Source organism: Schistocerca serialis, chromosome 2 (assembly GCF_023864345.2).
Source record: "Schistocerca serialis cubense isolate TAMUIC-IGC-003099 chromosome 2, iqSchSeri2.2, whole genome shotgun sequence".
In the NCBI taxonomy this organism is placed as follows: domain Eukaryota; kingdom Metazoa; phylum Arthropoda; class Insecta; order Orthoptera; family Acrididae; genus Schistocerca; species Schistocerca serialis.
In genome coordinates, this window is record NC_064639.1 from 825850198 (window position 1) to 825994376 (window position 144179).

A 144179-nucleotide genomic window follows, 5' to 3' on the forward strand; every position below is an offset into this window, starting at 1 on the left:
ACGGGGCAGGCATCAGCAGAGCAATCCCTATGTTGTCAGAGGGCTACAACCAACAGGGTACATGGCGGCCCCACCACAACAAACTGGCTACCATGCTGGATATCAGGTGCAAAGAAGTCCATGGTGGTCGTCGGCGCAGAAAGTGACACTGAATAGTGCATGGTCGAAACTGCACCCAGGAATGTATTCTCACCCAAGAGACGGAGAATGAGCAGGACTGCAATGCCACGATGAGAAAGGGGGCTAAAGATCTCAACACACTATGGACACGATGCACCATTTAAGGCACCCTTCTCCAATTGGCTCACTCTTCGGAAAAATTTTGAAGAACGGAGGTCAAACCCTACAGGGGACCAACACGTAAAGGCCGAAACGTATGAGACTCCTTTTAGTCACCTCTTACGACAGGCAGGAATACCACGGGCCTATTCTTACCCTCGGACCGGCAGGGGTGAATCATACTCTGCAATAAATTTCAGACACATCAGGTAATTTCTATTTTTCACATAACCAAACATTTCTCCGTCTCCACAAAATACTAAACCACAAGAAACATAGTTTCTTAACTACAGAAACAATTCTTTTTAGCACATTACTCCAACACACAACTTCATGTTCATGCTCAGTGAGCAACCATCTGTCAATTCTATTCATCTCATTTCCCCCGTTTTTCAGTTTCAACAAGCAGTCTCTGTGAGAGGTAGAATTTTCATGTTCAACTGCTCGTATTCTAACATGGCTCCAATCAGTGAAACCAGATGTTGCAAACTGAGATGTACCACAGAATACTTTACAACATGCACAGAAAAATGATCTTTGGGCAGGAGAATATGCAAGATATTCATGGTTGATAGTTTCCCCTTTCACCAAAATCCAATGAAACAATTTTTTGCCATAAAATCACTGAGATTAGTTGGTATATTATCATGAGGACATAGAAAAATCAGCAGTTTTTTTATTAATACCAATTTTAACCAAATAACACAGTGCGACCAGTGTTTTCCCAATGAAATGGGTCATTACTGTGAACACGATAAACTTCTGCTTTACAGCATGTAGATGCTTGACATCCTTCCGGAACTCTGAAAGTTAGAAGTTCTGCATTTTGTGTACCATTTAGACCTCTAATTTCACCTGTGTTTCTAGAGCTACACTGTTCATTGTTACTGTTTTGAACCGCACCTCCAGCTGAATGTTGGAGTCACACAGCTCACTTTTACTTTTATAATTAAGATATGAGTCCAACTGACATATAATTTAAAATCAAGATGTCCTGTGCAGTTCCACATGCTGCATGCGGCTAAATACACCCCCACATACATGGACTCGGGGATGAGAAACTGATTAGGTGTATTCATAGAAACACGAGAAGGGAACAAACAGAAGATCCAAATTTGAAATTAGATAAGCAAAATTACAACTCAAATAACAACACAGAATTAAAACAGTATTGTACCACACATCAGGGATTATTATTTAGGAGGAAAACCTTACACAAACACAAGTGGAAATTGTGGAGAAATTAACTGTTATCTTCTTGAAAGTTATGGACACTGCGGCACCAGAAAAATTGAAGGAAGACTCAAAAAACAGAAATATTTAATGAATTGTGGCAATGATTTAAAAAAAAAAACATTGGAAGGGTGTGATACATAAAGGATGAAAACCACTGGTGTACAATCTAAATGTCTAATGCATTCAGTTGTTCCTAATGAACCAAAAGAGTCAATTGCTGTGGGTTTACTGGGCTCTCTTCTAACATCTAAATGATGCTGTAGACCATTTTTGGTAGTTTTTATACATGCCTTGATGGCAAATAATAATACCTCCATTGGGGATGCACTCTTCACTCGATCTCTTGTGTGAGGTAAGGCTGCAAGTAATGAGAATAATGGACAGGGGACACTAAGTATGCAATATGCAGCATATGGAAATTTGGGTTGAAAACAACCTGTGCTGATGTTCAAAGAGGTTAAGGCAAGAAATCTGGATTCGAGTCTCGGTCTGGCACAATTTTCTCTCGTCTCCACTGGATTTATTTCAATGCCTGACTGCAGCTAATCTCAGAATTCCTCTTTCATCATATTTTTGTAGTGTTACACACTTTTTCCAAACACGTAAAACTTTATTTCATAAAAAGAGCCAACACACAAAAATATGAGTGGATTACTTTTCCAATGTGGTAGTACCAAAGTCTCTTTTGTCAGACAATGGACCTCAATTTACTTCTGAAAGCTTTATCTTTAAGCAATGCATGGGATGCATAAAATTAACCATATTAAAATCACTGCGCATTTTCCACAAGGGAATATGAGTGAAAGAGTCAAGGAGGAAGTCAGTAGATTGTGCAGGACATACTGTGGTAAAAAAACACACTGCTTGGGCCACTCACATACACAGTTTTGAGAATTAATGTACTATGGAATAAATCTACTGGATATTCTCCCTGTGAATTTATGTTTGGGCAGAAACCTACTGTGGCGCCGATGAGGTCGACACCAGCATCGATCTGAGTATCGTCTTTGAACTAAGCTAAACATTATCTTTGTGCAGTTCCACCATATCAGTTCTGTGTAAGCCTTTGATGTGTTCAGGTGAATAAACGAACTACTGCAAAATGGGAGTGTTGTTTGGTGTAACCGACCCGAACTTCCTCCTCACTGGTGACCCCGAGTTGTAACACCTTCTGTTTTCGCTGTTTTACTGTGTCTGCAACCTCCGCGTCGGTTATTTTAGCATGTATTACAATGACACAGCATTCGAACAATGACTTTGGCCCAACGCCTAATGCTGGATTTTGTGATCGACATGCATCGTGTTGGGGGCGATGTACACCTGCCAGGACTGTAACACGATGCCTCTCGCTCGACGATTATGCTGATTTCACTGGATGTTTTTGATCCTGCAACAATAAGTGAGGTTAGGAGTGTGCATGACTCTGGCTATCAAACGCCTTTGTTCCCACCACATGTGCCCTCCCTCATTGACTGTGCAGTTACCTCTTACGGATCTCCGTGCAGTGTGGGACCAATGCCGATTTCTGCAGATGCTTCGTTGGACAACCTACCACTGCCAAGACAACGATTTGCCATGCCGCAATCTGTTCAGTACCATGCAGGTACCTGCCACGTGGCCAGAACTGCTTCGTTCACAGGTCCACCTACTCAGCATCCGACCACGCCCGTGCCTGCCTCAGTTCAGCATCAGCACTTGCCTTCCTACTTCGATACCTCAGCCTGCAACTGGAACAATAACTTGTTATCTGTTCCTGACCTCCACCTCCATCCCACTGCTACGTCTCAGTGTTTTGTGCCACGACATTCACCTTATCCGCACACCGTTTTGAGTGGAGTGACTATGAACAGCAAACTTTCACACATTCCGTCCCATGTTCGACATCATTTCCCACACTGTGCTTCTGGACAGCCCGCACCTCAACAGCCTCCCTACACAGGTGGCCCTGGCTCTGCTCCTATGTTGAGCTTTCTGCGTACTAACACACGTTCTCAAACTTTGAACTTTTTCTCACCTGTCACCCACGCGCCGGCTCCAGTCGAGCTTTTGCTACCGTTCTCGGCACATCTCGGTGCCTCATCCGCATCGGTCTTTCACGACTCGTCAATTCGAACGCACCTGCAATGTTTTGAGCTTTCGCAACTGCAATCGACACATTATGGTGTCTCACCCGCGTTGGCCTTCCGCTTCGCAACAGATCGCGCTCAACCACAATGTGTCACCTTCACGCTGCCTCCTGAACAGCTGTTGTTGCCACATCCCCTGGAGGCACACTCTCCTGGAATACTACAACAACAACAGCTCATTTGAGGCAGTGCCCCGACGAACTCAACTCAACCTGTTCTTCTGAACATTCTACAACACTTACCGACGCTGTCGCCGTTTAATCCTGACAAAGCTACAACCTGGTTCAAAATTGCGGACGAAGTGTTCGACCATTACAAATTTGACGAATCAACTAGATTTCGGTGCCTCATCACCCACCTGCACGACCAGGACGACTTGATTGCTGACCTGGTCGACGCCCCGGACTCATCAACCCGGTACGCTCTAGCCAAAGAGACAGTTCTATGTCAGCTGGCACGCTCAACTGAGGCAGCAATACAGCAAGTGCTCCATGTCGAGCAACTAGGCAATGACAAACCTTCCCAGCTCTGGAGACAACTACGTGCCCTGGTCAGCGCCGATCTATTCTCTGACGTAGCTCTCCTCGCCATCTGGTCAGATAGCTATCTCCTCACTTCCGCTTTGCTCTGGCTCAAATGCCTCCTGAACTTGTCGAGCAAAGAATGATGATTACTGACAAGCTACACGATGCATCACTGCTCCACATCGCCAGCCACTGCCTGCCTGACAAGTCTCAGGTTCAGGCTCATCGCCCTGCAGCCGGACACGGCCGGAGCCATACTGTGCCGACCGCTCCACTCACTACGGGAAGCAGTAAACAAGCAACTGGGACGTCACCAGCTCTTCCCGTGGTCACGCCCCCTCCTGCAACAGAACCTGCTGCGGCCACCAAACCTCAGCCACCACCACTGGCAACGAACTTTCCACAGGAAATGCAACCGCACTACCCATACTGTTACTTCCACACATGATTTGGTGAGGCGGCACGGAACTGCAGACCACCCTGCTACTTCCCAAACGCCAATTGCAGGTAGGTTCGGGTGCCGCCTCCTGCGCACAACATGACAGGCACCCCCCAGTGCTCCATTCTGTCCAGGAACGACTTTACATTAAAGACATTTCGTCGGGATACCTTTTCCTAGTGGACACAGCCGCCGATGTTTCACTGCTGTCCACGTCCTTAGCGTTGTCGAACATCCACCCTCATCATACTTCACTGCAAGCCATGAATTCAACTAAACTACAATGCTCAGGTTCAACTTCACACGTCGTCTTATTTTCTGCAAACTGCAAACTTGAGTGGACTTTTTTAGTGTGCGAAATTGACGAACCTATACTAGGCATTGACTTCTTGCGATACCACAAACTTTCAACAGACCTAGTGTGAAACACCGTGTTTTACCATCCGTCCAAGACTCACTTCCCCTGTGCTCCATCGAGCAACCCTCGCCCCATGACACGTAGGTCCGGGCTCATCTCATCCGTACATTCTTGTCTCTGTCGACGACCTTACAAGAAATCACGCATAAGTGCCTTGTCGCTCACCTATGTAAGGAAAACTTCAAGCTCTCCCTCTGGCTCCACGAAACACAGCTCCAGCTCTTCGATGCAGCAAAGGAATTACAGACACTACAGCAAGGACAAAGCAAGGTCAGTAAGTGCGTCGAATCTGCTTGCAATCCCAGCAATCGAGCCTCCGTGTGTTTACCTCCCGCTAACCCTCGCAACTGTGCTATCAAGACTGCCATAACATGTACTGACAGCTCCGCAGGGCCACACCCTCCTGACACGGCAGTGTTTGACACTAAGCCGGGCACAAGTGCGAATGTCCGACGAGTGTCACATGTTCCCGAACTGACGGCTCCTACCCCACCCCTCGCAGACAGCACCTCAAACTATGCAACTTCGGCTCCTGCGTGCCGCCATGTGACCGCCACTGACAACACAAACAGTGCACTCGCACCTAGCGCTTCGCCCGCGACCGTGCTACCACAGGCCACAACCTCGGACAATGGACTCACTACCGGCTCACCTGACCTTGGTGCCACTGCCTCGGGCCGGCGGCCATCTTGTCGCGGTGACTCCTGGGACACTTTGCCACCTCGGCTCCCGTCAGATCCGTCGAGTGGCTCTGCACACCACGACCACGCCTAGCCCACCACATATTGTAAACAAACCGCCTCCCGCACCGCTGCCAACATTTCCATCATCACCAACGGCACGGTTCACAAACTTCGCCTCACGCCAGGTTCCCCGATCTCCAGTAAACCACGTTGACTTTGTCCCAAGCGCCTCTCCGACCTTAAAAAGCAGATTTCTGAACTACTAAGCTCCGGCGTCATTGAACCCTCTGCCAGTAGCTGGTCTATGCCCATACATATGACACCCAAGAAAGACAGGTCCTGACGCATGTGCGGAGACTACCGTCAACTAAACACAGAAACAATTATGGACACCTTCCCCATACCCAACATTGCCGACTTTACCAGTTCCCCTGCAGGTGCGACCATGTTCTCTGTCACTGATTGCAAACGGGCCTACCACCAGATCGCCAAGGCACCTGAAAACATCGAGAAGACAGCAATCACCACCCCGATCAGGTTATTTCAGTTTCGATTCATGCCCTTCAGTCTGAAAAACGCAACCCAGACCTGGCAACGCTTCATCAAGGAAGTGCTATTCGACCTAAAATTCTGCTTTGCATATCTTGATGACATTCTTGTGTTCAGCTCCTCCATCGAGGACAACATTCGACGTGTGCAAACTGTTATGAACACACTTGCGGTTGCAGGCACCAAGACCAACCAGCACAAATTGCAGCTACATCAACCCGCTGTCACTTTTCTTGGTTTTTGCGTCTCTGCTGACAGCATTTCACCGCCCCCTGAGAAAGTACAAACAATACTAAACCTACCCAGACGTGTCATTCAAAGAGCTCCGGCGCTTCCTGGGGACGGTTAATTATTATCGCCGACATCTACCTCGGGCTGCAGAGATTCAGACTCCACTGACAGGTGCTTTGGCAGGCACCCACACTTCTGGATCTCGGCCCATTCCATGGACTCCTGCCATGACTGACTCTTTCACTGCCCTCAAAAATCTTCTTGCTAAGGCCTGCACCGCCGCACATCCTCATCCCAATGCGCAGCTTTTCATCACCACAGACGCGAGCGATACTGCCATCGGCGCTGTCCTTAGCCAGACAATCGACGGCCAGACTTCGCCTCTGTAAGTTCTTCTCACGCAAGCTCACCAATGCACAATAGAAATATTCAGTGTTTGAAAGGGAGTTGCTTGTGGTCTACGAAGCGATCAAGCATTTTACGACTGACATTGAGGGACGCCCATTCTATGTTTTAACAGAGCAGAAACCCCTGGCTGCAGCCATTACAAACCCGCCAGCTGACCCACCTCCTCGTTGCTTCAGATACATGGACTTCATATCTCAATTCACCACCGATGTCAGACACATAAAGGGTGCTGAAAATATAGTTGCTGATTTCCTTTCATGAGTCGACGCCGTTCATTCGCTGTTAGACCTCTCTGAACTGTCTAACCTCCAACCCGCCAACGAGGAAAAACAAAACCTGATTTCAGAGACTACTTCTCTACACACTTCATTCGCACCACCTTCCCTGGCATTTCTGGTGAGATCTGGTGCGACAACAGTACGAGCACGTTACGCTCCCTCATCCCAACCATGTGCCGTCGAGCTGTCTTCAACGCACTGCATAATTTAGCCCACCCCGGTGTTCATGCATCCACCCGCCTCGTTGCGAAGCGCTTTGTGTGGAGAAATGTCAACTAGGACTGCCAGCGTCACGTGCCAATGCTGCAAAGTACACAAGCAGACTTCATCCCCCTCAGCGCCTTTTCGATCCCTCCTGGGCATTTCCAGCATATTCATATTGACATTGTAGACCCTCTCCCCCCCTCTAACAGCTTTCGTTATGTTCTCTCGTCTATCGACCGAACAACTCGCCCCAATATTACGGCAGAAACTGTTGCTCGAGCTTTCGTCGAGTCATGTGTATCGCATTTCGGATGTCCAGCTATCATCGCGACTGACTAGGGCAGACAATTTGAGTCAGCCCTGTTCAACGAGATTTGTAACATTTGCGGCATCCGAAGCATCCATACCACAGAATATTACCCGCAAAGTAACAGGCTAGTTGAGAGCTGGCACCGCACTTTCAAGGCGGCTCTTCGATGCCACGACTCTCTATGGACGGAGGCCCTTCCCCTTGTGCTACTCGGCATTTATGCGATCTATAAGGAAGACTTCAAAGGCACAATAGCCGAGTTCGTATATGGCCAGAACATTGTTCTCCCTGGCAAACTCATGAGCCCTTCTGCTTCTCCCCCTCAGTCTGACTTACCTTCCTTCATGGACCGCGTCAGACACCATGTGGGGCGGCGAGTGAGTTTGTAAAAATAACCTACTGTATATATGCTTGCAAGTTGAATCAGTTTCTGGCTTTTAGAATGTTGTTAATGCTGTCTTTCACCATTCTCAACACTGGCTCTCTATTTACTTTTTGGCACCCAGAAAGTGATTTAATAAAACATGGAACCAGTAATAGAGATCCTAGTGCCCACTTCATTTGAGATACAATTATAGCTGCAACTTATAGCTCTGAGGAATTAGGAGATTGTCCGGGATTTATAATCAAAAACGGTTTTCCAAAATAGTTGAGTATATTCTGAAATTCACTGATAAAAAACACAAGTATCCCTACATCCTAACTAACAGAGCAGTTCAGAGTCTAATGCGCTGATGCAACTATAAATGTCCGAATTAAATGTTAAAAAGAATGCTCGCCATAATTTGATGAAAATACTTCATCAAACGCCACGCTAAATATTTGGTAGAATGTCTGTCCCGCGACGGCACGTGAAAATACGACAATACGCAAACTGAAGCTAGATAATGAAAATCATTCCAGAATTAACACTTCACATAAAATGTTTTCATGGTTCCGCGTATCTCTAGTAACTCAATACGGCACCCGAGGCTGTTTGTAGCAGTGACACTGATGCGACGCGGCTCCCGACACAGATGGCGTGTCATTCAGCGTCTGGAGAGAACTGGGGCCTTTTTTCCTCACGCAGCGTTCTTATATATAAACCCGCGGTGCGGACAGCGAAGGGAACGCCTGATCTTTTCGGCTCTCTCGACTAGCCGCTGGGCTAGTAACGCACCACTTCAAGTTACATAATAATTTATAGCTTCTTTTGCTGATGGCCGAAGAAGCTCTTAACTTAAACGTGCATTCAGCACGCAGGTAAGTATTGATAATAAAATTTTGACGTGGCTAAGTTAAGTATTCTGGGCGAGAGAATTAATTAAATTACACTGTACGCAGTAGATGAGCTCTGAACTGGCCCTCTTGAGATCCGCTATCGCTATAATTTTATAGGTATTCAAAAGAAACTTTTCACATCTTCATAGTCATAGCGGACCTCCAACCTATTTAAATCTAAACATCCTAGCCTTATTTATTAGCCTACTTAATCTATCTTGCTTCCTTCAGTTTTGAGATGAAAACCAGAAAATCATGAATTTCCACTAAAATCTTAATTTGTGAAATCCAAAGTACTATTTTTATTAAATCATTATGAAAGATGAATCTAAATATAAATTTTGAAGTCTCTAGCTCTTTTCTGTTGCGCCAATGATTTTTTTCAGAAAAACGTCCAAATTTCGAAAATGACTTAAGTTATCGAACTGATATTCAACACACATTAATTTAGTATTATTCCTGACATGCTAGAAAAGTTTTAGGTCATTTGCTTGATTTTTAAGGTATTGCGCAACATTTATGACGTCAGAGCTAGTTACAGCAGACTGGCTGGCACACAATGGAAACTGATGTGAATTTACAACAGCGTGAATAGGCTGCTTCCCTACATCACCCTCTACTTAAATTTTTTGTTAATGAATGAAAAAAATTTAATTACAAAAAGGGAAGCAAGAGTACAGTTTAACTCCCTATGAAAATCAAAATTGAAATATAAACATGTAGAAACCTTAAAAAAAAACTGATTACCTACATTAATTATTTAAATTGTGGGCATGTTCACTGCCTTTTAAACAATGTCATTACTCAAAATTTTAAGCAAAGTCAATGAAATATTTTGGCATACATATTGCCTTAGACAAACACATACAAATTGAAAAATTATGAAAATCTTAAATCCATTAAATACATGAAATACATTTTTACATACACAAATTCAAAGAAAATAACATGACACATAAACAGATGATTATCTCTTAGCAGTCTTTTCTAAACCTGAAAGAAAAGTTCACCAGTAATTTTTACACACGTGGTTGTAGCCGCTTTGGCTGGCGTCCTACACTTCCATTCACAAGGGTAGAGGAGGGGAAGTTGCTATGGTGTGCGTCCTTCACGTTCTCTCTAAATTACATGGGGGAAAGGGGAGGGGTCACTGTGAGTTGTGTCCAAGTCACTCCACGCTTTCACGCAGCAACCAGGCTGCCATTATCTGGTTTGTCCTGTAGAACAAACAAAAAGAGTGCCTCAGACTCTGTTCACTTAATATCTAAGGGTGGGTCACAATGAAATGGGGATATATACATTTTATCCTTTGTTATTTTGCTGGAACAAAGTTAACAGAACTTTTTCAATTTTACTCTCGTGGTTACTTAATTGTCATAAAATCGGTAAACAAATCTCTCAAAACGCCGTTAGTTACGTACTAGAGAAAATTTTATGCTCAAGGCATATAATCATAAATCCTATTTAATCTGAATTTATTATTTCTGGGCCGGAACACTGAACCAATGCTCGGTACATTCCTGACACATTTGTATTTTAAGCACTTAACTGACTCATCTTTGATTACCTTTTTCTTAGAGATAGTATGAGTATGATTAGTGGTTGTTTTCTCAGCTTCTTTGTACATGTGAGTAACTTTTGGTAATAGTACAGTTGTGAGTGTTCAAAACACACTACGTTTAGTTGACTACTAAATCCACTTATTGGTCCTCTGCTGTTGTCAGTTCCACATCTGCAATTAGGTACTTACTTACTTTGAAGTGTATTTATGCTGAGCTAAAATAATGTTTCACGTCTGTCAGTATGGTATTTATTTATTTTGCTAGTGTATGTACTTATTTAACACTCACTATTAATATTTAAAGCATAGGACAGCATATTTATTTCATATCCATAGTGTACTGCAACTGATTAGTTTGCTCACGTGGCAATCCATTTCCACTCGATCGGACGCTGAAACCTCAGGTAGTCTCTCTCAGACCTACCACTAATGTGCATCAAGTAATTATGGATGAGCGTAATACTAAATTCCTTAAACCTATAGGACACCATGAGCTGCTCTGTCTCATCTAACATAAGGGTACCTATGGTCGCATTCACGCCTCCAACTCATAACCTCAATACGTGTAGGTGTATCCTGTCACACACTACACTAAAATAATGGCCAGCTCCAACCTTATAAATACTTCAGGGACGTGTCCTTCACGTCTCAACCACAAACACTGCTCAATTCTATTACACTGCCTTTCCTTGCTACACCAGGTGAGTTTATCCTTACAACTTATCTGCATATTTTTCATAACACTAAGCACTCTCTTTTATTATTAATTAGTTAGCTCTACAGCATACAACAGGTTTCACTACCACTTCAGATCCTGCTTGTACATGAATTCATATATCTTTTTAAATTACTGTTGGTGGACCATTTCCAATAAAACAACACTTTGTAGTTACTATATTACCTGGGTTCTATACATACTTGTTACTCCAATACATTTTATCTTAATTACGTCATACTTCTCTATTGTTTGTCACTATTAGGTTTGTCACATTAGGTATTTTTCTTCACTAATCGGTAGATAGAATGGTTACATAACTCAGGGCTTGATAGCCATGACAGAAAATTTTCATGTCTGGAAAGAAGAGGTCGAAATTTTTGTGAATAGGAAAGATGAAGAATGAGTGAGACCTGAAATGGAAAGAAGATCTCACACAGCTGGGACTGCACAGCTGCCACACTGTGTAGAGATTACAGAACAACCTCCTCCCTACAGCATTCATTCACTACCTTTGACCACGCCACGTCGATCTGAAAATACTTTATGATGCCTTTTTAGAACCTGTCTCAGTTCTTCCTTCTGATTAGCTGCAATTTTATCGATTTCCTGCAATTTACCTTCTATTTTGTCTAAAATAATTGCTTCTTCTTCTTCTTCTGTGTGTAGCTTACTTGTACTAAGATTAACATCCTCGTCCCAATACCTCTTATTTTTCAGAACTCTTATAGGCAGCTCCCAAGTTCCATCATCAGTCACTACATGCTTATCACTAAAAGGTACTATAATTACTCCGGTTATTGGCAAGACCATTTTCAACTGGCTTCCTTCAAAGTCAACAACACTCTGATATTTTGACAAGAAATCTATGCCAATTAAAACCTCAATACTGAGATTGTTTACAATTAAACATGGATGATCAATTAAATTACCATTAATGTTAAAGGGCAGCAAAGCTTCTTGCTTTACCATTTTTGACACCTTGCCAGTAGCACCAATTATTCTTAGTCCTGATACCCTCATTACTGTAAGCTTGTTTTTACCAGGTAATGCATCAAAGAAGGACTGAGATATCGCACTCACCTCACTTCCACTGTCTAAGAGACAACGTACATTGATACCCAACATATTCACTATTATTATAGGGTGGCTTATTCTAGGTTGTACAGGTGGTTCCTCACATTCATCTAGTAGTTCCTTTTGGATTTGTCTCCAACTAAAGTGATCAACATCTGTCTTCATTACATTTAGGTCAGTGTGTAGGGGTTTCCTGAATTATATTTTCAGCTGCCTTTCCCAGTCGGTCTATTAATTTCAAATCGAAACACCGCACGACTTCATTACATTTAGTTTGCTGAACATGACCCAAATTACTGTAGTCTGGGCGATTCTGCGCCTCCAGACCGGGCATAACACTAGTTACAGCTAAACAACTTCCACCATTATCGTCGGTTTCCTTCTCAAGTGACAACTGGTCACAGCTACTGGGTTCATCGACCCTCAACAGCCTACCCTCTACATTCTCACTTATCTCCTGTCCTAAATCTATTAGTACATTATCCACATTCTGCACAGGCACTTTAGATAAGAGCACATCATCCTCATCGTAAATATAAGCATGAATTTCTTCTGCTTCTTCACCTGTCAATTCAGTATTTTGTAGCTCGTCCCTATCGTTACACTGCTGCGCCTTCTCTTTCTCTTCCCACTTAGAAAGCGTCTCTAACACGGTATCTATCAAATACTGTGAGTGATCTAATATTTCTGTTGTATCCTTAGATGCTACTGACATTTCATCCACCTGTTCAGTTTGAGTATTTTGATCTGTCTTACCAATTCCCTTAACTACTGGCATAGGAAAAGTAACCGCCTGGTGAGCGCCAGTGTCCTCATAGACGGGAACTAGTTTTCCTGCCTCGGCCTACTGCTGTTTCCTTTAGTTTCATTATAGTTGGCTGGCATAGCCTTACTTTCCGTACTGTTGTTTACATGCATATTTCTGTTTGGAACAAAATTATTATCCCTTGGATGCCATTGTTGGTTCTGATAATTATTTCCCCAATTCCTACCTCTCTTAGGATGGCGAACACCTACTGTTCTGATGTTTACATTGCCATTTTGCTCGTTCCTAAAATTACTATTATTGTTATTGGCATTTCAGTTATTACGTGCTTGCTCCTCATTGGCAGCAACACGTTCTACACGTTCCAAATACTCAATGAAACGATCCAGATTGTCTCTAGAGGCTGATATAATTCTAGTTTGCCAATACCATGGCAGTTTGGCTTCAAGACCTAGTATAATCATTTCTGGTTTTAGCTTTTCCGCCAAATGTGACAAACGTGAAATCCATGACCTAGCAAACTCTTTAATTGATTCCTTGCCTGCATTGAAGCGTTTCCCACTCCAAAATTCTCTCAACACTTCATTTTGCTTATTGCTAGACCAATACTCATTAATAAAAGCTGTTTTAAATTCTGCTAATGTTTTACACTTTAACATAACATCAGCTGACCAACGCATGGCATCACCTGCTAAATGGCTTCTAATAAACGAGATTTTCTCTCGTTCAGACCAAGTTGGTGGAATCACATCTTCAAAATCGTTCCAGAAATCTAGCGGGTGGATATTTTTATCTGGATCGAACCGCAAGAACTGCCGACACCCGATAAAAGCGGCGTTTGCAGCTACAACTTGTTGTATATTACCATTACCAGAAGTTACTGAAGCTATTTTACTCTCAATGTTAGCAATGTTAGTACTTATATTTTCTACTTTCATTTCAACATTATCTACTCTTTGCACAATATGAGTAGTGTCAGTTTTGATTGCTTCTACTTCTGCTTGACATATGTTCACTTTTATATTAACATCTTTAAATCTATCTGAGCACAGTTCAGACTCCGCCTCGATCTTTTCTGTTAACTTGTGCTCCAGCTTCGCATCTTCCATTTGGAAGTCTTTGCGAACCTCAGCAACTTCGGATTTAACTGTTTTATACATTTCAGAAAACTGTTGAGCAACCTTTTTCTTAATATCCTCATGATTGTAATCAATTTTACAATTCAAACTGTCTAGATCCTCTTTCAACTTATTGCAACCAGCCTTGAAAGTATCGTCCATTACCTCCAATTGTTTATTAAAATTAGTTTGGCTGGCCATAATCTCATACTTTAGTTCAGCATTACTGCTTTTGACCTCAGTTATTTCAGACTTTAATTCAGCATTGCTGGCAGCTATTGCTTGTAATATAACATTTAAATCAACAGCCCCAGCATCTTTGGGTTGATCACGAGCTGGCTTTTTATCACACCCAGGTGACGAAAAACTAGCTCCAATACTAGAATCATCAAAACTACATGAAACTTCTGATTGATTAGTCATATCCAACTGCTCCTTCTTAAACTCTACCATCTCTGATGACTGTTTCATTTTTAATTCATCAGAGAAACTATCATCCCATAAATTTACAATTTCTACTTTCCGCTTTACTACAGGGGTCTCTATTATTGAATCATTGCCCCTTCCCACACTACTGTCAGGAGACAATACTTCATTTTTCACTTTAACATTACTACTTTCATGCATATTTACACTTGAACCGTTGTCTGGATTTACAGTTCCTTCAACAGACATGGGTTCTGATATAAGTTTAACTTCAGTTTCTTTTGGCGGTTCCATCGCCGACAGTCTTTTAGTGCAGGTTAGTAAAATTTTTAACAGCTTTCCACTTAACTTAGTTCCTTCTGCACGACGTATGGCGTTGCCGGCTCGGCGTACCAGGATTCCTGATGCGACGTGGCACGTTGAACTGCAGACGGCTCTCCGACGGCTGTTGTGTGTATGCGTGGCCCGCAATTTCAGGCGCTGCGCCGGCTGCTCCAGCGGACGACTGCGGTGAGGCGAAACTGGCTTCTCGCGATGCCGGCAGCACCGCTAGACTCAGTGCCAGCTCCGTCAATCCAGATGCGTTGTTAATCCAATTGCGTCGTCCACATACACACGTAACACTTTCACTGTTTTATACTCAGTTGCGTGTCGCATTTCACTCGCAAATCCGAATAGTTAAAAATCACTTTCACTTAGTTGATTTCCCGGCCGATGCACCATATGTGGGGCGGCGAGTGAGTTTGTAAAAATAACCTACTGTATATATGCTTGCAAGTTGAATCAGTTTCTGGCTTTTAGAATGTTGTTAATGCTATCTTTCGCCGTTCTCAACACTGGCTCTCTATTTACTTTTTGGCACCCAGAAAGTGATTTAATAAAACATGGAACCAGTAATAGAGATCCTAGTGCCCACTTCATTTGAGATACAATTATAGCTGCAACTTATAGCTCTGAGGAATTAGGAGATTGTCCGGGATTTCTAATCAAAAACGGTTTTCCAAAATAGTTGAGTATATTCTGAAATTCACTGATAAAAAACACAAGTATCCCTACATCCTAACTAACAGAGCAGTTCAGAGTCTAATGCGCTGATGCAACTATAAATGTCCGAATTAAATGTTAAAAAGAATGCTCGCCATAATTTGATGAAAATACTTCATCAAACGCCACGCTAAATATTTGGTAGAATGTCTGTCCCGCGACGGCACGTGAAAATACGACAATACGCAAACTGAAGCTAGATAATGAAAATCATTCCAGAATTAACACTTCACATAAAATGTTTTCATGGTTCCGCGTATCTCTAGTAACTTAATACGGCACCCGAGGCTGTTTGTAGCAGTGACACTGATGCGACGCGGCTCCCGACACAGATGGCGTGTCATTCAGCGTCTGGAGAGAACTGGGGCCTTTTTTCCTCACGCAGCGTTCTTATATATAAACCCGCGGTGCGGACGGCGAAGGGAACGCCTGATCTTTTCGGCTCTCTCGACTAGCCGCTGGGCTAGTAACGCACCACTTCAAGTTACATAATAATTTATAGCTTCTTTTGCTGATGGCCGAAGAAGCTCTTAACTTAAACGTGCATTCAGCACGCAGGTAAGTATTGATAATAAAATTTTGACGTGGCTAAGTTAAGTATTCTGGGCGAGAGAATTAATTAAATTACACTGTACGCAGTAGATGAGCTCTGAACTGGCCCTCTTGAGATCCGCTATCGCTATAATTTTATAGGTATTCAAAAGAAACTTTTCACATCTTCATAGTCATAGCGGACCTCCAACCTATTTAAATCTAAACATCCTAGCCTTATTTATTAGCCTACTTAATCTATCTTGCTTCCTTCAGTTTTGAGATGAAAACCAGAAAATCATGAATTTCCACTAAAATCTTAATTTGTGAAATCCAAAGTACTATTTTTATTAAATCATTATGAAAGATGAATCTAAATATAAATTTTGAAGTCTCTAGCTCTTTTCTGTTGCGCCAATGATTTTTTTCAGAAAAACGTCCAAATTTCGAAAATGACTTAAGTTATCGAACTGATATTCAACACACATTAATTTAGTATTATTCCTGACATGCTAGAAAAGTTTTAGGTCATTTGCTTGATTTTTAAGGTATTGCGCAACATTTATGACGTCAGAGCTAGTTACAGCAGACTGGCTGGCACACAATGGAAACTGATGTGAATTTACAACAGCGTGAGTAGGCTGCTTCCCTACAACCACTTCATCAACCTCCACATCCCGCCAGCCATTCCTGCCCTAAGGTTCACGTCCTGAAATCTCTGGACAATTGCAAATACGTCATGCTCCAAGATGACACTGTCCGTGCTCCCCTCCAACCTCCATATACCGGCCCATACCGAGTTCTCCGGCACTCAGCCAACACCTATGACATCCAGATAAAAGATTCAGCTGTCACAGTCTCTCTCAACACTCTTAAGCCTGCTCATGTCGAACCCACTTCTACCCCCCTTCAGGCCACGACCACGCCAATCACTGTCGTGGCTCACGATGCTCCGACCACTCCCTCCACGTCGGACTTACACACTCGGTCGAGTGACGTCCAGCTCCAATCATCGAACTCTTCTCCGACCTCGCCCTCTACTCCGGTCTCACGCACTCCATCGAGTGATCACATCCTCCCCACATTGAGCTTACCTATGATCACGCCCTCGCCGCTGGGCCCTTCACCGGTCCCTTCGACCTCTCCCCCGTCGCCTGCCTCACCCTGTCGAGGTTTCTCACGGCCCCTCATCTTAAACGTGCCCTCACTCGAGGTGTTTGTGCCTGTCCTCCGGGACATAATCCATGACATCTCTATAATATTACGCGATGATACACTGTTCGTCGTCTGTTTCCCTTCATCTGGTGCTCATGACACAACCTCCGCCATTCCCTGCCACCTGGTGAAATGTGTTCCCCTCTCACCTGACGTCGACCTGGACATGCTTCGTGTGTTCGCCATGCCCACAGGAGACATCGTCATTGTCGCTCCATTTCTCCCGCAAACCGCCGGCCTACCTGATGCCGCATGACCAGCACAACGCCCGGCTTGCTTCAACGACTTCCCGGTTCGGTGGCCAAACCTTCCTTCACGACATCTACCCACACAACTCCCTGCCGACACTGTTGATCTGACCGTGGTCCGGCTCTCGCGGACCACCCCTGCCGATGCCATAGTCACCCCCACCCCCACCCACCAGCCTCCCAAGAGTACTCCATACAGGGGGGGGGGGGGGGGGGCGGGAGGACTATGAGGCGCTGATGAGGTCAACACCAGCATCGATCTGAGTATCGTCTTTGAACTAAGCTAAACATTATCTTTGCGCAGTTCCACATGTCAGTTCTGTGTTAGCCTTTGATGTGTTCAGGTGAATAAATTAACTACCGCAAAATGAGAGTGTTGTTTGGTGTAACCGACCCGAACTTCCTCCTCACTACTATCATTATTGGGGAAGAGGTGGAGTTTCCTATATTGGGGGAAATTATCACGGATGAAAAGATAAGGGCAGCTAAAGAAATGATGATGAAAAAGGTCAAGGAAAGGAAGAGGAGAGACAAACTATGTCCAACCTACCCAGTTCAATTACGAGGGATTAGTATTTATGAAGATTAAGGATAAATCCAGTAAGGTAACTGAAGAGAGAACAAAATATGGCATGTGTTTCTTGGTCCATTCAAACCAGTTCAAAGTAGCTAGAATTACTCATGATGCTTTTGAACTAAATCTAATGAAATATTTGTTTTGTAAAGAGAATTGGAGACATTTTTAGTGATAAGTAAAGTAATTAGGTGTTTCCATTTTTCCTTCCTGATACACCTTTGTCCTGTACTGGGTTCTAAGTCATCGTGCCCTAAATTTTTCTATCCTGGGGTCTATCCTATTTTGGTTACATCTCTCGAGTGACTAGGGTTCAGTCTCCAAACAGGGTTATGACCTGAGTTCTTGGTTTTACACACTTCTTACAGTTACTGCACTTGGAACATCTTCCATGCTCTGGTTTCATTAACAAAAAGAGAGTAGAGATAAAGTTTTGAATGAAATATTCTTATACACAAGGGATACCATGAACTGCCTGACATGAGTTAAATGACAATAATTGCAATTTTGTTTTCAAAGAAGTTGTAGAACTTTCTCTGAATAAAATTGGTTGAAATTAAGAGAGAGGTTCCAGTACCATAACTGGACTGATTATGTAATATATACAGAGCCTTAGTATTAAGTGATAACTTGCAGAATGAAATTTTCTTTTAAGAAAAGCACTTTTTTGCAGGTAATGTTCTCACTGATTGCTGAGCATGACAATGACGATGAACATTGGAAATAAAACTCACCACCTGGACAATGCTGAGCTGTGAATAGAAGTGCATGCCTGTAATCCACTAGTTTACTCATGGAGTATAGTGAGTCAAAAGTTTGAAATTACTGTTATAGCACATTTTTATAAAAACCTATAAACCTTTGCTTCTAATGTATATACTTACATAAAAATACTGTATAAAATGTATGAGTATCAACAATGTAGGAAAAGACAGATGGCTACTTACCATAAAGAAGACATGTTAAGTTGCAGAAATACATAGTTAGAAGACACTTACATGAAGCTTTCAGCCACAGCATACATCAGTAAAAGAGGAACACACACTATTTGTACACACAAGCAAGCACACCTCATGCACATATGACTGCTAACTCCAGCATGTCGGGCCAGAATGCATGCAAGCAGCAATCTGAAGCAGGCGAGGAAGGGGAAGGGACTGTAGTGTACAGGTGGGGAGAAAGACGAATGCTGTCTCGTGGAAAGTGCAGGAAGTGGAATGCCAACAGGCACAGTGTCACAAGGTTGTGGGGCAAGGAGGTGGGGAAAGAAGGAGAAGAGTGGGCAAAAAACAGGCAGATGGGCTGGTAAAGGGTGGCAAATAAATAGGGTGGAAGATTACAATGTGGATGAGATGATCGGACAGAAGAGGTAGAAACTTTAGGGCAGAGGGTGTGGGGACAGTATGTTACCATAGCTTGAGGCCAGGATTATTACAGGAGTGGGGAATGTGTTGTAAGTATAACTCCCATCTGCACAGTTCAGAAAAGCTGGTGGTGGAGGGAAGAATCCAGATGACTCAGGTAGTGAATCAGCCACTGAACTCAAGTGTGTTATTTTCAGCTGCATGTTGTGATACACAGTGGTCTACTTTGCTCTTGGCCACAGTTTGGTGAGGGCCATTCATCCATGTGGGCAACTGATTGGTAGTCATACCAATATAAAAACCTGTGCAATGAGTGCATCAGAGCTGATAAATGACATGGCTGCTTTCACAGGTGGTCCGGACTCTGATGGGATAGGATAAAGCTTTGACAAGATTGGGACAGAAAGTGCTGGGTGAGTCGACTGGGCAGGTTTTGCACCTGGGTCTTCCCCAGGGATATGATCCTTGAGGTAAGGAGTTGGGATTGGGAGTGGCACTGGGACGAACTAGGATGTTGTTGAGGTTGGGTGGGTGACGGAACACCACTTTAGGAGGGGTGGGAAGTAACTCAGGTAGGTTGTCCCTCATTTCTGGGCATGATGATAGGTAATGAAAGCCCTGGTGAAGGATGTGGTTCAGTTGTTCCAGTCTGGGGTGGTACCGTGTGACAAAGGGGATACCCCATTTTGGATGGTTCTCGGGGTGGTGGGAGGATTGGAAGTGTGAGTGGAAATGCCACAGACGATCTGTTTGCAGACTAGGTCTCATGGATAGTGCCTGTGTGTGAAGGCCTTTTGTGATACCCTCAGCATACTGAGTAAGGGAGTTTTGTCAGTGCAGATTCGCTGTCCTCATGTAGTCAGGCTAAATAGGATGGATTTTTTTGTGTACAAGGGACGACACCTGTCAAAATGCAGGTACTGTCGGTGGTCGGTGGGATTAATGTGGACAGAGGTGTGGATGGAGCCATCAGAGAGGAAGAGGTCAGCATCTAGGAAGGTGGCATGCTGGGTTGAGGAGGACCATGTGAAGCGGATGGGAGAGAGGTGTTGAGATTGTGAAGGAATGAAGATAGGGTGTCTAGAGACCAAGATGAAGCTTTCATCAATAAACCTGAACCAGGCTATAGGTTTGGTGTTTAGGGAGGCTACGAAGGTCTGCGAAATGGTTAAGTATTGCAGATAAGACTATTACACTATTCTATTGCGCGCGCGCACACACACACACACACACACACACACACACACACACACACATAGTATGTTGCAACGGCAATGAGACTCACAGAGACGCCCAGAAGTGCCTCACGCAGAGAGCATCCCAGGGTGCCCCTACAACATCAAGAAAAATTGCTTCTCGGCTCTTGGCAAAATCAATGTGAAGTCTTTTTTTTTTTTTCTCAGAGGAGATAAGGAAAGGATAAGTACTTTATTTCAATTTCTATAATAACATGTCATATCACCAACAACCTTGATGTTGCTGCAATTAAGAGCTTCTTTAGCCATACGGACACAGACTCTTGACTCATTTATTTTGAGATGATGGCTCGTACCAAGAACCAACAGCATTGTAGACATATAATAAGATGCACCTATGTCTCTATTGTAGATGTCACAAATCTGAAATGTCTGGTGCGCAATAATCTCTCGACTGTTAAAAGTCTCAAGACCAGCTACAGTGTCTATTTTAGTGCCACGTGCTACAGCCACTGTAATTTAACCATTACCATGTCAATTAGCGCCTGCATTTGTAAGCGTGAAATTCAATATGCACCTGCAAAAAGACTAAAGGGCTATGCAAAATCACTTGGGCATCTACTTCATTCTTCATACTAATAGCAATATTAACAATAGCTTTATTATTACTGTAAGGCATGAATGTCTTCTCCTCCTATAATAACGCGGCATCACTAATCTGTTGCACTAGTCATTTGGCAGGCCGAGAAGCGATTCTTCTTGGCGTTGTAGCTCTCATGGGCACCCTGTGAGGCACCTCTGGGCATCTCTGAGTCTCACTGCCACTGCAACATACTTTGATATATAAGTTCCATAGAAGAATGTAATATGCTTATCTGCGATACTTAAGAAAGTGTGTTAAAGAAGGAGCCTAGCAGGCAGAGCTCCCAGTTATTACTTGAGCTCTGCCGGGCTAAAAGTTGCTTCTGGTAGGGTGTATAAGCCGCACTGTGGTTAGATAAGGAAGTGCTATATAAGTGACGTTTCTCTTAAGACTGCATCAGTCGTCGAGCAGCCGCTCTTAAAGCAGCAGTGACACAGATTAGTGACGCTGCGTTATTAAAGGAGAAGGTGTTCACACCTTGAAGTACATAAAGCTATTGATAATATTGCTATCTGTACGAAGAATGGAGTAGGTGCCCAAGTGATTTTGCCTGGCCCTTCAGTCTTTTGCGGATGCGTATTGAATTTCACACTTACAAATGCAGCTAGGTGGTCCATAAAAAGGTTGGCATATGAGGGTGCCATGCAGATGGCCATGGCTGTGCCACAGATTTGTTTATATACCTTCCCTTCAAAGGAGAAATAGTTGTGGGCTAGGATAAAGTTAGTAAGGTATATGAGGAATGAGGTAGCGGGTTTGGAGTAATTTGCAATAGCAGTAAGACTATGGGCATGAGGGATGTTGGAGCATTGGGAGGTGGAGTCAACAATGACAAGTGGGAATTCGAGAGGTAAAGGGGTTGGTGAATGAAATGGTTGGTGTCTTTGACGTGGGAGGCTAGATTATGGGCATTTGGTTGGAGGTGTTCGTTAATGAGTGTGGAAATTCTTTCAGGGGGGGCACAGTAACCAGCCGCAATGCGGTGTGTAGGATTGCTGGGTTTGTGATTTTGGGGAGCATGTAGAAGGTGGGTGTGCGGGTTGTCATAGAGGTGAGGAGAGAAATAGATTCTTGGGAGATGTTCTGGGAAGGGCCTAAAGCTTTAAGCAGGGACTGGAGGTTGTGTTGGACTTCTGAGATGGGGTCACTCTGGCGGAGTTTATAGGTGGAGGAGTTAGATAATTGGCGGAGGCCTTCTGTCATGTAGTCACTGCAATTCATAACAACAGCGGTGGAATCTTTGTCTGCAGGTAGAATGATTAAATCATGATTTGTTTTGAGATTGTGTGTGGCTGTTCTTTCTTATCTTGTCCTTATCCCAGCCTCAACCTACGGTAATGTTCTGTCCCCACACCGTCCACCAATCAGTTTCCACCTCGTATTACCATCTTCTCCCCATTTTCATCTCCTACCGTCTATTTACCGCCCTCTGCCAATGCATCTGCCCATCTTTCCCTGCTCCTCTCCTATTTTCCCCACCTTCCTGCCCCGTAATTTCCTGATGCTTCACTTGTTAGCCTTCTAATTCCTGCACTCTGCACCAGACAGCATTCGTCTCGCTCTCCATCCATGCACTACTATCCCTTCCTCTTCCTTGCCCCCTGCTAGCATCTCATGTGATGGATGCGTTCTGGCCCCAGGTGCTGGAGTTGGTGGTCATGTGTGCATGAGGTGTGCTTGCTTGTGTGTATCAGAGGTGTGTGTTTCTCTTTTACCAAAGAAGGCTGTGGCCGAAAGCTTTATGTGAGTGTCTTTTAATTGTGCCTGTCTGCAACTTAACATGTCTTCCTTATAAGTCACAATCTGTGTTTTTCTGCTTTGTTGATATTGCATTGTTTGACTTTCCTGAACAGCTTTCTTCCATTCTACAGTTCTGTGATATTTTCCTTTGTTACACTCCTCAACAGAATTACTCTTCTCAATATCTGTTCTCCCTCTCCTTTCCTATGTTTATTCACCACCTTCCATATTGCATGTACTTCCAAGCCACACTGTATCAATGATCGTGCATGCACAACACAGACTTCGTTGACTATGCGGGCTGTTGATGCTGCTAGCAGCACACACACACACACACACACACACACACACACACACACCCTCGTCATTCCTCTTGGGTAAGTCTTTCCACTCCCGGGATTGGAATGACTCCTTACCCTCTCCCTTAAAACCCACATCCTTTCGTCTTTCCCTCTCCTTCCCTCTTTCCTGATGAGGCAACAGTTTGTTGTGAAAGCTTGAATTTTGTGTGTATGTTTGTGTGTCTATCGACCTGCCAGTGCTTTCGTTTGGTAAGTCATATCATCTTTGTTTTTAGATATATTTTTATATATTTGTACGTATTTTTGCATATCTGAGTGTGTTTCTGCATGTCTTTACACATTTTTTATACAATTTTACACATATTTTCAGTTATCCAGCTCCTCTCACAACTATCAACACTTATTTTGCCCATTTCTGCATCATTCCCATTTCCTTTACACCATTCCTGTACCAAAGGACCCTTACTCTGTCTTCCTGCACCAGATCGAAAAGTATCCCTTTCCCTGGTTAAAACCTCGACCCACATCCTGTTTCTCAAATGCTGCCTCCACCATGGAATCCCTGCAAACAGAGTAACCGTAAAGATTCCTTTCTCAGGATCCCACCCCTCCTTTCACATGACATACACCTTTCCAGATTCCTCCAATACCTGACCCTCACAAACTGGTACTGCAAAAACACATTTCCATGGCACAGGCATCCCAGAACCATCGTGCTCCCTCCACAAGATACTACTACTCTGCAATCCCTACTACATAAATCACATCTCTGAAATTGAATCCCTTGCTCTCCAGCAACTGGAGGAGCAATCCAGATACCACCTCCATAAGTTGTCCGACCTACCATACCTTTTCAACTTGTCACCTCCTCCAAAACTCCCCCACCAAATCAAGTGCCAAAGCACTCCCGTAACACTGTCGTTAACCTTCGCATCAAAACATTCAACTCCACAGAAGTTTCAGTTCTATCCAAAGGCTTCACCTCTAGCCCTACACCCAAATTTAACCATGCTGGACATGTCAAAGACCTACTCTCCTTCTCACGATCCCTGCAACGTAAGCACTTCTTTACTGTCAATCCCTCCAACAAAAATCACCCTCATTCTAACAATGGACCCTGCCTCTTCCAGTTCATACCACCATCCAACCACGATCCTCCCCCCCCCTTGCATCTAACCACACACTAGTCACCTTCCGGGAATTCCTTGCCTCGAACGTTGCCTCACCATCCTTCCCCAGGTCCCCTCCTCAGAACACCAACATTTCAGGAGAAGAAAGAACAGTCATATACAACCTCAAAACAAATCCTGACCTAATTATCTACCTGCAAAGGTCCCCCCACTGCTGTTATGAAATGCGATGACTACCTGGCAGAAGGCCTCTGCCAATTATCTGACTCCTCCACTTATATCTGCCAGAGTGATCCTATCCAATATCTGATTAAAGGCTCCCCCCTCGCCCACCCAACCTCAACATCCTAGTCCATCCCTATGTCACTCCAAATCCCAACACCTTACCATAAGGATCGTATCCCTGTGCAAGCCAGGTGCAAAACCTGCCCAATCCAACCACCCAGCACTTCCTATTCCAGACATGTAAAAGATTTATCCTGCCCCATCGGGGGCCAGGCCACCAGTGAAAGTAGCCACGTCATTTACCAGCTCTCCTGCAATCACTGCACAGGTTTTTATATTGGTATTACTACCAACCAGTTGTCCAGGCAGATGAACGACCACCAGAAAACTGTGGCCAAGAGCAAAGTAGACCACCCTGTGGCACAACATGCAGCTGAATATAACACATTTGAGTTCAATGGCTGTTTCAGTACCTGAGCCATCTAGATCCTTCCCTCCACCACCAGATTTCCTGAACTGCACAGACGGTAGTTATCCTAACAACACATTCTCTGCTACCATAATTATCACGACCGCAACTTACAGTAACATACTATCCTCACATCCTCCACCTAACAGTTTCCAACCCCTCTATCCTATCACCTCCTCCACATTTTCATATCTCACCCTGTTTATTTGCTATTCCAGATTGCTGCTTGCATCCCACAGGATAGCTGCATGCCGGCCCAAGGTAATGGAGTTGGCAGTCGTGTGCATGAGATGTGCTTGCTTGTGTGTATGAATGGTGTGCGTTTCTCTTTTACTGATGAAGGCTGTGGACGAAAGCTTTATGTAAGTGTCTTTTAATTGTGCCCATCGGCAACTTAACATGTCTTCTTTATGGTATGTAGCAAACTGTCTTTTCCTACATTGTTGTTTATATAAAATGTATATATTTTATAGCTTCTCAATGACCAGTTTTTGTATATATTTCATTTGCAAGCCTAATACTGTGAATTCATGGTTAATGAAAATGTTACATTTTTTGTTTGTGATTTATATTTAAATGTCTTAACATTGGATTATGTTGTCAGTTATTTAGTAATACATTTCTATATGATCCAATGTGGTGGTTGTGTGGCACAGCAAAGTGCATTCTCCCACTTGTTATGTTTTTCTACTCCCGTAAATAGACATTTTTGTTAACATTTAACTTATTTTCTATACTTTTATCTGCTGATTTGGTACTGCTTACAAGAAAATATCAATATCATATTTGGACTTAATTTCTCTTGAATTTAATTTTTCAGGTTATCCTTTTGGTTCTTCTGTTTACATTGATGTAATTAGTTTTCATTATGGCACTCATAATTTGAAAATATAATTAACTGATGTCAGTATTACAGTTCGCACCTATGAGTTAATCAGTATATTTGAGAAAGATGACCCACTTTCCTGGAAAGTATTTTGCATACATTATAATGAACATCAAACCACCAGTCTGTTATTTTCCATTGCAGATTTTGTCATAGCTATTGCTATATTCCAAACTATGACTACATACTTATTTCACTTTAATTTTTCTATGCAAAGTGATATACAGGTCTGATTAATCAACTCATCAGTTGACAATTTCATGTGATTTAAACTTATTTGCAACACAGCGCTTACACTTGTATATGAGGAGAGCCACTTTGTGGAAGAATAATAGTGTCAACATATTCTTCTAAATTTCTAACCAGCAGTATTTTCTACAAGCCAAAAATTACATTTGTTTTTGTAGTTCATCCAAAATAGTAAAATCCAGCCTAAGCAATTTTCAAAGCATAACATAGTTCATGAAATAACATTTCATTCTTATGCCCATCTTTAAGCAGTCAGACATCAAGTAAAATTGGCAGTTCGTGGTTTGGAATCTCACAAGTAGGATCTATGTTGAGTGTCCTCACAGTGTTGACTAACACCACTACTCTGCACATCCTGTACACAAAAAAAGTGCACAGATATCCATAAAACCTTTCAAGCAGTTTCTATATATCAGATGAATGAACATTTTAACTGCACTGTGTTGCAGGTAACAAGAAAGTGTGTGATTTCACTGCCATTGGAGCAAGTTATTGTTTGACATTGTGATTCTCATTGTGGACTGACTAAACTGAACTGCCACAGTTTGTTTTTCTCTGATAAATTACTACAATAGTGCTCAAGTGTAAACTATGACTTTTTCACCTAAATCTGAACTATTTCTTGTGCCTAAGATAGATAATTAATGCTGTACCAAGGCTAAACACCTGCAGCATCAGCAACCAATGTCACATCAGTGCTTTGAAGATGCTGAACAGACAGGTGACAGTTTTCCAGAAGACAGACAGCCATGCTCCAACTGTGCACCAGGAGGCGAGCCAAGTGCTGCTAGAGGCTGTGGACCACATGCTCTTATTCTCTTCCACAAGTCATGTGATCAAAAACAGGCCCGGCTGAGAAGTATTTAGAGCAGTGATCGGGACAGACCAGACGTGTTCACTTTGAAATAGTTTTCTTGGCCAGGTGCCAATTCTGCAAGGATTCCATCACACAGGATTTCACAGAAGAGCTGCCTCCATGGCATCGCTGCCGTTCAAGTCTGACTTCGGGACCCGTGGGCTGCTAGCTGTGGACTTGCTACCAAGGAGAGTCTATGGAAATCAAGTCAGGAATGGTACAACTTTCCCCACTGTTCCTGATTAGGTGGCCATGAGAACAGCCTTCATCCACAGTACTTTTCCCCACATCTCACATTTCCAGAAAATACTAACACCCTTTAAAACTTCTGAACTGCCCACCCATTGCATTTGTCATTACATGAACATTTAGGAAACATAACAAAATGACTGCCATCTCACTTTAAAGTAGTCTGAATTCAGAGATGTAGCATGCAGTGTCTGCATACAAATTTTGTGTGTAGAGTCCATGTCTAATTATTTATCACTGCACATAAAAGTTACATCATTTCACACAAAAGATGATTAAACTTTCCTCCTCCAGTTTTATGAGGATGTATTCTGCACCTGTCACGGCATCATATTAACAACACTTCATTTATATATAAATTTCTTCTTGTGGCATCCATATTTAGTATGCAATATGTCTATATGTTTTGTCAGTCAATAAAAAGCATTCCAACTTTCAACAAATTTCAAACATGTGGCACAGGTTCCAATAAACGTCTTTCATGTTTCAATTTCACACCGGTGTAACAGCCACAGCATAAGAACTTCATTGATGAGTGATGTGTGGTTTACCTGTTTAATTGCTTTAGATCAAGAAACAGTCTTTATACTGTTCCTATACTGAAAGACTAAAGTCTCATTGAAATCCACTTTTAGTTCAGACACTAACAGTTTAGGTAACTTATCTCCAACCCAAATATTTATTTTAACACTGCAATGCTTTACTAGGCATAGTCCTATTGAAGATGGGATGCCCTTCCCTTCGCCAAGCCACTAAAATGAATTTACCCAGTTAGTTACATAGAGACTTACAGTTTAAAGTGGGCTCCAATGCACAGTGTGACCTGGTTCTTTTTTGCATGTACACTCCTGGAAATGGAAAAAAGAACACATTGACACCGGTGTGTCAGACCCACCATACTTGCTCTGGACACTGCGAGAGGGCTGTACAAGCAATGATCACACGCATGGCACAGCGGACACACCAGGAACCGCAGTGTTGGCCGTCGAATGGCGCTAGCTGCGCAGCATTTGTGCACCGCCGCCGTCAGTGTCAGCCAGTTTGCCGTGGCATACGGAGCTCCATCGCAGTCTTTAACACTGGTAGCATGCCGCGACAGCGTGGACGTGAACCGTATGTGCAGTTGACGGACTTTGAGCGAGGGCGTATAGTGGGCATGCAGGAGGCCGGGTGGACGTACCGCCGAATTGCTCAACACGTGGGGCGTGTGGTCTCCACAGTACATCGATGTTGTCGCCAGTGGTCGGCGGAAGGTGCACGTGCCCGTCGACCTGAGACCGGACCGCAGCGACGCACGGATGCACGCCAAGACCGTAGGATCCTACGCAGTGCCGTAGGGGACCGCACCGCCACTTCCCAGCAAATTAGGGACACTGTTGCTCCTGGGGTATCGGCGAGGACCATTCGCAACCGTCTCCATGAAGCTGGGCTACGGTCCCGCACACCGTTAGGTCGTCTTCCGCTCACGCCCCAACGTCGTGCAGCCCGCCTCCAGTGGTGTCGCGACAGGCGTGACTGGAGGGACAAATGGAGACGTGTCGTCTTCAGCGATGAGAGTCGCTTCTGCCTTGGTGCCAATGATGGTCGTATGCGTGTTTGGCGCCGTGCAGGTGAGCGCCACAATCAGGACTGCATACGACCGAGGCACACAGGGCCAACACCCGGCATCATGGTGTGGGGGGCGATCTCCTACACTGGCCGTACACCACTGGTGATCGTCGAGGGGACACTGAATAGTGCACGGTACATCCAAACCATCATCGAACCCATCGTTCTACCATTCCTAGACCGGCAAGGGAACTTGCTGTTCCAACAAGACAATGCACGTCCGCATGTATCCCGTGCCACCCAACGTGCTCTAGAAGGTGTAAGTCAACTACCCTGGCCAGCAAGATCTCCGGATCTGTCCCCCATTGAGCATGTTTGGGACTGGATGAAGCGTCGTCTCACGCGGTCTGCACGTCCAGCACGAATGCTGGTCCAACTGAGGTGCCAGGTGGAAATGGCATGGCAAGCCGTTCCACAGGACTACATCCAGCATCTCTACGATCGTCTCCATGGGAGAATAGCAGCCTGCATTGCTGCGAAAGGTGGATATACACTGTACTAGTGCCGACATTGTGCATGCTCTGTTGCCTGTGTCTATGTGCCTGTGGTTCTGTCAGTGTGATCATGTGATGTATCTGACCCCAGGAATGTGTCAATAAAGTTTCCCCTTCCTGGGACAATGAATTCACGGTGTTCTTATTTCAATTTCCAGGAGTGTATAAATCATGTCAGAGATGAAAGAAGTGAGAAGTAACAGTAAAAATTCTACAACATATCAAAGTGTGAACATTCAGGTTCATAGTGTGCGCACAGGTCGCATCATCAACAGTTTATACCAAAAACAAACTTCTGGGTATCTTGAACCATAAGATCCTTATTTAATATGAATAATTGTTTTCACATACCAGAAAATTCCTATACAATTTAGTTACCGTATTTACTTGAATCTAAGCCGCACCTGAAGAATGAGACTCGAAATAAGGAAAAAAAAAAATTCCCGAATCTAAGCCGCACCAGAAATTTGAGACTCGAAATTCAAGGGGAGAGTAAAGCTTTATGCCACACCTCCAAATCGAAACAAAGTTGGTCCATTGTAATAATGAGACACAATTTAGGTCGAATGAATGACGATACAGCTACAGTAGTTTGGTTCGAGTCGTAAGCTTAGCAGTTAAGCTTTACCAGGTAGCCATTGCTATGCGTCAGGCGCTCCGTCCGTATTTATACGGGTACCCTTCCTTTTTCGCGTGCTTCGTCTGGTTTGAATCGATTGCTTATTTTGCTTTGATCTGATAAGTGCTGTTTTCTTTGTTATAGGTGTCTGCGTCACTCTAAGCTGAAAATGCATTACTGTACTGTGTCACGCATTGTTTGTCGCATTCTGATAGTGCGTGTTTACGGCCTGTCGCCGCTCGCGGCATAGCTTGCTTTTGTGCGCGCTACTGCCGCTTACAATTCAAAAAAAAGAGAGAGTAATCGTCTCACTAGCGAAACAATGGCAAGAGACTGCTATTTGTTGTTACTTACACTGCTGCTTTCTTTGATAATGATCAACAAGAACCAAATAATAGACTGCGTATGGTAGAACATGTTCTGAACGAAAGTTAGGCGAAAATGTTTCTCCGTTTGAAAATCTTTGCGGCCGGTTCTTTAGCACATCAAATTCTGCACAGAAATTAGTCATCTTAGAATTAAAAATCTAGTCAGTTGCCGTGCTTCATTTCTGACTGTATCACTATTAGGCATAAGAATAATACGAATATAAACATGACACGATATGTATATTCTTCCGCGTTTGCTGTTGTCTCACTCTAGTTTCGTAGTTTATTAGGCAGGCAGGATTTAAATGAGATAGCAGCAAACACGAAAGAATACATGGCAAAATGTTTATATTCGTATTATTCTTATGGTGAAGAGAATACTGCATGTGATTCACATTTCATCAGGTTCCTGTTAGCAACCATCTCTTCTCACAGGTAGGAAAAAATTCAGAAAGTAGAGTTGGCCATATTGACAAACATCCCAAACAGTCTTGCATGTCGGATTTTCGTAGTACATTGAAATTCTGCTACATTCGAAGATGAACAATACGGAATTTGTACTTACTTCGTTGGATAATGTATGAAAATGCAGTGGTCGAAACTCGGGGCGGAGAACAAAAAGCTCGTCTTCCACCTTTTTTTTTAATTTATTTACTGACGCGGAGGTTCTGGCGCCAGTATTTATCTTTGTGCCTACGAAGCATGCCTGTGTAGCGCTACATATATTTGACGGCAGAAGTTAGTTGTGGCGGCACCTACCAACATTTTTCATAACTTCCACTTGCTTTGCACTCGATTCTAAGCCGCAGGGGGCTTTTTGGATTACGAAAACCGGAAAAAAAGTGCGGCTTAGATTCGAGTAAATACGGTATATAAAAACATAAACTTATGAACTTGCCTACGATACAAAGCTGTGGTTTACTCACACAAAGATTGGCAAGTCCCTTGAACATTTTTATGTGATCCTGGTACTTCCTTTTTTTCTCCTCAGAATATGATAGTGGTATTGAATTTACAAAGGCAAGCATTAGAAAATTTTTTCCTCACAAATTTTATTACAAAAATAATAAAATACATTTTCCTTGCAACATGACAATAGTCATGGCTGCTATATTGTACACACTTGCACTGGCATGTTACAAAAATATCCTCTGTCACATTAGATGTGACATGAATATCACATATTTGGTGTTTCTAGAAAGTAATGAAACTTTCCCATGAAATGGTAAAACTGCAACATAATAGTGCAATAGAAATAGTCTCACAACTTCCTAAGAAAACTTCACATAGTGTATCACAGAACATACAACTCATAGGATAAAATATAGATACTTGAGAGCAACACTGTCCCTATCATATCCACATGCATAGATACTAAGTGGAACATCATTTGCTACCTGCTGACAAAATAAGTTACTACCTGCATGCATTTCCTGCAACACTTTCAGGAAGCTCTCCTGACACTGCACTACTGCTACCAAGAGCAATGAGACTGAGTGTTTCACATTTCTCAAACTGCATATGAATAACACAGATAACATTTATTTAAAAGTACCAATAATCAAAATCTCGCAATAGTGACCCAGGTCCTACTATTGAGCTAAGTAAATTATGGATGAAAGTTTAAATGTTTGAACTAATATGGTACTGAATAATGAAGACCTAAAAAAAGCGCTTGGTATTAATATTTTTATCTTTCCTTGAAAACAATATAAGTGTTGTCATAAAATCAATCTACACACCTACACCATCACAACTGCACAAAGAGAACCATGTTTGTGCATAGTGTGCTGGACAAACAATATACAATTTTTTAAAAATGAAGCAGTTGACAGGCTGAAGGTCAGCTTGAACATTTTAGTCTTTTTCAAAAACCAGTTCTAAAAGAGGTGTTTACTCCTCATCAAATCTGTTCAAGCAGACCAATGTCAACAGTCAAGTAATGGAAAAAATTTAGCTATTAAAAATGTTAAAAAGGGTACCAGCCACTGCAATGTGATATCATCAACTATCTGATAGTATGCTTAACATACCTAATATTAAGTCCTACTGACAAATCTTATGGGAATTATGAACTACTAAAGATGCTTGTGGATGTTTGGCATTGGTCAACCACTGTCTGCTACTTTTGTTGTGGAATTAGTTGATAAGTACAAGTAAATACACAGGACAAACTAAACAATGGATTTCAAAGTCCAAATGTGTACCAGCATCTCATAAGTCACCACATGTTTCAGAACAATTTTCCCTCCTTCATCTTATGATGAAGAAGTGAAACCTTCAAAAGATCACTTGTACATGCCAAATCCAGTTATAACCTCCAGATGTACCTCAAGCTCACCATTATAAACATTGGTATGATGCTTTAACACAGTGAGGAACTGGACAAAATGAAATGTAAAAGGGACTCATTAATCAAATAGTGCTTATGATAATGACTCCACTCCTGAATTAACAATGAAAGAATAATTTGACTAGAATACTAAAACACCTGTAAAGACATACTCTGTTAAAAAGGCCAAATATTTTTAAATAATAAAGTTTCTGAAAACTGATTTGCCTGGTAGAAGTTGCTTATAAATTACACAAGACACTCAGAAAAAAGATGAAGTACAAGGATGCAGAGGAACAGATTAATTACAGAACAAAATCTGCAATTAATTCCAAATTATTACTTCACATAATTAGCTAAAGAACTAATCACTTTAAATACTGTTTGAAAAAGGTCAAAAGAAACTAACCTTTTCAAATTAGAGTTAAGCATGTTAAGCTTACTGTGTGTCATTTTGGTCATAAAATACAAGGATTACACATTCATTTACACTTAACAATCTGAGGACAATGCTTTTTAACAATTGATTTTTCTTTCTAATAATAATATTTGCATAGGGAATCTGCAGAAGGTATTATACCAACAGTTTTTGTCCTCTGCAAAAAATTTGTACTTGGAAATTACATTTATTTGTAGTAAAACCAATGAACACTGAGTTTTCATACTGGTCCCTGCACAAATGTGCCATTATCTCCAATGTCTGTGGGGAAAAAAAGGAGTTGGAAAATAGTATAAGAATTTCTCTCCTCCTCAACGTATCATCTGTCACTGTTAGCTCCGCAATTTTTTCACTGGCCCTTGCGGAGAAGTGTTGGATCTGCTGCGCTGTCTTGTTTGGGAAAGGCTAGATGGATGCAAGAATGTCCCAGATGGTTGACTGCTGCTGTTGCTGCCTGCCCCTCTGCTCTGTAAACCAGAAGGACCAGGTTGTGACAATGAGAACTGTCTGGACCGCAAAGATGAATTTGTTGCTGTCTGGGACAAAGGTGGCGATGTATCAGACTGGGTTGAGGATTGTGAAGAAGTGAATAGTTCACTTCCCCCACGATTCCTTTGCATCCACATATGTTCTTGCTGCATAACAGCTTCATACTGGGTATTCCACACTTGTATGTTAGAGTTTCCATAAACCTACAACATTAAACAGCACTATTTAATGTGAATATGTAACTTACGAAATGAGTTTTTGGTTACTTACTAATATTCTAACATTTTAACAGTTATTAATTATCACATTGATTACATACCACAAAAGCATATCATGAAATACTGTTACTGGTAAGGATGCCACAATAGATATAGCAATACCACTGAGATGAATGGGAGCAACAATATATATGCAAGTAAGGGGACATAGGATCACTTCATTTGTGATCTGGCATACTTTTCATATAGACCAAAGTGCAGAGAAACAATAAGTGGCACTTGTAACAATCAAGGCATGCGCACCCATTGACACTTTTCTTTTTTGATTTTACAAAGGTGACTACTCAGACCAGTGCACATGTATGAACGCGTGCAAGTGAACAGCATTGCCATCTAGTGCTGGCAGTATTGTGGCTGTAATTGGCAATGTTTTCCCAATCTTCCAACAATTAATACCTTAGTGTAGTTTCTTTTTTAAATGTCTAAGAGCTAACCATGTATAGTGTACAGCTAAGAAAGCACAGCACTGGTGCCATATCCAATGAGAAAGACTTAAAGTTTTTGAAATACTTGAATATTTTTGTAACTGTTACAACTTTTTACAAATATTTGCATATTAGTCACATTTGTGAGTGTTTATATACAACAGAGATGGCTGGCTTGAAGAGGCTGACACAGCACAGGCTGTGCAAGAAGACAAGGTCACAGTCATTCCATATTTCTTGCTAAAAGTGCCTATCAAGTTAAGTATTGTATTGCTGATCCAAACCAGAACTCTCAGTGTGTTATTTCTACTGATTATTGCCAACTGCTCAGAGATGATGTCATTTATTACACACCGAACTGTTCTGCCAGCTGTAGTCAACTTTTGGTGTTGCACATTTTACAATTTCTGAAACTGTGCCATTTAATTATGTATAAAAGTTATGCATTTCATTACCTGGCAATCTGAACCTACTATTAAACTAAATTGGAAAGAATTATACCAAAAAATTAGAATCACGATATTAGCAGAAAATGAAACTGACAGTGCAATGATTATAATTCACAGGAATTAAACTTCCTTGACTGCTCAACACAGAGGTAAAATCAACAAATCAAAAATTCTGATACAAAAGTATGAAAATGCTACCAAATATGTCTGACCACGTTTCATTCCAACCCGAAATGCAAATTTTTTAAAACATTAATGTCAATTGAAAATATTAAGTTCCCTTTGGAAAACACCGGTGATGGGCAATGTTTCTTAATGAAATAAAATACAATAATAATATTAGAGAAAGAAAATTGCTACCCACCATATGGTGGAGATGCTGAGTTGCGATAGGCACAACAAAAAGATTCACACTTGTGGTTTCAGTTGTCTGAGATTGCATTTGTGTGTGTGTGTGTGTGTGTGTGTGTGTGTGTGTGTGTTGCTGAAAAAGGCCTTAATGGCTGAAAGTTATAATTGTGCGAATCTTTTGTTGTGCCTATCGCAACTCAACATCTCCGCTGTATGGCGAGTAGCAACTTTCCTTCTCTAGTATTTTTACATTTTTACATTCCATCCGGATTTTCCATTGTTTGAAATAAAATACAGACATTTGAGCAAATTGTGTTTATTTAAGTCTTCAAGAGCAATTACAGGAATTTTTAACTTTTGAAACAAACATTAAATTCAAATTATTTGAATAGCCACGTAAAATGAGTAATGCATTAGAACAATATTTAATACATTAACTCTCAAGAGGTAGCCTGTGGCCGCAGCAGCATCTCACGCTTGACACCATGGTCTGGCCTAGCTGTGAAACATCCATCGCTATGGGAGTGGCAGTCAATGTGTTAACACTTTGGACACCAAGCCTTAGCATAACTTGGGTCACAACTTTGTGTTAAAAAGACTGCACCCGATTACGAGTTGGGCCGCCATTTTCTCAAAGCATGAGCCAGCGATCACTTGAAAACTGGACTCAGCCTTCTGCTGCCAATCTCTGGACGTATTTCAAACGAAAATTAGTGAACATAACAGCTGCTATTGCAAATGGCTGAACCAATATGATCACACTGACATGTACTTTCAAAGTTCTGTATAATTCTGCAATAAATGTCACATCTGTTAAGTGAGCAAGACACCTGGAAAGCTCAAGAGGAAGAAATTACCCAGTAACTCACCTTGCACACTTTTCTTGGGAGGATAAATACACTTTCTGTCCTCATGATTTTAACATTTGTGGTCTATCAAAGAACTAAAGTAAATATGAAAATAAATCTTGCTACTTGTATTACTGTTGGCGATACATCAATCACATACATGCCAGTAAGGCTTTAAATAACAGCATAAATACCAGTTTCCTAGGTCTGACATTGTTCTAAGTAGCCAGTCTCCAAAATGTTAAAGAATATACATGTTTCTTCTACGTTTTTGGCCACTGTTTTTTAAAAATAAAAATAAAAATGTTTTCTATAATAGGTACAGGAATAGAGAAAGATCATTCGTTCATTCCATTTCTCAGTTTTGAAAGTATGTTTGCGGAGCACTAAATTCCAAAGGTTTTGAGTGATTTCCAATCAGTCCAGTTCTCTCTTAGTAATTAATTTAACTTTTACATCTGGCAATGCTTTGCATCTGTAAAAAAAGTCAAGTAACAGTAAGATCCAGATTCCACTATTACTGAGTAAGTGACCTGACAGGCTGGGTTAATGCAAGAGTACCTATGCCACATTTATTAGGACCATGCCTAGTAAAGCACTGTGATGTTCAAAACACCTGATATAAATTAAAAATATCTGGAACACTGAATGTTTAGTTGTGAATTTGATGCAATGGTGTTGAATACAAGATCTCTAAGTGGAACTGTAACTACAAATCTCAGTGTATAAATGAAAGCACAATATAGCATATGTTCCACAGGATTAATTAAAAATTGTTTTTGGAGGAGCTCCTCCTTGAGCAAACCCAATTCTTTTCTTTCTTCTATTACTCAGACTTGTTTCGTTGCACTTTCAGTATCATCAGTCGGCTTTTATTTTCCTTCTATTAAACAGGAAAAATGTTATTTAATACTTGTAGACATACAGATTTCAGTTTTTAAGGAAATATTTACAAACTTGAAAAACAGACTAAGTTTTACACACACACACACACACACACACACACACACACACACACACACACACACACACCTCGTTACCATATTCTGTGATTTCCATAAAGAACTTAATATAGAAAAGTTGTTTACTTCAAAATTTTTATTGTCTGGGAAAGTTGCGGTTAGGTCTAACATTCATTAATTCCATATAGAAAATCATTTGTTAATGTGTAAGTTTGTGTCTGTGTTTACTATACATTTCACCTACTTATTCTGGTTTTGCTATTATATTCACTGTGAAAAACTGCACTACGCAGCTTTCAATGGCATGTTCACAAACTACAAAACAAGATGGCGGGTAGTGGAACAACTGAATGTGTTCTAGCTGGGAGTTTGGATTCCTTGTGAGGTGTATCTTGTTTGTGTGTGTGTGTGTGTGTGTGAACATACACACATGATGTAAGAGTGTACTTAGTTTCAATTGTTTATATTTATTAGCAACAAAAACAGCATAAGGTAGCGTTTTCCTTGACATAATCGTTATTTCTGAACAGACTATTTAACTTTGAGAAAAATTATGAAAAGCAATAGACATCTGAGGAAATTTACACATAAACTGATGTGAATATATGTGTAAAACATTAAATTCGTAATTTATGTTGCAGAAGTTTGGCTCACGTCAAAGCGAGTGCTTAAATAGGGACAGCCGTCTTGCACTGAACACTTTGTTTGGACTTGTAATACTGATACGTCACTAGTGAATACTCTGAAATATCTTACACATGTGGACTTCACTACTTTGTGTTATGCAAACTAGTCTGAACTCTCAAATTTTAACACAATAATTTACAAGTGATCTGTAATCGAATATACCTAGTTTGCAGTTGTGAAACTTCAAATTTAAACTTGTACTAAATGGACTTCACTTTCTTTCTGAGACTTTTCCAGGACTTTACGCAATACATAATGTGAGATACTGCTCAATCAAAGTGTGATCGAGAATTTGGACCACGACCTAATCCCTGGCATGAGTGCCATAGCAGTCAGCCAGTCTGGCACACTTTCCCGCACCGCCATGACATACTTTCTGACTGTTAGGAGTGGAAAGGGGGAAACTATGAACACACCACATTTAAATTACAATGTAGTTGCACTGTATCTGACTGGGTTTTCTATCTCAAATTTCTCAATAATACTGATCAAAAACCAAACAAATTTTCAGTATTACTCAACTATTTTTGGCGTGCTGAGGAGATACTATGATTTTTATCTGGTACAAACTGCCGGCATACACAAAGACACAGACAATTTCACAGATTTTTACACTCACGTTGCCATGTAATTGTGACTTATTTAGATCCATAATCGACATCAATCAAGGGTAGCGTATTTGACTAGTATTCAAAAAATCCTGTGTCCTGGGTTCGAACACCACCACTGCTTAAATTCTGAATAAAAATCATCAGCAGTGGTGGCTGAAGACTTCTGGCACAAGAGTCACCCCCTTTTGCCAATGTTCTTGTCATAGAGGGCGGAGGAGCGGACAGAGGCTCAGGGCACTCTATTGTCCTAGGGGTGGGAAATCTGATCAGCAATGACCAACGGCATGAGAATGAAGAAGGCAATGGACACCAATGCATTAACCTCTAACTGCTCTAGTGGGGTCCTGGAGAACCCCAGGCGATATGAATACAATACACAGTACGTGAACGGAACAACAGCTAGCTAGCGCCTGTGTTCTTGGCAGTCCTCAGTGAAGTGATGCCGTGTAACGCAGAGCATCGGATGTGGTGCTTCCGGTAATATTTTGTGAGATAAAGAGAAAGAGGTCTCAGAATACCCCACCAGAGTATTAACATAAAATTGTTTTTCATTATCTCAATTAGTGTTTTACGCAACTGGACTCAGAGTACTCCGAAAAGAGCAAAATTTCGATAACATCATCAATTTTTAAGGTTATGTGAGTATGTATGCATTATTTTTCAGAATGGTACAATCGAAGTCATTAACAGATGACAAGCTGGAAAGACTAGTGAATGATCCTGCGTTTTTGCAATCTGATGAGGAGAGCACAGAAGATTAGGATGAATTTACACTACGTGATCATGATTCCACCTCTGAAGTTACATCAGAAAGTAGTTGTGAAGAATCAAATGAAGTGGCATGTATTAGGCCTTCCGCCGAGAAATATTTTTTTTGAAAAAAAAGCAGTGCTACAAATGGTCAAAAGAAGCTCCTCCTACATCTCGTGACCATGCCACAATACAGTCAGTCACCTTCCAGCTGCTAGACGTGAAGCAAAAATGCTTGATTCAACCGACATATTATCTGCTTGGGAATTGTTTATTACTGAAGATTTATTACAACTAATAGTCACCAATACAAAAGTCAAGATACATGACATGTCAATCAAATACAGAGCTCCTCAATCAGCATTCACAAAGCCGCTAGATGTAATAGAGCTGAGAGCATTTCTAGGTCTGCTTTATTTATCTGGAGTAATGAAATCTACTCACGAAAATGTTATTGGACTTTTCGCTAATGATGGAACTGGTTGTGATGTGTTTCGAGCCACTATGAATGTTCATAGATTTTTATTCATTTTGTCTTGTTTGTGTTTCAATTGTACTACTACATGAGATGCTAGGAAGGCTGGTGACAGACTTGCAGCTATTAGAGATGTCTGGGAACTCTTTATAGACAAATGTGAAAAGTATTATACTCCAGGAGCAAACATGCCAATCAATGAAATGTTAGTACTCTTTCGTGGTAGGTGCAAATTTTGCACGTATATGCCTAAGAAGCCAGCCATATATGGCCTCAAAGTTACGTTCCTTTGTGATTCACAAACATTCTATTTAGGCAATGCAGTTGTCTACACAGGCAAAGGGACAAATAAAAGTATCTTATCAATTCCAACACAGGATGTTTTGAAATTAATAACATCAATTGAGGAAAGCAATAGAAATGTGACAGTACATAATTGGTTCATGTCACTTGAACTCTGTGACCAACTGGAAGCCAAAAAGTTGACTGTCTTATGCACTCTAATGCTAAATAAACTGCAGATCCCAGAAGAATTCAAACCATAAAGAAAGCGCCCAGTAGAATCAGCATTATTTGGGCACAATGAAGGAAAGACAATTTGTTCTTATGTTCCTCGGAATGGTCGAGTGTTGTGTTGCTTCCATCTATGCACTATGATCATAAAAAACCTGAAATGATCATTGATTACGATGCCACAAAAGGAGGAATGGACACACTGGACCAAATGTGCGCCAACTATTCAGTATCACGGCGAACACGCAGACAGCCAGTGTCTGCATTTTATGCCATTTTAAACATAGTAGGAGTCAATGCTGCTGTTTTACTTCAGTACACCAAACAACTTGATCAAACGGATGATTTAAAAAGGAAGAGAGTTGCTACAGAGGCTTGGAATGGATTTAGTAAAATCCCATATACAACATCAAGATGTCCTACCCCTTTCTCGTGAACTGAGAGATGATGTTAAACTTGGTGGTACTCCTCTTGCCTCAACATCTCACAGCCAGAACCCACGAGAAAAGCAAGATGCTACATGTGTGCATGAAATGCACACAAGAAAACCAAAATAGCGTGTGAAAAATGCTCAAAACATGTTTCAGTGTGCAAAAATTGTTTGTAATCACATCTCAAATGCATAAAAATGTTTATAATATTCAGTGATAAAAGTGCAATTCAAAATAAAATTTCTTTAAATTACAGTTTTGTTTGACTTATTGGGATACTCTGAGACCCCACTATGGTATTAGCGTATAAGCATTTCACTAGAGTAGTTAAGGGTTAAAGACACAATGTGTATCGATACTACAAGTGGCCTGTAACTAAGAAAGTGTCAAGATGACTTCTCCATTGGCAAAAGATTCTGGACTAGTCCCTCCATTCAGATTTGTGGGAATGGACTGCAAAGGGAGAGGTGACCAAATCAAAAGCAGCAGAAAATGGTATAGCAGGAGTAGGATTTGTTATGAATACGAAGGTAGAGCAGAGAGTGAGTTACTGTAAAGAGTTCAGTGATAGGGCTGTTCTCATTAGATTCGGCAGCAATCCAACAGACAAAAATGTTACAAGTGTACACGGCAACATTGCAAGCATAAGCTGAGGAGATCAATAAAGTGTATGAAGATGTTGAATGGACAATTCAGTATGTAAAAGGAGATGAAAATCTAATAGCTATGATGGTTGGAATGTGGTTGTAGAGGAAAGAAAATAAGAAAGAATTAAGGGGGAATATGGGCTTGGTAGTAGGAATGAAAGAAGGAAACGACTAATGAGTTTTGGAATAAATTTCACTAAAGCCCGCGTCACCTATGATGGCGCTTAAGCACATAGAGGCAGAGCGGGAAGGAAGCGTGGGGGATGAGAACTGCGCATGTGCGGCAGCAGAGAGTGGCCAAATAAAGTCCATGCTGCCGAACTGCATTGCTGCAGACAACTTTCAGGCTTGTTTGCCTATGGTACATTGTATTATACATTCAAATACATGAGAGGAATAATAAATATCAAGAACAATTTCAATCAATCGTCATGAGAGAAATATTAATTCACATCTTGATGAAGTTGCGTCTACTGCACCACAGATTTACTTCACTTGACATCGGGAGGCGAGAACAGCTGACACAGCTTTGTGAAGTACAATTTCTCTCAAAATGACAATTGTCTAACAACAAGTTCATTGAAACTGCTTGCAATGATTACCATTCATTGTGATTTGAACTGCATTATGGGTAAAAATTAAATACACAACAAAATTAACTTCAAGCACAAACCAAAATCATTATATTTGCTTGACAATTGCTTCTACTCAATAAAATTTTTAAAAATGTGTAAGGGGTAAGTGTGTGTGTGTGTGTGTGTGTGTGTGTGTGTGTGTGTGTTTGACTGTAGTTAAGTGCAATCGCTGTGTGTAGAAAAGAATTACTGGTAGAGAAGATTCATGTAAAAGACAATCGTAAAAACTGTCAGTAAGATGTCATACTTTTCACTGTTAACACGTTCGATATTACTGTGAGAGACCGCATTTATAATCCACTGAAGAAGCAAATATTTATCAATCATCTGAAAATAACTCCAGGGAAGGCTGACCGATAACATCGAAAACCACTGATATCTCGACAAGTAACAGTTACTGTCATTTTAGGGCCTTATCCAGTTCGTGTCTTGAAAATTACAGACGTTTACATGTGAAAATATCGGACTTTTGACATATTTATCCAGCTGCATTCTCGCATGTTGTTAGAGCATACAACATGGTTGGAAGAAGCTTAACCTCTCCTTTGGCAATATGTTGAACATTATAGCCTGCATAATTCAAAGGATACAAATTCCTAATCAAAAAGGCTAGGAAGGTCTCATTATTGTGTACACAACTGTTATGTTGACAAACACATTTTTTAAACCATGAGTCTTTAAAACTAAGAAATATCATTATTTTCTCCAAAGTTTGTACTGTAATACCATTGTCACGTCTATTTGAGTCTGTTTCTGAACAATCTGATTGTAAATATACGATGATAGATTCAAAGCTTACATCCATCATCACTTCCTTGTCAAATTCTTCTTTATGAAGCTTTAGAGCATGCCGCACAGACAGTGCGCACGCTGCAAGTGAAACGTTGTCTATTGACTCACTGTCTATTGTCTCATGCACAAGTGATTCACTGTGCGTTATCTTGAATGGTTTCTCTCTCACACACACATAACCTTAAAACCCTTTGCCCAAATGAATTCTATGGGGCTACACTGACAATGACATGCAAAACTGTGAGACCCCATTCAAGCGCAAGGAAGTCAAATGTGTGTGTTCCATCACATGACTTGTATAAATTAACAAGATGCAGGAGATCGGCATGAGTCTGGTTTAAATGGTGCTTAATATTTGTATTTTTAAGCCGGGGAAAAATATCTGCTTTTCTGGTGTTTGTACTTGATGTTTTCTCTATAACAGTTGAATTATAATTGGCAATGACCGACTTCAAAGCAAAGTATGACAAGAATTGTGAATCACGTCACGAAAATGACAGCATTCATTTCCAAATGGTAATCACTGCTGTTTTTCTTACACGTAAATACAAGTTTATTCCCATAAACAAAACCAGAAGAGGAGACAGCATTCAGAATAATTATCCAAGAAACTATTCCTACGAGTACTTTAAACTGCCAGTACCATCACTCATTTTCCAGCAGATCATTGAATGATTCTAACTGAGCCATGCTGAACTAACTCCTCCTCTTGTGTTGTGAATCTTTATACGGGAAATAGTTTGTGCAGCACCTATGTCATTTCTTTGAACTAAAACCTCTCTTCTTAACATATCTGGAACCAATCTCTCTTAAAATTCTTTACATTGACGAAGCTGCGTAACTGTAACACATTTTTGTGATGTCGCGCATTTATCATTCACATGAAGCACTTTAAAACAATGTTGTTAAAACCATCAATTTGTGTGACAGGTTCCTTGTGATTTTGATGCTTTCCAGGCAATACGAAACCAACTTATTCTACAGTTCTCACAGTCTGACACTTTTGTTTACGACTCTTTTTACAGTTCTTTTGCCTACACCACATGTTGTCATGAAGTACGGCAACAATGCAGCATGGAGGAGCAACATTCTCACTCTTTAGCTGTAACTCTTTGCTAGCCGCCCGGAAAGAGATTGAATATTATTGGCTGCCAGTGGCTAGTGGAGGGGGATGCGCAGAACAGCTGAAAATTGGGGCACCTTCTTACATGACGCGAACTCTAGTAATAGCGAATACCTTGTTCGAGAATATTAAGAGGAGGATGTGTTCTTGGAAAACACCACGAGATACAGGATGATTACAGTTAGATTACATTTCAGTCAGGCAGAGATTCCGAAATCAGATACTGAACTGCAAGGCATATCAAGAAGCAAACATAAACTCAGATCCCAATTTAGTAATGATGAAGAATAGACTGAAGTTTAAGAGACTGGTCAGTAGGAATCAAACTGCAAAAGAGTGGGATACGGAAGTGCAAAGGAATGAAGAGATACGCTCGAAGTTCTCCGAGTTATACATACTGTGATACTTGATAATTCAGTAAGCAGTTTAGCTGAAGAGGACATCTCTAAAAACAACAATAACTAAAGTTGGAAAGACAAACATAGGTAAGTGCGACGGAACCACGAGTAACAGAAGAAATACTTCTCTTTATTGCTGAAAGGAGGAAGTACAAAAATGTTAAGGGAAATTCAGGAATACAGAAATAAAAGTCATTCAAGAATGAATGAATATGACATGTAGGGAAGCTACAGTGAAATGGTTGCAGGAAAAATGTGAAGAAATAGAGAAAGAAATCATTGTCAGAAGGACTGACTCAGCGTACAGGAAAGTCTAAACAATCTTTGGTGAAATTAGAAGCAAGGACAGTAACATTAAGAGGGCAATGGGAATGCCACTGTTAAATGCGGGGCAGAGAGCGGACAAGTGAAAAGAGTACATTGAAGGCCTCTGTGAGGATGAGGAGGACTTGTCTGATACACGATAAAAGAAATAGGAGTCGACAGGGAAGAGAGAGGGAATTCGGTATTAGAATCAGAATTTAAAAGTGCTTTGGATGACTTAATATCAAATAAGGCAGAAGTGATAGGTAAAATTCCACCAGAATTTGTAGCATTACTGGGGAAGAAACAGATAATATTCCATCAGAATTTCTAGAATCACTGGGGAAAGTGACAACAAAATGGACACCCATGTTGATGTGTAGAATGTATGAGACTGGCGATATACCACCAGACCGTCAGACAAACATCAATACAATTCTGAAGATAGCAAGAACTGACAAGTGTGAGAATTATCACACTATCAGACGTTTGACAACGTAAAATGATGCACAATGTTCAAAATTCAGAGACAAAAAGAGGTAAGCTATTGGGAAAGACAAGTAATATACAATACATACAATAACAAAGAGGGAACAATATGGAAGAGGCCATACCTATGCAATTTGATACAATTGAAATCTCACCCACTTCTCCCTCTGAAATTAGGAAAATAATAAACTTGCTTAAAAGCAAAAACTCACATGGAATTGATGGCATTTCCAACAAAATACTAAAAGCTTGTTCTCAACAGATAAGTGAGATTCTCAGCCACCTGTGTAATAGCTCTCTGGAACAGGGCATTTTCCCTGATAGACTGAAATATGCTATTGTTATACCTTTGCATAAAAAGGGGGATAGATCTGATGTCAACAATTACCGTCCAATCTCCCTTCTAACAGCTTTATCCAAAATTTTTGAGAAAGTAATGTATTCAAGAGTAGCTTCACATATCTGTAAAAATGAAGTACTAACAAAATGTCAGTTTGGTTTCCAGAAAAGTTTTTCAACAGAAAATGGCATATATGCTTTCACCAGTCAAATTTTGAATGATCTGAATAACCGAACACCACCCATTGGGATTTTTTGTGATCTCTCAAAGGCTTTTGATTGTGTAAATCATTAAATTCTGCTAGACAAGCTCAAGTATTGTGGCATGAGTGGGACAGTGCACAAATGGTTTAATTCGTACCTAACTGGAAGAGTGCAGAAAGTTGAAATACGTAGTTCTCGTAACATGCAAAGATCAGCACATTCCTCAAACTGGGGAACTATCAAGAATGGGGTTCCACAAGGGTCAGTCTTGGGTCCTTTGTTGTTCTTATTATATATTAATGACTTGCCATTCTATATTCATGAAGAGGCAAAGTTAGTTCTCTTTGCTGATGATACAAGTATAGTAATCACACCTGACAAACAAGAATTAACTGATGAAATTGTCAATACTATCTTTCAGAAAATTACTAAGTGGTTCCTTGTAAACGGACTCTCACTGAATTTTGATAAGACACAGTACATACAGTTCCGTACAGGGAACGGTATGACGCCATTAATAAATATAGACCTTAATCAGAAGCATATAGCTAAGGTAGAATATTCCTAATTTTTAGGTATGTCCATTGATGAGAGATTAAATTGGAAGAAACACATTGATGATCTGCTGAAACGTTTGAGTTCAGCTACTTATGCAATAAGGGTCATTGCAAATTTTGGTGATAAACATCTTAGTAAATTAGCTTACTACGCCTATTTTCACTCATTGCTTTCATATGGCATCATATTTTGGGGGAATTCATCACTGAGGAATAAAGTATTTATTGCACAAAAGCGTGTAATCAGAATAATAGCTGGAGTCCACCCAAGATCATCCTGCAGACATTTATTTAAGGATCTAGGGATATTCACAGTAGCTTCTCAGTATATATACTCTCTTATGAAATTTGTTATTAACAACCAAACCCAATTCAAAAGTAATAGCAGTGTGCATAACTACAATACTAGGAGAAAGGATGATCTTCACTATTCAAGATTAAATCTAACTTTGGCACAGAAAGGGGTGAATTATACTGGCACTAAAGTCTTTGGTCACTTACCAAATAGTATCAAAAGTCTGACAGATAACCAACAAGTATTTAAGAAGAAATTAAAAGAATTTCTGAATGACAACTCCTTCTACTCCATAGAGGAATTTTTAGATATAAATTAAGAAAAAAAAGAAAAGAATATTTAAAAAATAAAAATAAATAAAAATAAAAAATAAAGAAAAACAAAAAACACAAAAAATAAAGTTGTTATATTAACTTAAGTATGTTGTTAAATTAACCTAATTATGTCATGTATTAGAAAATTCGACTCGTTCCACATCATTACGAAATATCGTATTCACGATCCATGGAACTAGTATTAATCTAATCTAATCTAATCTAATCTACTGGAAGATCAAGAACAAAGTGCTCGGATTAAAAAGGGTGTAAGACAGGGATGTAATCTTTTACCGCTAGTGTTCGAACCATACACTGAAGAAGCTATGGCGAAAATATAAGACAGGTTCAAGAGTGGGATTAAAACTCAAGGTGAAAGGATATCAATGATTAGAGTCTCAGGTGACATTGCTATTGTCAATGACAGTGAAGAAGAATTACAGGATATATTGAATGGACTGAACAGTCTAATGAGTACAGAATATACACTGAGAGTAATTCAAAGAAAGATGAAAGTAATGAGGAGCAACAGAAATGAAAAAAACATGAAATTTAATCTCAGACTTGGTGATAATGAAGCAGGTGAAGTCAAGGACTTCTGCTACCTAGGCAGCTTTTGCTGGATGGAGCAAGGACAGCATAAAAAGGAGACTGGCATTAGTAAAAAGGGCCTTCCTCGCCAAAAGAAGTCTACTAATATCAAACATAGGCTGTAATTTGAGGAAGAAATTTCAAAGAATATGGACAGTGGGGAAAGCGGGATGGAAGAGAATCAAAGGACAGAAGAGAATCAAAGCATTTAAGATGTGATGCTACAGACAAATGGTGAAAAACAGACAGACTGATAAGGTAAGGAATGAGGACGACCTCCACAGAATCAGCAAAGAAAGGAATACATGCAAAACAACACAGAAAAAAAGATGGACAGGAAGATAGGACATCTGTTGAGATATCAAGGAATAACTTCCACTGCACTAGGGGGAGCGGTAGAGAATAGAAACTTCTGCAACCTCGTTACAGACACATGCAAACCCTACACGAGGAAATCAACTTGATGGCCTGAACAGTTGTAATGTTAAAGGAATTTGTCTCTAAAATGGGAATTACCTTCCAGATTAATCAGTTACATCTGCACTTGCACAGGAGCACTTTCAAGAGAAACTGCAACTGGTCTTGAAAACACCCCGAAAACCGATGTAAGGTTGACAATGTCCTCAAAGTACTTGAACGTCTCTCGGGCATGTTTTTTCCGTACCAGAACATCCAAGAATGGTAGCTGCCTGTTTTTCTCCACCTCCACGGTGAACTGAATTTGGGGAAGGATAGAGTTCAGATGTTGAAATCCGGCTGCACGAGAAACTTATTAACAAGGACAATGGATTTCAACTCAGCCAAGTGTGGATTCCAGCAATAAAAGTTCTGCAGGAGCAGCGGAAACGGGGCACCACACCCGCCAAAGGCGGCATGCGTACTAACGCCCATCAGTCACCTCGTCAGCACGAGCTACCCCCACCACCAAGGCCTGCACATCCCTCGGTCCATACGCAGAGTCAGTGGAGGGGAGAGGTAACAGGTATATATACCACACCACCCGCCGGCCTAGGATGTCAGTCAACAGGAGTAACCTGATGATGATGGCACGTTATGCCGTCAAAAATTCATTCTACAACAACCAGTCAACCCGGCTGCATGCCAGAGAGACCTTCAAGCATCTCATTTGCCGGGAAAATATAAGAACACACGTCCTCAAAGTATTTAGGAAACTATCCTTTTAATTATTTTAAGGCCACAATGAATTCTTCAAACTTTGTGTTTTCTTCAACACCAGTGAGCTTAGGAACTGGACTGTGTTTATCAGAATGTGCCACTTGCAAATGCAATTTTTCTTTTAACTGCATCCCCATTGAATGAACAAGAAGTTGTTTTTCACCTTGCAATATCTTACTGTGGGCAGTATGCAGTCAAATCTACTTAAAATGTGAGGTCTGCAATCCGTTCCGAATGTTCTAATTTTCATATCTGCAGTTCTTTTAAAATTCAACAACAGCAGGTGTAAAATTTGAAAATCATTCCAGGCAAGCACCTCGACTTTGCAGTAATATATAAAGTCTCTACAATCTTTATTCAGTTCCATTGAAAATGGTTGCAACTGACAATGGAATAATGTATGTGACTACAGAAATTTTACCATCCATACCACCAATTTCTTCACATGCTCCATGTCTGCAAATTTACCACAAAGTGCTTCTTGATGACAGAACAATGAATCCCATCTGTCGATCATTTTAAGATGTTGTTCTTTAATTGCCGATTAAACCTTTCAACTCTTTCTGGATTGTAGTCTAATATCATTTCATAGCAACTCTGCATTACCCATCGTCTGTGCGATAACATACAGGGTGAACATGAATACAACCAACAAACTGCAGGCACCCCTGACTGGAAACAGAGGAAAAAATGTCTTATGAGCATGTGTAATCATACAAATACCTAAAAAGGGCTTGAAATGCTGTGTAATGTGGTTGCGTGTGAGGGTACTTGTTTTTACATAGCAGTGTTGCCTCTTGACTGTTCCCATCTGCTTGGCCGTAAACGAACACCATCTCAGCTTGTTCCCAACATGATTACCAGACCATTCTGCTGCTTTCAATATGCTGTGTCAGTCACACATCCTGCAATACATAAGGAACACACAGCACGTGGTCAGAGGAAATGTCATTCATCAGCGTCATCTACCATGGCAACAATGCATTTTCGAACCCATTTCCATAGGAGCTTTCTTTCTCCATTTCCAGTCATGAATCTGGCCCTGCAGTTTGTCAGCTTTGTTAACGTTCACCCTGTATACTGAGAGAATTTTCATCCCTCTCTTCTGTCATTTCCATTAATTTTTAAAAGCTTGTGACAGTAGATCGCTACACTGCCTCTTTTTGTGCAAATAGCCACTGAACGCTGAACGTCCTTCATAGCATGAACAAACAGCGAAGGCTAAATAGTGCTGACACCACGAGTCTGCCAAAGTGAAGAGAACAGCACTGACCGAAAATGCCACGCCACAATACTCAATGACAAGTCGTGTTGTTCTGGGTACTTCCAAGAAGAGCCAAGGAAAACTGAGAAAGCCCAAGCCTTGGGCCTACGTGCGGTCTGCACACCCTGCACGGGTGAAGTTTGGCAAGCCATGGCCGGCCCTGATATAACCTCTCACTCAGATATTCACTAATTCAATTATAAAATAATTATTAACCTGTGATAAGTGTAACAGTAAACTGAATAAACCCATTTTTGTTAAATCTTCAAAACACTTGTGCGTAGTGAGCATTATTTTTCAACGCAAATTCCTGCCTGCACTTATTTGAACTTTGTGACTACTTTTTTTTTTAGGTATATGACAAACACATTGGTTGGCCTATATACTTTAGCATAAGCAACTCTTAGGAATCCAACCACACATTCAGAGGTCCTCCGAATAGTGACTTTAACCTGAATTACTATTTATTATTCATGAAGCTGCTAGTAGGGGTTATGGGCTTAAAGTTATAGAACAATTATTTTGTGGAATCAACTAATTGGCCAGACAGACACTTTTTCTTATTCAACTTTGATGCCATCTACAACAATTTTATTCAAATTTACTGCTATACACAACACTTTGATTGCTTACAAAATCCTACCCACATCACCCAAAGTAGTTTCAGCCATCCACCCTACCAAAATAATATCCTTTTCCTTCGCTATTCCAATCCTACTCCCAATCCTGCATCCGATGGGCCATTCCCTTGTGGTTGGTCCAGGTGCAAGACCTGTCCCATGGTCCCATGCACCCACCCACCCACCCACCCACCCACCCACCCACCACATCCCTATAGTCCAGTCACAGATATTTCCTACACAGTAAAAGGACGAACCACATATGAAAACAGCCAGGTTATATATCAGCTTCGCTGCAATTATTGCACAGCATTCTATGTGGGCATAACAATTAACAATTATCCAATCGTGAATGGCCACTTCCAAACTTGACCATCCAGTCACCGTACATGCTACAAACCACAACACAAAGGACTGCTTCACCAGGCAGGCAATTTAGATACTTCATTCCAGCACAAGTTTCTCTGAACTATGCAGGTGGGAATCATCTCTCTAGCACTTTTGCACTACGCCTGGCCTAAACCACCCCCTGCCTCATCTTACCTTTTCCCATCTGACCCCCCTTCCCACTCCCATGTGCCCCCCCCCCCCCATGTGCCACTGAATCATCTGATGTTACTCTGATGTGTGAAATGCTGCACGTGTGGAACACTGGTCCGATGTAAGAGAGGGCCTGATGGCCCTAATCTGATCAGGTTAAATAAATAAATAAATAAATAAAAAGACTTGCCTCTGTCCCAACACCCCCTCCTCACCACTGTTAACCTAGGCAACTACTTCCAATAACTGAACATCAATAATTGCCATGACTGCAGGAGTATGCATTTGGTCGTCTGTGTGGTTATACGTATTTGTGTGTGAGATTTTACTAGAAAAGGAGCAAGAGTTCACGAGCTAAATGAATACTGCTTCCTGTTACATTTATCTACAGTCCACACAACAGTCCGATATAGGAGAGTGGTAGCTTCTCCCTTATTTTCCTTGCTGATTGCTTGCAAACCTTGACATCTGACAATGGTTATTGCATTGTTTTCATGTCTTCTATTACTTCATGTAGATTAGGATGACTTAAGTTAAATGAAATGTGTTCTGAAAACTATATTTTTTGACTTGTTTGGATAAACAGTAACACACAGACTAAGTGAATGCAGGAAACTCACACCATCCTCAAACTGGCTGGTAGACCGACTTAAAGGGGCACTCATCACATGTTCAATATTTAATATGCACTACTATGGTGTCAATATATTGCATGAAAGTGCAAGACCAAGAACACTGCAATATTATGGCTCCATATTTGTGCCCAGAACACATCTGCCTTCATAGCGAACATGTCAGCAAACGAACGTATTGCAACTGCAATCACTACATGCTGCAGAAACACAAATAAGGGAAAGCGCTGACTGGCAAAAAAGTGGAACTGGAATGTGTTCTACATACTGTCATACTAACATGCTAAAAGAACTTGCAGAATAACTGGATGACTATTGGAATTTGTTAAGGATGAACAAGGAATGTTTCAACTGATTAGTGAACACTGTTACACCTTACATGAACAGAAAATATACTGGTCATATACTCATAGGATTTTACTTTCCACAAGGCTGGAAGTGATCTATAAATATGAAAAGAATAATATACTTTATGGTAAAGGGTAGATAGATTGTGCTGTTATGTATTTCTGCAACAAATAATTCAAGTTTTCGGAACAAACAAATAAGCAGTTGCAATGTTGTTTCCCTGGAGTTATACATTTTTGTGGAGTGTTTCTACAGCTAATTACTGAACAAGTATAAAATATGTAAACATACAACCCAACTGAATGCACTTCAACAGATGGTTCGTTACATCTGTCTTTCCTGATCTATTCATATTCACATGATGTCACTATCAGTCGTTTACAAGTGTGTGTGTCACAAAACGTCAGCAGCAAATGCTGTGTACTGCGCAATATTACTCTTACACAATAAAATATATTGAGTGAGTGCCAATATTTTTAATGCTCTGCAGTCTCCTTCAATATATTGCACAAACTGTAACTGTTAATACCTCTCTCAGTCAGTCAATATTATTGTACAATAAATCTTGAGTGTGTGAGGGGCCCCTTAACAGCCTGCGAACAAACCAAATGTTTCTTGTCTCCCCAGCTTTATATATTATTATGCAACCATGTCAACTGGACTATAGCATTTGTAGCCCTATTAATGCATATTGTGATGTGCTGCAACCCATAAAGTATGAGAACTTCCCCGTTCCTGGACAGTACATTCTTTTGAACTTGGAATTTTGCTGTTTTTCCTCTGTTCTTGACTGTTGCTTATGACTCCATAGCTCTATAGATGTAGACACACGCATTACAGCACGGCTATTGTTCTTGAACCAACAATAGCTCTCCCATGTAAAATGAATGAACACTCAGCAATTGTCACAGTTTTCCTTTGTTCACAGAAATTGGTGAACTACAATTAGACTAAGTTGTGCAGAGGGGCGGGGAGAGGGGGAATATCCTTATGCAAATTGGGTACAGACGTCTGGCAGGCGTACTGGAGTAATATTCGTGTTGTGCTGGAAACTGACACTAAAATCTACATGACCCAGTGTCCGACAAGTTTTTTTTTTTTTCTGCAACTCAGTAAGAACTATACAAGGAAGTGACACAGGAGAGGTCAGAAGCACTATTGTGAAGGCTCATATATACCTCTGGAGCAGTCATAAACTACTGCCATACAGACAAACTGGCATAATTTTTTGTGAATAGCATGACAATCAAATAAACTCAATGTGTACAGTGACTGCTAAAGCCTATTTCCTGCAGACCTCAAAACTGCTAGATCTGTGGTTTAGTAGACTCACAGACTATCATTACCAGAAATACGTGAATTTTGGAATGAATAAAAATTAGATATCGTCATATTACAAAAGGGGCAAGTGCCCCTCCCTCTCAATGCCCCCCCCCCTCCCCCACCTTTTCCTTGTGAGCACCTGTAGTTTTAATATTCTAACACTAATGGTTGCTTTTTATTTCAAAATATTAATACTGTTTCTGCAATTGTTGGTTTCTATATCAGCTAAATTTTTATTAGTATAAATAGAATGATATTACACTGTTAGTCGTTAAAACGGCATTGCCAGGAAGGACAAGAAATAAAAAAATTAGCTATCGTGCATATACAGCATAGTAGGAAGAATATATGACTCAATCTGTTGGTGATCTGCAGCTTTACAGTGCGTGCAATTTCATGGGAAGAGCTGCCACCCAGTTAGATAGCGAACTGAAATGAACTTCTATTACAGATTCAGGTAAATCATTCCACATTGCTTCAACTCTATGCCCAAATTCATAAATTGTAGATGTTTTCAATGGGTGAGATGATAAAAGTATATGCTGGTCACGACAATAGTTGGACACCACCTGCATGGAAATAAGTCAGAAGAGCTCAGGCTACATGTGGTCCTTTTTATCTTGAAAGGTATCATGGAGACCTTGAAGATAGGGTAGTCACTGGCTTTAATGCTGTAATGGCTGCTGTCCATATTACCAGCTACTTGAATCAGAGTTGATTTATTCAAATGTTCACCTTAAAGTTTAACCACCATCTTGTACATCACATAATCTTCACGATTGTTTCCTGTTTATTATGATTTCAGTTGGTGGTCCTTGTAGATCACCATTGCAAGCTGCACCAAGTCTACAAATTTCCTCCTTATCTGTATGCAAGATAGAATATAAAGAATCTTTTTGAGATTCAAACCTTAGTCAGAAGGACTAAACAGAAACTAAGAGACAGAGTCACAAAAAACTCCTGTTAGGTTCTATTTTAACACACTGTGAATGAAACATTCCTCTTTAAGGAGCACTACACTTCTAGCAAGTCTATTGGATTTCACTAATCATCATGTGCTTTATGCTTGTCAAAATAAGTTACCTAACCACATTCTGAGTATCCATCCCTTTACTGCACATGCCAAACCAGTAAACAAAAATTTTCATTATTTTCTTAAAAGTACTTTTTGATACTTATTTTCAAGTAAAATTTTGGATGTAGATTTTACAGAAAGTTAACTATGATTAAGGGGGAAAAAAAGTTACTTGATGAAAGGCAGATCAGATCACTTATTTGTAAGACAGCAGTTTATCTACTAAACAGTTGCTGAAACAGGAACAACTGGAGAAAGTTTGACAACACAAATTAGAGAAATGTGGTGAATTTACAAGATTCAGCTATTTTTATTTCTGTTTTCATTTTGTTTGTGTTTCAGCAATAATAGATTTTGTTGAAATGTTATGTGAACATTCACACATGTCCCCAATGAACATTGGTAAAATTTAACATTCTTAGAAACGATACCGACTAAGATAGTCACTTGTTTGACTCCATGCACGACTTCGCAAAGAGTGAACGTGAGTTTATGGCAATCTTGAGCTGTTATACCTCAGACAATATTTTGTTGAAAGAAATGAAATATGATTTTTTGTACAACTTTGTGTGTTTTCTTAAGAATAATAACTAAAAGAAATTTTACAAGCCACTTTCAGCCAGAAAATTTTAGGCAAAATCATATGAATAAATTTCTGGGTGTAGGTTCTTATATCTCAGAGAAAAAGTATGATGAACATGAAACTTGGCATGTGGTAAGCTAACAACACAAGGTTCTCAAATACAAAGTTTCAGTTATGTACTGCTTTATGGTACTGAACAAATTAAGTGCAAAGTTGAAGATTTCGTAAAAGGCTAACAAAATATGCAGTATTTATGAACCAATTTAGCAAAAAACTATAACTTTCCAAATTGGGCTAACTGGAAAGGATTTGGTTTTAACCACAAAAAAGTGCATTTGATTATCCAATGTGGGGTAAAAATGCTACATAATTTGAACCAAAGTAAGACGTAAAAATTGTGGTGCAACAAAAATGTAAACTTCAGATTCTTAAACCACTTAGAATAAATGCTTGCTGAACATGTAAATTAATAGACACTAGGTGGGTAGCACAAGGATTTGGAATACAAAATCTCATTCACCTACTGTTTTCCAACAATCTACAAATTTGTCAAAATGATGATGATTTTTGTGAAAATGGGCAAATAAGGTATATTTCACACTTCTTTTACAAATAGCATTTTCTGTTAAAAGCTTCAAAAATGTTTTAGCAACCCCCCCCCCCCCCTGAACGGTGGGATTAATTGCCAAAGGGCCAACAATATACGATGTACAGTAGCCAGAAAAATCGCACTGCAAATAATGTTTTAACTTTGGCTTCTTATATCTCATTTATTAAAGGCGTGATAAACCTGAAACTTTGGACACAAGGTTCTCTAATATGAAATGTCATTCACGTATTGCTTTATAAATTTCTACACAATGAGTTCACACTTGTTTTTCATAAAAATTATAAAAATAGATCACATTCACTCTATTTTTTGAAAATTTGTTTTCCACAACTGATTTCAAACTAATCACAGTGGGAATGAGCATGTTTTCAAGAATTTATAATATCGCATTCAATTTTCCAATATGTGCAAACAAAGACCTGAAACAATGGACAAATCTGAGGGAGTGTACCAGGGCAACAGTGTACATACATTGCAGTAAATTGTTCTCTGTATTTTGTTGCACAAGGTTTTCACTTTTAAAATGACAAGTAATACCTCACTATACTGCTTAGGTCCATGGTAACATTGACACTATCAGTTCAAGAACATGAACCAGCAACTCCATACGGGTAACGCTGGATAGCTGGGCAATGCCAGCTATGGGTGGATTTCTTATAATTCTACATACATACTCTACATGCCTTCACACAGTGTATGACACAAAGTATCCTGTGCCACTACTAGTGTTTTCCTTTCCTGTTCCACTCACAAACAGAATGAGGGAAAATAACTATATCTATGTCTATGTACAAGCCATTATCTCTCGTCTTATACCTTCATGGTTGTTACATGTTCCTTGAAAAGAACCCCGACTTCCCTCCAAGGATTACCATTCAAGTTCTCACAACATCTCTGTAATACTTGCATATTGTTTGAATCCATTGGCAACACATAGAGCAACTCATCTCTGGATTGCTTCAAATAATTTAACAGTACTCAGGAACGGGTCACATTAGTGTCCCATATGCTGTCTCCTTAATAGATAAACCACACTTTTCTAAAATTCTCCCAATAAACCGATGTCAGCCATTTGCCTTCCCTAATACAATCACTACGTGCCTGTTCCACTTCCACTTCCCAAGCCTGCAATCTGGTTTCTTAATTTAGGTTCCAAAGCCTTGTGATGATACCAGTCTGCTTACAAAGCCATCTGCTAATACATTTTCTCTGATTCTCAGATCTGACGGTATACCTCACATAGGCAGCAAGTAAAAGGAAATATCAATTTTTATTTCAAACTCCTCAGCATTTTTGTTTACATTTTTTGAAATTTCTGAGCCACTTTCTGGAGTTGGTTTTCTTTAAACTGATACTGTCAGCCAGATTATGATACTGAAGGAGCTAGAGCATAGAAATGAGGTGGTGTTTTGGTACCCAACAAGTATCCTATCTTCCGGGCCAGTAAAATGAGAATGTGTAAATTTCATCAGTGCATCATTTTGTTGCGTTGATATGTCAATAATGTTGCCAATCCAGCATTCGTTTCCAATACACAGGCAATGTAATGGCCAGGTAACAACTCCGTCAATTCCAGACTTAGCATGTCTGCACTGAATACTCTGGCAACAAAATTTGTGTCCCTAGAAACTTTGCTGATATAAACTGAGGTTGAATCAACTGGCTGAAATTCATGAAGCTTTTTTGTACCTCCAACTGTGCTGCTTTCTCATCATCTGTCTTCTTGAAACTTTTTGCTCTCTTCAATTTAAAGTCTGTCAATTTTCAAATAAATGCATGTACAGATATTATATCATGTTGCAAGTGATCTGAAATAATGTAACAACTAACAGTTCACAACATGCCCCCACTGACAACAAAATATGCAGCTTGCAAATTTCCCCAACGAAATCCCTGAGCAGCATTTTGGACAACAAGCAACTAACTTTCAGCAAAGTCCAACAGAGCAATCAACTCATTTTCTCTTAAGTCACACTTCAACAACTTCAAATATTGATTGGTGTTTTTGCTATTAATGGTGACTAGTCAACTTCCAAAATTTGATGGTAAGTTTTTCAATGATGTTTTCAACCATTAATACACTTGTTACCAATGTCTCATGGTCAGTGTGAACACACTGTTTGATTTCTATTGATCCTTCCCGATCCCAGTCATTAAACATTTTTTTCCAAGTGTGCTTATCCACCAGGATAATTCTCCCATCTTTGTAACACACAATCCTTCGAATTCACACTACATATGGTCTTTCTGTCAGTTGTTTTTAGTCATATTTGATATTAGCATCTTGGTGCATGAGCTTCACATTCTGGTGTATAGTGCAGATGCAAACAGAATGTGTACCAGAACCACCAATGGTGCGGAGCACATGGGTCGGAGGTCACAAAATTTTGAAAAGCCAACTTCAGCTCCAAATTTATTATGGTACACTGCGAATAGCTCCTTCAGATTAAGCAACAGCAATCACTTTTGTATCTTTATTTGGAACCATTTAGCTGAAATGACACACTATCTTTTTTACCTGGACGTATCCTGCCGAATTCATCGTCTTCATAAAAGTCTTCAACTCTATTGATGACCAATTGTGCCAGGGTTTTGCCAACTTTAACATGTATACCACATGCTATTTCACCAGAGCTTTGCCAACTTTCGCATGTATACCACAAGTGAAAGATGGCAAAGATTAAAGTTCATAGAGTTGTAAACATTTAGGAAGACAAAGAATTCAGTAGGATGTGTTCAGGTAAAAAAGAAAATGTCTCAGTTTGGTTAAATGTTTCCAAATACAGATACAAAAGTGTTTGCTTTTGTTTAATCTGAAAGCTGTTTGTACCATACTGTACTAAACAGCATAAAAGCCATTCTCCTTTTTTCGTGTTGATTTGAAATGTGCTCTGCAATGCCAAAATTTGCTACTATTTCCTGTACTGACCAACTTTTTGGGACCACAGTCTGTAGCACTAGTTCTCTTGGCTTGTTGGATGTATCAGTTTCCTTTCTTAGTTCTTCAATGAGACCAACATAATCTTTATGTAAGTGGCAACATCCTTTTCAAATTGGCTTTGTTGCCCCTCTCACGCAGAAAATCAGCATACATGATTTTGTCCGTAATCAGATTCTTCACGTATTCAATTTTCCTTTTTATATACTTAGGTCTATCTCTAGCAGTTAACCTCAGACTTTTCAGTGGAGAAGTGCCTATAGTACTCAAACCATGGACCAACACAATATAGTGAGATATTACTTGTCAATGCACAAATGAAAAAAATACATGCAACTAAACACAGTCAACAGGTTGTTGAAATGTAGCCCATTGTTGTGGAATATTCCCTAAAATTCATCTGTCATTTTCAGGTATTGGTAGTGCACATTGGAAAATTGAATGTGATTTTCTGCATTCTTAAAAATATACTCTTTCCAATGGCGATTAGTTTCAAATCAGTTACGAAAAACAGATTTTCTACAAGTAGACTGGATGTGACCCTTTTTTGTAATTTTTACAGAAATAAAGTTTGAACTGGTTTTATAGAACATGGAAAGCAGTGTGTGAATTATATTTTACAGTGGAAAACCTAATATTGTTAAGTTGTTTTGTATATGTTTATCACACATTTAATCAACAGGACAGAAGAAGCTGAAATTAAAACTTCATTCACAGCATAATCTTTCCAGCTGCTTTGCCTCAGTTTATGTAGCATTGTAAGTCCAGTTTGGAAATTAAATCCTTCTGGAGGGGTGAGGAACCTCAAACACATTTTTTGAATGAGACTGGGTTTGAAGCCTGAACAGGAAATGATATTTATAAAAGAAGTGTCAAATATACTCTATTTTCCCCTTTCAACAAAAATTGTCATCTTATCGACAATTTGTAGACTATTAGAAAGTAGCATGTGAATGAACTTTTGTACTCGACTTGCTTGTGCTTCTGACCTATTTGTATTAAGTTTACTTTTTTTGCCACAATTTTCACACTCTCAAATTACCTAACATTGTTGGCCCGCACTGGAGAATCTAACACACATAAATCAGGTAAAAAATACCACCTTTTTTATCTTTTTATGGAATCTTGAACTCTGCACTTAATTTATTCAGTACTGTACAGTGGTACATAAATGAAACTTAATATTTGAGAGCCTTATGTTGTTAGGTTACTACAGGCCAAGTTTCAAGCCTGTCAGGCCTTTAATCCCTGAGACATAAGATGTCCAACTTTGAAAATTTTTTCGAAGATTTTGACTAAAATTTTGTAGCTAAATAAGGCTTGTAAAAAATCTTTTCATTCACGTTCGTTCTGTCCAAAGTTGCACATAGAGTCAAAAAAGTGACTATATCTTGGTCAGTAGTCTTGCTTTGATGAATGTTAAACTTCACCAATGTTCACTGGAGACATGAGTAAATATTCACATAAAATACCATCGAATCCATGATGGTCAAGCAGGAAAATGTTCCGAAATTAGACGATATGACTTGGAATGCTCCATGTACCTGTCTCAACAACTGATAAGTAGGCAGCCCTGTCTCGGATTATGTTTTAAAAAAGTTTGCTACATAAATAAAGTTTTTATAAACAAAATATACCACATACAGAGCTCATGAATTCCAAGAGGCCACGATATGAAACTTCTAACTCTGCCCGCTTTCCAAGAGCAAATTCATGCTTTGGAGGATCTGTATTTGGAACAATTCTATATTCCAGATACAGTTGTCGAATAAAATCCTGGTGGATAGAAACAGGAACACATACAGTTAATGACTAAAAAGAATTAATAATCAAAAATGAATATACAAAACGTAAAAAACAAGATTAACATTCAGAATACAAGAGCTTAATTGTTACAAACTTGTATTGGGAGCAAGAAGGAAAAGGAACACTGTTGAGGCTTTACTGGCAGTACCTTAAGGGCAAAATCTGAGAAACAGAGAGAGAGAGAGAGAGAGAGAGAGAGAGAGAGAGAGAGAGAGAGAGAGAGAGAGAGAGGGGGGGGGGGGGAGGGGGGATAAGAAGAAGAGAACGTGGGAGTTACAGTAGAGTGTGTTAGCTAATAGCTGACACTGAAACAGCAGAGAGTTCAATAAGCAGCAAGTTACGACCAAACTAAAACATAATACCTGTGCAAACTAGAATAGCCCAGTCAAAGAAGACCCAAAAAAGATCGAAAGGGGAAAAAAATCTGTGTAGTTATTGTGATAGAAGGTAGTGCCATGAAGAACTTATTAAAAAAACTGACTGGTGGGATACAAACATGGGTACGAGTAGTTCAATGGTCACATTTGATGTTTTTCTTTAATAACTAATGCCACTACTCCTAGCAAAAATGTTTCCTAGTACAAAATGAAACTTTTTTCTCTGGGAGTAATAGCTTCTGCATTGCAGAGGATGGAAAAATCACAGATTATCAAAAATATTGCTTTAATGATATGGAATTATTTGTTATAGTTAAATGAAATGGGCTGAGAACAAATATTAAATGTGGAACCACAGCTAAGTGCCGTAGAACCTTATTAAGGGATAAATTGTATTCTGTGGGTCACCTGTTTGTGGTTTTGCATTTCCCTCTATCATAGGTTTATAAACTGAAGAGTGAGCAGCAAGGAGGAGGAGGAGGAGGAGGAGGAGATTAGTGTTTAACGTCCCGTCGACAACGAAGTCATTAGAGGCGGGGTGCAAGCTCGGGTGAGGGAAGGATGGGGAAGGAAATCAGCCGTGCCCTTTCAAAGGAACCATCCCGGCATTTGCCTGAAGCGATTTAGGGAAATCACGGAAAACTTAAATCAGGATGACCGGAGACAGGATTGAACTGTAGTCCTCCCGAATGCAAGTCCAGTGTGCTAACCACTGCGCCACCTTGCTCGGTGTTGTGAGCAGCAAGTCCTCACTCTCTCCAGTCCACTATGTCACAAAAAGCAACTTCAAGGGGTTTCATACGGTTACACGGACTCTTCCGCCGCTTGTCTTACGAATCACGGGTGACGCAGTGCACATACATGCCCGGATGTGTTTTTTTTTCACATGGTGAGTTGACATTAGTGTTGCCACTTTCTTCACAAAATAAAGGAAGATTTTTCATTTTCTAATGGCTAGTGCATTCATATTTTTATTAAATGCCATTTTCAATCAAAAAATAGCTCACATTTATATCTTAAGCCCTATTCCTTCATATCACTATGGTATTTTGAAACTGATTTAGCTTTATGTAGGAATGTACTGTCATTCTTTAGCTGGTTAAAAAAATCTTTGCAGGACATGTCAAAATTTATTACTATTTGAAGCTCTGATTTTATAAGTTCTGGTAAACACCTGTTCCCAACATCAGTCCACTTCATCAAAACACTCGTTCCACAAATGCATTTGAACCTGGTATGCTTAGTATAAAACACATGAGCCGAGATATATTTGTCACTTTTTGTTGAGGCACTATTGTGAAGAATTTTACCCACTCAGATGCAACATCACTATCCTTAGTGACACAGTTAGTAAAGTTATCTTTCACTTCACAAAATTCTTCATATAGCTGATCCAGGTTGATCCTATCTTGTAGATCCTATCTTGTAGATCCTATCTTGTAGATCCTATCTTGTAGATCCTATCTTGTAGATCCTATCTTGTAGATCCTATCTTGTAGATCCTATCTTGTAGATTGTTTCAACTGCAAGTTCAAAATCACACTATTGTAATTCCCCATTCAAAGAAAGAGGTTCCAACCTTGAATACTTGTTACTAGCTGAGGAGTCATAATGGTTATCAAGATATTTCAACAATGTGTGAAAGAAAGAATCAAATTCACACGAAATCTTATTAAGAGATGTTGATGAAATCTCTCCCATTAATTTCTTGGTTTCACTCTCATAGAATTTATCCTTCTTTCTTTGTGTAATCTTCTTATACATCATGCAAGACTGTTATGTGATTCAATGATGCTTAGCTCCCTTTTCTCCAGGTGTTTGGATACTGTTTGCATTTGACCTCCAATATTTGACACAAAATGCAAGTAAATTTCAGGAATAATTCCTTTCACTGGGTCTTCAGCTAAAAATACTGATGCAAGTTGCTTTGGACAGGCATCAATGCTCCTGAAATAGCTCTTTATAGCTGGCCAGCACTCAATCAATCTGTTAATGGCAGGAGTTAAGGGCAGCCATCTTGTGGGCACATGCCTTAATATCTCAGACCACTCAAAATCCATAAATTAAAAAAATGATTTCAGTTCCTCACGCCTTTTAGCTGATACTGAGAAATGATTACAGATCTTCAAAACAAGATTCTCTACATCCATTTCCAGCTCTTCCATAGCATGCTTCATCGCATTATGAACCATGTGATTGAACAACTGTCTTTCTGCAGGTTGGAATTTATGGAAAGCAGTAATTGATAAACAGATTGTTTCTTGCCAAAATTCACATTAGCATTGTCAGCACTATATGCAGGTAAATTATTAATATTTAGTGAATGGCTCTCCAGATTATCAACAATTAACTTTGCCACTGCATTTGAAGTTTCATCAGGCTGTTCAATAGATGTCAACAGTTTGTTCTGTGCACCTACTAAAGGTTCAAAGTATCTTATACAAATTGGGAACATCTTTCTGTTGCCTCTATTCAAAGCGTCTGTTGCTACTGAGAAAAACTTACTATTTTAAGGAGATTTTAGAATATTAACAACATCACTGACACTTTTAGACGCTAATATGTTTTTCACCAACATTTCTGCCTTCGTCTTGCCACAGGAAAGTTTTACAGCGGTTTCTGAATCTGTGAATATACATGACATCAGTTTATTGCTACAATCCAAACTTGAATAACTTAGGTTGTGTCTGACTGTGTGATACAAAAGTCCTAACTCACGAGCTATGACAACGTTGGCTTCAGATTTCTTAAGAGTTCACAAAATATTTGGAAACTTTTGTGGTTTGACTACTTGCTTTCTCCTTTAGCTGATGTCCTTTGTACTGAGCATGTTGCTTGAGATCAAACTGTTCACCATGAGAAATGCTGAATTCCTTCCTGCACAACGTACGAAAAGCATGTTTATCAGACGTTAAACCATGCCTAACAAGTACACTTGACTGCACTGCTGTTGCTTGCCACGTTTCTTCTTCGCTGATGAACTCATTACAATTCTTGAACAAAAGTAAATTAAGAAAACTAGACTTTTGACTGTGTGGATTCAAGAAATTAACACTGCAACGAAGTTTATTAGTTTACAAACATCTGTAGTTGTACACATCAGAATCGGAAATAAGTATATCGACAACATTATCGATTATGCGATCGAGTGATTGTCAGAAGTGCCAATTTAAACGTAGACCAGCCTAAAATCTATATCTGAACGGTAATAATAACAAATATAACCAAATTAATGTGAATATATATACTGGGGAAGAATTGTGTTGGGTTTTGCGATAGTTTAGCACCAAATACTAAAAAAACAGAAGAAAGTGCTGTATGGGGAAATAAAAAACATAAGGTGAAATTAACAGTAAAAAACGTAAGAATACAGGAAAAACGTACAACCTGGCAACCCTAGTTGACATGGAATACAGAATGAGTTACTGATAATACTAACACACAAAATACAAATGGACAGATTCTATGTACATCGCTGCACACTCTTCTACATGCTAGAGGAGAAATTTGTTCTCAGTCATCTAGACATGTTATATGGCAGTTGTAGCATTCTTTGGGAAAGGCGAATTCTCTGACCATGAGTGCCGCTCATTTTTCAGTTAACAAACAAGCTATACCTCCCCAGTATTTCCTGTTCAGTTCCCTAATGTGAATAGATAAAATTCATCGAGCTTGTTATTTTCATATAGTGAAGTTATTTTCAGTTTATTATGCGAGTATTTATTTTTAAGTGAGCTTTTAAATAAAACATGTTCCTATAAAAAATGGCTGACAGCTGTTTAATTAATAAGTGTGATGCGGTTAGTGATCTATGCAATGATGTTGCAAAAAGTATTGAATTGGTAAATGTGGCACCTAGCTGCAGACTTTTATTGACAGTGTATTGAAAAGTGGTAGTGAATTAAGAGTGACCATAAAGTTGTTATGCTTCTCTCAACATTAACTATGTTACTGGCAGACTGCATAAATCCCTTCCATTCAGGAATTCTGGCTCTTTTAGAGTGGAATGCATAGAGAGGAGCCAATTACCATGCATCCACAGTATATCTTGTAATGTGTGTGTGCATATGTCTGACTGAATGGGATTGATTACGTTCAGGTGTAGAACAGTAATCTGCTGTATTGCATTGCTTAACTTTTGTTGAAATATATGATGTTCAATAACATCTAGGTGGCCTATATGTGTTGCAGGGGGAGCCAATATAAGCCTCTGAGCCTCTTCAGATGCTGTAAGAGCTTAGGCTGGGGTGATGCATTTGATATCTCCCATGCTGTGGCAAGTATCCTAGCTGTTGTTAGGGAAGACAATGAAATCAACACTTTCAATACACATTCACAGCAGGTTACACTTGGGGCACACTCTTCAGTCTGGTAGACAGCTGACAGCTTCGGCTGTTGACTTTTTAAAATAATATCTCACTCAACATCTGCAAATAAGTACCCAATAAACTGAAAATAACTCCACTGTATAAGCATGATTAAGTCATGGGACAGCGATATGCACGTATACAGACGGTGGCAGTGTCATGTACACAAGATGTACAAGGACTTTCCATGGACAGAGCTGTCATCTGCACTCAGGTGATTCATGTGACAAGAGTTCTGATGTGATTATGGCTGTCCAAATGAAATTAACAGACTCTGAACACGGAATGGTAGTTGGCACTAGAAGCATGGGACTTTCCATTTCAGAAATCATTAGCGAATCCAAAGCATCAAGAGTGCCAAGAATACAAAATTTCAGACATTACCTCTCACCACGGGAAATGCAGTGGCCAACGGCCCTCACTTAATGACTGAGAGCAGCAGGTTTCCATAGAGTTGTCAGTGCTAACAAACAAGCAACAACATGTCAAATAACTGTGGAAATTGATGTGGGACACAAGACGAATGTATCCATTAGGACAGTGCTATTTAATTTGATTTTAATGGACTATGACAGCAGACGACTGATGCAGGTGCTTTTGCATAACATTACCTGCAATGCCTCTCCTGGGCTCATGACCATATTGGTTGGACTCTACACAACTGGAAAGCCATGGTCCAGTAAGATGAATCCCAGTTTCAGTTGGTAAGAGGTGACGGTAGGTTTCAAGTGTGGTGCAGACCCAACGAAGCCATGGACCCAATTTGTTAACAAGGCACTATGCAAGCTAGTTGTGGCTCCATAATAGCGCGGGCTGTGTTTACATGGAATGGACTGGTTATGTTTGATTACTTGGAGACCATGTGCAGCCATTCATGGACTTCATGTTCCCGAACAACAACGGAAGTTTTATTGACGGCAGTGCACCATGCCACCAGGTCGCAACTGTTTACAATCGGTTAAAAGAACATTCTGGACAATTCATATGAGTGATTTGGTCACCCTGATCACCCAACGTGAGTCCCATCCAACATTTATGGAAAATAACTGAGAGGTCAGTTCATGCATAAAACTCTACACCTGCAACACTTTTGCAATTATGAACGACTATAGAGGGCCGATTATTTCTGCAGGGGACTTCCAACAAGTTGCTACACTACGCCGTTCAAAAGGAGGTCCAACACGATATTAGGAGGTATCCCATGACTTTCATCAGCTCAGTGTATTTTTGTCTACTTGTGTAAGAGACCTGGATAAGAAACATTGGGGAAGTTTAGCATATTTAAAAACTGAAAAATCAAGCAGTAAATGTGTTTCTTGTATTGTTTCTGGAGCACTTAATCTGTTTCTGATATTTATTTTTTATTTATAAACAACCTTACTGATTTTCTTTGTTATTTTAATGTAAGCCATGCTTTCGTTTTTCTGTCTCCATGTTTTATGGTGTTAAGTGTAATATGTATGAGTTTATCACCATATACTGTGAATTATCAACTGTTTTCAAACCTCGGTGGTCTTTTTTTTGCGTATAGGCATTCATCAGGGTTAAATGGTGGTTTTGTTCTGTGATTAATTTGAGTAAATTGCACTGTCTGTGGCAGTTTGTTTCCAAAAGGAGGTTGTATATGTGGAAAAGATCTAAAGACACCAATAAGTTTCAGACACATTATATACTGGTAAGACAGAGATTTCGAAATCAGATTTTAACCTACAAACCACTGTCATGGGCAAATGATGAACAGCAGATTAAAATTGAAAAAAAAAATTGCAGAAGAGTAGGAAATTAAGAGGTGGGATACGGATAAATTGAAAGAATCAGAGGCTGCTGAGTTTCAAAGGGAGAATTAGGCAACAAATGACTGAATCAGGTAAAAAGAATGCACCAGAAGATGAAGAGGCAGCTTTAAGAGATGAAACAGTGAAAGAACCGGAGGATAAATAGGCAAAAATATGAGGTTCAGCAGTAATCCTTACAAAAAACCAAGGATATAGTGAATTTAATCGAAAAACCATGAACCATGGACCTTGCCGTTGGTGGGGAGGCTTGCGTGCCTCAACGATACAGATAGCCGTACCGAAGGTGCAACCACAACGGAGGGGTATCTGTTGAGAGGCGAGACAAACGTGTGGTTCCTGAAGAGGGGCAGCAGCCTTTTCAGTAGTTGCAGGGGCAACAGTCTGGATGATTGACTGATCTGGTCTTGTAACACTAACCAAAATGGCCTTGCTGTTCTGGTACTGCGAATGGCTGAAAGCAAGGGGAAACTACAGGTGTAATTTTTCCCGAGGGCATGCAGCTTTATTGTATGATTAAATGATGATGGCGTCCTCTTGGGTGAAATATTCCGGAGGTAAAATAGTCCCCCATTCGGATCTCCGGGCGGGGACTACTCAAGAGGACGTCGTTATCAGGAGAAAGAAAACTGGCATTCTACGGATAGGAACGCGGAATGTCAGATCCCTTAATCGGGGTAATGCAGGAGTAGGTTTAATAATGAATAAATAAATAGGAGTACGGGTAAGCCACTACAAACAGCATAGTGAACGCATTATTGTGGCCAAGATATAGACACGAAGTCCATGCCTACTACAGTAGTACAAGTTTATATGCCAACTAGCTCTGCAGATGACGAAGAAATTGATGAAATATATGATGAGATAAAACAAATTATTCAGGTAGTGAAGGGAGACGAAAATTTAATAGTCATGGGTGACTGGAATTCAAGAGTAAGAAAAGGGAGAGAAGGAAACATAGTAGGTGTATAGATTGGGGCTAAGAAATGAAAGAGGAAGCCGTCTAGTAGATTTTTGCGCAGAGCATAACTTAATCATAGCTAACACTTGGTTTAAGAATTATGAAAGAAGGTTGTATACATGGAAGAACCCTGGAGATACTAAAAGGTATCAGATAGATTATATAATGATAAGACAGAGATTTAGGAACCAGGTTTTAAATTGTAAGACATTTACAGGGGCAGATGTGGACTCTGACCACAATCTATTGGTTATGAACTGTAGATTAAAACTGAAGAAACTGCAAAAAGGTGGGAATTTAAGGAGATGGGACCTGGATAAACTGACTAAATCAGAGGTTGTACAGAGTTTCAGGGAGAGCATAAGGGAACAATTGACAGGAATGGGGGAAAGAAATACAGTAGAAGAAGAATTGGTAGCTTTGAGGGATGAAATAGTGAAGGCAGCAAAGGATCAAATAGGTAAAAAGACGAGGGCTGGTAGAAACCCTTGTGTAACAGAAGATATATTGAATTTAATTTATGAAAGGAGAAAATATAAAAATGCAGTAAATGAAGCAGGCAAAAAGGAATACACACGTCTCAAAAATGAGATTGACAGGAAGTGCAAAATGGCTAAGCAGGGATGGCTAGAGGACAAATGTAAGGATGTAGAGGCTTATCTAATGAGGGGTAAGATAGATACTGCCTACATTAAAATTAGAGACCTTTGGAGAAAGGAGAACCACTTGCATGAATATCAAGAACTTTGATGGAAACCCAGTTCTAAGCAAAGAATGGAAAGCAGAAAGGTGGAAGGAGTATATAGAGGGTCTATACAAGGGTGATGTACTTGAGGACAATATTATGGAAATGGAAGAGGATGTAGATGAAGATGAAATGGGAGATGTGATATTGCGTGAAGAGTTTGACAGAGCACTGAAAAACCTGAGTCGAAACAAGGCCCCCGGAGTAGACAACATTCCATTAGAACTACTGATAGCCTTGGGAGAGCCAGTCCTGACAAAACTCTACCATCTGGTGAGCAAGATGTATGAGACAGGCGAAATACCCTCAGACTTAAGAAGAATATAATAACCCCAATCCCAAAGTAAGTAGATGTTGACAGATGTGAAAATTACCGAACTATCAGTTTAATAAGTCAGAGCTGCAAAATACTAACGCGAATTCTTTACAGACGAATGGAAAAACTGATAGAAGCCGACCTCGGGGAAGATCAGTTTGGATTCCGTAGAAATGTTGGAACACGTGAGGCAATACTGACCCTACGACTTATCTTAGAAGAAAGATTAAGGAAAGGCAAACCTACGTTTCTAGCATTTGTAGACTTAGAGAAAGCTTTTGACAATGTTGATTGGAATACTCTCTTTCAAATTCTGAAGGTGGCAGGGGTAAAATACAGAGAGCGAAAGGCTATTTACAATTTGTATAGAAAGCAGATGGCAGTTATAAGGGTTGAGGGACATGAAAGGGAAGCAGTGGTTGGGAAGGGAGTGAGACAGGGTTGTAGCTTAACCCCAATGTTATTCAATCTGTATATTGAGCAAGCAATAAAGGAAACAAAAGAAAAGTTATAAAAACTTTGAGGTTCGCCGATGACATTGTAATTCTGTCAGACACAGCAAAGGACTTGGAAGATGAGTTGAACGGAATGGACAGTGTCTTGAAAGAAGGATATAAGATGAACATCAACAAAAGCAAAGCGAGGATAATGGAATGTAGTCTAATTAAGTCGTGTGATGCTGAGGGAATTGCTATTTGGGGAGCAAAGTAACTGATGATGGCTGATGTAGAGAGGATATAAAATGTAGACTGGCAATGGCAAGGGAAGCATTTCTGAAGAAGAAAATTTTGTTAACATCGGGTACAGATTTAAATGTCAGAAAGTCGTTTCTGAAAGTATTTGTATGGAGTGTAGCCATGTATGGAAGTGAAACGTGGACGATAAATAGCTTAGACAAGAAGAGAATAGAAGCTTTCGAAATGTGGTGCTACAGAAGAATGCTGAAGATTAGATGGGTAGATCACATAACTAATGAGGAGGTATTGAATAGAATTGGGGAGAAGAGGAGTTTGTGGCACAACTTGACAAGAAGAAGGGACCGGTTGGTAGGACATGTTCTGAGGCATTAAGGGATCACAAATTTAGCATTGGAGGGCAGCGTGGAGGGTCAAAATCGTAGAGAGAGACCAAGAGATTAATACACTAAGCAGATTCAGAAGGATGTAGGCTGCAGTCGGTACTGGGAGATGAAGAAGCTTGCACAGGATAGAGTAGCAAGGAGAGCTGCATCAAATCAGTCTCAGGACTGAAGATCATCACAACAACAACAACAACAACAACAACAACAATCGAAAAAAGGAAAAAAATATAAATATGCAGCAAACGAAGCAGACAAAATGGAATACAGACAACTAAGAAATGAAATCACAAACTGGACAGTCTACATTTACATCTACATCTATACTCTGCAAACCACCATGAGGTGCATGGCAGAGGGTGAAAGTCCAGGTTGGAATATCAATTATTAAAAGGTAAATTGCTACCTGCCATAAAGGTGACATGTTGAGATGCAGACAGGCACAACAAAAAGACTGTTTATACACTGAGCTTTTGACCAAAGCCTTCTTCAGAAAAGAAAGGAAAAACACACACACACACACACACACACACACACACACACATTCACACAAGCAGGCACAATTAGAAAATAAAATTGACATAAAGAGTAAAATGCAAGACACGCATGACTAAGGGAAATATAGTTGCTGCCAATACAAAAAGGAATGCAGTCTTTGGAGAAAAAAAGACACAGCTGTAGTATGTCAAGAACTCTGGGAGCAAGGCAGTACTACACAAAGAAGGTAAATGGAATATTTAGAAGGAATATACAAGCAAAATGAACTTTAGGTCAATATTACAGAAAGGAGAAAGGAAGTAGATGCAGTTAACATGGGAGATAAGACACACTGTGAAGCATTACACAGAGCATTAAGAAACCTAAGCTGAAACATAGCCTCTGGAGTAGATGACATTCCCTCATAATTATTGAGATCCTTGGGGATCCAGTCATGAGAAAACTGGTACGCAAGATACGCGAGACAGGTGAAATACACTCAGTCTTCAACAAGAATGTAACAATTCCAATTCCAAAATAGGCAGGTGGTGATAGGTGTGCATTTTACCAAACTATCAGATTTTTTTTTACATCGTAGTTGCAAAATACTGTCATGTTCAGTTTACAGATAGAAAACTTGATGAGACTGATTTTGGAGAAGATCAGTTTTAGTTCCAGAAAAATGTAGGAACACAGATGAGGCAACGCCGACCCTACGACTTAACTTCGACAACACATGAGAAACACGATAGAAAAAGGAAACCTATACTTTATAGCACCTGTATATTTTAAGAAAGCTTTTGATAATGTTGTCCGGAATACACTCTTTGAAATGATTAACTTAAAAGGGAGCAAAAGATTATCTACATCTTGTACAGAAACCACGCTGTAGTTATAAAGAGTTCGAAGATGATGAAAGGAAGCATTAATTTATAAGAGAGTGGGACAGGGTTGCTGCCTATCCTCGATGTTATTAAATCTGTAAAGGAAATCAATGAGAACTGGAAAGGGGATTGGAATTAAGGGAAAAGATTTTACAACTTTAAGAATTGCTGAAGCATTGCAATTGTGTATGAGATAGCGAGGGACTTGGAAAAGAAGGTTAAATGGAATGGATAGTGCGATTCTTCAATGGATAGTGTCTTGAGAAAGGTTACAAGATGAACATCAACAAAAATGAAACAAGGGAGACCGAATGTATGCAAATTAAATCACACCAGGCGTGAAGCTGCTGAGGGAATTAAATTAGGAAATAAGTCACCACATGTACTGGATGAATTTTGCTATTTGGGCAACAAAATAACTGATAATGCCTGAAATAGAGATGATATAAAATGAAGAATGATAATATCAAGAAAAGAATTTCTGAAAAAGAGTAAGCTATTAACATTAAATATAAATTTAAGCAATAAGAAGTGTCTTCTGAAGGTATTTGTCTAATGTGTACCCTTGTACAGAAGTGAAATGTGGACAATAAACATTACAGACAATAAGAGAACAGAAGCTTTGTAAATGTTGTGCCACAAAAAGGAATGTTGAAGATTAAATGGTTACATCAAATAACTAATGAAGAAGTACTAAATCAAACTGGGGAGGAAAAAAAATTATGATACAACTGGAAGAAAAGAAAGGATGGGTTTATAGGACACATCCTGAGGAATCAAGCAATCACCAGTCTAGTAATGGAGGAAAGTGGAGGAGGGAGGGAGGAGGGAATTTTAGAGACAGACCAAGGGATGAATATTGTAAGCAGTTTCAAATGGATGTAGGCTGCAAAAGTTATGCAAAGATAATGAGGCTTACACACAACAGACTAGCATGGACTGACCACCACCACCACCACACCACCACCACCACAACAACAACGACGATGAGTTTGTTGTCTTTTTTGCCTGTTTGCAATCTTGTTACTTCTGGAAATTCTTTGTTTCTCTTTAACATTTAGTATGTTACTTCTTAAAAGATTCTTGGTTGGTAGATGCCAATCACGCACATAACATTGCCCATACACAAAATCCAATGTATTGCCTCACCTTTTTTTTATCCTTCACTTGCGCAGAGACAGCCGGCGTGGCCGAGCTGTTCTACGAGCTACAGTCTGGACCCGCATGACCACTATGGTTGCAGGTTCGAATCCTGCCATGGGCATGGACGTGTGTGATGTCCTTAAGTTAGTTAGGTTTAAGTAGTTCTAAGTTCTAGGGGGCTGATGACCTCAGAAGTTAAGTCCCATAGTGCTCAGAACCATTTGAACTTGTGCAGAAATGTTTTAATGTGGTATATGACAAAATTCAAGCCTGAATTAGCTTGTACATCTGAATGGGAAAGGTGGTCATTTCGCAAACAACATTAATTATTTTTGAGAAGCTAATTCTTTTAGAATATTTATTACTTTTTTCTGTTATCAATGAGGTCTCCTGATTGTTTCAACGTTTTAAGATAAGAAACTTTTTTTTCTCTGTAAGCTTTTTTTAAAAAAGCAAATTGCTATGCACAGCCAACTGTTCAATGGTGCAAAAGGCAAACTGCATTGGTAGTAAAGTTCAGTGGAGTGCTCTGTGCCTCCAATCATGAACAGAACAACGTGACTTGTGATAGTTCAGTCTGTCAACTTGTCTTGAAGCATCACATCGAGCTTGGACTGTGTGAGTATTCTCACTTCATAAGGCTTGCCAGCATAAAATTACCATATAAGTTAGTGTACATCATAGAGATATCATTTGAACTTTCAGACACTACAGTGAGACCAGATGATGACTGCTACCTACAAATTCTGGCTTGTACGTATCACAAGTGAAAGGAAAACGGGAGGACTACATCAAACGCAACTGTGCACCATCAATTTGTGCCTCTAGGTGTCTAATACAAACCCCATAGCACCCTGGTGCATGAAGTAGAAGAGCAAGGGAAAACCCGGGATGGAACATGGTCAGTGGTGTCATGTTTTTTTCACTGTATAACAATGTGGAAGCAGACACGTATCAATGCAAATCTCTAACATGCGTTCACATGGGTTTGTCAGACAGGTATGTTGGTCACACTTTGGGTTGCTATTACCTATAGATTTGGATGCCTCTCATTGCTGTCGAGCATAATTTGAGGGATGTTACAGTCAATACTTGGACAACAGATCTGTTTATGAAGATAATACTGTATGAGCACATAGTGTCCACCTGACACGAGCAGCAATTTCTGCACACGTCAGATGTAGTCACAATTGGTCTTTAAGGCCCAGAGAGAGTGGCCATGTGTGTGTGTTTCATGTAAGACTGTGTGCAAGTTTTTGACTTCAAAAGGAGGACTTTGTTCGAAAGCTGACATATTCCTAACGCTCTTTATCAATGTGCTTGTCTGCAACTCAGCTCCTCCCCTATGCTGTGTTTGGCAATCTGCCCTTTCAATATTGTTATTCCATCCTAGACTTTCTGTTATTTGAAGACAACTCAATAAGGCAGCAAAAACTATTCAACTAAAAAATTATTGAACTACTAAATAGAAAATGCTAGGACTTTATATATATATATATACACATATGAGTCACTTATTTCTGCTGTTGTTTGTATGGACAACATTTTAAGGTATAATAACTGATCATAAGATATTAAAATGGTTAATGGGACTTAAAAAGAACCAACAAGTTGTTTAACTAGATGGGCATTAAGATTAAGCAAATTTGATTTCCAAGTTGTGCATTGACTGAGTAAACTACTTGGAAATGTGGACAGGCTAAGAGGGAAAGTATGTGCTGTGGAATGCACCAAAGTAGACACAGAAAAATGGCAGAAAGCACAAGTTACTAACTCAGAGTGTCAGCACTTTGCGAAGCAACCACAATTCAGTAATGAAGACGGTGTGCTGTATATTCATACAACATGCGGTTTGTGGCTAGAGGTACAAGCAAAATTACAAAACAAGCTGTTGTGGTAGGTTTGTGACTCAGTTTTAGCAAAATGCAGTAGCTGCCGAGCCACAGAACACCAAGCTGCGAGAAAACTACAGGTGAAACACACATAAGCAACATATAGAACAACACACAGAAAAACTGTGTCCCATGTGTACAAAGAGCAGAACTCAGTCCTCCAAAAATCGTGGAACAGACATTACCAGAGGCAGATAACCCATTTGAGATAATCGACGTGGACATATCTGGACCATTCGATCAAACACCAGCAGGGAACAATAATGTACAGACAATAATTCATCATTCTTCACTTTTCGTGTCCATGATCACCATACCAAACCAGCAGACAAAAACCGTGGCACAATCAATGGTTAATCATTGGATACTGAAGTTTGGAACACCTGAGACAGTGACAACAGACTAAGGCACAAATTTTATGTCAGTCTTAGTAAAACGGTTGTGTAGACCATTATGCATTAAAAACCCATGAAAAATTGAGTTACTCTGGCAATGGTCACCATAATGATGGGGCTACCCTGCTCCCTTATGCAGTAGCGCAAGGCATGCAATTCAAAGGTCGATGAGAATATAGGCTTATACCCATATGAGGTTGTTTTGAGTCAAAAACTGAACTCTATTGGACATAGGAAATCACTTTCAGGAGAAGATAAGTCATTACTTTGAAATTTTTCCAGATTATTAAAAATTATTTGGCACCAAGTTAAAAAGACAAATGTTAAGGCCTTGGAACAGCAGTTAGGAACACTTAATAAAAAAGCAATATTACCAAAATATCACGCCAGACAATGGGCAATGCAAACCAATCCGTAAGTGCTGAGGAGGAAGACAAAAAAGTAATGGGCACCTTACCAAGTACATTACCAAATACTAAACTTGAAATCACCTATTAAGGTTAAATTAGAGCTCCCAACATGCACCACAATAGTGCACATAGGGAGTATTGATCCACTTAAAGAAACCCTGGGGGTGCTGCCTTCATTATCAGCAGCACCTTCCAAAGGGGGAAGCGGAGTGGCAGAAGAGAAAGAAAACAAAGGCAGAGTAAAACAACTGAAACAGAACACGACTATGGTTACCCCAACTCATCCCGATGTACTTAGATCACAAGCAGATATGGTAAGCTAACAGAGGATTTCCTATTCCTTTAGCGCTCAGTCCAGATCCACCCAAAGTAAGGGGTAGCAGTTCCAGCTATAGGCATCAGATACAGAACGAAAGGAAAAATAGGAAAATACTATATGCGGTCAGCTTTTGCAAAGTTGCAACTACGCCAAACTATGAAGTTAGACTTACAGTACTAATGGAAGGGCGGCTGGCTTCACGCAGGCGGTAAAATCCTGAAAACAGTTTTTAGTACAGCCAGTTCGGAGGACTTAGAAAAGATCTATAGGGCTTTATAGTACGAACAAGTGGATGTAGAAGACAACCAGTGAATCTTAGAACTACACACCACACAACTCGCCATCTTGAAAAGGGCATGGTAAATAAGACTAAATTGCTTCACTCCTTGGACACCAGACTCATGACCGGCATTCAAGCACTTGTAGATACCACCAATCAAGACTGGAGCATACTTAGGGACCATTTGTGTAACATGGACACCCAGCTAATGACTATGAATCTCCTTTGCACCCTCGCTGACTGCATTACCGATACACATACAGAAATCATCAAAATGTAGGAAGCATTTTAACGTGTAGTTTCCAGTCATGCAACTGCAATACTCCTACTTCTGAATCAGTTCCTAGAAGGGTTATGCGCAGTTCAGATAAAACTGAAAAAACTGCTGGAATTATTAGCGACAGTGGAGGAAGAATTTTTATCGCTGTACAACACATGGCCATAGTCACTAGTACACAAGAGCAAACTTGAAGATTTAAACACAAATACAATTAACATACAGGTACTACATATTTGAGTGTTACAGGCTCCATACCTACCCAGTAGCATGTGGAGACGTGCAAAACTCTGTGCATCTGAAAATACGTGAAATACTGTTGTAACGGCGATCGGAACAGTTGCAGGATTGAAGTAACAGAGAATGCGGCGGGACCCACAGAGTGGCTCGCGAACAACAACACAACGGAGAGGACGGACACAACCAAAGGAGGACCTTACGACAACAACAAGAACGAGACAACAGGGCCAAGAAAACCTAACTAGACAACCACGTCCACTCGTAAACAAAACACGAAAGTAAATATGCTGTCTAAGGTGAGGCAATATGTCCAGAGACGTATGCAATGTTAGACTGGCTGGCTGAGCGAAAGGCAGGCGCTTAAGTACTCTATCGGAGATGCCGCTATTGCCCGCTGCAACCACGTGTTCCACTGTGGCGCCCTCACGCTAAATGTGGGCCAGGAGGCGCGCGCCACCACAGCTTACGGCGCGATGGTGCAGAGACCTCTAGGGGTCTTTGACATCCATGACGTCTGGCGGGGATTCAAATTCCGCGGCGCGCGGTACCAGAAATACTACTAGTGGCACATGACAAAGTCCCATGCCCCACTCTGCATGCGGGAATTACTGCGCTATTCAACCAAGCCGAATACCCACCACCCCTGGGTCACGAGAGTTCACCGTGCTCCACTCCAAGGATGGAATTACCTAAAGAGGTGATCAAAAATAAAACATAATTTTTACAAAGGATAAGGTCGCACTGGTAGTTCTCCATGACAAACCCAGTGGTCATCATTTGTACTTGTTCTGAAGAAGGACATTACACTGACAAACAGTGCATAGAATTACAGGGACAAAGATTATTGATCAATGACACCAAATGTGTCATTTTCGACCAACTTACCGACTACCTGCAATCATCACTAGAACCACTACCCTGAATATGACTCGTACATTTACCTACCTGACCTACCTTTTGCGATCCCACCCACTGGAAACTTGACCTTCCAAATAATACTTTAGAGCCAACCCTTCTTGCCCCCTTATATCAATGTTAGCTGCACTAAATGGCCACATGTCAATGGAACACCCACTTGACAATGTGAAAAAGCATTGTACAGATTATCATCAATAACCCATAACCATAGGACCACAGCCTCAGCCATCTGCATTTTCCTAGTTGTAACAAGTACTGCTTACTATCAGCTCATGTGCAGAACTGCCCAAGTTCCAGCACTACCAACCTTGAAACTAATAAATTCATATCAGTTATATCGGTACCAAAAAAGAACTGACTGACATACAACAGCACAATTTACAAATAAAAGCTCTCTGTACGTGGCTAGTACTAGTGAAACAACAATAAAAATGTCAATATGGATAAGGAACAGTGATACTAAGAGTGAATTTCACCATCAACACTACTCATAGAACTCATGTAGGAGGACACAAAGTGGATATAAGTGTAAACATTCTAGTGCTTATGTTGTAGTCAACTTCTAAACAGGAATTATGATGGCCAAATTCAACCAAGGAGGGAAGAATGTGATGAATCAAATGGAAGAATGCAGTACTTCTTTCTCTTCTGCATAATCAGCTTCCAGACAGCAATATTTATACCTCTAGGGACCAGCCAGTCATTGTGGGGCAACTGGGCTATGTTATGACACCCACCCCATGTTGGACAATGACATGAAGAGGACAAAGTACCTAAGATGATGCTGCCAACACCATCACTGAGCCTTGAACCTCTGACTGCTACTTGACTGATCAAGCTCTTGGCAACCCTGCCCTCAGCCACCACTGCAGGTCCACATGCTGAGATCCAGCCATTTCCCATCCTCCGGAGCTCGAAATAAGGTCCTCCCAACTCTGCACTTCTGGAGCAATAAAGGGCATTTATAGCTACAGACTGCCTTCTTCTGCTGCACTCGCCTCCATCTCTAGTAGAGAATCACTCGCTCATTCCAAGTCATCCCGACACCCCCTATCGCAGAAAACTTGAAAGAATCAGTTTCGTGATGTGCAGGATGACATGCAAAACATAGTGCACTGGGTATCCAGGAACTCCTGTACTAAGTACACAGCTAGCAAACAGGCACTATAATGGTAATAGGCAAAAGAGAGAAGGGTGTGGCCTGAGCAAAGAAGAAAATAAAGAATGGAAGACAAGAATGAGCAAGAAATCAACCTGCCCAGATAGTTAAGTGCATTAAGGCACATGCTTATGGGATGGAGGGTATGCTGGCTCCAGATCAAATTTGCCTTGTGGATTGATGGGCTTGTGTGGCATGGTGGTTTTTAGGCCGTTTTCGACATCCACTTAGGTAAATATCAGTGTGGTAGTCGGTTTCTGTATCAGTTGCACAATGCACAAACACTTCCAAAACAATGTCACATCTGACAATGTAATAGAGCCTATATCAGATGTAGACAGGAGGAGAAGCTGGTAGAAGCTTTCAAATGCTTTTGCATGTGATGATCTCATAGTAATAATAGACTATATCACATATGGTTATCTGTGAAACTGGGGAAGTACCACACAAGCACTGATCTGGACTTGGCTGGATACAGGAATGAATGGGATAGCCCCCCCCCCCCCCCCCCAAATGGAGACAATCAGACAGCAGTTAAAGGAAAATCCAGTTACACAGGAGTAGTGGGACAGTATAGTAGCAAGAGAATTATGAAGTTTGGAGAAGGAATCAAGGCACAAGGAACAAGACACTCTAGACGACTCAAAATTACCTACACAAATTAAATTATGAAAGATACTCACCTGAGACACAAATTTATTAACATCCCCAAATCTTTCGTGTATGAAGTTGCTTCCTTTTTTAATTAAGCCTAGTCTTATAAGAAATTCCCACAGCACATCTGGAAAAATGTTAAAAAGGTAGAAATAAGCAGTGAGAAAATCTGACAGTAACTACTATTATGTAACACCTCAATACAACACTTTAATCAACACAAAACTTTATGTTACAGTTTTAATCCAACTGTTCATCGATAACAAATGAATACATATTTTAAGGCTACAATGGCAAGGAGAACATTTCTCAGTCTAGTAAAAACATAGTATACATTATACAATGACAAAATTCAAGTGTGAATTTTCTTTTTTCTTTAAAAAACCAACGTTCTCAGATTTAATATACTCACTGAACTACTAAGGTAACAGCAATGCCTCGATTTCTAATGTATACAACCCGCAGCATTAGACTTGTATTCACTCCATTTCTGATCTCTATTCGGGACACTGGATGATTTCCGATTGATTATATAATGGTAAGACATACATTTCTAAAGCAGATATTAATCTGTAAGACATTCCCAAGGATAAATGTGGACTCTGACAATAATTTATTGATTACGAATTGCCGATTAACATTGAAGAAATTGCAAGAAATAAGAAATTAAGGAGATGGGACTTGGATAAACTGAAGGGACCAGAGGTTGTTGGACGTTTCAGGAGGAGCACCAGACAACACTGGACTTAAACAGGGGAAAGGAACACAGTAGAAAATGAACGGGTAGCTCTGAGAGATGAAACAAGGACGGCAGCAGAGGATCACATAATTAAAAAGTCAAGGCCTAGTAGAAATCCTTGAGTAGCTCATGAGGTATTGAATTTAATTGACAAAAGGAGAGAACAAAAAATGCAGCACACAAAGGACACGATGTCTACAAATTAAGATTGACAGAAAGTGCAAAATGGCTAAGCAGGAATGGTTAGAGAACAAATGCAAGGCTGTAGAAGCATGCATGACTAGGGGAAAAATAGATGCTGCCTACAGGAAAATTAATTTGTTTTTTGGAGAAAAGAGAAGCAACTACACGAAGATGGCAAGCCAACTCAATGTAAAGAAGGGAAATCTGAAAGGTGGAAAGAATATACAGAGGGTGTACATAAGGGAAACGAATTTGAGGGAAGTATTATAGCAAGAGCAGTTCAGTACATGACAGTTGTAAATACTACAAAACCATCAATTTAATGAGTCAACATTGCAATATACAGACACAAATTATTTACAAAAGAATGGAAAAACTTATAGAGTGACCTTGGGTAGGTGTCAAACCAGCCTTCAGATTGAAGACCATACCACCACCACCACCACCACCACCACCACCACCACCACCACCACCACCACTTACTTTTACTTTCATCACTCTTTGCATTCTGCATGCAAGTAAACCATTTACAATTGTAATGCAAAAGTATGTGATGGCTCTGAATGCACATAACTATTTACATCTATGCTTTAAAAGCTGTTATTTGCTGTAAATCTTCAATCTGCATTTTTCAAGTTATTGCACCATTCAGACATGAATGTCAAAACACTAGCAGTTTTCCTCCAGAAACAAAGTAATGGTATTCAAGCACTCACCTCAGGCTTAAACTGTATGAGTAAGAAAATGCTGACCTTATCTGTTCTAATTCAGTCAGGTTTTGTCATCACAGGTGATGCTTTTTGAATAATTTACTTTTTATTCACTCAGCCAAAAATTTGCAAAATCAATCACTAACATTCAATCGGAAAAAAGCATCAACTTGGCAAATATTGCAATTACCAACTAAATTTCATAACCAAATACATACAACTAGAGAAGGAGAGTAAATTTTTGTATACATTTGCTCTACACAACATATTGGCTACGACACTCCACAGACTAGCTATTCCCAGTACGGGGTTAAACCAAACTAGGTTCTAAGACACCTACAGGATTAATGGTTATTTGTCTAGTGCAACAAATTGATTGCATGTGGGTTTTTACAAAGTTTTCTGCACTCACTTAGAGGAAGCTTGATGTAGTGCTTCCACTTTCCACTCACACATACTTACCTACACAATACATAATGAAAAATCCCGGATAGAATAACAACAACATTATGAAAAGGATAGACTGCTACTAATCTGATGAGGAGACACTGAGTCACAACAGGCATAAAACTGCTATACATTTGGGCTTTTGCCCAAAAGGCCTTCTTTTACAGTAGAAAAAACACACGCCACATGGGGTAGCCACACGGTCTGAGGCGCCTTGTCATGGTCCACCAGTGTGGAATTAAGCCAAATAGCAAATATGGACAAAATACCTCTGACATTTGGGTGCCGAGTAACAGAACTGTAGCCATGAAAGGTGCTAAATCTTTAACTATAAAAACAAGTGGACATGAAAAAATCCACTATACTATTGTGCTTTCATGTTGTGCTGATGGTACTGAACTTAATCCAATGATCATTTTAAAGTGCAAAACAATGCCAAAATCTTCTGAAACACTGCCAGGTGTTTTTGTTCATATATGTGACAAGGATTTGATGGACGAGGCTGGAATGAAATTATGAATAAAAGAGTGTGGGATAGAAGGAGAAGTGCTTTATTGAAGAAGAATTCTCTTCTTGTGCTAAACCAGTTTAGTAGTCACTTGAAAAATTCTGTGAAAGAGAAATTGAGACAGGGAAATACAGAGCTTACTGTTATTCCGATAAATAAACCATTTTAAGTGTATAGTAGAAAGGAATGTAAGAAACAGATGATGGATGAAACTCAACATAAATTTACGCCAAAGGGAGCTTTAAAACTACCTACAATCAACAACCGGTCTAGAGTGAAAGAAGACATTATTGTTAAATCTTTCAAGTAGTGTAGCAGAAGTAACACTCTCAATGGCGCTGAAGACCATCTTATATATGAAAGGACAACAATGACGAAGAAGAAGAAGAAGAAGAAGAAGAAGAAAATTCAGATGACAATTTTCAGGGATTTTAAAGGTCAGTTCGGTGTTACAAACTAAGATTTTTTTAAGGCTGGCTTTGTGATCTAATAATAAAAACTGTAAAAGTGTTAATTTTTTTTAAACTGCTTAAAAACTGAGGGGCATCTTCTGCACCCACATCTACATGGATACTCTGTGAATCACACTTAAGTACCTGGCAGATGGTTCACTGAACCACCTTCACAATAATTCTCTACTATTCCACTCCAGAACAGCACGCGGAAGAAACACACACCTACGTCTTTCCGTGTGAGCTCCGATTTCCCTTATTATATTGTAAACATCGTTTCTTCCTATGTAGGTCAGTGACAAAATATTTTTGCATTTGGATGAGAAAGTTGTTGACTGAAATTTCATGAGAAGATTCCACCAGAATGGTGTCTATCCCAAATCCTGTATCATGTTTGTGATTCTCTCTCCCCTATTTTGCGACAATACAAAACATGCTGCTCTTCATTGTCTTTCTCGATGTACTCTGTTAATACTGCCTGGTAAGGATCCCAGATCACACAGCAGTACTCCTAAAGAGGACAGACAAGTGTAGTGTAAGCAGTCTCTTTTGTAAATTGTTACATTTTCTGTGTGTTCTGCCAATAACACACAGTCTTTAGTTTGCCTTCTCCACATCATTTTCTACGAGTTCTTTCCAATTGAAATTGTTCGTAATTGTAATTCTTAGGTATTTAGTTGAATTTTCAGCCTTAGATTAGACTGGTTTATCACGTACCCGAAGTTTAATGGATTCCTTTTAGCACTCATGTGGATGACCTCGCACTTTTCATTATTTAGGGTAAATGGCCAATTTTTGTACCATTCAGATATCTTTTCTAAATCTTTTAGCAATTTGTTTTGCTCTTCTGATGGATTTACTAGGTGATAAATGACAGCATCACAACAAAAAACCCTAAGACGGCTGCTCAGATTGTCTCCTAAATCGTTTATATAGAAAAGGAACAACAGAGGACCTATAACACTACCTTGGAGAACACCAGAAATCACTTCTGTTTTACTTGATGACTTTCCATCAGTTACTACAAACTGTGACCTCTCTGACAGGAAGTCACAAATCTAGTTACATAACTGAGAGGATATTCCGTAAGCACGCAATTTCACTATATGCCACTTGTGTGGTACAGTGTCGAAAAGCCTTTTGGAAATCTAGAAATACAGAATCAATTTTAAATCACTTGTCAATAACACTGTGTACAGAGCTAGTTGTGTTTCAGAAGAACGATGTTTTCTAAATCAGTGTTGACTATGTGTCAATAGACCATTCTCTTCGGGTAATTCATAATGTTTGAACACAATATATGTTTAAAAATCCTGCTGCATATCGACATTAATGATATGGGCCTGTAATTTAGTGGATTACATCTACTACCTTTCTTGAATACTGGTGTGACCTCTGCAACTTTCCAATCTCTGGCTACGGGTCTTTCCACTGTATAGTCCATAGCATCTTATAGTCTGTAAAATACACCTTGTATGTTGAGTATTTAGTGACAAAATGAGTAATGAACCAAATACTGGCAAAACTGAAACAGCAGCAACTATATTCACCTAAGTGAGTCATGAATTCTGGATCATATATTTGCATCTGCTAAGTACTGCTAATCATGGCAGAAAGCCCAGCTACCTTTATAATAATCTAACTCAGTTCAGACAAAAACAGAGCTGCTTACCTAAGAAATGACATCCACACACAATCTGGTATCTGTGTTCATAGAAAGTGCCCAACAAGGATCAAGCAAAATTAGAGACTGATCTCTTCACAGAAGTCCTGATGGGCAGACCAAGGAACTTCAAACCTAGGGTAATTAAAAAAACTGTAAACTCTTTTGGACCACTAAAGCGGGATGATCTTGTGGACTGCAAATTTCAAATGAACTTCCAGTGTACTACATCCTGTCACTAAAGGAATAAAATGAAATTATATTCCCTGTACCTCTTTCTTTTTTCTGGCAATATCGCCACTATTACAAGGCTTGTACGCAATACAAGATACTATCAGATTGGTCACCAAACGTAAGTTAAGCTGTGTTAATCCATTTCTTCCCAGTGTTGTGCACACTCAACACTAAGCTAAACTTAGCAAAATGCAGTCAAAATGAACTTATTGCACAAAACTCATCACGCATATGTTAAATGGCATTCACAAGTTCTCTGTCTATCGTTTTTTTTTATATTACACAATTAGTCTGGCACGTCACGAAAAAAATTAATTACTGGAAACTTCGTGTTGCGTGTACATAGCACGGGGAAGAAATGGATTAATAAACTAACTACCACCATGAGTAGCTAGGCGAAACCCTGGTCTCCTATGCTGTATTATATGAATGTTTGCATGCCAGTATACAACTGAAAACACCAGCTGACCCCACAAGTAATTGAAGGTAAGCACAGAACACACACACTTACTTAATAAATGCACAACAGTAGTGAATTTGTATAGCTATGTACTCAAACAACTAATTCTAGATAATTACTTTTCAAATCCTATCCAAAAGTTACATACAGTGTTTACTTTCAGCTTATAGCCAAAACCGGCAATATGACGATGTTTCCTCATTTCTGTAATCTCCAAAAGACTTATTACTGAAATGTTTAACTAAGCTTTTAGCAAACTCTGCATTTACTACTGAAAACAGAAAATGCCTTATTATCATATCTTCCACGAAAAATTCACTATTGTAAAAGTACTATGCGTCATCTTCAACAGTCATCTGCTTTCCAGAACAGTGTCCAATGACCTACCTCTTGGTACAATGAAACTCACTCATGCAAAAGAACTGGGTACTTATTATTAATGGACTGAGACAGTGAGTATTCAAACACTGGTGATTGGTGATTGATATGAGAAAGACTAACAATAGGTGTCGGCAAGATGGTGGCCTGCTTGCATGTAACTACTCAGTGTAATAACAGGAGTGACTTGGGGTGAGCAAACTAATTGGTAGAAATACGGCAAATAGTAGCTGTATTGTTCTCAAAACTGTGCAGATAGATCACACAGACCACCATGAAATAACATCTTCCAGCAAGTCAATAAACCATTTGTACAGCAGGAGAAAATACATAAGGTTGAATATATATTGCAATATTACTCGATCCTATAAATCAACTTCCAGTAAATAAAAGATGAGATCAGCGATCTCAGAGGGGAAGGGTACTACTTCATATTATAATTCACTTCAAGTTCTGTACACAGAATGACTGCAAAATAATTATGCAAATATTTTGATCCCATAGTTGAAATGACTTGTAAATCATCCAATCTACAAACTAACAAGGCAAGTAATGGTAAAGATCTCACCCAAAGTCTCAACACTGCAGGACTCCAAATCATGACGTGGCAATCAAGCAGAACACAGATTGTCAAAGGCAAGAAACAGAAACAGATCATTTAAAATGGCCTTTCCAGTTATTCAGATGGCCGCTAGATGGTGCTACTGAAGTATGACATTGCTGTTGTATTAAAATTTGACATTTGTTATTGTTGAAATGAAGCAGCTCAAAACTGGCCAAGTAGTTTGTTAACAATGCATGATTAAAGGAGCAGTGTTGCAGGAAAAAAAAAAAAGGAGTGGAAGTTTCACTTGCAGGTTTTTATTGGGTTATTTTTTAGATTTTCGTGAAAGGTCTAACTAATAACAACGACTTTAATCTCTTCATTCAATTTTTGGTAAACAATCATCTTTAGAAAAGACAGTTTATGATCGGTTTTCACAATTTTGTCTAGGTCGTGCTTCCATCAGCAATGACTTTCATGAAGGTCGACGAAAGTCTATTGTTGTTCCAAAAAATGCTGCTACCGTGCACAATGTGAGTGAAGAGAATTGGTATGTTACTTACAAGCATATCAAAAACACTCCATTTTGCATTAACATTCAGCTGTGTGGGAAAAATAAACACACATCCGCACTGGCCCCAGACTGAATCCAGCAGGCAGGTTAACGAAGATGGTAACTGCGCCAGTCAACCTGAATGTGGTTTTAGGAGGCTTCCGACATACCACTATATGAATACCTTGCTGGTACTCTAGTTCCACGTCACCTACATGATTCTTAGACATTTAGAAAAACTTTCGCTCACTGTCATATGAATATACAGTTGAGATACACATGTTCCAAACCCGGAAGAGGGAGGGGGGCTTGGAGGGTAACAGTGTGGCAACAGATAGGGCATCTGACCACCCATTTAACTAAGCATGCCAAATTCATTAATAACCATGCCGACCCTGCACTGATCCGGGACTAAGGCACAAGCAAATGAAAAAGACTGAGCTGTGAAAAAGATATGTTCCCAGTAGATTCCACATAATTTGATCAAAGCACAAAAACATGCACGAGTCAATTGCATACGGATATGCTCAAAAATTTCAATCATGGAAATGCAAAATTCATATTTACAACACTGTAACTGTTTGATATATTCATACAAGCTGGAAACTACACAGCAATTGACAGTCTGGGCATTTCAAGACGGACAGAAGCCAACAAAAGTGGTTCATTCACAAAATACTTTCAAGAAAATTAGCATTCATTTCATTGTTTACTCTGGACATGCCACAACCATTGCATCAGAGGACTGAAGAACAGTTAATGTTAAATGCTGTATAACAATTTGTTTGCCATGAATTATCAATTGATCACGGAAAACTATCAAAACTGTCAAATCATTCTACATAGTGACAACACAAGTTGTCACAGAGTATGTCAAACAATGATTGCCTGACAGAGAAAAACATTGAATAATTTTGATTTATTGGCAAACAATTTCATTTAGTTCCCTTACAACAAACACACAATGTATAGTGATTTTCATCACCTCAAGAAGCTGTTGAACCTTTCTACAACCAATCTAAATAAAAAAGTTCTAACAAGAGAGCTCAGACCTGGTTTATCAAACACATGCAAAACTGTGTTTGTTTTTTTCTTTTCCTTCACTGTTTTTGGGAGAAAAAAAAAAGGCTCATACTGATGCAGGGAATCCATATGTTGCAGCACCAGAAAAGTTATGATTGGATTACCGACCACAACTCACATTCACAAATACCTGTCACATGACTGTTTAACCAACACTGGAAGGGCATTTTCGTTGATGTTACAAGACCAGATTACTCAATCGTCCAGATTATTGCCATAATTTTTCCTTCTTTCACAGGTAGCCCTGCCTTTGATGGCATAAGTGATGCACGTGACCGGACTGGAGTAGGTGGTGGTGAGAGGATGTATGGGACAGGTCTTGCAGTGGGTCTATTACAGTCTGTGCCATCTGGATCCTTCCCACCAATACCAGCTTTTCTGAGATGTACAGGCGGGGAACTCTCCTTGCAATATATCCTATGTTTCTGAACCCTCTTTGCCTCAATTGTTCTTATCCACCTACTCCCTTGCGTATTCCCATCCCAGCACTACACAGCCACTCACAATCTTTTTACTTCCCTCCTTTTCCATTACCCCTGCCCCACATCTAACCTCCAGGCTGCACCCAGCTGCTCTACCCTCTCTCCACTTCATCTCTGAATGCTTCCACAAGCAGCACTTTACCGTTCCCCACCCCCACCTTCTATCCCTCCCCCCACCTGCCCCAGTCTCCTCCTTAAGTTCATTACCTGGATGTGTGTGTGTGTGTGTGTGTGTGTGTGTGTGTGTGTGTGTGTGTTTTTTTACTATTTCCGATGAAAGCCTCGTTGGCCAAACGCTTACATTCTGACAGTCTTTTCGTTGTGCCTCTCCGCAACTCAGCATCTCCGCTATATGGTGAGTAGCAACTATTCTTTTCATAATGTTCCCATATTCCATCCTGGACTTTCCATTGCTTGAGGTATCGAATTTAACTGATGAAAGGAGAAGATACAAAATGCATAAAATGAAGTAGACAAAAGGGAATACAAATGTCTAAAAAATGAGACTGACAGGAAGTGCACAATGGCTATGCAAGAATCTAGAGAAGAAATGTAAAGATTTAGAAGCATACTTCACTAGGGAATAGATAGAGACTGCCTACAGTGAAACTAAAGAGGCCTTTGGAGAAAAGATAAGCAGCTGCATTAAAATCCAGTGTTAAGATTGAAAACCAGTCCTAAGCTAGGAAGGGAAAGATGGAAGGTGGAAGGAGAACATGAAGGGTCTATTCGTGGGAGATGTACTTGAAGGCAATATTATACACTGAGATGACAAAAGTCATGGGATAGTGTACACACATATGCAGATGGTGGTAGTATCACGAACATAAGGTATAAAAGAGCAGTGCATTAGCAGTGCTGTCGTTTGTACTGAGGTTATTCATGTGAAGAGGTTTTAGGGTTGATTATGGCTGTATGGGGGGAATTAACAAACTCTGAACACAGAATGGTAGTTGGAGCACAGGACATTCCATTTCGGAAATTGTTGGGGAATCCAGTATTCTGAGATCCAAGTACCAAGAATACCAAATTTCAGTCTTACTTCTTACCACAGACAATGCAGTAGCTGATGGCCTTCACTTAACTGAGAGCAGCAGTATTTATGTACAGTTGTCGGTGCTGACAGACAAGCAATACTGTTTGAAACAATGCTGAAATCAATGTGGAACGTATAACAAACATATCTCTTAGGATAGTGCATCGAAATTTAGCATTAATGAGCTGTGGCAGCAGACAACTGAAGCGAGTACCTTTGTTAACAGCAAGACATCACCTACAGCGCCTCTCCTGAGCTCATGACCATAACGGTTGGAGCATAGACAACTGGATAACCATGGCCTGGTCAGATGAGTCCCAATTTCAGTTGGTAAGAGCTGATGGTAGGGTTTGAGTGTGATGCAGACTGCATAAAGCCATGAACCCAAGTTGTCGACAAGGCACTGTGCAAGCTGGTGGTGACTCCATAAAGGTGTGGGCTGTGTTTACATGGAATGGACTGTGTGCTCTGGTCCAATTGAACCAATCATTGACTGAAAATGGTTATGTTTAACTAATGGCGACCATTTGCAGCCATTCATGAACTTCAGGTTCCCAAACGACGATAGAATTTTTATGATGTCAATGCGCCACGTCATGGGCCAAAACTGTTCATGGTTGGTTTGAAAAACATTATGGACAATTCAAGTGAATTCACATCATAAAGGAAGACCAAGTGATGAACACAGTAAGCAGATCCAAAAAGATGTAAGTTGCAGAAGTTATTCGGAGATGATGAGGCTTGCACAGGATAGAGTAGCATTGAGAGCTGTATAAAACCAGTCTTCGTACTGAACAACAATTGTTTAACCAGAGATAGTAACATCAAAGACTTCAGACAAGTTTCATTGTTACAGCATTAATTTTATCATTATCAATGCCACTGACTTACTCGTGCTTCTAGGAAGAAAGACATTATCACCACAATCTTACCATCCACATTTCTGAAAGTCAGGCATCAAGTCTAATGCCAATATTACTATCAGTATATCATTAAGCATCTCTTTACATAAGGGTTGCTCATTCATCGCATTACTTTAACAAGTGCACTAAGATGCAGGTATTGTTTCAAATTTTCAAACACAATATAAGAAACTGGGCCTACTGTTCCATCATGCAGCGGCTTGGGTGGGTGGAGGATGGGTTGGTGAGAGGATGGGTGGGCGGGTGTACTGTTTCAAAGAACAGAGAGCAAGCAACTTGTTTGTTCCATTGAAATAAAATATATTTGGTGCACGACAGTTACTTTTTATTAAAATAAATATTCACTTTGAACAAGTATTCTGGAACTGTAATTTGGAGAGAGGATAAATGGTACAATCTACAAGCAATATGGCTGTTTCAAAAGGACCCACTGTAAATGGATTTTATTTGAGTTATGATGCATGACTTTTTCTATATAATTCAAAGAACGCGTCAAATGCGTGTACTTTACGATCTGTTTGTCCTACTTCTTTTCCATATTGGTGAACAACAGAACTCTCCACACAGTTTTCAAACAAATATTAAAGAACAAGGCTGAGAGATTAACATTGTGCCTCTAATACACATTTAACAGAAAATTCTCACACATACAGGTACCAAATCTATACAAGTACACTAGTTAAATAATGTCAACATTTGGTTTCATCCGTGCATGGCAGTTTATTCTCTGAAGTCAACAACAAACATGTTTTACTAACACCATTCACCCATGTTAGTCACAGCAATTGTAGCTCACACTTGTATCAGTTGTTGATGCTACTCTAAATAGCAAATATATGTGATGGAATACACAAAGATGTTCTACTCATTGGAAAAATTAAAATTTCTCACAAAAAATGTAGACTAGCAAAGTGTTCCTCAAATCCCTGAAGTTAACTTTTCCTGCTTTCCATGATAGGACCAAATTACCTCAGCTTCTGTGATCTGATTGCTTCATAACAGACAATGTACATTTTACAAGCAACTGAGAGGTGCAACAGGGAATGGTAATGTAGCTTTGTGTTTCGTTGTGTTGTGAGATTAGTAGACTTACGTCAAGCAGAACAATGGTTGTATACCATAATTTTCAACTGAAGATCTCTTAAAAATATGTTATAGATATTTTCCCCCCAGGAAGGACCCTCATTTCCACTCACATCATATGATCTATTCAGTTCACTGGAGATCCCAGATTTTGATGTTCTAAGAACACAGCAACAAGTTAAGAATAAGTTTATATTATATCTATATTGCACATACAACACCATACATTTTAAATTAGTCAGTAACAGATATCTACTTGTTGAGCATAGCACCTCACAAGTAGCCCACATCTTAGGAAGTTAATTAGGAGCAAAAATTGCTAGTTGCTTTACATCACATTATACAAGTTAACTGTAAGCAGCACACAGTTACTGACAAAGGCATAAAGAAAATGAGAAAATCTGAAAATAATTAAAAATCTAAAACTTACCTTCTTTAACTACACCTCCCTTCATGAATACAAAGGAAAGGACAATCATAAGCAGTATTTGTTGAGACTTCATAGAATCTGATACAAATCTGCTTGAACTTGGTATATCTTTGTACCTAAACTGGTTTATTAGTATGTAAGATTTGTTTCCAGCTGATGTACCAACTTCAGCAACATCAATGCCATAGTCCTGTAAAAGTTTACAGCATATATTTCTCTAGGTGGCATAGAAAATCATGTAAATAACACAATATATTAAAACATATTTATAAGACAGATGAGAACCATGTTCAACATTAGTAGTTTCATACAATTTGTCTCTTTATATCTGCATATTCTAGTTTAGTTGTATATTCTAGATTAGTTGTTGCCACATTTTAGTTTCATATTTCATACACATCACCAAGACAATGAGTGAACCTCACTTTGTAATTGTCATTTCAAAATTTCAGCAAAATCTATCTGTGCCAACATTCATATATAAATAACTTAAATCACAAGGTAAATTCAGACACATTTTATATCACCACAGAGAAAGTTTTCAGTTTTTTATACATATTCTCCATAAAGGGATCAATTTCAGAAATCATTGCCAACTTATTTTTCCATTTTAAAATAAATTTTCTCAGATGTTCCCTGTAGAATGGGCTAAACCTAACAAACTTTGCAATCAAGATACCAAAAATTTAAGGATTTAAATGGCTTTCAGAGGCTCACTGAATTGTGCTATGTGAGGCTGACAGTTTCTTGACCATTTTGTAACTGCCATAATTTTCAACAGACTGGGTTTAGTAATTCCACAGCGAAGTTACTCGTTATGAATTCTACTACGCTACAGCATTTTTTGTGGGTGCTCTAGCAGTTACAGTGGAACGTCGCATTGCGAGCATAATTCATTCTAGAATCTATGCAAAAGTATTTACTCACATAAATTAACCTAAAACATGATAATGTGTTCCAGGCAGAAAAAGTACTAAAAGTTTAACCTTTTTCATGTCATTTATTCAAAGAAAATTATACATAGAGTATTATGTACTTTATATATTAAAAAAAGATGCTGTGACTTGCCAAACGGGAAAGCACTGGTAGATAGACACAACAAAAACACACACACACACAAATATCAAGCTTTCGCAACCCACGGAAGGAAAGAGGGAAGGAGAGAGAAAGACGAAAGGATGTGGGTTTTAAGGGAGCGGAAAGACTTACCTTAGGGGGAAAAAGGGACAAGTATACACTCGCACACACACACACACACACGCGCGCGCGCGCGAGTGTATACCTGTTCCTTTTTCTCCCTAAGGTAAGATCGCTAAGCCCCAGACTGCAGTACGTACTAAATACACTATTCATTTGCCACTACCGACACTGAAAGGTGTTCATATAGTTGAACATTTCCCCTCCAACCATCCACAAACGGCTGATGACGTCACATTAAGTCATCGTCACCCGTTATGCAAAACATCACTCATTAAGTGAGTCACTTTTTTACAATTTGTTTTGCTCATTATGCGAAGTGCGCATTATGGGAAGTGCTCGTTAACCAAGGTTCCACTGTTTTAGTATATTTTGCAATAATTCATCATTTATTGCACAAAAGCATATATTTATAACAATAATAGCCCGCTCGGTTAGGCGTGCAGCCTAATGCACTGCTTTACCTGGTGTATTAGTGTCAAGGTCTGGTGTGCCAGCCAGTCTGTGGATGGTTTTTAAGGCAGTTTTCCATCTGCCTTGGCAAATGTGGGCTGGCTCCCCTTATTCTGCCTCAGTTACACTATGTCGGCGATTGCTGCGCAAACACTTTCTCCACATATGCATACTCTACCATACAAACATTGGGGTTACACTCATTGGGTGAGAGACGTTCCCAGGGGAGGGGGAGGGGGTTCCACTGGGGGCCGAACCGCACAATAACCCTAGGTTTGGTGTGGGACGGCGGTGAGGTGAGTTGATTGCTGTAGCCTGTTGTGGGGTTGTGAACCACTGAGGGCTACGGCAGGGACGAAGCCTCTCCATCATTTCTAGGTCCCCAGTTCCATACAATACAATACAATCATAATAATAGCTGGAGTCCACCCAAGATCCATCTTAAAGACATTTATTTATCACAGTAACTTCACAAAATATATATACAGGGTGGTTCATTGATAGTGACCGGGCCAAATATCTCACAAAATAAGCATCAAATGAAAAAACTACAAAGAATGAAACTAGTCTAGTTTGAAGGGAGAAACCAGATGGCGCTATGGTTGGCCCCCTAGATGGTGCTGCCATAGGTCAAACTGATATCAACTGCTTTTTTTAAAATAGGAACCCCCATTTTTTATTAGATATTCGTGTAGTACGTAAAGAAATATGAATGTTTTAGTTGGACCACTTTTTTCGCTTCGTGATAGATGGGGCCGTAATAGTCAAAAACGTATAAGTATGTGGTATCACATAACATTCCGCCAGTGGGGACGGTATTTGCTTCGCGATACATTACCCATGTTAAAATGGTCCGTTTACCAACTGCAGAAAAGGTCGATATCGTGTTGATGTATGGCTATTGTGATCAAAACGCCCAACGGGCGTGTGCTATGTATGCTGCTCGGTATCCTGGACGACATCATCCAAGTGTTCGGAACGTTCGCTGGAGAGTTACATTGTTTAAGGAAACAGGAAGTGTTCAGCCATATGTGAAAAGTCAACCACAACCTGCAACAAATGATGATGCCCCAGTAGGTGTTTTAGCTGCTGTTGCGGTTAATCCGCACATCAGTAGCAGACAAATTGAGTGAGAATAGGGAATCTCAAAAACGCCGGTGTTGAGAATTCTACATCAACATCAACTGCACCCATACCATAGTTCTATGCACCAGGAACTGCATGGCGACGACTTTAAACGTCGTGTACAGTTCTGCCACTGGGCACAAGAGAAATTATGGGATAATGAAGGGATTTTTTGCACGCATTCCATTTAGCGACGAAGCGTCATTCACCAACAGCAGTAACGTAAATCGGCATAATATGCACTATTGGGCAACAGAAAATCCACAATGGCTGCGACAAGTGGAACATCAGCGACCTTGGCAGGTTAATGTATGGTGCGGCATCATGGGAGGAAAGATAATTGGCCCCCATTTTATTGATGGCAATCTAAATGGTGCAATGTATGCTGATTTCCTACGTAATGTTCTACCGATGTTTCACTGCATGACAGAATGGCGATTTACTTCCAACATGATGGATCTGACATCTCCGGATTTCTTTCCGTGGGGAAAGTTGAAGGATATTTGCTATCGTGATACACCGACAATGCCTGACAACATGTGTCAGCGCATTGTCAATGAATGTGCGAACATTACGGAAGGCGAACTACTCGCTGTTGAGAGGAATGTCGTTACATGTATTGCTAAATGCATTGAGGTTGATGGGCATCATTTTGGGCATTTATTGCATTAATGTGGTATTTACAGGTAATCACGTTGTAACAGCACGCGTTCTCAGAAATAAGTTCACAAAGGTACATGTATCACATTGGAACGACCAAAATAAAATGTTTAAACGTACCTATGTTCTGTATTTTAATGTTAAAAATCTACCTGTTACCAACTGTTCGTCTAAAATTGTGGGCCATATGTTTGTGATGATTACAGCGCCATCTATCACAATGCGAAAACCTGGTCCAACTAAAACATTCATATTTCTTTAAGTACTACACGAATATGTAATAAAAAATGGGGGTTCCTATTTTTTTAAAACGCAGTTGATATCCGTTTGACATATGGTAGTGCCACCTAGCAGGCCAACCACAGCGCCATCTGGTTCCCCCCTTCAAGCTAGACAAGTTTCGTTCTTTGCAGTTTTTTCGTATGACGCTTATATCATGAGATATTTGGCCCGGTCACGATCAATGGACCACCCTGTGTGTGTGTGTGTGTGTGTGTGTGTGTGTTTAAAATTTGTTATTAATAAGCCATCCAAATTCAAAAGCAACAGCAAAGTGCATGGAGAACGGCTGATCCTCACCATTCTAGGTTAAATCTAACCGGCGCAGAAATGGGTGAATTATGCTGCCACAAAAGTCTCTCGTCTAATAGATAGCCAACCAGCATTTAAAAACAAAAGAATTTCTGAATGGTGAATCCTTCTTTTCTTTCTTTTGGAGACCCTCTCAATAAGGTTACCAAACAGATTGAAAATACAACTGTCAAAGATATGCAAACAATTGTTGTGTGTAATATATACATGGTCCAGTCACATTAATGTGACTATCACCTCTGTTCCACATCAACATGCAATAACACTCACAGATGGCAGCAATAGGAGTGGGGTGTACAAATTGTGTAAAGGGGGTCACGGAAAACAGTACTATTGTTGTTGTAATGTGGAAATGGAGTGATTTATCTGATGTCCAAAAGGGCATGATTGTTGAATTACGGCCATGGGTGGAAGCATGTCCAAAACAGCTAAGTTTGTAAACTGTTAACAGGCTACCATAGTTGAAGCATACAGTGTATGGCAGAATGGTGCTATCCAAAATCAGCACCAAGGCAACTGTGGGACACCATGGGTCATAGATGAAACGGATGAACGATTGCTGTGGAGATGTGTACAGGCGAATGGATGTGCAGCTGTTGAGCAATTACTACCCACATGAACCAGGGATCTACCAACAGTGTTCCTTCAACGACCACTCAGTGAACCTTGCTGCATATGGGCCTCTACAGCAGGCACCAAGTTCATGCACCCATGCTAGCTCTTGTCCGTCGGTGATGAAGACTGGAATTTGCATGTAGGTACCACAACTGGACATCAACTGAGTGGCAACAGGCGGCTTTTTCAGATGCATCCGATGGACAGATGACTGTAAGCGTGTGCAGCATGAAACTTCCAAATGCAAACATCCAGGTCAGAGGAGGGAACATTACAGTCTGGGGAATAGTATTGTGGTATTCCCTTGGTGGTCTCACCATTCTGGAAGGAACTAAGGATCAACACAAATATGCATCTATCCTTGAGGACTACATCCACCCATACATGCAGTATGCTTTCCTTCCACACTATGGCATCTACCAGGAGGACAATGCAACATGTCACACAGCTCACAGTGTACATGTGTGGTTCTAAGAGTATCTGGATGCATTTACCATACTCCCCTGTCCACCAGATTTAAACCCAAGAGAATCTATGACACCACCTTGATTGGGCTATATGTACTATGGATCCTCAACCAAGAAACCTAGTTCATATGGCCATGGCACTCAGCATTGTTCCACATCCCTGTGCATACCTTTGAGAACCTCACTGACACTCTTCCTGTACATCTCGTGATGGTCCGCACTGCAAAAAATGTTTATTCTGGCTTCGAGCAGGTGGTCACATTAAAGTGAGTGGACAGTATAACAGACTTTAGTTACCGGCAACATGAAATTGGTCAAATTAACACTCATTACATGGAGGACACATTGAACAGCATTGAAAGTAGACGGTTGGATATTATTATGCTACTGGGCAAAGTCCTTTTTAAATGTAGAAACACATTCATACACCCACAACTCGCACACATATAGTCACTGTTGTTTCTGAGTACAGTGGCCTGGCTGTGACCCATCCTTATCCTACCCCTGCTGTCAGCCCCTTGTGCAATGTGTCACAGCCACGTAAAAGGCATAAAAAGACACAGATGCAACACCTGTCCCACACATCCTCCCACCATCATATACTTGTGTCCTGACACACAACTTCTACCTAAACGAAAGCAGGGTAACCTGTGGAAACTGCCATGCAGTGTATCAAGTTACATGCGACCACAGTACGGCATGGTAGATAGGTACAACTACTAGAATGCTGTCTGTCTGCGTGAGTGGCCACTGCTGAACTGTGGCCATGGGACAGCTGAACCATCCAGTTGATGAGCTTGGTACCCTACTTTAGTAGAGTTAGCGAGAGAAGATATCCTATAGCTGGTAGCACTGTTGCCATCTTTCAATTGCACACGGCTGAAGGTGAAACCTTAATTGTCTACAGAATGGTGACAACACTGAGGCATTGCATTGACACACACACAAAATTGCAATTGATTGACGCAAGCACATGAAACAGCTGTGCAAAGCCCACTGCAATTATCAAAGACCTTATACAATATGGGTTATGCCTTTATGCAAACACTATTTTTTCTTTTTACCCAAACATGCTTCAGCATGTATGTGCCATAATCAGTGTTTTTTTATTGAAAACTGTGAAAAGTGAAAATGTTTTAGGTTGTAACTGATTTAACAAAGTGAGGCCTACGAAAAGTTTTTGTTCATTTTGCTTCTTACCGTGATTTTACATTATACAGTTTTGCAGGACCAACTGTATGGTATCCTGCACCGATAGCTTGCCACTTGCAAACCAAACATCCCTTGATTTTTAGAAAACTGTTATTGCCATTCCCCACACATCACATAAGCAGCAAGACAGCATCTTCCTCCAACCCTACCTTGCTATCAGCCCCTTCCCCACCCAGTGCATCTTCTGTTCCCCCACTACCCACCCAAATCAAAGTCACTGCTCACTGCAATCAGGGCTTAGCACATGGAGATGCAGTAACCACATGAGCATGTTCATCTGTGTGTGTGTGTGTGTGTGTGTGTGTGTGTGTTTTTCATCTCAGATTTTCCACTGTTCGATTTTAGTTGTTTTAAGATAGTTAAATTTGCTAATACTCTTGCTTCTGATCAATATCTAATTATAACCAACAGAAAGCCAAGTCAGAAATAATTCAAAAAGATGGCTACCGACAGATGTTTCAGGAGTACTTCAAGTACTAGCACAAGCACTCCATACTTGTCGCCAACAAAAAATTAGTTAAAGTGCACTGATTTGTAATAGTCTATGGGAATTAGCATTTTAATGGTTTGGCGATCATAAACAATTAAAACACAGTTCACGTTAGCCACTGTGCCTGAAAATGAGTGCATATAAACATCTCTAATGCTTGAAGACAAAAATCGTGTGTGTGTGTGTGTGTGTGTGTGTGTGTGTGCTGAAATCGTTGAATATATTCTGGCAAAAGCATGGCAGCAATCCTTCTGCAAAAACAAAGATCACACTGCAATAGTGCTCACGATGCAAGAGCAGCTAAACGGAATAGGTCACAATAAGGTTCAGAAAAAGCTTTTCACTTTATTGTCCTTCACAAGAGCTTCAATGATCACATCGACACTGTTCTAGGGTTGACTAAAATTTGTCAACTCTCTTTATTTCTTCTTTAAAATATATAAAGTCTTGAAACCACCCAAGATTTTCCAAGTACAAAGCACTTAAAACTGAAATGGTTAATTGGAAATACTTCCCAAAATTAACCCATTTATGCAAAATATGCATAAAAAACTAAGTTTTCTCTATGAACTTACTTTGTGATTTAAGTTATTTACATAGAAATATGAACTGAATGTTGGCACAGACTGATTTCACTGAAATTTTGGAATGGCAATCAGTCACAAAGTTTGGTTCACTCCCTATCATGGTGATGTGTATTAAATATGAAACTAAAATCTGGCAACAACTAATATAGACCAGTCTCTGTTACTCATCAGCTTGTAGCCACAGCCAAGGTGTCAGGGAGAAGTGGATGGGGCGCTGGCCATCAATTTCTGGTCCAAGGGTCTTAATCTGGAAACAGTATACAGTAGTGAACGTGTTCTTTCGGTCAAATGAATAAAAATTTAGCAACAGAGAAGAAAGTTATATTTGTGGGCACAAAAAGAGTTCTCCTCCAATGCCACCAATAAGTGTGTGATAAACGATAACCAAAAATACGGTACATTGTGTTAGGCATAAGTGAAAATGGGTTAGCTTTTGGGGCAGATTTGAAATTATTCACCACACAGTATGCACTCAGTCCAAACGTAAATCTGTAACATGGCAAACAAATCCTTCCGAAATCAAAAGAAAATAGATCTTTTTCAGCACCAAAATCACACGCTTTCTCAGATAACATATTACTAACAACAGCAACATACTTTAACGAAGATGTATATGCACATATGAGTAATGCAGCTAACTGTTGGTCAATACTACAACCAGCAAATAAATGTAAATTTTTTAAGTAACACTAGCACTGAATATATGGTGAAATCACATTAATCCAAGAAAGGAGAATCAGATTAATCAACACAATGAGTACTTTCACAACTAGCCAAAATCAAAGTTGGCCTTTGTTACAGAGACAACATACTTGTCACAAAATTTTCGATATCCTTAATGAAGACGCAAGAAATGTACCTCGTTTAAAAATCTTTTCGTCCTCTCCATAACTGCCTTGAAGTTCTTACTATAATCTTTCAGCACATTTTTGGTAATATCTTGTCGTTTCACAGGTAACTTAGTATGTGCCATTCCTAACAAGTATCTTAATGTTTCCGACGCTAAGGCATCCAGCCGTTCCTCAGATGCATCTTGCGAAAGGTTTCTCTGCGACATTTTCTTACTGATCAACAAAAAAAATACGCAAATTCTGTCAGCTCAAGAGCATCTTAAGTAAAAATCCATGCAAATTGAAAACAATTTTCAAAACCGCGGACACCACGCCAAAGACCATCACGGACTGAAATCAAAAATACAACACTTTTTAGACGGATGTTGCATTAGTCTTTCGTATCAGTTGGTTTGAGCGGTTGCCAGAGAGCGCCAGAAAACAGGCGTTACTGCGCATGCGCTGCTACGATAATGTTGGAAGCCCGTGCTCGGTATTTGCTCAAGGCTTTTTGTCGCATTTCTGTTTGGAATTTTGCAAGTACTGGGCATCCCGTGACCATCACTGCGGTATGGTGTCCAGAGGAGACAACTGTACTTAGGATAGTTCTTGATCATATCCGATCAAAATAAGGAAGCAATTCTTGGCATAATATTCGTATCAAAACTAGGTTTTACAGCTCATAGTACCCTAATATTTTACATGTGGTGACTTTAATATAGATAGATAAGACTTTAAGACAGATTTTTTTTTAAATTCGTTCTCTGCAATACTGTTATGTAGCACCTCCAGCCAGGATTACATAACAAAGCATGGTTGACTGGAATTCGATAGTAGGAAAAGGAAGAGAAGGAAACATAGTAGGTGAATACGGACTGGGGGTAAGGAATGAAAGAGGAAGCCGCCTGGTAGAATTTTGCACAGAGCATAAGTTAATCATAGCTAATACTTGGTTCAAGAATCATAAAAGGAGGTTGTACATATGGAAGAAGCCTGGAGATACTGACAGGTTTCAGGTAGATTATATAATGGTAAGACAGAGATTTAGGGACCAGGTTTTAAATTGTAAGACTTTTCCTGGGGCAGATGTGGACTCTGACCACAATCTATTGGTTATGAACTGTAGATTAAAACTAAGGAAACTGCAAAAAGGTGGGAATTTAAGGAGATGGGACCTGGATAAACTGAAAGTACCAGAGTTTCAGAGAGAGCATTAGGGAACGATTGACAAGAATGGGGGAAAGAAATACAGTAGAAGAAGAATGGGTAGCTTTGAGAGATGAAATAGTGAAGGCAGCACAGGATCAAGTAGGTAAAAAGACGAGGGCTAGTAGAAATCCTTGGATAACAGAAGAGATATTGAATTTAATTGGTGAAAGGAGAAAATACAGAAATGCAGTAAATGAAGCAGGCAAAAAGGAATACACACGTCTCAAAAATGAGATGGACAGGAAGTGCAAAATGGCTAAGCAGGGTTGGTTAGAGGATGAATGTAAGGATGTAGAGGCGTATATCACTAGGGGTTAGATAGATACTGCCTACAGGAAAATTAAAGAGACCTTTGGAGAAAAGAGAACCACTTGCATCAATATCAAGAACTTTGATGGAAACCCAGTTCTAAGCAAAGAAGGGAAAGCAGAAAGGTGGAAGGATTATATAGAAGGTCTATACAAGGGCGATGTTCTTGAGGACAATATTATGGAAATGGAAGAGGATGTAGATGAAGATGAAATGGGAGATATGATCTGCGTGAAGAATTTGACAGAGCACTGAAAGACGTAAGTCGAAACAAGACCCCGGGAGTAGACAACACTCCATCAGAACTACTGACGGCCTTGGGAGAGCCAGTCCTGACAAAACTCTATCATCTGGTGAGCAAGATGTATGAGACAGGCGAAATACCCTCAGACTTCAAGAAGAATATAATAATTCCAATACCAAAGAAAGCAGGTGTTGACAGATGTGAAAATTACCGAACTATCAGTTTAGTAAGTCACAGCTGCAAAATACTAACACGAATTCTTTACAGACGAATGGAAAAACTGGTAGAAGCTGACCTCAGGGAAGATGAGTTTGGATTCTGTAGAAATGTTGGAACACGTGAGGCAATACTGAGCCTACGACTTGTCTTAGAAAATAGATTAAGGAAAGGCAAATCTATGTTTCTAGCATTTGTAGACTTAGAGAAAGCTTTTGACAATGTTAACTGGAATACTCTCTTTCAAATTCTTAGTATGAATTAAAATCCATGGAGAAGAAATAAAAACTTTGAGGTTCGCCGATGACATTGTAATTCTTTCAGAGACAGCAAAGGACCTGTAAGAGCAGCTGAACGGAATGGATAGTGTCTTGAAAGGAGGATATAAGATGAACATCAACAAAAGCAAAACGAGGATAATGAAATGTAGTTGAATTAAGTCAGTTGATACTGCAGGAATTAGATTAGGAAATGAGACGCTTAAAGTAGTAAATGAGTTTTGCTACTTGGGGAGCAAAATAACTGATGATGGTCGAAGTAGAGAGGATATAAAATGTAGAATGGCAATGGCAAGGAAAGCGTTTCTGAAGAAGAGAAATTTGTTAACATTGAGTATAGATTTAAGTGTCATGAAGTCTTTTTTGAAAGTAATTGTATGGAGTGTAGCCATGTATGGAAGTGATCGGGAACATGTTATGGAGATCTTGGTGTCACATGCGTCCATCTAGAAAAGTTTTTAGTGAGTTTAACGAAGTCGATGTTGGCTACACTGACTAAAGGATTCTTTTAAGATATACCGAATTAAGATAACCTGAATATGCCTAAAAAGAAGGCGAAATGAGTATTTAAAAAATAAAAAACTTAAATTGCAACCAAGACAGTTTTTAACTAATACTGATAAGCACTTGTTTGCCATATGACACATATGGGTTGGAAGAATTTCTTTAGATGTTCAGTACAACTATGCCCAGAGAGAAAGATTGATGAGAGAGTGTGTGATATTACAATGGCGTTTCTCAGTGGTATTTCTCAGCAGCATTTCAATGACAAAGAAGAATGTTTTACCAGTTTCAAATTCTATGTTCTGTATGTATCTGTGGAATCCATTATTATGTATTATATCATATCTTTCCCGTCCACCTAACTGTCTGCTAGTGTGAATATGTCATTTATTTGTAGCTGGCATTTTGGGTTTTCTTAGTTGTCAGGAGGTTTCCTAGAATGTTAAGGGCACTTTAGCCAATCTTTTTGTAGAGCTTCGAATACAGCTACGTTGGGCCAGAGAGGTGTTAGTGGCCACTGGCCAGCATTCATTGTGAGGTTAGTGCAGATAGAAGGCACTTACACTCTCTGAGCCCTTTCGGGTTTCTGTGGGGACCCTTGTGATGGTGCAGGCTAGCATTACTCTTCCTCAGGATGCCAGTGAGTAAGGATGCTCTGAGTAATAACTCTAACTCCTAAGTTTAAATGTACAAGAGTTAGCTTTGTTTGAGTTTTCGGTAGTCACTCTGGTGTGTGGCACTGATAATCAAGCCACATAACTGTTTCAATTGGGGAACGGTGTTAATTTCATTAATATTCAGTTTACTCAGTGCGATCCTTCGAGCAATTGAAACTTGGTGTGTACGAGCTGTCCCACTACATGATGTTGTTTCATGTGTCATGTATGAACATGTTTTGTGCTTTGTGGAATGTTTGTATTAAATTTTATTTAATTTACCATCCAATTTTTGTGTCATTCCCGTGGACTTAGAAGCATGTACTCTACTGCATCATGTGCATTTCTTTGTAAACACTTCTCGTGGTCAAATTGAATCCTCAGTTTCATCATAGAGTAGACGTGCAGGTGCTTGGTAAAATCATTTACAAAATTACTTAACTGTATTGAATTTTGGAAGTGGGCTTTGTTCTCTGAAATTGACCATTAAAGCCAGTCGTGCTCTGATCCAATAAGATTACATGTGGAGTAGGGAAGCTTTTGGCTAATTCTGTCTTTTTTTTGTGAGTGATCAGTGTGGATGTGAAATATGTGGTCATGATAAATTGTAACCAATAATTTAGCAGACATGCCCCCACATGTGTCAGTTCAGTTGTTGTGTTGTATAACGTACCATGTGTCGAGATCCATGTGTTAATTATTGCTAAATTCGTTGCTATTACACATTACAGGGCCATTCCACTTTCCAGTCAGATTCTTAAAATCAGTCAGTTTGCACGTCCCCTTTATAATGTTTCAATGAAATTTATTATGATTATTGTGTATCCAACATATGGATTGGTATTTTATTACATCATCAAATGCTCTGTGAGGTGATTTATTTTATCAGTTTAATTAATTAATATTTAAATAAATTTCTTTCATTAATTAGAAATTTTGCATTTGGTACTTGTTCAAGGCAAGTGAACGTAGGCCCCACTTACAGTCATTCATGGGATTTAGGGAATCAAAAATGAGATATTTCCCTAAGCTGATCCTATCAGTACCTTACAGCACGAAACGACGACAGGTGTCATTCATAATGGTGGCGCTCTGTCAAGCTTTTGAATACACTATGAATTTTCTTATGCTGCTGTGAGATTATTAGTATGTTCTAGCATATCCACAGGTTTTGCACAGTTTCTTTATTGAGGTTGAACTGCGTTGTTACCTGCACTGTGCAATAATGCCTTGTTTTTTTTATTTCTTACTTTTCCTGAAGCGTATTTATATACTTTGGGGGATTTAAAGAGTTGAAATTTTGATTGGAAATTTTATGTTAAGTTGTGTTTTGCATTGGGATTTGTGTGTTAAGATTCGTTTCCTTGTGTTAGGTTGTGTGTGCTGAATACCTTAGTTTAACCAGTGTAACAAATTTAGCAAAATTTTAGCATGTACATTGCTGAAACTATTTCAAATAAGGGAGTTTTCCAGTATCAGCTCTCATTCATTTATTTCCAAGATGGATAAGCGCGGCCACTCTAAGAGCAGTATAAGAAAAAATAAATTAGATGCTGAGAAATTAGGTAACATGCCCAGAGAATGGGCGTTGTAGAGAGGGGCAAGTGGAGGGGGTGGGAATCTCGTTACGTTTAGCCAGGAGAGTAGGGAGAGTGAAAGAATAGATCATTTCGAGGCAAGTAATCTGATTGAGCCGGATTTTAGTGGTTATGCAGCGACTATAGTTTAGAGAGCGCACAGTCTGTTCCACCCACAGTTAATAATGTTTCAAACCAAAGGTACAACATCAGAAGTGCGCCTTTGTACGAGGCTGAAACTACAATTGGTGAACAGAGTACACCTGTGAGTGTAGCTCTGAGCAATACGTGGCTGGCCGAGTTGGCTGAAATGCGAGGGAGGAAAATGAAAACAAAATTTGAGGCAGCAGAGGAAAGGTCACGAGAAAGAAACAAAGATTTAGCTATCGAAATTAACGCGAAATTTGAAGGGTTAGGGAACCGATTAAGTGCGATCGAAACGAAACAGCAGGGTGTGAGTGACGAAGTCAGAGTCCAAGATGAAGGACTAGAAAATAAATTCCAGGAACTAAGTCAAAGATGTTGAAAGGGTACAGTACCGCCCGACATTGAAAATAGGTACAACATACTTCATTATTTTTGTCAGAACAACACATTTTTTTTTGTAAAATAACTCAATTTCAATTAATACAGCGAAGCCGGATACCAGTGTGGGAAAGAATGACAATTTATTTATTTAATTGATCACATGTGCACTCCCACAAAGTAAATCCCGACATCCAGTTTGGTGAGATCTGTGAAATGAATGAATGTATGGTCGTCTGCTAACCGCAGGTAGTGAATGTGAATATACGATCATCTTTGAGTCGATCCTTTGGCCACCTTTGGTGGGACCAAAGAGATGAAATTTACCAGAGCTTTGAGCGCCTGAAATGTGGCTGACCAATACGATAGCAAGGTGCTTCCCCCACCTCGACAGAGATGGGAGAGGACATAGAGAACGGCCATGTTTCGGCACTCTGCCGCTGGATCTTGGGCTGTTAAGACCTGTTTTAGTTGTGCTCCGTAATAACAAAAGAGTGGAGACATGGTATGCATGTGGAATATTTAAGAGTAGTTTGAAATAATAATTTCTCTATTTCAGGAACTTTTGTGGGGAGAATTAAATGTCAGGCAGGTAATATTAATGGGATTGTAGTAATCTTCGGAAGTGACCAACGGTCACAATGAAACCACGTGTAGCAATAAGTTGAAATACTTCCGTGTGCTTAAGTTAAGCTGAATTACTAGTGTGTGTTCAATAAGTTGAAATATTTAAGAAATAGCGTGTGTACCATAAGCTCAAATATTTAAGAAATGGCGTGTGCAGGACTTGAAATTAGAGACGAGTACTTCCACGTGGTGAGTACTGTGTGAGTCTCAATCTGTGTATGAGACAAAGGATAAAGAGAAGTACTCGTCCATGGTATCAGTTGAGGACTCGCGTGTGTGATGAATATGTTCTTAATATTACATTGCGTGATATAATTCCGTGTGACGCTAGATTCAAACTCTGAGGGAGAAGCAAGGTGAGTCGGCCGTCTATCCAGCAACGCCACTTGGCTTGCATTGCACAGGAAGACGTGCATATATCTCCAGAGTTCATAGTAGGAAAGTAGAATTACGAAGTGGGGCAGTGTCGTGTGAAACTGGGATAAATATTGATTGAAGTGGGAAAGCTGAAAGTGATAATGTTGTGACTATTCTCTGTGTAGTATTTCATGTTGTAGTGTGGTGTATGTCATGTAATTTGGGTATGTGTGGTTTGCATGGGAGAGTAGCGAGGTAGTTTCAAAAGATTAGTGGGTTATGCTTGTTCCTTCAGTACCGCTCGGTCTGGAGGAAAGTTTAGTGATGATGATTGTGAGAGTCGAAGTGTGAGGTATGATAAAAGATCCACCATCCTGTCCAGAAAGTGCACTGTAGCGTTAAAAATAATTACGAGACCATAATATAGAGATTCACCATTGTAAAGCCATGCCCACTGGGCGGAATTTCTCATGTGTTATTGTTGTAGGTTGTAGAATTTGTGTGTTTAGGTTAGAGAATTTATCGGAATAAATAAGATAGTGAAAAGAAAAAGATTGATGGACTTTTCCTTCGAATTGTATGTTGTCATAATGTCCCTAATTTATAATGTGTGCGCCATTCATATTCAGTGCGGTGGCCACGCGTTGCCAAAAGCCGTTAAATAAAAAAAGAAAGAAAATGTGGTACTGCCAGTGCATAGTGTACAGTCAGAGTTCTATAAATTACTGATAGCCAGATGCTTGTTTCCGTTGCGTATTAATCAAATAGGTTGATAACTTGTAACTTAAGTGTGAATACTAGGGTCCATGTTACTCGATAAATAAGAATGAATCCACTCGCTTGGCAGACCACTCATCTTGCAGGCCTGACTGCTTGATGCCACAGTATGAGCAAGGCATGTGGGTGCCTCTCAATGTGAACGTAATCGTCAAAAATTCGTCAAGCGCCTATAAGGTAGGAAGGAAATAGAAGGGTACAGTTCCGCGATTCGCGAACTAGGAAATAAATCTGAGGCATTGAAGCTAGAGGGTAGTGAGGAAAATGAAAAAATCTGGAGAGTCTTACAGAGCAAGTGGTGGTCTTGACGGTGTCGGAGAGTGGTGATAGGACTCCACTTGTAAATGTTGCGGAAAGTGAAGAGGTCAAGTCCCTCCTGAAGTTTCAGCTAGGGCACTACGAGGTTAATAAGAGGCAACGAGGTGCCACAAATGAATTGTACGAACACGTGTCTCACATGGAGAAATTTCTCAGGCACGATGTAGAGCACAGAGTACACGTGCACAAGAACGTGAGTGAAAATAATGACGATAAAGATTCGGGTCATGAAGATGACGATGACGTTAAGTACAAATTTAGCCATGTCGAAGGTAGTCGGGAGATAGGCATAGTTTCGATTATAAATATTTCCTTTCAGTCAGAAAGTTTGAAGTATTTCGGAACTCGTCAGAAGAGATACACCCTCGTGCTTGGTTTGAACAGTATCAGTAGTACCCTCCCCCTGCTTACCCGAATGAGTATAAAACTGAGTTCATGTGTGGACATCTCGTGGGGACCAAGCCTGAGGTCGATAGCTCTCACATGCATGCATGATTTCCACCTTGCATTTCTATTGGCATATTGGTCCAAGGCCACTCAAGACCGACTGATGCACAGAATAGTGATGCTGCCGAATTTAAATGTCAGGATTAGAGAGTCCAGGACTGCTCATTGAGCACATGCATCAAAGCAAACAGTTTTTGTACAATCCCTACAGCCCGGATGAGTTGATTAGGATTTGTGTAATGAAGCTGCCATCAAACCTCCGTCATATTGTTTTAGCGTGGCGGTGCAAATATGACAGAAGCGTTCAAGTTGTTATTACAGGAACTATAGTATGACTCGCAGAATAATGCAGAGGCCGTGCTAGTTCATTACCTGTCGTGACCGCGAGTAGTAGTCATGGCCGGATTATGACCCGGCGTCGCAAACAGACACGTGAAGGGAAGCGCAACGATAATCATTACCAGCCATATAGCAATCCGTGGCGAAACGGTGATCGAAATGATAGAAGCGATAGGTGAAATAATGGGAATAGGCAAAATTGGCAAAGTGATGGTGATGGAAATCGAGGAAATAATCGTGACGAACAGAACAACGAAAATGGCAGGGTAGTTGTTCCAGGAGACGTGGAAATTAGATCAGCCGATCCCCGAAATAATCCACCAGAGAATAGTGGGCAACGTTAGTTATGACTGGTGTCTGACAACGTGTTGTTACAAGGTCCACAATAACAGAAAAATATAGTGTGCGCTACAGGAAGATATAAGAGAAACATTGCTGCAGGAACAGACCACTAATAAAATTTCAGCGGTTAGCCCTATTATTATGATCTTCATTGTGGAGTTATCTCTGCCCTGTGTTGTCGACAATAAGTGAGGCTGCATTTTGGAAACGCTAAGAGGCAGGGACTTGGCCAACTTTATCGTTGCGGGGACGAAGGTGAAGGGGGCAATTTTGAGGAAGAGTGTAGAGGTCAAAGTGTGTGAATTCCTAAGCGATCGAACTGCTGAGGTCATTGGTCCCTAGACTTACACACTACTTAAATTAACTTAAGCTAACTTATGCTAAGAACAACACACACACCCATGCCCGAGGGAGGTCTCGAACCTCCAGCGGGAGGGCTAAGGAATTTGAAGTTAATTTATTAATTGTGCCCCTAATGAATGTGGAAGTGATTCTGGTGGTTGACTTCATGAATGTCCTTCGTGCTATTTTGGATTTCGGTGGAGATATCATGACGTTCAGTATCGAGGGAAGCCCCATTGAGTTGGATTTTAATGATTTGATTCTGAGGGACGAATCAGAAGTGAGCTGCCTGCGAATTCTCGTTTTTCCAGAGTTGCAACAGGAACCGGAAATCCTTATCAATTACGTAGGTGGTGTAAGTTCTTCGTTTTCCGAGTGTGAAATAAGTGAAGCTTTCGCGAAAACTGTAGAAAAGAGCATGCCTAGTATGGGGAACGTGTCAAAAGCCAACTGAATGAAGCTGTATGAGGTTTGAAGATCCATGAGCAAATATTTTCCGATGCACCTCGTGTGACTAAAGGGTTTGTTCATAAGTTCCAAGTACGGTAACATCAAAAGTTCTTTTGTCATACCATACCTGATCCGTTAGTCCACAAGGAGAACTTAAAGGCTGAAACTGCTAAGATGCTGGAATTGGATATGATTGGGCAGGCTGTGAGGTCATATAATTCTCTCCTCATGGTCGTTCCGAAACGAGATGAATCTATACGCTTCTACAGAGATAAATACAGTTATTAAGCCAGAAACAGATAGGCCTGAGAGCCTGGATGAGTTGTTCCAACGCTTCCACAGAGCGAAACTTTTTTCCTCGTTTAACCTGAGGACTAGTTATTGGCGGATTGTATTCCACCCATCATGTAGGCAGCACACCGCACTTCTATACTGTGAGGACTGCTATAAATTTAAAAAGCCTCCATTTGGGCTAATTGCGTCATCGAGGCTTAAATAGCCTCCTTCCCGAGAACTTCAGGAGTGGAAGACACTTAACATCAATGACTTTTGATCGCAGAAAAATCTTGGGAGGAACACAATAATGTGATGAACAGTTTATTGGATGCAGTGAATGACCAAGTATGACTGTAAACCTGGAAAAATCCCAGTTTGGTAAAAGGAAAATAAAGTTCTTGGGGCATATTATTTCAGCAGTCAGAATGCAGCCCCACCCTGACAAGGTTAAAGTGACTGCTGGATTTCCTACGCCGACGACGAAAAGACAACTTAAGGGGTTTTTAGGCGTCACCAATACCAATAAAAATTTTTTGAATCTAAGTGTGTTATCCATCCCACGTCTGTGTGCTCTCGTAGGGAAGAATACGTCTTGAAATTGGGATCAGCAAGAAAGAGATGAATTTATAAATCACAAGAACTGGTTAGTAAACGCACCCATTCTGGCACACACTGATTTAAGTCAGGATTTTTTTTAATTACAGACTGCTTGCTGAATGGGGTTGCAGCGGTTTTGTTCCTTATGGGGAAGGAAGTGATCCGTCCATTGGAGAACTATAACATTTGCAAGTCATCCACTTCCTCGTTCTGAGAAAAACTATTCTGTAGCGGAACTCGAATGCCACATGATACTCTGGACATTTACCAAATTCAGCTACTTTCTGCAAGGCCAGAATACTAAGGTATTCAAGGATCACCGTGCTCTACAGTTTTTTTGTTTTTTTTATGTCGGCGAAGCTGAGTCATGGGAGATTGGCTTGCTGGGCTCTATACCTCCAAGGATATCAGTTAATGATCGAGTATATACCGGGAGAAAAGAATACAATTGTGGATGCACTTTCACGGGCATCTATAGGACTGGTGCATGGTGGAGATGGAGATCTTAAGACTGTGGCGTTCGCGAATTTGTTACCACGTCCTTGCAAAATGTTGGTCGCGAGAATGACAAAGACCCGATACTGAGAGAGGCGAAAAAAGACGGAGAAATGGGAACCAAGCTGTTATTTGATAATATTATTCGGTGAAATGCAATATTCTTTTCAGAAGACAGTGTCTAGAGTACTCGAGGTGGTTGCTGGCGATACAGAACGGACTGGCGAATAATTTAGTTTGGTGTATTCGTTTAAGTTACAGTCGCCTTGGAGCGAGAAAGCGCTTCCAAAAACTACGTCAGACGAGCTCTTTCAATAATATGTTGAAGAGGATAAGCGTATTATTAGAGTGCGCCAACCTTGTTAAAAGGCCAAACCACTCACGTGTCATTTGCTGCGCCTGTCTATCCAATCATTCCGAGTAAATTGTGAGACCTCGCTGCATCTGACCTATTCAGCGCCAATAACGTGTACAAAGTCAGGTTACTCATGTATTTTTGTGTCAGTGGAACTGACATCAAAGTTTGTATGACTCACTCCACTGTGGAGGGGAACAGGGAAAACTATTGCTGAGGCATTTGCCAATAACTTCTTGCATGAGGTCGGGCCGACGAAGCGTGTTATCTCCGACAATGGGCCGCCATTCCGGTCACGAAATCGGTTGAGGATCCTTAGAAGGAGAAGGTAAAAACCGACCTTCATCTCATTGTTCCATCCATCCTCAGATCCATCAGCACGCCTGATGAGACACCTGGGTAATTTGTGTAGGTTGTACTGCCATCGAAAACACAACACGTGGGATGTGTATCTCGAGACTTTCCAAGAAGTCCTAAATGAAGTACCAAGTGCGTCTGTGTTGTTACCTCCTGCCTTGATGTTGAAAAATAAGGAGCCATCCATTATGATAAAAGACGCTGTGCCCTGGCTGTCACAAGGCTATCATTGAAGTGGCATTGAATACTATTAAACGTGAAGACGAATTGAGGCAGAGTACCTATCAAAAGAGAGTAAGGAAAGCTGAGTTTCATATCGGTGAAAATGTCCATGTTTACTCTCATAAACTCTCAAACAAGCGAAAAGAACTACGTAAGGAGTTCTTTAATATTTTCAGTGGTTCATACCGAGTATGTCTCATTCTACACACAAAGGCGGTGAAGGTCCAGAGTCTCTGATCGCGCATATCACGAGGATTACATCATATCTCCGATGTATAGCCGCTCGTCGAGTGACTGAGACAATGACATTAAGCGATGACCAATATGTGGACAAGGTAGTATGTATGTTTCGTTTCATTCTCTGATCTTCTATTAGTGGTAAGCTGCAAACAATCCGTGCGTTTTGTGAAAAGGCATTACTCTATAGATAAAATCAAGTTAAAGTGTCAAAAGAAAATAAAAAAAATGATGATTTCTGAGAATATTTTCTCATTTGGTTGACGTGTGTACCCTCTGGTGACAGATGCGAGACCACAAGAAGGTGCTGTATCAGGTGTGAGAAGATGTAGAGTGACGTGAAGCACATAATTAGCCATAGAGGAGAAAGAAAAAAATTATGTTTTTGTAGTAACTAGATCTTCTTGTGATGTACCAAAAGTTTGTGGTAATAGATCTGTTTTCTGTAATGGTATAAGTAGTAACTGTGTTTATCTGAGTAGTGGGGCTAGGCGGTCTATGGGACAACTTGAATTGTTGCCAAATTTATCCAAGATGGCGCTATAGATGTGGCACCATTGCACTGACATCAAGAGGGAAAATTCAAATTTTGGCAGGAAATAGAGCAATTGGGATACCACCTCTAACCCAACTCCCACCATCCGTTGCCATACTCCTATGATATCACCCACACCCACCACCACTCCACCCCATAGATCTGGTTGGAAACAGTCTCTGCCCACGTGCCAGAGAGGAAGGTTAGGTTAGCGTGCTTTATTTATTTTGGCGGGAAATGTGTTTGTGATGGTGTTATCCTGCTGGTGCATTGTCCGCCACACTGCACCAACCCCCACCCCTACTTTCGTCCATCCCCTGCCCCACTTTTCCCAATCATGTGCGTGTATGTTTGCATCAACATTTGAGGATGGACTGCCCTAGACCACAATACTTCCACCAGAGGTTGCTCGAAACTAACCTACAGCCACCTGCCACTTTCCACCCCCACCATCTACCCCCACTTTTGGCATTTCAGCTGATTGCTTGGAGGCACTATCAGAGAGAAAAAAATTTCAATCTTCCAGATACTGCGATGTTCACCACTTTTCTGAAATGCTGAGTGAGCACTCCGTCTTCAGGCCGCAAGTGGCCCATCGGGACCATACGACCGCCGTGTCATCCTCCATTGAGGACGCGGATAGGAGGGGCGTGTGGTCAGCACACCGCTCTCCCGGTCATTATGATGGTTTTCTTTGACCGGACCCGCTACTATTCGGTCGAGTACCTCCTCAATTGGCATCACGAGGCTGAGTGCACCCCGAAAAATGGTAACAGCGCATGGCGGCTGGATGGTCACCCACCTAAGTGCCAGCCACGCCCGACAGCGCTTAACTTCGGTGATCTCATGGGAACCGGTGTATCCACTGTGGCAAGGCCGTTGCCAAATGCTGACAAGTGAACCGCCCCATCGCACCCCCCTCAGATTTAGTTATAAGTTGGCACAGTGGATAGGCCTTGAAAAACTGAACACAGATCAATCGACAAAACAGGAAGAAGTTGTGTGGAACTATGAAAAAAATAAACAAAATATACAAACTGAGTAGTCCATGATCAAGATAGGCAACATTAAGGAGTGTGTAAGCTCAGCACAACCGTGGTCTTGTGGTTTGCGTGAGCAGTTGTTAAATGAGAAGTCCTTGGTTCAAGTCTTCCCTTGTGTGAAAATTTTAATTTTTTATTTTCAGACAATTATGAAAGTTCAGGCACACACACACACAATCAACTTCGCTCTCCACAATTCCAGGACATGTTCAGATTTGCTTGGACATATGCAGGATTTGACGGTTTACACGTGGAAAAATTTGAAAACGTTAAAAACATATGTTTTGACAGAGCACAGGGAAAACTGTGCGACTGTGAAACTATTGCATTCATTTGTTGCAGTTTATGTGACAAACTCTTATGTTTTCATCACTTTTTTGGAAGTGATTATCACATCCACAAGAAAACCTAAATCGGGCAAGGTAGAAGAATCTTTTTACCCATTCGTCAAGTGTACAAGTTAGGTGGGTCGACAACATATTCCTGTCATGTGACGCACATGCCGCCACCAGTGTCGTATAGAATATATCAGACGTGTTTTCCTGTGGAGGAATCGGTTGACCTATGACCTTGTGATCAAATGTTTTCGGTTCCCATTGGAGAGGCACGTCCTTTCGTCTACTAATCGCACGGTTTAGCGGTGAGGTCGCAAAACACAGACACTAAACTTATTACAGTGAACAGAGACGTCAATGAACGGACAGATCATAACTACAAAAATAAAGAAATTAAACTTTTCACTCGAGGGAAGACTTGAACCAAGGACCTCTCGTTTCCCAGGTGCTCATGCTAACCACAGGACCACGGCGCTCCTGTTCTCACACTGTCCTTGATGTTGCCTATCTTGCACCTAGACTACTCAGTTTGTATATTTTGCTTATTTTTTTCATAGTTCCACACAACTTCTGCCAGTTTTCTTGATTGATCTGTGTTCAGTTTTTCAAGGCCTATCCACTGTGCCAACTTACAACTAAATCTGAGAGGGGTGCAATGGGAAGGTTCCCTTCTGAGTGGAATTAGTTAATTTTCTCTGCTGGAGTCAGCATTGTTAAGGCACTTATTGTTTTTATTTTCCTCACTTTTAAAAGCACAGTTCTACAATGAGAAACTCACGCTGGTGCCTAAGCACAAACTGGAACAAACAATTACATATCTAAAAGTTCGTGACATATTTCGAAACCCACAACAGCACATGAAAAAAAACACAGACACACAGCAGATCAAATGTCTAAAAGATCTTCCTAGAATTCGAAGAACTGCTCTACAGACAGGAAAAATGGCTGAATTTTCGATGTCCTCGAACTGCTGGTCTGGAGATGCACTAAAGCAACAATAGCAGATGCAGGACAGCATCTGACCTGTCTGAGGAATCTGATATGCCTGGGCTTGTCTCTGAACTCTCGAACAAAGAAGACATCACATGACTCTCTGACGTCGCAAAACACTCGGTAGAATCCTTCTGCCCCCTTGTCCCCCCCCCCCCCCCCTACACACAGGATGCCTTTTGAATCTGACGCTATGTAACTTCCTGTGAATGGAGTATTCTGATTGATTTTTACTGAATTTTCCAACCAAAATGCTGCTGCTTGTGTTGGAGCTCTGTCTGCCACATTCTGCAGATGGACAAATTACGAGAATTTCAGCGGAAAACTGTTTTTCTGCAGATCGAGGAAAAAACGTACAGCAGTCATACTGCACTAATAGTTACATCCCTGGAATAGTGGGCTGCAGATCATGAAATACGGAAGCTATTGCGAAAGACACTTGGTCAGTTTTACTTCCCTGCTACTGTCAAAGCCCTCAGTGCCAAAGTTCTCAGTGCTATATCCTCGAAGTCCTCCATAAATAAACCAGCGACTATGGCTTTGCAAAATACTTGCTTCTGGAGATATGTGGATGACATCTTTTTCATCTGACCACATGGACGTGATGCTCTTAATAAATTTTTGACTGCTTCAACTGTCTTCATCCGCGTATTAAATTTACCATGGAGGTTGAAAATGATAGGATGCTTCCATTGTAGGACGTCATGGTTTACAAAAACCAGATGGTAGTTTAGGATATAGTATTCACCGAAAGCCGATGCACACAGATCGGTATGTGCATTCTAAGAGTTGTCATTCACCATACTGACGCAGTGGGGTCCTTAGGACGTTGGTACGCAGAGTATATGCCATTACTGACGCGAACAGTTTAACCCAAAAATTCGCGCATTTGATGCCTATTTTTAAGGAAAATGGATACTCTGAGAAACAGATTTGTTGGGCTACGGAGTGTGGACCATCACCCGAAGTGCATGAAGAGGAGCATAGATCGGTTGCCTTTATTCCTTACGCTGGGGGCATATCGTTTAAGATTGGTAGAATTTTAAGGAGTGTGTTCCGTCCACCTTCCAAGATTAGGGCACTACTCGGCTCTGTGAAAGATGATTTAGGGATTAGGAAGCCTGATGTATACAAAATTCCATGTCAGTGTGGGGAGGCTTAAACCGGTTTTTCGATTCGGACAGTTCATGGCAGGTATGTGAAATATCGCCGTCACACGAGGCTACAACAGCCAGAAAAATCGACGGTAGCAGAACTTTGCTTAAAGGAGGGAAACGGTATGAAATTTGACGAAACTGTCATACCCGCTAACACTCCCGGTTTTTGGAACAGTGTCTATAAAGAGGCAATTGCAATTAGGTTGGCGGATGACTTTATTAATAGAGACAAAGGGTTTCGTCTTAGCAGGACGTTGAATCCTGTACTATTCCGCATCAAAGCAGAACGTTCTTCGGTGCAGCCAGTCCGGGTATTCGAAAATCGTCTCTGAGTGCAATGTACCGTTGCCGCCGGTGTTCTACTAGGGGCGGCGCCACCTGCCCATACTTGGAGGGCAGCAACCGTTATGGACAGCGCATGCGCCGTGTACGGTACAGAGGCCTGTATAGGACGTCGATTTGCATCCTGGCAACTCATTCGCCCTGTCCTTTGCTACGCCCACCCTGCCTGGATCTCCGCTCCCCCTACCTTTTACAAATCCCTTCAGATCCTAGAACGCCATGCTCTTCGCCTCGCCTATCGCATCCATCTCCCCTACCCCATGCGGATCCTGTACGACCTCATTCCGTTCCCCCACCTCCTCCTTTTCCTCGAACAGATACAGATCCTCTACACCTCCCGTAAACTCGATCCTCCTCACCCGCTAGTCTCTCCCATCCTCTCCCGCTCCCGTCCGCTACTGTACCTGTATTTCCACATCCCACCTGCTCTCCACCTCTCCACTCTGCATACCCTCTCCCAAGGTGGCTTCTGCCAGGTCGGATCCTCCTTCCCTCTTCCTGTGCTTGTTCCCTCTCTCCCTTCTCTCCCCCTTCCCACCCTCCTCCCTTTCTCCCCACTCCTCCCCCAGGCTTCCCCTACCCCCATACCTCTATTCCTCCTACCATCTCCTCTGCCATTGGCATCTTTGCTCTCCCCTCTCCCTTCCCCACCCCCTTCTTCCCCTCTTGGCAGGTCCCATTACGTGGACAATTGCGCGCCGGAGATCATCGCCATCAGTTTCTCGTGTGTGTGCCATCATGTTTGTGTTCAGCGTTCTTCGCTATCCCGTTCCTACGTTCACCTGTGCCATCAAAGTCGCCAGTGTTTGTGCTCCGTGCCGACAGTTTTTAGTGTGTTTTTCGTCGTTTGTGAACGGCTTCGTGTTTTTTTTGTTTGTTTTCTGTGTCTACTGTTTTTTGCCCGCCACTTTGTTTATTCTTTTATGTGTCTTCTTTATATTTTTTCGTTGTCAAGTGTGTGGCTGAAGGGCAGCGTAGGATGCTGCTGCCAGCCCACCTTCTGTAAAAGTGTTTCAATAACAATAAAGGAAAAAAAACATCCTGGCAACAGTTCTCAGCAGGACTTATCAGTAGAAGCAGCGTTCTCCTGAAGAAGGCGAACTATTGGATCGCCGAAATATTGAATCGAGTTGATTTTAGTATCTGGCGGTAGACCCGAATAGACTTTCAAGACTTAATACGTCGGAAAAGCCTACTAAGTCACCTTCATACCCATACCTGCAAGAACCGTTTAACACTGTGGTATGGTCTCGTGTGCATATTCCCGTTTGTCAAATTTAGCATTGTACGTTAAACGAATGTTATTCTGTGTTAAGGTTTTTTCAGAAAAATGTCTCTGAACCGTGATATCTCTTCACCTAGTGGGTTGGACTGGTCAAAGCTGCTCTTTGACGCTTCTCACTGCTGATGCATTCATACCTATAGCCGCTGGAAACTTTTATAGTCTGTTGTTCATTGGATTTAGTATCATGTGACAGTAATGCTGCATTGCTTTACAACGTTGTCTGCATGTATCTGACGATGGAGTCACTCAAAGTCTTCGTAAACGTAATTACAGATCATGCGCAAAGATTGCACAATGAACGCATGTGGATCGCTCCGAGGCCATGGCAGGGACTGGCTGCGAGGTCTCAGCTGCCGGATGAGACGGCATGAGAAGCCTTGTTACGATTTCACAAGTGTGACGTAGTCCATTCTGCAGGGTCCACGCACAAATATGTACTCAGCCTCAGATGAATAGTTGGACGAGAGGAAATTGTAGCTACCGCCAGTAAAGAAAAGTCCTTTCTGAAATAGAGCCCTCTAACCTGTCCATTATCAAAAATTTCAGAAGCAGCCTCCAATAATACGGCTACTTCCAGAGGATTCAGAAGTTAATGCTAAAAGCTTTCTCAGCATGTGCAGCAGCGAAAGAAAGGTAATACTTGTTGAAACCAAACAGTTCTTTGTAAACAAAATTCCTGTCTAGAATGTCTGATGAACCATGAAGCGTTATGGCTTCAAAGACGTTCTTGAGTGCCGAAAGGAAATGCTTTCTGCAAGCCGTAACATACCTACTTTGTGAACAACAGCAAAATACCTTTCTGCTGACTACCCCTTCCCAAATGTATACCCTTGCCTCATATTTGTAGCATGAAAATCATGAGCAACAGTATATCATAGACTATACTCTATTTCTATGATTACTAAGTTACAAATATGACTACGTAATGGTATCAGAGTCTTCGTTGACACCATAATGTTTTGGGACAAATACATCACCTTTTTTACAAATGGAGAATACCTCCTTGATACGAATCTAACAGTATCACAGGTTTCCAATACTCATTCACATTGGCGCAACAACCTCATATCTCCACGTATAATTCGGAGCTACTGCAAGAGTAGGGGGAGATTCAGATCTTAATCACAGCATTGCTCATTTTTTACCCCCACACGCTGTTCAGTAATAAACTGATCGTGATACTGTATTCCATCTAGATCACAGTATATCCACATGGATAGTACGCATATGCGTAGTGGTAATTACTTATTTAGAAGCAAACTGAGTACTTACAAGCTTATCCCACTATCGTTCGTGGCAAACCAATTAACAAGCAACTTCCAGCCGGAACAAATCAACGTCAATGTTTCCTTCAGCGACAGCTGTCATGCTACCTCTAACTGTTCTATCTGATTCGTTACGCCACAGTCTCTAGGTGACATATCGATAGGCTTTGCGGTCACTCACCTCCAAGACGGTCACTTCTTAGTTGGTGGATCACACCCCCCTTAAACGTCAGTGCCAATGAATTAGAGCCTGACACATTCATCTGCTTTAGCTCACCGACTTGTCAGTTCCTAGTGCTTTGATTACTTTCCTTAAGATTCCAGCAAATGAAACCGAACCCGATAGATGCATTCTACTTCATCTCGCTCCAGATGCTTACTACTAGGCACTAGGCATGTATGGCAGTTAACGCTTGCAAAGACAGAGCACAGGATTCTAATCCAATTAATGTGCAATTGCTTTAGATACGTTCTGGTCAACAGCGAAATCCATCACAGGTCTTCTTACCCACTTGCAGACAACTCCATCACCTACAGACATACCACATCTAAAACAAATACACCACAAGCGGCTGTACAGTGCATTGTGGAGGGTGTATCACGCCAGTATCTTCTATCTCAATCCCACAGTTAAAAAAATGCCTATATACATCCATACATACACTGATCCATCCCTGTATCACCAGGAGAAATACTTCGTTCTTCCCAAAGATTTCCTTCCATCACATGTTTTATTGGAGTATGCCCACCTGTGTGATCTTAGCAGTATCCCTATGATGGTTTTACTTCACAGATCAGTCACATAAAACGAACAGATGTGGGGTCACAGGATTGTAGACAACAACTATGCAGTGCCGAGCTGTTGTACCAATGTTATTGTTCACCAGTATGTTCCATTTAACCACAAATGTGTCTGTGGTGTTAATGTTGAGATAGCAGCTGACAATGACCTCAAAGTTATAGTGCAAATTGAGAATTCATAGTGGAGTACTAAGCTGGAGCTCGTTCAAAATAGAGTGTTGCAAACTGATGTATATATGATGGGGCACTTGAGTAAGTACGACACATTCTGTCTATGCATTCGTAGTCTTCGAAAGCAGCAGGGTTAGTGCAGCAATTACTCACCGTGCTTGGTGTTGCTACATTAAAATTAATAGCTCGAGAGCCATCACATAATGTATTTCTAAGGCAAGAAAGTGCTGTGAACACGTAAGGTCTGGAGGAAGTGGTATATGCTGCAGTGGAGCTGGAGTCGATCTCTGGTACTGTTTTGCTTAAGGCAGTGGGAGCCTTAAGACTGAGATGTGCTGTTCGTTAACTCGGTCACTCAATCATTTTAAGGTGAACGACAGTTGATTCCAAGATAGTGTGCCTACACCAACAGGTGATGCACCCAATAAATCTGGAATCTAAAGCACACACAAAAGTTATTATCGAAATACTATCAGATAGTTTACAAATGTTAGCCAGTGCTATTTAAGTACTGTGATGCTATGTGTGGTACTCCCTCCCACCATTAACAAATGTTCCATTAAAAATGGAGTCTCTCATGTCATATACATACATATAGATTCCATTCTAATTTCGAGACTGATGACCACAGCAGTTGAGCCCCATAGTGCTCAGAGCCATTTCTAATTTCGAAATGTAATTTGTTTACCACGAAAAAGAGATCTTGTAATCCTATGGTGCGCTGGAATCAGTTGCATGTAACATAGGTCCCAAACAAATGTAGGGCTATTTGAGTACAGTGACGCTGTGTAAGGTACTCCGTTCCACAGTTAATAAATGTTCCATTAAGACTACAATCTTCAACACCATATACACCCCATACTGATTTTTGAAATGTACTTTTGTATCGCTAGCGTTTAGACACTATCATATTCGAACAGCCCATTTCCATAGTTTTAAATCAGAGCTTAAAAAACAGATTCTTTTCAATGGAGGGTTCTCCCTATCACATTCCTATAGAAGGGGTAAGAGTCTGCAAAACATTCACTGCCAGAAAGGTAGATTTTCTATGAGGTAGTGACTAGAGGTTTGAAATTCTAAGAATACAATGATAAGCTATAGGAAAAAGAATTGTGTGAACTGTCAGCTACTGTGATATTCCAGATAGCTGCTCCATCAGAAGAGCAATTTTTAACTTCAGGCACTTCCAGCTTAGCTTTAGATGCTTTCTTGCTGTTGTTACCTAATATTTCTACTGCTGTCACATTGTCATCCACATGTAGGTTTCTCAGTTTTGACACATACGAACTTACCATGTAAACAGCTGTTTAAGTCTTCAGACACATTTGAAAGTGTTCATGAGTTGGACTCCTCCTTCAACCAAGAAGTTGACGGCTGCTTGACACTTTGGAACTGAACAGACATGACAAATCACAGACATGTATATACACCAAAATGGTGGAAAACACAACACACACACACACACACACACACACACACACACACACACACACACACACACCATCACAAACGGTGTCCAGGTACAGCACTAAACTGTTCCGTCTGACTAAGGCTCTATACCACCCTGGCCGGCCGGAGTGGCCGAGCAGTTCTACGTGCAACAATCACAGGTTCGAATCCTGCCTTAGGCATGGATGTGTGTGATGTCCTTAGGTTAATTAGGTTTAAGTAGTTCTAACTTCTAGGGAACTGATGACCACGGCAGTTAAGTCCCATAGTGCTCAGAGCCATTTGAACAATTTATACCACCCTGCTCGAAACTGCGTCGAGGTACAGCACAGAGCTATAGTCTGTTTCCGGCTAGTGCACTGTATCAATCCGTCTGAAATGGGGTTTGGGTACAAAGCTATTCTGGATCATCCACATAATGCACAGTACCATACAAGGGAAGGGTCACGAGGCACAGACCCTTCCCTCCCTGTGATAGACACCATGTGAGTGTGATGAATCTATCTCCTGGTAGTGACTGTGTCACAGACTCTTCCCACACCTGTAAGAATGTGATAGGAAGAACCCTTCGTTAAAAAGAATCTGTTTTTAAGCTGTGATTTAAAACTATAGAAATGAACTGTTCAAGTTAGAGCCTGTCTAAATGCTAGTGGCATGGAAGTACATTTCAAAAATGAGTATGAGGTTTTTATGGTGTGGAAGACTCTAGATTTAATGGAACATTTATTAATTGTAGAAGGGAGTATCTTATACAGCTTCACTGTATTTAAATAGCCCTACAGTTGTTTGGGAATTACATTACATGCACCATGGGATTACTAGACCTCTTTTTCTTGGTAGACAAATTACATTTTGAACTTATAATGGAATCTATATGCATGGATATGACATGGAAGACTCTATTTTTAATGGAACATTTTTAATGATGGGAGGGAATGCCACACGTGGCATCAATGTACTTAAATAGCACTGATTAACGTTTGTAAACTATCCAACAGTATTTCGCCAATACCTTTTTTGTATGCTTCTAAGTCCACGTTTATTGGAGTAAGTACACCACCTTACAACTACCTTTCGTTGATCTTAGAATGACTGAGTGACCAAAATCCCAAACAACACATTTCTATCTCAATGATCCCACTACCTTAAGCAAATCAGTACCACAGGTATACTCTCGCACCACTGTACCACATAAGCTGTTAATTTTTTATGTAGCAACATCAGGCACAGTGAGTAATTGCTGCACTAACACTGCTGCTGTCGAAGACAAGAATGCCAAGGCAGAATGAGTCGTATTTAGCTATTAACTGCCCCTTGATATATATATCAGTTTGCAACATAGATTCCCCCACTCTATTTGAATGATTCCAGCTTAGTACTCCACTATAAATTCTCAATTTGCACTAATCCTTTGAAGTCATTGTCAGCTACTATTCCGACATTAACACGCAAAGACACATTTGAGTTTAAATGGTACATACTGGTGAACATAACATCGATTGACAGCCCGACACTGCATAGTCATTGTCTACAAATCTTATGAGCCCTCATCTGTTCGTGTTATGTGACTGATCTGTAAAGAAAAAGCATCATACGGGTGTTGCTAGGATTGCATAGGTTGGAATACTTGTGGGAAGGACAAAGTATTTCTCCTGGTAATATAGGGATGGATAAGTGTATGTATGGATGTATATAGGCAATTTTGTAATCGATCAGCTTGTGAGATTGGGATAGAAGAGTAAGCAATAATACTGGTGTGATACACCCTCCACAATGCACTGTACAGCTGCTTGTGGTGTATTTGTTTTAGATGTGGTACGTCTGTAAGTGATGGTATTGTCTGCAAATGGGTGGGAAGACCTGTGATTGTGTTCGCTGTTGACCCGAACATATCTAACTAAACCTATTGCATATTAATAGGATTAGAATCCCTTAGTCTGTCGTTGCAAGTGTTAACTGCTATAAATGCCTACCAGTAAGAATCTGGAGCGAGCTGAAGAAGAATGCATATGTCAGGTTCGGATTCATTTGCTGGAATCTTATAGAAAAATCCTAGCACTAGGAACTGACAAGTCGGTGAGCTAAAGCAGAAGAATGTGTTAGGCTCTAATTCATTTGCACGAACGTTTAAGGAGGTTGTGATCCACCAACTAAGAAGTGACTGTCTAGTAGGTGAATGACTGCAAATCCTGTCATTATGTCGCATGGTGACCGTAGCGCAACGAATCGGATAGAACTGTGAGAGGTAGTAAGATGACAGCTGTCGCTGGAGGAAACAAGGATGTTGATTTGTTCTGGCTTGTACTCGTTCGTTAATTGGCTCGCCATGAATGATAGTGGGATAAGCTTGTAAGTACTGGGTTTGCTTCTAAATAAATAATTACCACCATGCATATACATACTATCTACATGGAAATACTCAGCTCTAGATAGAATATAGTATCATGATCAATTTAATCTCGAACAGTGTGTGGGAGTAAAAAAATTAGCAATGCTGTGATTGAGTTCTGAATCTCCCCTTACTCTTGCAGTGGTTCCGAATTATATATGGAGGTATGAGGTTTTTGCACCAATGAAAATCATTCAACGGATGGAGTACTGGAAACTCTGTGATACTGTTAGCTTCTTATTAAACAGTCAGGTATTTCTCTATTGTTATAGGTGGGTCGTTCTTTCTGAGAAATGCGTTTAATGGCTTGCAGGAAACATCATATTCTTGAATCACTTGTCCATCTGTGATTGATTCCTGAAGACCAGAAACAGAAGGCTGTTGTTCGACTGTGAAGTGATGTGATCAGTGACATCACACTTCATTGTCAGGGCTGTAGTGAGACAAGGCGTCATAGGTCTCTTCCTCTTTGTGTATCGTCGGTCAGGCAGGTCCGAAAATTCTAGATGCCTTTTGTTCGACAGTGAGGTATACTGTCATTCTACACAATTCCCATCTTTATTTCGTTGAGAGAACAGTGGTTGTGATGTGTTTGCATCGAGATGGTGAAACACCGGCGGAAGAGACATTTGCTGGTTTTCTAGACATGAGAAACACATGCGATTATGAGTATTAAAACCTTATTTGACTTTGTAAAGTACAACGATGGTCTAGAACTTGTTATATGATTGTCATCGGTAAGCGTTAAAAAATACTTGTTATCTCTCTTTTCGAGTTTTCAAGTAAAAATCTTTGCAGACGAGATAAGTTTATAGTAACACAATGGTTTGCAGCACATTCAACCTAATGACCTCATAACGTTTCGGCTCTCTAACGATATAATTTCCACTCTTTATCTTTGGAATTATACTGTGCTGGCGATCGGTAGGATACTGATATGTGGTTGATATCGGGAACAGTTACGTAAATGGTATGATATTCCGGCAAACCATGTGAAAATACACGAAATTCTGGAAATTATTATGCTATTCGATGATTTCACCATAAAAGTGTCACAAATATCTTCATTTTTTGGTGGGTAAAATCAGATATTTATCTGATATTGACTTCGAGTTCAACAAATAAATTTGCGATTGACGAAGCATTTCTCATCGACAGTAAATATCCTCGTAATCCCAGAGGCTGGAGACTGTTGCACATCCATACCCGAGGCAGGATTAGAACCTGCGACTGTAACTGCAGTGCTGTTCCGGACTGAAGCGCCTAGAACCGCTCGGCCACACACCCGGCTAGGTAAAAGGTATGAGGCAAGCCTGCAATTAAGCTTCCTGTGCAAACATCCTGCAATTAAGGTTCCTATGCAAACATCATACCAAAATTTACCCTTGGCGTCGTAAGGTCGATCGTAGATGGGCAATTATAGAGAAATTTTCGCCAGTACAGTACTGTCACATAGGTCATCTGTCTTAAGGGACGAATCAGTTAGATTGCAGACAAATACACTAAGTCTTAATTTATATGATATATTACTACTGGGGGCCAGGAATTTATTCTGGGCGAGCAGGAGTACCAGAGATCATAACATGGCGAAAAGAATTCACTCTGTGATAAGAACTGTGGTAGGAGAGATAAGTAAGATTACCTGTCTATGTATTGCGATTGGTCGTACCGTATTTGGCTTATGTATGCAGTTAGTTTTAGGGATATGTTTTTCTAGGAAAGTGTAAGGTTCAAATGGTTCAAATGGCTCTGAGCACTATGAGACTCAACATCTGAGGTCATCAGTCCCCTAGAACTTAGAACTACTTAAACCTAACTAACCTAAGGGCACCACACGCATCCATGCCCGAGGCAGGATTCGAACCTGCGACCGTAGTGGTCTCGCGGTTCCAGACTGAAGCGTCTAGAACCGCTCGGCCACACCGACCGGCTAAAGTGTAAGGAGAGCTTTTGTTGTGGGGACAGAGTCCTAGGAGAGGTATCGAAACAGCAGGGGGGAAAAACACCAAATAGACAGGAAAGAGATGCCGAGCATAAGAGATTAACGGGGTCAGACCATGTACGGCCAAAGATAATTTGTTAAGGATAATTTACTAAGATGAAATAGTATTGCAGTGTCATTTTTTTCATGAGAATAAAAAGCTAAAGATTGTAGTTTTGCAGGAACCCTAAAGTAAATAATGATAGGAAATATCTTTTCTTGTACCCATGGTGTTTTGCTGGTTTTTTAATTGTACAATACACACCTGATGTAACCAAGGGCATGGCAACCTTAGGATTTGTTGTGAGATGGCAAACAGTACGTTGAAGAAGTACCAACAATGTCATCAGCGAGTACTGTTGTGTACTTTTATGGGGAGTTTATTAAGCCAGCTTACTGTTAAGTAGTAGTGAACGAGAGTGGGGAATTGTTAACACTAACAGTGCAGATTTCAGAGACGTTACTAAATAATGTAGATAAAAAGCCAGTGAGTTGTAACCACAGATTAAGTTCACAGCTGATGGACTATGTCATTCAAGCTGATGTAAGGCGGAACTGTGTACATGGTACACTATTCTCCATATCTGTTGAGTCCTTGCAGGTTTATCAAAGGCAGGGACCTGGAGATTGGATCTACCAAAGAAGGGAGGTATTTTAGCATTGTTGCTATTTTTGCACTATTGAGTAATAGTACTTTCACAGCTGTCGCAAACGAGCCACAGACGCCTTGCCAGGTGCGGAGCAGACCAACAACATTGCTGCACCTATTGCAGCAATGCTACCAGTCAGTCTCTCCATTGCTAACCAGGTACCATCACTCACAGCTCTGCTGACGTGGCAGAAAGGCAGGACAACCACAGGAACAGCAGCCTAGTTAGCACATCTGCTAGCCACCAATTTGTTTCATTGTACGCAGTTAGATTATCTTACTGTAATGTATATAACAAGCAGTATCGATATTTCATGATAATGAATGTACGTTTTATAGTAAAGGTATTGAGAAAAGTGAAAACAATAGACATAGATTTTCATGATCGTTTTACTCTGGTTTGAATCTTTCAACAAGATAGATGTGAATGGACAAGTATGTATCTTGTAACTTATTCCTGGAAAATTATGCTGTTATTGATAATCAGACCACTTATTTCAGTAGCATTAACGTCCCTAATGTAAGAAAAATAAACTGTGCATTTTTCAGAGATTAATAAGGTGTGGTAAGTGTGAGTTGCAATAAGCATTGTTGGTCGCCATTTGCAAGTTGGCAGATTCTTTTTTAAATTAATGCAGCATTATGTAGTGTAAATCCGAAAAGAGATGATTTACAATTAATTTCTTGAATAAATAAATTAAAGTCAAGTTAATTTAATTCATGTTGCAAATAATAATATCGATTTCAAAACAGACTCTTGTGGTTGCCACTTCACGGCTATCTTTTGTTCAAGTGACGAGATTCTTCAAGCTTAAGATAGTTCTCAGCTTCCAATTAATAATAAGTGTACCACACAAAAGCCGTTTATCCACGCGAACCTACGAAAGTATAAATTATTATTCATGATAGAAGACATTCCATTACAACCCTTAGATATTTCTATAAGTAAACGATTACCGTGCTTCACACCGATCAGTTGGCAATTTCATTTATGCCTATACAGGTACTCCAAAGTGATTTATTTATCGAGCACTTGGACGCCTTAACAATATCAAAGGTAAAATTACTTTGCTGTGGAATGACGCTGTACTGAATGTGTTGCATGTAGCCTTTGTTATCTTATGACGTGTTAGTAACAGCACAAGTGTACTCAATACACACACATGTAAAATACACCACATTGTCGCTACATCGAGTCTTCACACCCACATACACACAAAACATTACTACACCACCCAACTGCCAGGTACTTGAACAGGAAAAGTGACACTGCATGCCCCATCTCCCAGGGGCACACTCAACTGCTGGAGCCTGTCTTCCACAACAAGGACGACAGCAGGCTTCTGTGCCTACTCTGTGGTGCCGTAGCGACCTCTGGCGTCTGTGCCGACCCATCAGAGGGGGCATAACCACTATGTGTCGATGCTACAAATATTGTAACGTGAAACTGAATAAAAATGTTTGACTGTTGTGCTATTTGTATATGCTGCCAGTGGTCTCCTTAGTGACAATGAACTACCACCACAACCCATCCCTGCTGAGGAAATGGTCAACCACTCTGGCCCATTACAGCACTAACAGATCATAATTTATACTTTATATTGTACAAGGAACAAAACATGGGAAAATACTGGAAGAATACCGGAATTACGTGAACTAAATTACAAAGCATACCAGGTTTCCAGGTTCTAGTGTGTAGCTACGAAATTCTGTAATTAGATATTCTTCATCTGTTATGGATAAAGTTCAGTATGGTTGGAGTTAGTTATATGTTTCCGACAGATAAATACCAATAAAATTCTTGCAATCATAACTGATTTATTATTAACACAAGCCAAAAAGCATAAATCGGTGAAAACATAAGCCACATGAGAATTGTTTGAGCAGTTACCAGAGAGTGCCAGAAAACAGGCATTATTGTGCATGCACAGCTAAAATTATGTAGGAACTCTGTATTTGGTGTTTGCTCTGTTCGTGCGCTTTTTGTTGCATTTCTGTTTGAAATTTTGTGCATGGTGGGGCATCACATGGCCATGTGCGGCACTGCAGCTTGTTGCTGAGAGGAGACATATGGAGTTATACTTGGAGCAATTGTTTTATCATATCACACCCAGTTAAAGAATGAAAAATAAAGAAGTAGTTCTTAGCGTAATATTCATTTCCAAACTAGTCTCTACAGCTCAAAGTACCCTAATGTTTTGCTATATTGTCACTTAAATATACATTACAATACTCTGCAATATTGTTATGAAGTGTTTCCAATCAGGTTCACATCTACACAGCAGTACAAAAAGCTAGTAAGAAGGAATAAAAATGTCTTTCAAAAATGAAAAGAAATGGTCCCTTGTACAGCCTATACCAGAACAAAGAGAAATAAAATTATTTCATGACAGCTTCAAACTGTATAAAACATTAATAAGGTTATCTGTGAGGCCAAAAAACTGTACAACTGGTAAGTTTTATTCAACTATAGGAATAAATATAAAGCCAAGTGGGAAGTTAAAATGATAAAACATGGTGTGCTGTCTGTCTACAATTTACCATAGAATGGCATTCTGTAAATTTAAGAGGTAAACAACACAAATTAAGAAATAACATCAATCCTAGAGGAAATACTAGGCAAGTGTCTTGTGATCGAAAACCAATATATTTCATAGAAGGCAAAATTCTAAAATCCCGCTAAAGCTGTCAATATATTTGAAACAAAAGATTTAATTTAATATTTCTGACCAAATTTGCCTACTTAGTCGCTTCAAGTGAATATTTACGAGTGTTTATAGATGTATAGCTTTAAGCGAGCTTACATTGTCAAAAAAGGAACAGGTCGTCAGACACTTCTCCAGCAGCATCAGGATTTCGTAAAGCATGTTAAAATGCTTAATTCGGCTTAAAGTGTATATTTGTATGTCCAGATTCACACTGAAGTACCCGATATTAAGCTTTTCTTTGCAGTTTCCGTGATGATAGTTTTCTTGGAGTACCAGCAGTGTATTATCTCATGTTTGGTTCTTTGTTATGGTATACTGTCATAGGTGCTTGAAAATGAAAATGTGCACTTGAAATTGAGCAAACAGTTGAAACTAGCCAATATAGCGGAATGAAACACTTCATTTCAGATAAACTGTCTTCCATGGCGGAAAAGATTAATAGAAGCAAATTTCTTTAGCAAATGGACAAAAATAACTTAATTAATCTGTAAAATGATTAATGGTCGATGCTAATAATGTGGAAATAATATGAAATCAGAAAACTGAAACTACTAAAATATTTTAGTCTTCTGTGATTATGTGAATGTATATTAATTCACTTGATGGCTGCTGCCCATAGTGATTTGTTTCATTTTCATTTACTGTGAGAACTGTAAAAGAAGAGAAAGCAGCAATATCATGAAACATTTACGTGGATCACATGGAGAATGCCCCCCCCCCCTCCCTTCTGCAAGGTAGACTGCTCTGCACATGCGCGAATGGGCAACTTGGGCACGCCAGGTAGCATCTGGCTGCTTGGTGCTACTGGACATATCGCTAACAGTCACACTCCAAGCAGCCAGAAGTGGGAGAAGGTATTATAAATACCCAAATTCAGTTCTGCACACGCCCGTGATCCCGCTAGGAGCTGCTCAAACGAACCTATGAGTTCTCAGACGAGTTTATACAGCGACTGGTCGAAAGATCTCTGAAAGGCAGAGAGAGCACACTTAACCATGGTCGATGTCCGCCACTTGATAATATCTGCCATACACAGTAATGTGTCCTCTATAGCAACACCGCACATATCGCAATTATCGATCTTCTCTTTTTTCTTGCTATTTCTTATGATTTGAACGTTTAACTTTGTCGCTGATTCATTATACCACCCAGAGGAGTTATGCAAGATTTTCGTGACTTGAAATTTATAACTTCAGATGTTGGAAACAGCTGAACAAAATCATGTCGCAATATCTAAGTCAATTGTAGTAGATAATTCTTTTTCCAGTATTTTTTAGAATGGATAGCAGCTTATTTTGAGCGTTGTTTCTCTTTTTGCAATCGCGATAATTAGTAGAATTCAGAATCTCAAATAATTCAACAGGTCACTGGGTAAGTAAAAATCCAACTCAAAATTGCTTTCTATATCCACTTAATACTTCTTCTGCTTGGATTTGTTTAGTGACTTATCTACTCATTAAGTTTCATAACTTCAGAAAAGCTCGATGAAGACTTAATGATAACTTGTTACAAGCTCATACAGAAGAAGATGGGTCATATTTTATTTACAAAATTATTTCGTTTCAGTTTAATAATGTGCACTGAGATTCTTGGCGTTTTGATCACGGACATCTCCCAGGCACTGGCCATTAGCTGACTCCTTGTAGTGAGCAGCACTGCTGCACACCTCTTCTATAGGTAAACACCGGACCACGTTGTCATTAACTCCTGTGCTCGACAGCTGATGAGTATATTGTAAGCCATTTTCAGTCACTACAACGAAGGTCTTGTGTATTGCCATTTCACACACTATTTACGTTTTCCAAATGATGTATTGTAGGTGGCCAACATTGCTGCATTGACACTCAGACAATCTGTGATGTAATTCGTTCACTGCACGTTCCAACATCTGTACGGGAATGTTTCTGGTTTCCCTCACGAATCGTGCATTTCTGTTCCGCAATTGCGTGGAGACATCTAGCATCACCCCGTGTTGCAGTAGTTTGCAAAGGAAGCAATCACAGACACGTAAATTGGCAGGACTGTGAAGCCACAAAATGTCCCCATTCCTTGAAATAATGTGATTACCAAACATTCTGTGCACTGCTGTCATGGAAATTTGAGTACAATGAGCACCATCTTGTTGAAATCACTACTCATTTGCAGGAAACTGTTCATGTTCAGATGTGAGGAATGTGTCTACCAATTTGGCTGTGGTTGCTCGTCCATGTTCATCCTCAAAACAGACAGAGCCGCCGATTATTATATATTATATTGAAGAGACAGCTCACTATGAGTACAATGCGACTTTCAGACTGTGTAACAGATATTGATGCAGCTCGTGACGACTATCCTCGCATCTTTTTTTTTCTTTTTTTGATGACACAACCACTGAAATTAAAATATCTCTCGTTGCTCTTCCACAGAACATTTAAGAGGCCTTCATTAGTCATCATTTCAATCGACTGAATCACTTACTTCTTATAATCACTTTCATTGCACAACCTGTGTCTTGTACAGTTGGAAATTTAAATCATTCTGTAAAATCCTGTGCACACTATGACTGTACATTCCCACTCCTGCTGCAATTTGTCTCACACAAAGACTTGGACTGTTGGTTACAGTATTTTGCATCTCCTGTATTCGTTTCTGTGAGCAATACCTTGTGCGCTTCCTGGCCATTTGAACTTAAGCGGACTATCTGCTGCTTCAAAGTTTTTCATCCATAACCTGATTGCATACACCGACGTTACATGATCATTACATCTAAATTTGAAATGATGATGGTATTCCCATGTAGCATCAGCAACACAGTCACCATTTTTGTAAAAGGCCTTCACAGCCACAACACTTTCAGGCCCACTCCAGCGCCCCATCTCAGCAAATAGTGTACCAACTTGAAATATATCACAAATATTCAGTGTTGTGAATAATGCCATCCCACTTTCAGAGACTAATTAAAACTGTCTGTTATTCTGTGCCACCCTGTAAATTGATTGAAACTTAAGAATACTTGTTCAGACAACTAATAACTACTTAGCCGTTGATGCTCAGGTGGGAAAAGATGGCGGTATTTCAGTTAACGTATTGAAACACTACAGCAAGTATGTCCAGATTCACATTAGCTGATATTATGTGTTTCAAAGTTGTTTTCAGGATGCCAATTTTGCTGAAGTAATCCCTTATGGTTGTTTCTTTATTATGGCATTGTATATGATCTTTTGATGCCTACCTGTATATTAATTTAAGCAAACAGCTAAAACTAAGCAGTTGTTTGGAATAAAACATTTTCCAAGTAAACTGTTATTCTCATTGGGAAAGAATACAAATTTAAATGTTTTTTTCAGGTATGAACATCTCTACTGGTACACGCAATCAGTGTCATCAAAACTTTAAAAAATAGAGGGAAACACTCTGTTTAGTTAAGCAAATGACAATCACAATACATAGTTATGTAACAGAACAATTACAAATAAATGCGCTACATTGGTGTATGGCAATGACAGAATATAGCTAAACAGAGAAATGACAACAAGTGCAAGAGGGTCTGTTGTTTGCTTGTAGTTAATTTTCATAAGAAATGTAGGTGATTTCTTAAACACTTAAGGAATTGTTGAGTGGAATAAAATTCTTCACTTCTCAACCATTATACAATACTAGTTTTAAATTTATTTTATGGCATTGTGTAGGCATTTTTAGCACATTAATTTATGCCCTCTCTTTGTCTTGCTTACTTCATACTTACTTAGATTTTCTTTAACCAAGATAGGCACTTGTAAGTATACAGGCCAGATACTGTCATTATAATTTAAATGTTTGAAATAATGTATATATGATGCACTTGTACCAAGACCTGGAATACACCTGATAGCTTTCTTTTGTCATTTAAACTTTACTTTAGAGCTTACACAAGTGAACCATAGTTGTGTTCCATAGCTCAGGTGTCAGTGGAAGAATGCAATATACTCGTATGCTAGAAGTTCTTTACTGACACTGCTCCTCAGTTAGTATAGCACATAGATAACATGTGCTAGTTTGTCACATAATTTCCTTCTGTGGGCGACCCATCTCAGCTATTGATCTGTGTACAATCCTATTAGTTTGATTGTTCCTTTATCGTGAGTGACAGCATTCAGACTGAATACAATGTCTTCAGTTCTGTTGGCATTTTTCTGCTGTATATTTGCCTCAAACCAAGTAGCATATCTCTCCATCACTACAGCCAGGCTGTGTTGCTAGTTTTCAAGGTTGGTATCATGTGTAGTGAGTGTTGTGTCATGTTTGTAGAGCGCAGCTTTACATGACGCAACTATGAGGATCATTTAAATGGGATATTCAAAACAACTGTACAATATTCTCACAGGAAGTAGTATAGGTCAAAACTAGACGAAAATTTCCTAGAATTATATGTCTGGAAACCAATATCTGTTGAGATGTTGGCCATTTTACTTGTGATGATTAATAAATAGTATTCAGTGGTGTATACCATCCTACCTTTGCAGTTCATTCTGCATATGTAAATGATTGTAATTTGCAGGACACTGCTGGTGTCTATAGGGACATTAAAGGCATTGGTGTACACCTAATGCATCAACAATTTGCAGATATTCCAGGAGTGTGAGACTAATGGATGTGACACAATCTGAATGGAGCCATATGTAGTTGAAAGTGTGCAACATTTATCGCAAACAGGGTTGAAGTTTTTGTTGGGGTGGATGGTGACCACACACAGCATTGCCACAGCATCTACTTCTACCTAAGTGACAGAGGGGATTAAATGGGCAGTTTGGCCCGTATCTCAACAGGTACAACTTGCTGGATGTATCATTCCAGGAAATATTATTTTAGTTTTGACCAACACTACTTCTTTTATGAATATATATTCTTGAAATGTCTTGTATAAATAATGAAAAGAATTTTTCGAAGACCAGATCCCTGAGCTACACCCTTTACAATGGGAAGTCATTCTAACTTTTCATTGTTTATCGTCACTAATGACATGTGAGTAAAATAAAATAAAATAAAGTAAAATTAAAGCAATCACAGAAACATATCACTTCAGTTTAATATGACAAAGTGAATACATTTGAATTTAATTGACAACGCCCACCCACAAAAGTTTAGTTTGTCTTCATATGACAGTAGAGCTATCTAATTGTATAGATTCAATTTGCTCATGTGCAGCCTTTGGTATTACGAAATACTGGAAAAATTTCCCTTGTTTGAGCAACAATCAAAGAGCATTCAACAACATTTGCAAACTGACATTACTGTGCTTGTGCAGCTGATGAAGAGCTTCCAAATGCTAGTGATATTTTCCCCCTCCAAATGCTTATTGTTTGGTCACCTGTAGGGCTAGTTCTCAGTGCAAAACTTCTTTTAACGCCATGTTGGATTCCATCATTCCAAACATGAGAAAATGGCATTCTTAGATGCAATGACACATAAGAGGTCTATCAAACTCATGTCATTTTTGTTGCAACATGGTGTAGTAAAGGTCAGGAAATCCAATGTAGGTGTATAAATTTGTTACCTTCAATTTATCTCTTTTTCCAGTTCCAAATAAGCTACTTTTAACGTTGTAAGGCACTATCCAATCCTTCTCATCTATCATAGTCATAAAATAGTTACAGAGAACATGTAGAACAAGAACACAATTTTAGCAAGTCAGAACAGTATTCAAACATACATTTTCCCTGTATTATTAGTCCAATTTTGGTTCTTTCAATCAGTTTCCAGAAAGGAATGTACACATCAGGGGCATTATGATGTGACAAGTGTCATAATGCATTACAATGACTTGGTGTGATAATAATTCATATATACATGAAGCAAAAAAGATTTGACATAATTAGGTAAAAGGCAACATGTAGTTACTGCAGTTTCACATTCCCACTGTCTCATACACCCACCCACCCACCCACCCACCCACCCACCCACCCACACACACACACACACACACACACACACACACACACACACACACACAGTATTTCTTTACTCCAATATGTCAAAAAAGCCAAATTTAAGAAAATGAAGCAATAATCCTTTAAGATTATTGCTAAATAAGAAAAAGGCAATGTATTTTAAGTTGACAAATTGTAAGTTTGACTTCCTTGTTTCTGTTGTATGAATATTTAAATTAATTTTTGTTTTTTGTTTTGCCATGGGCATTCAGTTTATTAGCCACTGGTGAAAGCACTTGTTTTATATCCAATTTATTGCTGTTACTTTCAACAGATTTAGTCGATCTCAGTATGTAGACATTGTCATAATATGAGTATTGGAAGAGGAACCTTCTACATGCACCTGTTAGCTTTGTACTGATGATTGCTTTCATAGCTCTTCCCCGAATTAGAGCAATGTTAGAGCTAGATGCAGAAATAACCAGAATGTGTGATAATGTATTATAACAGACATAAAATCACATGAACAGTCTCTTAACCGGTGCTGTATTATGCATTAATGTAGCATACTTAGCTTAAATTGCAGTTTTAGATTAATTTATATTCACAACTCTAAAAATCTAGTTTTCAACACTGGATATGTAACACAAACATCAGTTTTCACAACACATTCAGCTCATATTTTTAGATATTAAAGTTCAGGGAGGTTGTTCTCCACAGTTTGATGTTGAAATAAATCTGATGCCTCATTAAATTATCAACATTCCAACATGATGTGAGTTAGTTTCGTAGAGTTGCAACAGTAGCAAATAACTCTGTTAGAATGTGTGGTCCAATTTTTTTCATTCCATTATTAGTTTTTATAAAACAAATGACTTGAATAAAGATATATAAAAGTGTTTACAAAATGTGTCTCACACATCACACATGGAAGATATATCATGGTGACAAAACAGTATGGGCTACCAATCCATAATTTATCGCACATGATGTACAGTAAATTGAAGATTAAACAACAAATTAAGAAAGACCATGAGGCATAGAGCAGGTAACACACAGATGTTGAAATGGATCTTGAGAGTGAAATGTATTATTACACACTACTGACGAAATCGATTGCTCAGTCACTTTCAAATAAAGATATATTAATTTTCATACATAGGACAGTAGCTGATGGTACATTATGCCATACGAGAAACAAAGTATGGGAGAAAGCTTCAAGACCATTAGAATTTCATAAACTGGACTAAAAAGCATTCTGGTGATACAGGTTACAAATTCACAATGAGGTAGGCCCATCTGGTTTTATACTTTTTGTTGTGAATTTTGGGATGCAAATTTTCCAGGAGCATCATTTGCTAGTTATTGTGGCATTATATATTATCCGTTAATACCACACATATAAGGAATTGAAAATAAGTAATTGATATTAAGTTATGAAAGACAAATACACAAGTCATCTACCTGAGGGCACTGAAATAATTCAGTAGTAACAGCTGAAAATTTGTACCAGACTGAGACTCAAACATGGATTGCTGCTTTATGCGAGTGGTTGCCTTAATTTCTTATGCTATCCACGCATTCTTCCCATCCACCCCAAATTCCCAGTCATTGCACAATACTTCATAGCACCTCTCTGTCCATTTTCTTCATTGCATGCAGCATCTTGCATGATTCCCACAGCATCTGCCCTAGGGTGCACCACGCTAGACATATCATAAACGTCATCATGGCTTGGATATTAATATTATATGTGTAGTGCTTCTTCTTTCGAACACGCTCTATAGCATGTGACCAAGAGCAAAGCAAGTATATGTAATTTTCTTCAGTATAGGTTATGTGCAAGAAACATTTACTGGAAGAAACCTATACCACGTGCATTTACCTATACCATGTGCATTTAGCACATGTAGAACAACAAATTCCTGCGTGAACACTACTCAGAAGTGAATATCACTGAAGATGCCTAATATGAACAGGCGAAATATATCTGGCAGTCAAGAATAAATTTTTTGAAAAGATGGAAGTTTTCTTATCTTTATGATAAAACGTAATTAAAGTTTTTAAGAGACTGATAATGTGCAAATGGTCGACAACTGCACAGAACCAAACAAGTATGTCTCTGGTATCAGCTTCTTATTTCTCAACTTACGGTTGCAGACAGTTTGTTCTAATGTATGTTACTTTGTTGTTTGTATTCCTCCTATCTGCATTAACCAATGTACCAATTATTAATGACTAAATAGTCTGAGAGATTTCTGATGAGTGAAGTTCGTATTCTGTGTAATAATAATATCAAATATTACATAGGTAGTGTTGAACAACGTTACAAGAGTACTGCTATCCTGAAATCTGTCAGTATAGGAAGGAACTTTCGGTGGCAAGCAACTTTCGCAAATGAATGTTTCAGTTCAGCACACTAACTCATAATCAGGAAGTTCTGCTGTGGTCTATGTTCACAATTAGTCTTGAAAATGCTAACAGAGTGCCAGAGGAAGAAATAACAATCTACTTGTTCAAGACAGCAGATCCTTACATGAAGTAGTTTTCACTTATTAATGTATTTCGTGAATCACATGCTGAACCTGACGTCTGGCAAAATTATTTGCCAATGGCATGGAGACATATAACCATCTATTGACTCTCATACAACACAACAAAACACTTGTATGAGGAGAACAAATTTCGATATTAATATCCAGACAAGCATTTTTCAAAATAATACCTGGTACATGTGAAGCTACAGGGGTTGGACAAAAACATGTGAAACACCATAAGAAATGCATAGAAACACCGTAAGTGCAGATGCTAGCCAAACCTGCAGGTTGCACTGTTGTTGAATAGTGCCAGTAGTGTCAGTGTCGTCGTAACTGCCGCCTGCTTCACGTCTGCTGTGCAGGAGCTACCTTAATTTCAGTATTAACTGTATTTTTCTTACTTGTCACTTCTTCTTCCGTGTGTTTTTGCTTTTAGGAAGCTTTAATTGTCGAGTGCTAGTAATAGTGTTCCATAGATTTCGTGTTTGTTTTGAATACAGTCAGAGAGAGTCCCTTAAGTCAACCATAGTGCCAGTAGTGCTGGTGTTTGTTTTGAATACAGTCCAGAGACAGGTAGTGCTATTTTCATTGGTTCTACAAGAAGTGGCTAGCAATCACAGTTTAGTCAACAATCAGCCACGTTTAGTGAATTAGCAGTCTAGTTAAAAGTTGATTAACTCTCTACAGTAAATTGATTCCTTAGGATGGATAGGATGTGTGACTGCTGTGTACGGACGCAGGAGGAGCTAGCCACTGTTCGCGAACAGCTGAGCGTGTTGATGGCCACGGCCAGCCATCTTCAGGCTGCTGACTCGGAGTGTAGCGGCAGTGGGGAGTCTGGTGTGTCACATGGTACACCCCAGGTGTTACATGCTTCGCCCACTGTCCCTGCTGTCGAGACATCTTCGCAGGTACCGGGCACAGTTGGGCCACCCTCTCCCCAAGGGGAGTGGCGGGTTCAGCGGCGTTCACGGCGCACGAGGCGGAGGGTAAATGTGGAGGCTGGCCGTGTAGCATCGTCCACTCTGCCTGTGAGTTGACATGTGGGTGCTCCTTCAGCAAGGTCCGAGCAGGCACACGGGGGGAGGCGTTTATTAGTTATTGGGAGCTCCAACGTTAGGCAGGTGATGGAGCCCCTTAGGGAAATAGCGGAAAGGTCGGGGAAGAAGGCCAGTGTTCACTCTGTCTGCTTGGCGGGGGGTCTCATCCGAGATGTGGAGGAGGCCCTGCAAGCGGCGATAGAGAGCACCCGACTGCAAATTGTTGCTCATGTCGGCACCAATGACTCCTGCCGTCTGGGTTCAGAGGTCATCCTCAGTTAGTACAGGTGGTTGGCGGAATTGGTGAAGGCGGAAAGCCTCGCTCGCAGGGTGGAATCAAAGCTAACTATTTGTAGTATCGCTCCCAGAACCGATCGCGGTCCTCTGGTTTGGAGCCGAGTGGAAGGCTTAAACCAGAGGCTCAGACGATTCTGCGGAGATCTGGGGTGCAAATTTCTCGACCTCGGCTATCGGGTGGAGAAATGTAGGGTCCCACTGAATAGGTCAGGCGTGCACTGCACGCCGGAAGCGGCTACAAGGGTAACGGAGTACGTGTGGAGTGTACATGGGGGTTTTTTAGGTTAGAGAATTCCCTCCCTAGGCCCGACAAGACACCTCCTGAGATGCGCCAAGGCAGGAGTAGACAAAATGCAACAGGGAATAACAATATTAAGGTGCTAACAGTAAACTGCAGGAGCGTCTATAGAAAGGTCCCAGAACTGCTCTCATTAATAAACGGTCACAACGCCCATATAGTACTAGGGACAGAAAGTTGGCTGAAACCAGACGTAAACAGTAATGAAATCCTAAACTCAGATTGGAATGTATACCGCAGAGACAGGCTGGACAGTGAAGGGGGAGGCGTGTTTATAGCGATAAGAAGTCCAATAGTATCGAAGGAAATTGACGGAGATCCGAAATGTGAAATGATTTGGGTGAAGGTCACGGTTAAACCAGGCTCAGACATGGTAATTGGATGTCTCTATAGGCCCCCTGGCTCAGCAGCTGTTGTGGCTGAACACCTGAAGGATGATTTGGAAAATATTTCGAGTAGATTTCCCCACCATGTTATAGTTCTGGGTGGAGATTTTAATTTTCCGGATATAGACTGGGAGACTCAAACGTTCATAATGGGTGGCAGGGACAACAAATCCAGTGAAATTTTTTAAAGTGCTTTATCTGAAAGCTACCTTGAGCAGTTAAACAGAGAACCGACTAGTGGCGATAACATATTAGACCTTCTGGTGACAAACAGCCCCGAACTATTTGAAACAGTTAACGCAGAACAGGGAATCAGCGATCATAAAGCGGTTAGGGCATCGATGATTTCAGTCGTAAATAGAAATATTAAAAAAGGTAGGAAGATTTTTCTGTTTAGCAAAAGTGACAAAAAGCAGATTACAGAGTACCTGATGGCTCAACACAAAAGTTTTGTCTCAAATACAGATAGTGTTGAGGATCATGGACAAAGTTCAAAACGATCGTACAATATGCGTTAGATGAGTATGTGCCAAGCAAGATCATAAGAGATGGAAAAGAGACACCGTGATACAACAACCGAGTTAGAAAACTACTGCGGAAGCAAAGGGAACTTCACAGCAAACATCAACATAGCCAAAGCCTTGCAGACAAACAAAAATTACGCGAAGCGAAATGTAGTGTGAGGAGGGCTATGCGAGAGGCGTTCAATGAATTCGAAAGTAAAGTTCTATGTACTGACTTGGCAGAAAATCCTAAGAAATTTTGGTCTTATGTCAAAGCAGTAGGTGGATCAAAACAAAATGTCCAGACACTCTGTGACCAAAATGGTACTGAAACAGAGGATGACAGACTAAAGGCCGAAATACTAAATGTCTTTTTCCAAAACTATTTCACAGAGGAAGACTGCGCTGTAGTTCCTTCTCTAGATTGTCGTACAGATGACAAAATGGTAGATATCGAAATAGACGACAGAGGGATAGAGAAACAATTAAAATCGCTCAAAAGAGGAAAGGCCGCTGGACTTGATGGGATACCAGTTCGATTTTACACAGAATACGCGAAGCAACTTGCCCCCCTTCTTGCATCGGTGTACTGTAGGTCTCTGGAAGAGCGTAGCGTTCCAAAGGATTGGAAAAGGGTACAGGTCATCCCCGTTTTCAAGAAGGGACGTCGAACAGATGTGCAGAACTATAGACCTATATCTCTTATGTCGACCAGTTGTAGAATTTTGGAACACGTATTATGTTCGAGTATAATGACTTTTCTGGAGACTAGAAATCTACTCTGTAGGAATCAGCATGGGTTTCGAAAAAGACGGTCATGTGAAACCCAGCTCGCGCTATTCGTCCACGAGACTCAGAGGGCCATAGACACGGGTTCACAGGTAGATGCCGTGTTTCTTGACTTCCGCAAGGCATTCGATACAGTTCCCCACAGTCGTTTAATGAACAAAGTAGTAGCATATGGACTATCAGACCAATTGTGTGATTGGATTGAAGAGTTCCTAGAAAACAGAAAGCAGCATGTCATTCTCAATGTAGAGAAGTCTTCCGAAGCAAGAGCGATTTCAGGTGTGCCGCAGGCGAGTGTCATAGGACCGTTGCTATTCACAATATACATAAACGACCTTGTGGATGACATCGGAAGTTCACTGAGGCTTTTTGCAGATGATGCTGTGGTGTATCGAAAGGTTGTAACAATGGAAAATTGTACTGAAATGCAGGAGGATCTGCAGCAAATTGACGCATGGTGTAGGGAATGGCAATTGAATCTCAATGTAGACAAGTGTAATGTGGTGCGAATACATAGAAAGATAGATCCCTTATCATTTAGCTACAAAATAGCAGGTCAGCAACTGGAAGCAGTTAATTCCATAAATTATCTGGGAGCACACATTAAGAGTGATTTAAAATAGAATGATCATATAAAGTTGATCGTCGGTAAATCAGATGCCAGACTGAGAATCATTGGAAGAATCCTAAGGAACTGCAATCTGAAAACAAAGGAAGTAGGTTACAGTACGCTTGTTCGCCCACTGCTTGAATACTGCTCAACAGTGTGGGATCCGTATGAGATAGGGTTGATAGAAGAGATAGAGAAGACCCAACGGAGAGCAGCGTGCTTCGTTACAGGGTCATTTAGTAATCGCAAAAGCGTTACGAAGATGATAGATAAACTCCAGTGGAAGACTCTGCAGGAGAGACGCTCAGTAGCGCGGTACGGACTTTTATTAAAGTTTCGAGAACATACCTTCACCGAAGAGTCAAGCAGTATATTGCTCCCTCCTACGAGACCTCGCGAAGAGACCATGAGGATAAAATCAGAGAGATTAGAGCCCACACAGAAGCATACCAACACCCTTCTTTCCACGAACAATACGAGACTGGAATAGAAGGGAGAACCGATAGAGGTACTCAGGGTACCCTCCGCCACACACCTTCAGGTGGCTTGCGGAGTATGGATGTAGATGTAGATGTATTTGACCACAAGTGGCACCAGTGCAGTGTCCTTAGTGTGTTGGAGGTATCAGCCATGTTCAGAACCCTATTCACACAACATGTTTTGAACTCCATGTAGCCTAATAAGTTATAGTGGTGGCCAATGACATTTCTTTATGTTGCTTCAGAGTATTTGGGAATTTTCAGTTACCCAGCTTACCAGCAATCTTTCATAAATATTTGCACCAGAATACAAAATGGAACTCTGGATGTGGGTACATACTCTGTTATATGTTATTCTTTCAGTACTGTGGTACTGAATAGTGTGATTTACCTGGATTCACTCTTTTTATGAACCACATTTTCCATTAGGGTTCACTCTTAAGTGTAAGAATTCTTATGTCACAGGAGGCACTGTTGCAAAATGTTCCTTTATCGATCTAACACAATATTCCAGCTCTTCTCATCTGTAGAATAAATGCTTCTTTTGATGTTAGCTACACTACCTCACAACATTAAAGCATAGAACACTAACAAGTGAAAATATCCCAGCAATTCCTTATGGAAGACAATATTATGAGATAGATTTTTATTTGTTATATGAGTAGAACTGAGTGTTTTAGTTTACACAAACTTGTGTCAGTCCTATATACTTCAATAAATTCGACAACTAACTATCTAAATCATTGAAATGTATCAAGCATTTTAGCATGACCAGAAACAATCGACTGAGGAAACAGCTGACTTAAACATGAATCACGCGCCAGTTTTGCGGCGATCTTCTATCTACACTCTTCGATTTGTCTAGGTAGATATGGTAGTACACATTTGAGCAATACAGCTCAAACCTCCAGCTTCCAGTTTTTGCACATCTCTCTGCACTGATGTCATTGCTTGTGGAATAGACTTTGCTTGCAAACTTTATTTATAGCAATAAAATCGTTTTTCAGTTATAATATAAATTTCCTACGAAGCAGTTGAAAGTATTCTGGGACGATTTGATGAAGGGGAACGAGGAGCAAAAGAAAAATTCAGAGCCAGTTCACAAAGGCCGTCATGCTATGTAACGTCTCGGCACCATCATGTCAGGGTGTACTCGCTCTGTCTGTCATGTCATGCAACGTCAATTCGCTTAGCCCAGTATCGAACGGTGTATGTGAGGTTATGAGATACGATCCATGATAGAAAATGTTTGAGTGTAATATCGGAATTGAGGAACTAACAAAGATAAAATTTATTAATGGCCAAAGAAAACTTCATAACGTACGTTTTTGACCCGTTTAGTGTGGTAAAATGCTGACAAGTGAAACAATATTTCAAAACATTGGTATTTATTTGCTAATGATATATATATAATGAATATATATATTTATACACAAACCAACATATGAAACAATATTTATGACAGAATAAACTCTGTTTACCTTATCCTCAGGGAGTCACACCTAGTGATCACGTGGCTGGCGACCACGGGGCCCATAGCTGAGTCCTGGCATTGCTTCCATTTACTTATGCCAGGCTCCTCACTTTTATCTTTCCTATCTGGCCACCCTCGGCCAGCTCTTGTTCTTTTCCGACCCTGACGCTATTAGGTTTCAAGGGCTAGGGGTCTTTCATTTTCCAACCTATACTTCTCATGCAGTGTCTGACCCGGAGTGTGCAGCTGCAAAAGGCCTCCAGAACTGCGCAACGCAACGGAATACCACCGCAGATTATCTTCCCTGCATAATGCAGTCTCCATTTTATGCACAAAAATGGCTTCCTCTCATGTTAAATCAGTGTTCAGAGGTAAAATAGTCTCCCATTGGGGGGACAACTCGAAAGGAGGCAAAACATCAAAACGAGAATTGGTTCCTGGAATGTTAGAACTCTGCTACAAGCAGGAAAAATAGAAAACCTTAAAAGAGAGATGGAAATGAATCATATGGACCTCGTAGGAGTTGCTGAGGTAAGATGGAATGGACATGGAGAGCTACAGTCAGATGAATATGTGTTGTACTACTCAGGAGGAGAAGTAAAAGGAATGAATGGAGTAGGAATGATTATGATGGCTCTGGTTCAAATGGCTCTGAGCACTATGGGACTCAACTGCTGAGGTCATTAGTCCCCTAGAACGTAGAACTAGTTAAACCTAACTAACCTAAGGACATCACAAACATCCATGCCCGAGGCAGGATTCGAACCTGCGACCATAGCGGTCTTGTGGTTCCAGACTGCAGCGCCTTTAACCGCACGGCCACTTCGGCCGGCAATGATTATGACTAAGGAACTGGCTAAATGTATGGATTACGTAGTCTATGCAAATGACCGGGTTATTGGTGTAAGGCTGAAAGGAGCACAAAAAGATTTACTGATTGTCCAGGTGTATATGCCAACTTCAGAACATGATGTAGAGGAAACATAAAATGTAATAGAGAGAATATTAGACGAAAATAAAAAATGCTGCAAAATAGTAATGGGAGACTGGAACGCCATTGTGGGAAAAGGGAAAGAGGGAAACATAGTAGGCTGCCATGGTCTTGGAAAGAGATATGATAGAGGTGAATGGCTAATTGACTTCTACAGGGAAAGGCAGCTGATAGCGGCAAGCACATGGTTCAAGAACCACAAGAGGAGGCCCTACACTTGGAAATCACCAGGGGATAAATACAGAAACCAAATCGATTTTATACTGGTAGAGGAAAGATACAGGAATGGAATCAAGAAGGTGCACACATTACCAGGTGCAGATATTTGTAGTGGCCACAATTTACTTATGGCAGAAACAGAAACAAAAATGAAAAAACTGAAGAAGGCGACCATGGTGAAGAAGTGGTATCTAGAGAAGATAAGATCCAACAAAGAACAAATTACAGAAATGTTGTCTCGTGAGTTTCTAAACACATTATGAGACAAAGAACCACCTGATAATGCCAACGAATACTGGAATATGCTGAAAGGAGGAATCATTAAAGCAGGACAGCAAAATATAGGATATGTAAAAGGGAAAAGGTCAAAAAACCATGGGTCACACAAGAAACGATTTCCAAGATGGAGGAGAGAAGAAAATTGAAAAACAAGAG

The 144179-nt window shown here is 40.2% G+C and overlaps 1 protein-coding gene and 1 pseudogene across 2 annotated transcripts; both read right to left on the reverse strand.

Annotated features, from left to right (window-relative positions):
- Positions 1–31660: 31660 nt before the first annotated feature.
- On the reverse strand, positions 31661–99447 carry LOC126458078 (non-structural maintenance of chromosomes element 3 homolog). Of its 2 annotated transcripts, XM_050094893.1 has the most exons (5): positions 99110–99447; positions 90854–91043; positions 78975–79072; positions 60099–60230; positions 31661–34081 (listed from the first exon to the last, which is right to left on the reverse strand). In XM_050094893.1, exons 1-5 carry the CDS (start codon positions 99305–99307, stop codon positions 33722–33724), a joined length of 978 nt encoding a protein of 325 aa, XP_049950850.1. In that variant the 5' UTR covers positions 99308–99447; the 3' UTR covers positions 31661–33721. The 2 variants fall into 2 exon arrangements, with proteins under 2 accessions (XP_049950850.1, XP_049950851.1); XM_050094894.1 differs by lacking the exon at positions 60099–60230.
- Positions 99448–112438: 12991 nt separating this feature from the next.
- LOC126459194 (5S ribosomal RNA) lies at positions 112439–112555 on the reverse strand (annotated as a pseudogene).
- Positions 112556–144179: the final 31624 nt, after the last annotated feature.

Excerpts from the sequence above, each read along its gene's own strand:
- LOC126458078 (XM_050094893.1), bottom strand. The coding sequence starts at position 99,307 with ATGTCGCAGAGAAACCTTTCGCAAGATGCATCTGAGGAACGGCTGGAT. Across the intron at positions 79,073-90,853 it reads GGGAGGTGTAGTTAAAGAAG|ATGTGCTGTGGGAATTTCTT; the intron begins GTAAGTTTTAGA and ends ACATTTTTCCAG. Across the intron at positions 60,231-78,974 it reads TTAATAAATTTGTGTCTCAG|GATTTTATTCGACAACTGTA; the intron begins GTGAGTATCTTT and ends TCTATCCACCAG.